Source organism: Athene noctua, chromosome 1 (assembly GCF_965140245.1).
Source record: "Athene noctua chromosome 1, bAthNoc1.hap1.1, whole genome shotgun sequence".
Lineage (NCBI taxonomy): Eukaryota > Metazoa > Chordata > Aves > Strigiformes > Strigidae > Athene > Athene noctua.
In genome coordinates, this window is record NC_134037.1 from 32,272,796 (window position 1) to 32,416,974 (window position 144,179).

The window sequence follows — 144,179 nt, forward strand, 5'->3', positions numbered from 1 at the left end:
ACATAAACATCTTTTAACCTCTAAAATATTTTTAGAGTGAGAGAAATTTTGGAAGAGCTGGAGTTTTGTTTATTTGTTTGTTTAATAAAATAATAGAACAGCCCAGGTTGGAAGGGACCTTGAAAGATCATCTGGTTCAAATTTTTGTGGGAAAAGGAGCCTAGATGAGCTTATCTAACACTGTCTCCAATCACATCTTGAAAACCTCTGGTGATGGGTACTACACCATGCCCCTGGAGAGGTCATTCCAGTAAATGATTGTTCTCACTGTAAAAAATGCTCCCACTGTAAAAAAAGCTTCTGTCAAGCTGAAACCTCTCCCAGTACAACTAGTACCCATTGTCCCTTGTGTTCTCCATGTGGCTTCTTGTGGAAAGACTCTGTCCTCTTTGTAGCTGCCTTTTAAGTACTAGCATATTGTGATGAGGTCCCCCCTGAACCTTCCCTTCTTCAGGGAGAAAAGACCTAACTCCTTCAGTCTTTCCTCTGCGGGAAGGTTTTCCAGCCCTTTGACCATATTTGTGGCCCTCCTTTGAACGCTGTCCAGTCTGTTCATGTTTTTCTTGAATTGTGGGGACCAGGAATGGGCACAGTACTCCAGTTGTAGCCTTACTAGCGCTGAACAGAGTGGGATGATCACATTTCTATCTCTGCTAGTAATGCTCCCTGAAGATGCAGCCCAAAATCTGATTTGCCTTGGTTGCTGAAGCACTGCAGTGCTAACCCATCTTCAGCTTGTCCACCAAGACCCCCATGTCCCTTTCAGCAGGGTTGCTTCCCAGCCACACAGATCTTAGCCTCTACTGTGGATCTTTGATTAGGTCATCTCAGGTTGTCCTGGTTCAGCTAGGATAGGGTTAAGTTTCCCCAGCAGAGAGGGGGAAGGGATCTCCAGCCGGGTTATTCATACCACGCTGATGTCAGGTCCGGCACAGCAGCGTAGGAAGCTTTTTCCTTTGTGTCTTTGGTCGTGAGGATCACGGAGCTGTCCGTAACCATTGCGGTATTTCTCTGTATATCTTTTGTCTTGTTCACTGTTATTACTGCCTACTGTTGTTATCATTGCTACTGTTGTTGTTCAGATTGCTTATTATGCTGTTGTATTAAATTTCTTCTTATTTTAACCCGGGATTTGTGCCCTACTTGTGTCTGAGGGTGGGGAGGGGCAACGGACACGTGGTCTCTGGTCCCGGCAGGGCTTAAACCACCAAACAGGAGCAGAAAATTGCACGTCTTTGTTAAACTTCATATTGTTCTTTCAGCCTGTTAAGGTCCCTCTGTAAGATGGCTTTCCCTTCTGACATGTCCACCTCCCCACCCAGTTCAGCGTCATCAGCAAACATGGTGAGAGGACTTTCAATTCCATCAATCTCATCCCAGATCATTTATGAAGGTGTTGAACAGTGTGAGGACCAGTATCAATACCTGGAGTATCTCCCTTTGGCAGACTGACAGTCTGAGTAAAATCCATTGATCACCACCCTCTGAATATAGCCTGTTAGCCATATTCATATGTGTCTAATCTGTAACTTGCTGGTTTCTTTGGTTTTTAATTAAATTAACTTGCTAAGTATCAAAAAAAAAATCCTTTATTTCTAGGATATGTCAGAGTGAAACCTTGCCTGAGAAGTGCCTATGAACAAATAAAAGTATATGATTATTTAATTTACTGGTGAGAATGATCCTGGATGGTTTAGACAGCCATAGAACTTAACCCATAACTGTTCCTGCAAAGTTACTGTATTGTATATGGATGTATACACATATAATGTATTGTATATGTATTCTATACACATATACGTATATATATGGAGAATGACACCATTTCACACATTATTCTCCTGGCAAAACTGGCTTCTCGTGGCTTGGATGGGCACATAGTTTTCTGGGTAAAAAACTGGCTGGGTGGCCGGGTCCAGAGAGTTGTGGTGAACAGAGTTAAATCCAGCTGGTGGCCGGTCACGAGTGGTGTCCCCCAGGGCTCGGTGTTGGGGCCACTCCTGTTTAACATCTTTATTGATGATCTAGACGAGGGGATCGAGTGCACCCTCAGTCAGTTTGCAGATGACACCAAGTTGGGTGGGAGTGTTGATCTGCTCGAGGGTGGGGAGGCTCTGCAGAGAGACCTGGACAGGCTGGAGCCATGGGCTGAGGCCAACTGGAGGAGTTTCAATAAGCCCAAATGCCGGGGGCTGCCCTTGGGCCACAACAACCCCCAGCAGCGCTACAGGCTTGGGGAGGAGTGGCTGGAGAGCTGCCAGTCAGAGAGGGACCTGGGGGTGCTGATTGACAGCCGGCTGAACAGGAGCCAGCAGTGTGCCCAGGGGGCCAAGAAGGCCAATGGCATCCTGGTTTGTGTCAGCAATAGCGTGGCCAGCAGGGACAGGGAAGGGATCTTACCCCTGTACTCGGCACTGATGAGGCCGCACCTCGATTCCTGTGTTCAGTTTTGGGCCCCTCACTCCAAAAAGGACATTGAATGACTCGAGCGTGTCCAGAGAAGGGCAACGGAGCTGGTGCAGGGTCTGGAGCACAGGTCGTACGGGGAGCGGCTGAGGGAACTGGGGGTGTTTAGTCTGGAGAAGAGGAGGCTGAGGGGAGACCTCATCGCCCTCTACAGCTCCCTGAAAGGAGGTTGCAGAGAGCTGGGGATGAACCTCTTTAACCAAGTAACAAGCGATGGGACAAGAGGCAATGGCCTCATGTTGCACCAGGGAAGGTTTAGACTGGATATTAGGAAGCATTTCTTTACAGAACAGGTTTTTAGGCATTGGAATGGGCTGCCCAGGGCAGTGGTGGAGTCCCCATCCCTGGAGGTGTCTAAGATTAGGGCTGACATAGTGCTGATGGATATGGTGTTGTGGGGAACTGTTAATGTTGGGTTGATGGTTGGACTGGATGATCTTCAAGGTCTTTTCCAATCTAGACAATTCTGTGATTCTGTGAGAAAAGACACATTTTCAAACATTAATAAGAAAATATTAGCAAAGCTAAATGTAGGTTTTCATGTTCGTTATTAGGTAAAAATATTTTCACTATTTTAAAGAAACAATCATTTCACTTGTGTAAATTATATTTAAAGTAATCAAGCATTTTTGCATTAAATAGGTTTCAGAGTTTAAGAATATATTTAAAACCATGCAGTCTTTCCCTAAGAGCTGATGAAAGCATCTGTGAAATACTCTTGATAGGTACTAAGACTAGTGTATATGTGAGGTGAAGACATTCAGACACCTGATGAATAAAACCTGTATGCTCAGGACTATGCAAGTTGTAGTTTTGCAATCATTAAAGCCCTTTCTCCTAGAGCTGGTTGAAAAGCACTTATAGCACTACCAGTCAGATTAAATTTATAGAAGAGGAACTAGACAAAAAAAGTTACATAAATAACATTTTGGCTTTCATTGAAAACATAATTGGAGGGAAAAAAAATAACACAACATTTTCCTAAAAAACCACAGACTACTAAGGAAGAAAATGTGTTTTCTGGGTCATTTTGAATATTTATTTTGGTTTAGTTCTTTTTTCCTCGGAGGTAATTATCTTAATTTTCAAAAGGCTTAGCATGTCTTTAAACTCTTCTTTTGATCAAAGGTTTTAAAGTAGAGGACTTGATATTTTTAAGTATTTTCATATTGTATATTAATATATTTTATTTAAATCTTTCAGCTTTTATTAGTATTGCACTTCACTACACAATGTTCAAAATCTTGTTCATTCTGTTCCTGTTTTTATATAGAAAATAAAGTTATTAGAGTTGTGGTTTAAGCCCAGCTGGAATCTAAGCACCACACAGCCACTTGCACACTTCTACCCAGTGGGATGGGGAAGGCTAAAGTGTGAAAACTCTTTAATAGGTAAAGCAAAAACCTCACATGGAAGCAAAACAAAACAAGGAATTCATTCACTACTTCCCATTGGTAGACAGATGTTCAGCCATCTCCAGGACAACAAGGCTCGATCACATTAACAGTTACTTGGGAAGACAAACACCATCACTCTAATGTGTTCCCCCGATTTCTTCTTCCTTCCCCAGTTTTATATGCTGAGCATGATGTCACATGGTATGGAATATCCCTTTGTCAGTTGGGGTCAACTGTCCCAGCTGTGTCCCTTTCCAACTTCTTGTGCACTCCAAGTCCACTCACTGGTGGGGTGGTGTGAGAAGCAGAAAAGGCCTTGACTCTGTGTAAGCACTGCTCAGCCATCATGAAAACATCTCTGTATTATCAACACTGTTTCCAGCACAAATCCAAATGAGCCTCATACCAGCTACTATGAAGAAAATTAATATCTCACCCAAACCCAATAAATAATATTTGGCTAGAATAATGAACTGATGTTTTTTTTAGGATTTACTTAGTCAAAAGTCCGGAAAAAGATATCACACACATTTGCATACATAAACACATATGGAAATTATGTTCAAATGTGAAGAAAAAGGAGAGGGGAGGAGAGGGGAGGAGAGGAGAGGAGAGGAGAGGAGAGGAGAGGAGAGGAGAGGAGAGGAGAGGAGAGGAGAGGAGAGGAGAGGAGAGGAGAGGAGAGACAGGGAAAGGGGAAGGGAAAGGGGAAGGGGAAGGGAAAGGGGAAGGGGAAGGGGAAGGGAAAGGGGAAGGGAAAGGGGAAGGGAAAGGGGAAGGGAAAGGGGAAGGGAAAGAGGAAGGGAAGGGAAGGGAAGGGAAGGGAAGGGAAGGGAAGGGAAGGGAAGGGAAGGGAAGGGAAGGGAAGGGAAGGGAAGGGAAGGGAAGGGAAGGGAAGGGAAGGGAAGGGCAAGGAACCCAAACCACACATCATGTCTTATAGGCATACATTTCAACAGAAATTTCTGCTAGCAAATGAAACTGTGTTAAACCTACCTGCTTTCCTTCATGTATTTGTCATCTATAGACATTCTTTTTTCTCTAGGTTTGTGGATTTTCTCACTCTTTTTCTTTTCTTTTGAATTGGTGAGATTAATGAATCACCATTGCATGTCTTCCAAACAACAGTGAAGGTATGCACATAGATTTGGTAAAAAAACCTTCTACTATAAAATATATGCCTTTTAAAACTGAGGATTTTCTCTCTTTTTCCTTAGCTTTAATGTAAATCCCAGTTACACTTGTACTAAACTACTGATTTGTTAATTGCAATTACATCATTTGAGTTAAACTCTTTTGGTTAAGAGAATAGGGATGCATGACCAGATGCGCCAATCAGACCACCCTTCCTAGGAAGTTAAAAATGCTTACTAAGTAAGTAAAAAATATCAAAAGCCTTGCCAAACTGACTTGGACTTATAATCCTTCCACCTCCCAGTGAACATCTAAGAAAAACCACCCAGATGAACATCAAAAGAAAATATCAGAATATTTCCCACCAGGTCTTGTCTGTCTTCAAATACAGTCAATTTCTCTGGGAGACATCAAGAGAGTAAATCTCTCCAGTAGTTCGCTATGGAAAACAGACTGTCCCACTCCCAGTTGCTGGCTGAACTTTGAGATTTAATTATAATAATTATCATAATTATTTTAATGTAAAGCTGCAAGTATTATGAACAAACTGAAGAAAGTGCAGTACTTTGTGCTCTCTGATATGTACACCAATGGAAGCGCTAGCTCAGTCCAGAAGTCATCAAAGCCAAATCACCTTCACAAACATGCTGAAGAATTTTTCCTGGAAACTGAGTCAAAACATATTAAAAAAACCAAATCTCCAAACAATGATCAATTTATTACTCGTTATTTTTACAATGTTCCAAAACTGGAAAGCACTCTGTCTCAAGGGATTTCCAATTCTGCATCCCAGTGCATGCCAAGTAATACCAGGAAGATGACACCTCTTGTAACTTAAATCAATTTCCCTTATTAATAGATGATACACATGAAAAGCTGTTTAAATACCTGTATTTTTAGCTTTGTTTTTGTGCCTAAACTATCAAGTTGCTTTTTTTCTATTGTTACTAAAATTCTTGCTAGGGGAGAGACTGTCTCAGTAACCTTCACAAGTCTTTATAAGACCATTGGACTGTTTCTCTTACTTCAGAACTTCTGAGATCCCTGTGGCAACAGAAGCAATTGCTTACAAGGGAAAGTAGTGTTAGGGTAGTATTTGATGTATTTCTAGCTGTCTTTAGTGCAATATAGCAGCTGGAAACAAGGAGGAAAGCTGCTGTACTGTGACCAGACAGCTCTCCATGGGACAACATCAAGTGATCCATGGTTCACTGGCAGTCCATAGACCCCAGTTTGCCTTAGGGAATGAATGACTGATCTCATTATTCTGGTAGATGCCTTGGGGCAATGCAGAGACAAAGAATAATTTTCTTCAAGAAATAGGGAAAAAATATCTGTAACTGGAGTGTCTTGGAGTCCCGAGGAAATCCTTTCCTCAAGAGACTACCTCACTACCTTTGTGACTGTACTGTCACTGAATTCCAGAGAGGAGTCTGAGCTGGAGCATCAATGAGGAGAATGAATAGAGAGGAGTCAGGACTCTCCACCTTTGAAATTCGTGCCTTTATTATGAGTAAAATGGCCCACATGTAGTGAACTTCGGGGTTTTATTATAAAACTATTCTTTCAAAACTACAGCAAAAATACACATGTAGAATGGGCTAGATTTACAAGAGTATGAAATTATTTGAAGAAAAAAAAAATACTCTTGTGTGTAGGAGGTTTTTCATTTTTCTTCCTTGGAGAAAAGTGCATGGAATAGCTTCTACAACTTTAATTTTACTAAAAATATCTATTATCTATTATCTAATATTATCTATATCTATAAATGAAAGCTTTCACATTAAAAGTTTGAATTTGGCAAGATATATAGGAAAAAACCGAAAAAGCTTAAAAAGTTTATTTTAGAATTTTCACCAAAAATTCTCTCATCTTGGAGGTAGGAGACTGTGGCTTAAATATGAATAGCTATCCACACTCAGAATTAAAGACATCGGGATTCTTTTTAGTTATATTTCCAAAACCCTGATTTCAAGACTCCCCTCCTCTATTTTCCACTAAACAAGAGAAAGACCTTCATAGGAAATGTGATTTTATATTTTATACCCACTCCTGCATTTAAATAAAGAAATAAAAAAACATATTCCAATACAAGTGTGAAACCAAATTCTTATATGCAAGTCACTGATCTATTTCTTTAACTTTCATCTGGAATGGAGCTTCATGATTACTTTCCAAATTTTCAAACTTCAGGCATGGTTTAAAGAAGGAATATGTCAATGAGAATGGATGCATAGGTAACCTGTTAGTTATCAGTAAAGATGTTAAGAGTAGATCCCTTGCTGTGCATAAGTTTACTTTTCTCACACAGTTTCTGTAGTATATTTTTGGACACTATATGATACATATTTATGATATAGAAATTTGCAGTCAAGAGTCAGGTTTTTGTTTGTGGTTTTGAGGGTTTTTTTGTTTTGTTTGTTTTTGTTTTGTTTGTTTTGTTGTTTTGTTGTGTTTTTTTTTTTTTAATTTTCCTTTTCTTTGTTCTTAGTTAACTGTCCACACACTTAGAAAGGAAACTTCAATCATTCTTTGTAATACTGTTTCATCACTGCTCCCCTCCCACATACCTCCAGCCCTGCTAATCTGCCCTGGGGTAAATTGGAAACTAAGATTTCAGGCAAAATCTTCCTGGCTATAATCCCTGCCGTCACTGAAATAACTTCCTAGGGCCTATCTCCCAAGGGCATTTGTCATTCCATACTAAAGAGCTCTTGCCAATGTAGCTGTTGAAGGAAACTTCAATATAAGCCACTTCAATGTAAGAGTTTGATTCACAGACCTAAATAATTTCTCAAATACCAGACATATTTCCAGACTACTAAAATATGGAACAAAGAGTTTCTGCTCTCCACTCCATTGCAAAAATCATATTATATATGAGGGTTGAAAGACTGATGTGTCAAAACTCTGAATAAGGAAACTGTTTTAGCAATTACTGAACCGAGGTGTAAATTAGTAATCACATATGGAAAGCACTTCAGACATTTGAGATGATTCGTTGTTGTTTTAAAACTTAGATATTAGATTATCTACAGTATCTGAGCTTGATAAGTGAGTTTTTCATGATCTCTTTTTTGTTTGATGAACATAATTGATTAAATTCTTCTAAATTTAGGACCTAAATATTTTGTGGAAACTAGGATTAGATTTTAAAAACCTAATTTTGCAGTAGCACCTACTGAGATAGTCATCTGAGACCACAGTGGGGTCTCAGCTATCTTTTGACTTGCTTAGATGTTCCTCCCTCCCAATCAGTACACTGCTACTGTTATTTCCCAATATGGGAGCAAAACTTAATAGGAACATTTGGTTATCTATGCTGTCCTGGTTTCTTCTAGGATGAAGTTAATTTTCATTGGAGTATTTGATACCATGTGATGTCTTGCCCAGGTGAGCGGGTCACTCTTGGCCTCTTTAGGTTTTCCACTGGGTTTTTACGGCCCCACTGTCTGCTGGTCGGGCAATGTTGTTGATGTGGGGGGCGGTCGCTGTGTTCGCTAAGCCACTGCTGCATTTTACCCATTTACTTTTTGAACTCACTATCGTTACTCTTGTTCTCTTGTTATATTTAGTAAATTCTTTCTTTTTATTCAACCCACGAGTTCTCTTCTTTTGTCCCTCCCCTATCTCACCAGAGGGGGGAAGGGGAGGTGAACGGCCGGCCACTTGGTGTCTGGCTGCCGCCTGAGTTCAAACCTCTACAGAAGCCAACATTATGTGTTTCATTTTGGGAGGTGGATCTCTAATTTTTAGGCACCACATGCCTAAGCATCATAATATTTAATCTCTTTGTTTGCATTTCAAGGAATTCAGATCTAATGTCACTGTATATAGTGAAATATTTGCATAGTAGCATATACAAAGTCCAAGACCATACAGAAAACATATACTCTCACTTAGACTGCAAAAGTGTCTAAGTATAAGTACCTCTTTCTCTCTTGGACAATTCATTAGGAGAAAGGAGAATTAAAAGGCTCCAGTGTTCAACTATGGCACTACTCTATCTGAGAAATCATACTCAGTTTGAAATCTGCAACAATTCCAAAGAAGTAACAACCATCAGTGTAAGGACAAGAAATAACCCAAGAGAAGTCAGAACTCTATCTCTGAGTTTTAGGAAAGCTTTTTGTGCCTTCCTCCCTATATCTGAGATGTGAGGAACTCATGTGAGGAACATGACTGTATGTATATATCTTTGTGATAAGATAATGTCTTCCATAATTCTTGAAAAGTTAACTGCAAACACCAAAGCTTTTCATGCATATTAATTGATCCATCCTGTAATTTAAAAGTGTTATGGAGTTTCTACTGTTTGCTTTATTAATAAAATTTGAGTTACATCTTTGTAAATTCTGTACTATTTTATGTGAAGAGAAGGGGATTAAGAAGAGCAGAAAAATAGCTGTCTGACAGTAACACTTAAGAAGAAACTGTTAAGTGGTAAGCTGCTGAGAAACCATCCTTGTGTCCATAATTTCTATGTACTAACCAAGATAAGTTCACAGTCTGCCCCAAGATATCTTGTTCAAAGAGTAAAGACCCAAATGGACATCATGTACTTTTATTACAGAATTGTAACTGTAATGATTGCTAAAGGTTATATGAGGCTTAAGAATAATATGTTTGAATTACTTAGAAAATTTAGATACTTATCTCTGATTTTGGACATTAAGTGTTATAAAAAATAAGGAAATATTAGGGTACATTTTTTTTTTTTTAATTAATTAAATAGGATTACCACATTAAGGACAGGAACACAAAAAATAAGAACAGTACCCATTTAGAATGTCTGGTACTTTTTCAGCCTGCATTGGTTACTGCGGTCAAAGTATTTAGATTAATTGTCAACATCTTTACAAACATATGTCAACATATTTACAAACCTTTACATTTATATTTTAGAAATGAGTTAATATACATCCACTGTGGGTACCTATTAAAATTGCTGTGATCTTTATAATTGGAAAATTCTGATGGCTAGAAAACAATTTTTAAGTGTTTCTTAAGAACAGGATAAAATTTCACGTCAAAAGCAGACTGATGCATATAGATTTTTATGTGGTATAGAGAAAAAAAAAACATTTGAAGAATATGGACCGGGTAAGAGTTTCATAAATGCTGTGTAAGTTTTCAAATTATTTAATAATCTAGTTCAATTTTCAGAAGCTCTTCTATTAGTTTTATTCTGTTTGAATAGATAATCAAAGAATCACTATAATACACAATGGAGCCCTTCCCATTCCATAAATCTAGTAAGTGCCCTAGATCGAGCTATTCTAAGAAAGATTTCTTGGAAGGATTTTTCACAGATGACTTCTGAAATACTGGTTTCCTCCCAGTGAACAACAGAAAAGTGTTTAAAAAATATTAGCAGAAAGAGAAAATATTTCCTGTTCAGCTCTACCAAAAACTAATATATTTTTCACCAATAATTTCTTAAAGTGGACTGAAGAACTGTTCGGGTTGAGAGTATTAACACAGTTCCATAATCTGCATAAATTTACAAGTGTCAGATATCCAGCCAATAATTCTGTAGCTCACAATTAAATTACTAACCTCTGTTCTAAAAATGACAAGAAGCCAGTAACTCATTCAAAATTTCTTCGCCTCTCAACTCACTAATGATTTGCAGAGTGTACTTGTTTTTAATTTAAGCAATACATTTCAATGTCAAAACAATTCCAGTGTCACTCAGACGGGTATTATCTTGCTTATGAGTATGTTAAGATAGAAATTAAAAGAGTTAAAATGTTCAGAAATTTAGTGATTCATCCTTCCATTCATTGAGTAATACTGTCTCTGGATTAACTGCTGTCTTGAAATATAACAAGTACCATTCATGAACATGTGAACAAAATATTGAAGCATTTTCTTATTATTGCAGTTTACAATGTTTTCACTCTGAAACTACAACATTAATGCAAGATAATATACAGTGGTTTAAGGTTACCACTTGTCTCGATTTACTAGAGATTTTAATGATATTAAGACAAAACAAACATTTTATGGAGCAGTTCACAAACTACTGATAAAAAATATAAATTGTAACTTTGTAACTTTGCAGGAATAGAATAGAATAGAATAGAATAGAATAGAATAGAATAGAATAGAATAGAATAGAATAGAATAGAATAGAACTCAGTTGGAAGGGATCTATAACACCCATCTAGTCCAACTGCCTGACCACATCAGATCTGACCAAAAGTTAAAAGCATATTATTCAGAGCATTGTCCAAATACCTCTTAGACACTGACAGGCTTGATGCATCAATCACTTTTCTAGGAAGCCTGTTCCAGTTCTGTAAAGAAAAGCTTCCTAATATCAAGTCTGTACCTCCCCTGATGAAGTTATGAACCCTTTCTACATGTCTTATCACTGGGTGCCAAGGAGAAGAGATCAGCACCTCCCTCTACACTTCCCCTCCTCAGGAAGCTGTAAGGAGCAATGATCCAAATTTGGTGACCAATCAGACCAACAAGCAAGATACAGCAAGTAAGATCCAAGAGACTAAGTAACTCTAGCAGTTCTAACACAATATGTGTCATTAAATGTATGCCAGAGGAAGAGAAAATATCACATTCCTTTCCCTCAGACTTGGCCTGAAGGCTGGGGATGGGGGAAATCTGTTTTCTCTGGTATGCTGCTTTTCCTGAGATATATTACAATATTCTTTGGAAAAGAAAAATATGAATATGAAAGGAACTATGTATCAGCAAGGTATTTCACTGTCAAAAGACAAAAGGGGAAAGGGGAAAGCATACATCATAATTTTTTCACTCCTGTCTTCTGTTCAGCTATCTAAGGCACACTGGAGTTAATTAGACTGTTTTCATGAGTGAGTTGAGAAAGGTGGCTCACAGAGGGTATGGGTTTAGAAATGTTATTAAGTTTGGATTCATGCTGGCTTTCTTGGTTATTCTGTGTCTTTCTAAAGATTTAGTTTCCAGCAAAATTGGAATTGCAGCCACAGCAATTGCAGGAACAGATTTCCAAGTGCAAAACAGAGTTTTGCCCTTCCCCGCTCACAGCTGTGTGTTTGCTGGCTCTAGTACTATATAGCTGTGAAGTGAATAGAGATGCAGAAAAAATTAAAAGGCCAGCAGCACAGACTTCAAGCAACTGATTAGGAAACAAGAGTGTCTATGGAAAATCTGGAAAATCATGGCTAATATTCCTTAAAAATAGCTATTATCTCCTTAAAGGGGGAGTTCTCAGCACAGAGCACTGTAGACAAAAATGGGTCAAAAGGGCTTCATAGCAAATAAGGACTTAGGGAGGAACTGATGGGCCCTCATCTCCCTGACAGGCATTTCTCTAGAGAATCTCTGATTCCTCAGGAAATGTGTAGGGCTATGCTGAGCACATGTGTTGACCACATACTGACCACAGGCACTGAGAGCTGCATCCTGGGTGTGGGAGACAGCAGCTGTCCAGAGGGAATTAGGGAACAGGCCTGATGTCAAGACTATAGTTACAAATCCAGTGGCACTGAACTTGCTGAGTCTGTGTAAGGAAGGACAGAAGTGCCATAGCAGTCTGAAGCACTGTAACATGGAGATACATTTCCAGAGGTGATGTATCTTCCTGTCCTGTGACTCCAATGTGGATTATTTCGGACTCTGTTCGTATCAGGGCTACTGTGGCTGCTTAGATTGCTGCTATACGTCTGCCATGCTTTCCTCCAAATGACCCTGTATTCCGTTCTGTCTTCTGAAGGAAATAACAGTCATGACTGAAAAAATTCAGATGGCTATGGAGAACACATTTACTAAAGTCTAAAACAGAAAAAAGAAGGGAAAAATAGAACTGAAAATAAGTCATGCAACATATAACTGAACTAGAATGAGGAAGACAGATGCATGTTGGCACTTCTCTGTGGCTCAACCTGACTATTTGCCTCCTGTTTTGACACAGCAGACAAAAGTTGGCCAGATCTATAGCAACTATGGCCAGGAAGCCATACAACTGTATTACCTCAAGCTCGTGTATCTTCCCTCTCTACAAGGCTGATTAACTTGGGCTCAGCATCTGATGCTCAACTCAGCCCAGACAGTGAGACTTCAGGGCATGCACAATAGCAAAATTTCAAATGTTTAGATGAGTTTTCATGTAAATGCTTATGCATCCCAAGTGCTGCTTACCATTTTTGGAAGGCTTTTCTTGATTTCTCTGTTGGACATATGCACCTAAATACACCTAATTTGTACTTTTATTGCTCAATGCTGTTTGGCTCTTATCTATAGTAATTTGTTTATAGCCTTTAACTATGCTGTATGTCATCTGGAACACAAAAATAGAGTTGCAAAGTATGTATATAGCACATAATGCGGTCCATGAAGTACTTTTTGACTTTGCTTTGAACAAACTGCATTTGGAACTTGAATCACTGTAACTGAGTCAGTAACAGCCATTAGAGTACTCAGCTAGGACATCAGTTTCCTTCTAAAGGTTTCCCAGATTTCAAACCTACAGTGTTAACTTCTCTCTGTTGTTTTGGAACCAAGTGATAAGATGGCTATGGTTCAGCTGCTGTGGCATCTTAAAACACCCAGAGCTGGTACTAGAAAATCAAATTCATTCGTTTGTATCAAGTTCAAATATTTGTAGATATTGTAGATAAGTAGATATGAGATTTTCTGAGCTGCTAATATTACACAAACATTAATGACTGATATTTTTAAGTAATTCAAAAGGAACAAAATCATTTCCCAAAGTGGAAACTTTTGTGCAATTGCAATATGCTGCAAAAATATTTCTTAAAGCAAATGATCAGAAAATGGCAGTTACTTAGTGTATCAGCTGTGAAAAAGAAGTTAAGCTTCATTGTATTAAAACTGGAACCATACAAAGTCATGAAGTCATTAGCAAAAATGTGAGTGAATTATCAGTGGGACATTATTATTTTATTCAAGGTTTTTGTCCACAGTACCTTTTCAGAAAATGAACTGTCTTGCTTAGTTCAAAATTTTTTAGACAGTTCCTATATATTCAATAATTTTTGTGGCCAGTTCTTTCCACTGAAGAAAGATAGGGTTTTTTAATTCTATTTTCGAGTTTCCATTATCATGGGTAAACATCTTTATATGATTTGGGGTTCAATTCAGTTCTAAATTCCTAGATGGTTTTTATTTCCTTGACAGGGCTCAAATGCAGCTGGCAGCTCCTAAAGGCAACATTTGGTAAAAAGTTTCCTCATAAAAATTGCATCATTTCTAGACTAAAATGAAGTGTTTTGAAATTTTCCATCTACTGTGAAAAAAAAAAAAAAAAAGCAAAGAGGTTGCAAGTTCTTCATTCCTCAGCTTCAAACCTGACCCTCAACTTTTCACAGAAGCCAAATATGGATTAAAATATCCTCTCATCTAATGGCTCGAAAATATAGAAAAGCTTTACGAACTTGCAAAGAAGCTGAAGTTACCAAACAATTTTAATTGGGTAGAATTCATACTGTATTATAAAGTGCTGCTTGGATAATTGTGCCTATCAGCTGTGATGACAGAATCATGAGACAGAAGATAGAATTGAGACAATATAGCCCCAAACAAGTTTGGATTCATTAAACATTTGTGAGTCCTCCTGAATTTTATGTCTCATCTTTAAAAAGTGCAAGGTCAAAAAGTATACAACCTCTTTAGTGATGTACTTTACAGCTCAATTATCCTTGTTAAAAAAATGTCCTAATGTTGTAGTTTAACCCTAGTGGGTAGCTAAGACCCAAACAGCCACTTGCTCACTCTTCCACAATGGGATGGGGGAGTGAATTAGAACAGTAAAAGTGAGAGAGATAAAGACAGTTTAATAGGTAAACCAAAAGCTGCATCCACAAACAAAGTAAGATAAGGATTTCATTAACTACTTGCCATTCACAGGCAGGTGTTTAGTCATTTCCAGGAAAACAGGGCTCCATTATGCGTAATGGTTGCTTGGGAAGACACATATCATAACTCCAAAGGTCTCCCCTTCCTTCTTCTTCCCTACAACTTTTATTGTTGAGCATGACATCACATACTATGGAATATCCCTTTGGTTAGTTGGGGTCAGCTGTCCTTGCTGTGTTGTCTCCTAAATTCTTCCACACTGTCAATCTACTCATTGGCGAGACAGTGTGAGAAACCAAAAAGTCCTTGACACTGCAAGCACTGTTCAGCAATAACTAAAATATGGGTGTGTTATCAATACTATTTGGGTCACAGATCCAAACTGAAACACCACACAAGGAAAATTAACTCTATCCCATCTAAAACCAGTATACCTAATAACAAACCTTTTCTGTATTTAATATGTTAGTTCTTGTCTTATTCACAAAGGATAATTTTTTTTTTAAAAAAAAAGCTTTACTTTTCTTCCTGTTTCAATAACAGAAATTATTTTTATGTTGCTCTTGAATTTTCTTCTAGATTAAATAAAGCTGGTATCAACTTTTCCTTCAGAGATGAAATTTCTCAGATATCTGGTCCTTTCACACTTGCTAAAATTGAATAAAGAACTTCTGCTCTTTTCCTCTCTTCCTTTTCCTCCTCTCAAGCAAAATAAAATTTCTTCTGTTCCAAAAAAATCTATTTCACACCTGGAGAAACTAACCATTTAATCTCCAAAAAAAGTTCAAGGGATCAACACTGACCTGAAATCCTTGTATGGTTGGTTGGTTGGTTTGTTTGCTTGTTTGTTTGTTTTTCAATTGAGGCTTTATGGCTCAAATATTTATGAATATTGTTCAAAGCCTATCCTAGGATAGGATTTGAATGATACTTTTTGATCAAAAAACCAGGAAGATTTTTGTGAGACAAACAAAAGACTCAAACACAGTGTGTTTTACCCTTCACACCTGACATTGGTTAATGATTCTCCTTAGCAAGGACAAAAGGACTCCAATTCCTCCTTAATGCCCTAGGCCACAACGGGGCTGAAGTCTGTTCCTCCAAGTGGTGGCCCTCGACCCGTAAACAAAACTATATGATGACTGAACACAGACAAGCAAGTGGGGAGGTAAGAAGAATTTTAAAAACTTTTCATTAAATTTTAATGTAAAAACTGGCATCAAATTTGGAATTAGGACATTAAAATACCATAATATGGGTCATTTGAGCAAGAAGAGTTTTGTTGCTATTACTTTTAAATTCATATGGCATCATTGCAATAAAGACACTATAATAGGAGTGTGTGCATTAACAGCTTAACTTATTGTGGTGGTTTAGGCCCTGCTGGGACTGGAGACCATGCCACCGTTTTCCCTCCCCCACCCTCGGACCAAACAGGGCAGGGAGCGAGTTATAAACCCCAGGGTTGAGATGAGGAAAAAATTAATACAACAGCATAACAAATAATAAACTGAACAACAACAATAGCAACAACAACAACAATAAACAGTAATAACAGTAAACAGGACAAAAGATATACAGAGATATACCACAAGAGACACAGCAGCACCGTCGCACATGCTCTCAGGGACAAAAGCCACAAAGGAAACTGTTCCTGCGCTTGGCGCCTGGTCCTGACGTCAGCATGGTATCGAATAACCCAGCTGGAGCCCTCTCACCACTGCTGGGGAAACAACCCTATCCTTGTTGAACCAGGACACTTACTTCTCCTTCTCTCCAAATCTGGAGATCCTTCATGAGAAAACTGAAATAAATATTTGATGCAGTCTAGTGCTTTAAATCTTTAATTAAGCCTTGGTGGTCCACAGCCACAAAAAGTATTCAAAGGGGGTCCATGGTCAAGGAAAGTTTGAGAACCCCTGACCAAGGTAATTTAGGATACAGTTAAACTCTGAATTCAGGAATGGAAAAAACAAATTTTGCCAGTCAGCTGAACCAACTCTCAGTCATATTTTCCCCACTCATGCATTGTTCCTTTAAGAAGTAAGTCTTATTATTCATTCCAAACTACACTGTTTTCTCTGGTTTACTTTTTTTTTTTTTATTTCTTCCACAAAATTGATTCAAGTGTGTGATTTAAAATAGGTTAATATTTTTAAGATGAATGAAGATACACATATACATATATTTTACAAAACCACATAATATACCTGAATCTATTTCATGTGGCTATGTAGTTTTGGGATTTTTTGCAATCCTTATTTTCCTCGAGTAAGGAAAAAAAATGTTCCAGTATTTTAAAAATATTATTCTCATAACTGAATGATTTTGTAATTAAAAAAAAAAAGATTGAATAATACTTTTTTTTTTTAAAATCATGTAATAAAAAATTTGTAATGTTTCCAAAGACAATAAAATATCTTACACACTGTCTCTATTTTTTTCAGCTGTCATTGGAGACAAATGCAGTAGAAACATGAAATTACAGTATTTTTACTGGATTTCCTCTATAATCCTACTAAGGGACAAATTATTAATTTAATGCTTAAAATGAAGCAGACACATCTCTGCCAGCAGTGGCTACTTTGTCATTCATGTACACGTAGTTCAGATTAAGTATAGACCCTTGAACAAAAGAAAGAGTTCCTAACAACTGACAAACTTTTTTTGGAAGTTATTTCTCCTCCAATTTCCTCCATGACATTAGGAAAATCACTCACATTTCAAATCTCAGTTTCCCTAACAGTAAAAATAGAATAATTATATAAATGAGCTTGAAGAGGACAAACACTTATTTCAATTGTTACGTCTGTTGAGGGGGAAGAGAGGGCAAAGAACTAGACAGGCATAGGCAGTAAACAGATGCAGTATGTCTAAGCATTAACCTGGAGCTTGCAATAAGTGAATCTACCGTTAGTAATGGTCTCAATAATATAACCTGACCAAAATTTAGACTGGATTCTTTACATAGAAATCAACATGAAATATAAAATATTAATACCAAAGAAACACCACCCTCTGCTTGACCTTAACTATAGCTAGTGCACTAGAACTATGGAAGATAACAATACAAATTACTTAAGAAGGAAAGAGAGGGGGAAATGGGCAGTTTGGGTGGCAGCTGTAATGAACAGCAATGGCCTCAGAGAACCTGTAAGCACTGACAATACCTCAAAAGTTGGACTTCATTAGCCAGCAGTTTCTCAGATACAGTGTATGCAAACCTGAGGTTTTGGAGCAGATAATATTTACAACACTTAAAAGTTTGATGAAACCAATGAATACGAACACTTGATCTCTACAGTCTAGAAATGTAGCAGGAGACTTTGCAGCTGTCTTGGAGGGGTGGAATTACACTTCTTTGTGGAAGAGATGAGAAGGGCCAGGAATGGAAAAAAACAAAACAAAACAAAATGCAAAAAAAACCCCAAAACACTCCCCCCCCAAAACAAAAACCAAAACACAACAACAACAACAACAACAAACCACACAAAACACCCCAAATCACAACTAATTTTTTTTTATCTAAAAATCTGTGAGAATTAATTAATGTAAATGACATTGGAGGTCAAGCAATTTAAATATGTGATAGACTGAAGCAGGTGGACATTTTTAACATAAAATTATACATTCTTTTTTCTCCTCTTTCAACTGAGGAATCAAATCACCATTGTAGATATAAAGGTCACATCACTATCTACTAAGGAAATATGCTACAATTTACATCATTCTTGTGACTTTCAGAGATAATTTTATGAATTATTCATACACTGTTTATCAAGATGTATAAGATATATGATCAAATAGCTCATGTAATAAAACGTAAATTAGAAATAAAACTGTTAAATTGTCTAGACACTGGAATGCAGGATTTGTGGAAAAATCTGAGGTTCCAAATTTTCACAGAAGCTTTGCATTGAATTAACTTTTGGTTGATCCAAATATTTATTCTAATAGAATTATTTCTATTTAGGAATGTATAACATAAGATTAACTTCAAAATGAAATCTTGTTTTTTACATGTTACCAAGGAACATATTTTACAACATAAAATATACCAACAAAATCATCACATTCCATGGAAAGCTATGGTCTCATGGATTGTGTTCCATAGAAAACTTTTCAATTAAATTTTATCTCCTCTGTAACTGCAGTGCATTAGAGAATAAATTATAGATCTAAATGCATATCTATTTATCATTTAGTTGGCTTTGGAAACTAAAATACCCAACTACTCAAATAAAAATAAACAGACAGCATTCCTGACAGCTATAACTTTTCAAGGAAGACCAGAAAATAAGCAATTAAATTGTACATCAAAAAGCTGAGCAAAATCTAGTGTTGAAGTAATCTCTACTTTCTTTAAGTCAGGGAAATTCTGATATGTATTCAGATAAGCAAACAAACATGATGTCTTATCAAACAGAAAATGAGACAATTAAAAAAGTAACTTACAAAATAATTCCTTTCTCAGTCTCTCCAAATAAAATTTATCTCATTTTCTTTTAGTTGTTACAAAGATATATTTAATTCAGTGTCTCTGCTAGAGCAGTTAACTGTTTCAACATATGAACAGAACACCTAGCCAGCATAGCAGAGATATGAGGGAAGAAATGGATTTTCATATAAAAGAAAATATACATGAAATCCAAATACTGATAATCATTCACTGTTTAGAAAGTACTATAATGATATTTAAGTGTTTGAGAAAGGGTGTCCAAAGATAAAGGAATTAAGAGAAGAAGGTAAAATAGGGTACAACTTAAAAATTCTTGTTCTTGATTTCACAGGATACTGTGATTAGCACTATTTTAAATGAAGTTCCTCTGAAAAATGTTCACCCATCTTTAATAAAGTTATAGTTTTCACAGTTTCTCAAAATGTGATATACATATACTTAACATGTGTTTTCAGCAAATATTTGGTAGGGTAAATAATCAAGGATTCTTAACAATAAACAGGAGAGAAAAATCTGACTTTCTCCCTAGACATACCATGTAACACTATACAGCTCAGTTGTGAGGAAAAAAGCACTAAGGTTTTTACAAGTAAGACAGGTTACCACACTCTGGTTTTAGATCACCCTGAAACAGGACTTAATACTGTTCATTGTTTATACTTCAAAATAATACTGTTTCTCATTCAAACCAAACCTTAAGTCTTTAGTGCTAGGGCACTGATCATTCCCCTTTCCAAACTGAATCTAGTGGAAGGATTACAGGCTGCACCCTTACAGAGCCTGCTCCTCCTGGTCCAACTCTTTACATTAATGGAATAAGGAGAGGAACATGTACTGTTTGGTAACCATCAGGAATTAAAACACAGCTGTCTGGCACATGACAGTAAAGTAGGACATGGCATACTTGAACACCAGGATTCCCTGGGAATGTAAGCCTGTGTATGGTAAGAAATATTATTGATGAACAACTTTGACTACATCTATGACATTATGGAGAGTTTTTTGTTGTGGTTTATTTTTTAGTATATGGAAGATATTCTTAGGTCTCTTTCTAATCCTATTGGGTATAGCTCTGTGTTCTGTATGGTACAGATCTGAAATCAAGAAGGAAGCTAGTGAGCAGCCTGGAAATTCAACTAATAACACTGACAGGAAAACTTCCTCAGATTCTAATCCATGGGAAAATGGATGCATTATGTACAAATCTGATATCAGGATGTGACTGGCAAAAAACGAAGATCTTGTCTATAGTCTCGTCTTGAAATGAGGTTCAGAATATTTTTAACAGATCTCAACTTGATGAATTGATAGATAAATAGATCCAAAGGAAAATTTCTGCCTCATAAAATTCAGCCCTAAACTTTTGGGTGTGACTGAAGCTAAAAGAACAATCATATGAGATAACTTGCCTCAACTGCTTATTATCATCATGATTGATAGTCAGCCAAAATTAGAAATAACTGCAGGGTAATCACTTAATTGAAAGTATTCTTCAGGGAACTTAGAAGTCTAGATTTAGGAATACAGTTCTGTGATTTAAAGCAAAATGGTTTTACTGGAACCTTAATTTTAATATTCCTTAGTGTGGGCTACAAAAAGAGCAACTATGGAGAAAAAGAGAATGCATTTCAATATATCAAGATCAAATGTAAACTAGAAAATTGAGACTGCTACAGTGTTAGAATTTAAAAGCCTTTGGGAATGATATCAGCATAAATTTCAGGGATCTCTAGTTATCCAGATTTTAGGACTAATATATATACATTCAGGTATTCAGCAGTACAGGGTTAAAACATAGGGGAAAAGTTTACGGGTTTGTGTTTTTTCCAGAGGAAAAAAACCCAAACAAACAGCAACAACCACCCCCACCCCACCCCACCCCCCCAAAAAAAAAAAAAAAAAAAAAAACCACCCAAAACCCAAAAAAACCCAAACCAACAAAACACCAAACTTCTATAGACATTAAAATTGTTAAACCAGTAACAAACCAATTCTTCTGATAATCTTAGAACTGGTTAGATATTTTTCAACTAAATTATTTCTTGTCAGAAAAACACAGCTTTCAGTGAATTAAAAAATGAAGTGAAAGTGAAAAATGTTCATTTTAGTCGTTTCAATTTTCCATTCGCCTACAATGATATTAGAAGAAGTAGATTTCATAAGCGTGAAATATTTAACTTCTCTGTGTCTCTCAACTAACTTTTATTCCCTTATCATATAGAGTATGTTATTTTTGTTTACTTTCATGGTCCCTCTTCTTACCCATAATCTGTCACAATGTGATGAAAGGTCAACTCCTATGTCTCTGTGGCTCATGATATCAATATTTATCACTCACTGGTTAAATTTAGAAAAAAAATCCTCTGCGTTTTCTCCCACTCTAAGCTCCTGAATCACCACAGAGATACCTCATTGTTGTCATAGAGAAAAATAAATAAAACCAGGATCAGAGAGGTTTACAGATTTATAAATGACAGATAATTAACTGGCCATCAGTGAACTATACATTCAGGATCAACATCAGCAACACAACCAATAAACCACAATCCCAGACAGTAGGAAAACGTTAATATACACATAAAAATTTCCAAGTACCTTTCTGTAAGTGCCACACAGGTATTGTGCACCCCTTCACCCTCCAGCAGTATGGGTTCCCATCCTCCAAACCCCCAGTATGTGAGTGCAGATCCTCCATGTACAAGCCCTCCTCTAGAGGTGTGACTGCCCCTGATGTGCATGCACCACTGCCACTGCTGGCACCCCGCTAAGACACTGGCATGGGCAGGTTCCCCCCGTGGCTCCACATGAACCTGGAAGAGATGTCCCCCCCGACACCCTTACTAGTGGTGCCTGGCTGGGTGCTGCTCCCATGACCCATGAGGGGGGCTAGGGATGCTGTGGGGTGACATCTGTCAGTGCCCAAGCAGGGTCACTGCTCTTCCTGGTGTTCCAATGGGTCTTCCCCCACCCCTTTACAGACTTTCATGCTTCTTTGACACTGCTTCCAAGATGATGCCTTCTTTGCTTCTAAATTTTCTTGGTAATTCCCTAGTTGTTGTTTAATTAGATGGAGAGTCATCATTATCTTCTTCACCATGGCCAATTTGGGGCAAATGACCCCTCAAATCCCTTTTGAAAGTCTCTTTTATCTGCAAAAGCAATTTCTATGCTGGTGGCGTATTGACATTACTTTATATCAGACTGACCAGTATCATTGTTTCCTTGTCTCCCTCCAATAATTATTAGTACTTTTTTTTCTCTTGTACTGCACTTGGGGGGTCTCTGAACAATAAGGGACATCTTGTCCTTCACATGTATAACACCTACCTCAAAAGTAGTGTCTTTGCCTATGCAAAGTAACTACTATTATGAGTAATAAGTATTTATTTTTTATTTTATTTTTTAATATTATATGTTAACAGGATGATAATGCATTTCAATACTCTTATACAAACTATACAAATATACAGTTTAATTAATACTGGTGTGATAATGTTATGATCATAGTAAAGCTCAGTGAAACATTATCAAAGTGGAGAACTTTACTATTCGAACAGAATATTTGGTGGTTTGCTTTTTTTTCCCTAGTTAATATTTTCTTTCAGAATATTCATGCCAGAGGGACCTTCAGCATTTGTACCTCCTTTTCTAAACTGTAATGCGGACATATTTTGTCATGTCAGGATATCCTATCAGCTAGAAACTCTTTCTCATTATTTTTCAAAAACTGAACAGTCATAGAATATCTTAAACATTTTAATTATCTCTTGTATTTTATCCATTTGAGTGAAAATGGATAGTATTAATCTGAGATGAAATAGTGAACAAATTAACAAGTATTCTTATTATTCATATGGCACCATTGTTATACCCAATATTTACATATACACATAAAAGACATTTTAAGGCAATCATATTTAATTGTTTAATAATATCATGGCTAACATCAAACTCCAGATAAAACAGAATTATTTAATCGGAGAACTCAGAATTAACTAGAGTTGAAAAATGAGACACAAGAACATCTACTGAAATATATAGAATATGCTTTTGTATGATTATATCTGCAGCAGCAAGCACAACAGAAGACAAATCATATAGTAAAACAACTGGTACTGCGGAGCTGGTATCTTCTACATTATCCTTGTTTGAGACATACTTTAAATACTCTCTATTTTGGTCGAATGAAATTAATTTTGGGGAGGAGTGGCTGGAGAGCTGCCAGTCAGAGAGGGACCTGCGGTGTTGATTGACAGTCGGCTGAACAGGAGCCAGCAGTGTGCCCAGGGGGCCAAGAAGGCCAATGGCATCCTGGCTTGTGTCAGCAATAGTGTGGCCAGCAGGGACAGGGAAGGGATCTTACGCCTGTACTCGGCACTGCTGAGGCCGCACCTTGATTCCTGTGTTCAGTTTTGGGCCCCTCACTCTAAAAATGACATTGAATGACTCGAGCGTGTCCAGAGAAGGGCAACGGAGCTGGTGCAGGGTCTGGAGCACAGGTCGTACGAGGAGTGACTGAGGGAACTGGGGGTGTTTAGTCTGGAGAAGAAGAGGCTGAGGGGAGACCTCATCGCCCTCTACAGCTCCCTGAAAGGAGGCTGCAGAGAGCTGGGGATGAGTCTCTTTAACCAAGTAACAAGCGATAAGACAAGAGGTAATGGCCTTAATTTGCACCAGGGAATGTTTAGACTGGCTATTAGGAAGCATTTCTTTACAGAACGGGTTGTTAGGCGTTGGAATGGGCTGCCCAGGGAGGTGGTGGGGTCCCCAACCCTGGAGGTGTTTAAGAGTCGGGTTGACATAGCGCTGAGGGATATGGTGTAGTTGGGAATTGTCAGTGTTAGACTGGATGATCTTCAAGGTCTTTTCCAACCTAGATGATTCTGTGATTCTGTGATTTAGGTTTTACTACAACGTGAAAACTGTCATTCCAGTGTCCAAAGGGTCAGTGTAAAAAATGTTTTTTCTACAATAATCCACCCCTTAAACAGTGTATGTTTCTGGGCATTAATCCAGCTAGCAAGTTTCCCACTCCTGTTTTATATTTTACTGAGTACCATAAAACTAGACTAGTATTTTTGTATGGCTTTAGAATTTCACTTTTCTTTCAGGAAATAGCTCTGCAAGGCAATTGATTCTGAATGGTGGTATAAAATAGACTCTACTATTAGGACTCCAGAACTACACTGATATTTCTAAGCCACACTTAGATTGTTTTAGATCAGTTTGGTCTCCAATCAAATAACCAGACACTTTATTCAGTTCATGAAATACTGATGTTTTTGACAATAGAGCTGGGGATTAGCCTGCATTCTTTACACTGGAGACACTAGAGAAGTGCTTCTAAGTTAATGATACAGCAAAATACAAATAAATTCCACTTGTGCTGATAGCTATTGTAACAAGTAAAATAGGTCACTATGCACATCAGGAGCCTCACGGAAAACAAGAGTTGCAAAGCTAGTACAAAAGGGTGAATTCTGTAGTAATGCTTATCATCAGAAAAACTTATAGCAAAAGGTTCCAATTTTTTAAGATGATCACTGTGAACACATATCTATCCATTTCCATACCAGAAAAAAAAAAAAAAAAAAAAAGGTCAGGGTATCGTCAGTTTCAGGATGGATTGAACAGGGCCCTGAAAGACAGATTAGTATGTAAAAACTCTACTCAAAGTGTACAAAAGAAGCTCCTGACTTAAGCAAACTTGCCGTCTAAAACTGGTGTTGAAATTGCAGTGTCTATGGAAACTGTAACTTAAGATATAAAGAATTTTATTCGGGGACAAGCAAGAGGGCAATGTCCATAAAGCATGCACCACATCAAAAGCCAAACAGTAAACTGGAAACAGCAAACAGCTAAAGATCCTGACATTTGCTACTGCTGTGGAAGATGGTCAGACATCCATTCCAAAACTGTAGAGGCTGTAATAAAAAGGACATATCTGAAGTGTAAATGTTCCAGTAAAGACTGTGGTAAAGAATAAAAAGTATATTGCTATTAATACAGCGATAATATCACATTATCTAAGATGCAGATAACCCAAAAAATCTCAGAATAAAAATTAGAACAGTACAATTAAGTGTTAAAATAGGAAACTAAACTTCAAATTAGGAAAATGTCAGGTTTGCCAAATGAGTAGTTGAATCTCATTTTGACAGCATCAACCATGGACTTACAGTTTACTCAGAATGTGCTGAGAAGCGTGTATTTAAGTTTTGGTCATCTCCCATCATCGCATAAATTTTGTTTCTGATTCATAAGACAGGCATAGCATGTCACTCTCCACGGGTGCAAAGAACTGCACACAGTTGATTCAAGCACTCAACAGACTCTCCTCAGTATGAGAGGAGGATAACACAGATTTAGATTAACTGATTCCCTGTTATGTCTTCCATGTTTTTTGATTGAAAAAGTTGCATTAAATTCACAGTCATACCTGCTTGATGAGCATGTATAATACAAAGATTACCATGCCATCCACAAAACTGGAGAGGAGGGGAAAGAAAAAGGAACAAACAAAAAAGAAATATCTTATACAGTTGAATTATATAGAGACAGGAAGCTATTTTCTTGCCATATCACACAGATATAATCTTCACTTTCACCAGATCTGTTTCCTGAAAAATTTTATCTTCCTGTTTAAGGCCAGAATAAGGATCCTTTATGTAATGATTTGTCTGAGGTTTTAAACAGATGCATTTTTAACATAAACATAATAATTAAAAAAAAATATTTCTGTGATAAAACACAAATCACAATCTTTTCATTATTCTGTGGAATGGTATAACTCCAAAGTTTACTTTTCTATAAGAGTCCTAGCTTTTTTTTTTTTTTTTTTTTTTTTTTTTTTTTTTTTTATTGAGAAGATCACTTGCAAAATAATTTATTGCTTTATTCATACCATCTTCTTCCAATGTGAAATTTTCCTACTCTTAATTGCTTAACTATGGGTTATTGTATGGTAACAGCTCTGTTGGTGACTCATATCACAGAGGTAGTCCTTTGGATTAGAGACTGGAGATCAGAAACCAAATGTCTCAGCCAGTACTCTGGAGACATATTCATTCTCCATAAGGTCCAACACTCCCTTCTGTGTTTTCAACCAAGTTCTATATCTCCAATCACTGAGGAATTTCTCTTTAGAATATATAAAAATTTGGGAAGTGATGGGTGTAAAAAAGGCATAGTATTAGTTATGAGTATGCTAATTGCAGAAAAACTTTCAAACTGTGTTCAGATAAAATAAGAGACGTAAATGTAACAGACATCTGGAAGGGAACACATCTGGTTTTGTTGTTTTGATTTGGTTTGGGGTTTTTTCAACTATAAGGATTGTTTAGTATTATATATAGTAAAAAATAGGTCTTTGTGCAACCTATGACAGCTATAAGGAGAGTAAGTACCCATTCCACTGAGGACACTACAACCTGGGCATCGGCTGGGATATCTAAGTCCAAATCTCCACAGAAAAACAAACAAACAAAAAAAACAACAAAAAAACACACACACAAAAAAAAAAAAAAAAAAAAAACAACAGAAAAGAAAGTGTTTGTTTAAATGAACCTCAGTTTACAGATGGTTTCAGGATAAGTAAAACCACATTTTTCAGTGATTAAAAAATTACATAAATCAGTCAATAAATAAATATTACAATTCTCTAATCTGATTACTATATTTTATCAAAACTTGTCAGCAGTTTCTGCTCTTCTTTCTATGACTCCAGAACCTCAGACTGTAGAATTCAGCAAGCTGACTGTGAAGCATCCCCATGCTTACCAGGAAAGGGGGCTTGATAATGAAAGTCATTTCAAAATAAGTAAGTGTCCCTTAAACCTTCTTTAACCCGGTGAAGTCTGACCTCCAAAATTCTAACTCTGATACACACATGCTTGTAATTCCTATGGAAATTATCATGTTTATTTTAAGAACAAGAAGAGTTCACGAGATAGAACAAAGAAGAATTCAAAAGGAAGAATAGTGTTTTGGTGGTTGAGGTACAAGAAGTTGAGGTATATTATGCTGTTAAAAATGTATATTATTGAAAACACATTTTTCACTTAACCCAGTAAATCATTGAATTTCTAAATTCAGTTTCTAAAATGATGGTTACAGTCCTTCTGGACTAAAATAATATTAAAGGCAATAGGTTGATTCTTACATGTTTACATTGGGGAGACAGTAACAAGAGTAAGATGGTTGGATCTCACTTTCTTCTTCAGTCAACAGTCACAAAGTTTATTTAGGATTCTAGCAATCCTCCACAGTAGAGGAAACCATATCCTGACCATATTGCGAGGAGATGATGTTTAATTAATTTAGACTATATAGAGTCATAGTAGACTGTGGAGACACGTGGCAGACAAGAAGCACTGCCTCCAAAATCTTTTAAATGCCAGTATACTCACTACTGTTTATTTCCAAAGCGGTGTTCAAAAACTTAAATGTGGATGTCAGATGCTGCAGTTGTGCCTTAACAGCTGAACCTACAACACCTGTTATCAGGGGGTTTTGCATGGGCAGCTAAAAGAAACAAGATATCTTGAGAACTGAAGTGTTAGATGGAAGTATGCATGAAGTGAGTCTCCAAAAGTATATTGTGATTCTTACACAGCTGCATATGAGGATTTGTCATATTAAAATCAGTCATAGATTCAAAGAATGGTTTGGGTCAGAACAGATCTTTAAAGATCATCTAGTCCAACCACCTCCTGCTGTAGACAGGGTCATTTTCCCCTAGGTAGGGTTGCTCAAACTCCCATCCAATCTGACCTTAAATACTTCCAGTGATAATAGACATACTGTTAAATGGTGCAGCAATTGATATGTGTCCCCTACTTTCATATTGGTTTATGTGACTGAAAGACTGCTCAAAATTGTTCAGAGCTGTAGAAATATTTTCCAACTCTGCTTTTCTCTTTTTCTTTTTCACAGGTTAAGATACTTTGCAGTCAAGACCATTTATTGAAAATGGAAAATGTGTAAAAGTGCAAACGCATGAAAACAGGCAGAGAATAAATGGAGAACATGAGCCCATTTCAGGTCATGAATCGAGTTCCATCATTCACTAAACTATCTAATGGTTGCAGTGAGTGTAATAACACAGAGTGAAGTGCTCTTGGCAAAGCAGGTGGAATGAACCAGGGTTCTTAACCTGTGGTCACCAAGATAAGGTCCTTCTGTTGTTATCTTTCCTTCCTCATGTTTCCTCTCAGATCTGCCGCATCTATTGGCAGAGGACATTTCCTTTGAAATTTTTCCTTCCCGGTATTTTGAATGTGTGTAGTGAGATATACTGTAATTTACATAGTATATAGAATCTCACAAAAACTGTGATTATTTTCTTGTTTGAGCAAAATACTGTAAAAATTAAAGGTGAGAGGAGAAGAAAAGGAAGAAAAAAGGAAGAAAAAATATACAAGAGAAGAAAAAAGGAAGAAAAAAGATACAGTACCATATGTTCTTGAAGTAATATTTTTTTAATTTAAATTTGATTATAATTAAAGTTTCTGTCCTTTTAATCTAGTACTGTAACACTCTGAAATACACAATATTATAAATAGTCACTATTTTCTTTTTTTTTTTTTTTTTTTTATACCATGATGCATACTTGGTAAGTAGGTCTCAGAGTTAACACTCTGACATGATATTTCTACTACAGAATGCTACTCTGTAAGTCTCTTCATGTTAGATAATTATTACTCTTCCCCCCCCCCCCCCCCAACTAAAATGATCTCAAAGGTTCTTCTTTTCTTAGGACCTATGTTCCTAGTTCAGTGAGGTTATTTTGCTATTTATATAATTTTGCATAATAGGGTGAGAGGAATGTGTAAGTCTTTGTTTTTCATTACTTACAGTATTGAAAGTGTAGTAATTACACTTGTATGTGGCATATATCTTTGTGTAGTAGATTTTTTTAAAAAAAAAGTTATTGGCATTTTTAAGTTTTGCCAGAAAGTTGATAAAATAAATCTTATTTAATCTATAGAAATATGGATATTGAAGAAAAAAAATTTGTGCCTATGACCAAAGGAATATATTAATACTCTCATACCACAAACGAATAAGAAATTGCTTCACTTCAGAACTACATAATTTCAAAGCCTAAAACACAACCTATCACAGATGAAAAAAATAGATTAGACTACCCATGGGCCAACAAACCTTTATTGTTAATTTGATTCATATCATAGCATCTTAAAAATTTGCCAGAGTTAATACTTGACAAATTGCATAACTAATCTAGAATCAATGGATGCTAAATTGTACTTAGATCTGTGTTATCAGTGGATCACTTTCAAACTGGAAGTACATACTGAGATTCTCTTCTCCTGGGTTCTGTCTGGTACTATTCAATGCTATTCATTACTCTTAAGAGTAAGTTGGAAGTTAGAACAGAAATTTAATAAATATTACATCCATATACAGCACCACTTTGGGGGAAACTACAATTGCAGGAGGACCGGATTAGAATTACATTCATTTTGAGAAACTGGAGAAATGGTATGAAAAAAGGGAATAGTGTTTAATGAAGTCAAAGACTTAAGTCTACACTTAGATGGAACAAATTATTTCACAAACTGGAGGAACTGTGTGAGGGTACACTGCAATTCTCTAGAGTAGTATTTTGGGATTATGATACAAAGTAAAATGTAGTGAACTACTGTTGAACTAGCCTGCTGTTCTGAAAAAGACAAATACTATGTTGGGATGTACAATTATGTGGTGTCTGCAAAGGTAATGTCTCTTCTCTACCTGAACATGTTAAATTATAGTGTATACTCTTCTCTAATGAGTGGATCACCTGAGAAGAGTCAGGGGTAGAAAAAAATGTTTTACAAGAATAGTCTGAAACATTTATATTGTTTACTTAGGGGGTAAAGCTATAGCCTTCTTCAAATACACAAAAATATGGTGCAAAGACCAAAGATAAAACAGTTTTATATGCCCACAGTTGAGCAAACTGGAAGCAATGGATGTAAAATGCATCAAATGAAACTTTATTTACATATTGGGAAAAAAAATAAAAGCAATTTTTAAAACCTGTAATAGATTGCCTAAATGCATTATAGACTTTCCCTCACTAAAAATTTTTAAGAACATTTTGATCCATCAAAAATCGTTCAAGCAGATGAAGAGGTATCGATTTGATACCTCTTTAAACCAACTTGTCATTTTTTTTTGTGGTCTTCGGTTTTGATCATTTATATCACAAACCAAATAAATATAGATGGTTCTTATTACAGTGTTAATAGGATGCACCAACCTACACAGATTGAGAATGAACGTGATTGATAAAAATGATTTTCAAGAATTTGAAGCTTTAAGATGCTGTTAGATTTGATTTTGAGTAAAATGTTTAAGAATAAAAATGGATTATTATTATTTATTATATAAATAATTAAAAAAAGAGAATTATTTAAATGACTGGTTTCCTTGAAGTTTAAGGAAAAAGGAAAATGCAAAGCTACACAACTGTGGGCTGGGAGATAAAAATATACATTCCTAACAGAAAACTGTATCAAAGACCCTCAGTTTAAAAATCTAATTTTCTAAATTAAGAAGAATAAATTTTCTAATAATTTCTCAATGAAGAAAAGCACTATTTTAAATAGATGATGTAAAAGGAAGATTTTCCATTCAGAATCTCTACTTATTTTGTTTGAAATAATTTTGTAAGGAAAATGGGAGAGTATTTTTCGTTTAAAATGCTGGTATTTCCCAGGCAGTGCAGGGAACATCTAGCATAAGATAAGTGAAATATGAAACAAAGTATTCAGTAGTGAATAATAACATTTTTCTGCTTTACATTAAATAAATGAAATTTAGCACCTTCCATTTTAATAAAAGAAACAAAGGGTTCTGTTTCAGAAAGGTACACCTTTTCAAGATAATTTTCTTGTGGGTGGAAAAATGCCACATTTGGCATCTGAGATTGTGACATTATTTCTGTGCTTGAGAAATGCACTAAAAACTTTTACTTGTCTAGGCAAAGGAAAGCTTTGACCTTTTTTTCAGATGAAGTACCTGAATAACATGGTGATGAGGGCTACATAAAGAGCCATAATGTGAGGGGAAAAGCTGATCTCACAGGTTACCTCTTCCAGATCAGAAGCCAAAGTAAGATAAAATCTTTCCCAGTTCTACTGTGTACTTCACTCTCTCCTCTGTGGTTTATGCTGTTAAATATAACTTTTTAACCTGAAACTTTAGCTTAAATAACTTCAGCTATTATTTAAGATCCCATGTAGTAGAATTTTGAATAAAAGTATTGCATTAAAATTTTAACACTTTTTCAAAACATCACTATTCATGGAAATTGTTTAAGGAATTTAGTTCATATTTTACATAGGTACACAATAAAAGAATCTACATTTACTAAATGTTTCCTAACTGCTGATATTATATTTTGGATGTATGTAAATGGTTACATTCGTGGAGTCATTCACTAGAGTTGAGTTGAAATCAATTTTATGTCCTTAACCCTTTACCTGACTAGAAGAAAGCAATATATTAATATGGAAATATTTTTATTTTACTTTTCAATAACACTTAAAAAAATAATTAGATTATTGACTATTTGGTCAACCGTACATAATAGGGATTTCGCATATTTTTCTATGTAAACAAAACTAAAATAAGACATTTACAGGTATACAAAATAAATTATTTTCTGGTCAATAGATTGAAAGTTGAACTTGCAATGTCTTTACAGTTCCACTTTTTAAAATGTTTTAAAATGGCTAAAGTGCTTATTGATTTTCTTCTTTCTAAATTTCAGTTATATCTTCTATTGTATTTCTATTATATGCATCTTATAGCAATGTAATGAATTATTAGTAGGAATTGCATCATTATCAAGGGGCAAAAATGGCTACAGACCCTCTAGAAAAATTTATGTGTGATACTTACAGACAGTGATCAAGCAATGTATCTATATTTTGGGTTCTGTGACACTCTCCTGTTGCTGTTCTGAGAGTACATCACATATTAGCTATTTGTTATGTATAAACTTGATCTAAATATACCTTTACCAGGATTGAGGACCATCTGTAAAATTCTTTATTACTTAGTATTAACTAGACTTCCCTGATTTCCAGAAATGTGGTTCTTAATGTCTTGTCTTCCATGTAATCAATGGTGGAATTAATTTCAGGGGCTCTGAAGCAAAGCACAGCAGTGTTTGCTGCGGTGTCAGGCACTACCATGGGTAGTAGTGCCAGCTGGCTAGTCTCACAGTGGGGCTCTATTCCTGTTGAATAAGCATCCTGTGACCCAAGGAGGCCTCCCATGCTGCTCTCAGTGATTCAGCAGCCTGTAAGTGACAATCAATACACAAAGAAAAAGTAGTTAAAATCCTTGTATTACTTTGCTCATGGAAGGGAAATTTGACTCATTAAAGGTAGTGACATTGATTGAATTGGTATGTCTGAATTTTGTTCAAGGTCTTCTCAAAGTCCTGTTGGTTGTGTTGGTTCATAGCGTAAGAAAAATGAAAATTTAAAAGAAGGTCATATTATATTTATGTTAACTTCTGATTTTACCTGTTTCATCTGGAAGTAAACTACCCACAATTAAAACATTTATCATCTTGGTAAGGGACAGGCAGAAAAAACAATGCTTGCTTCAGGCATTCTTCAGGCTTCTTTCTGCATTTGTTAGTCTAACATGTTCAAAGTTAACACTTTAATTTATTTTTTTTTTTTTTTAAATCATCAGCTAACAGGCCATGGGAGCATTACAAATATATAAGTAAGTAGGAAACAATATTTATAAATGTTACAAACATATTTTATAATAAATAGATTTACCTTTCTGAAGTCATATCTGACTGCAAACAAAATTAACAAAAGCTTTTGTTTCATATGGTAGTTTATATTTTAAGTGTTGTAGACAAAAATTTTTAAAAACGACTGATTCTGGGAGAGAAAAAACAAACATGAGCAAATCATGTATTAATTTGCCATAGCCAATAGATGACTGTATCTTTAAAGTAACTGAACTCTCAAAATTAATGTCCAGTGCTAAGAAGATTATTAAATTCTTCTTATTTATTCTGTACATACATGGAGTGCAGAGGTAGTCTAAGTGCAGGAATCCTATTACTTCTCAAGTTTTTTTTCCAGTGTGTTTGAACAGCATAGTGGGAAGTAGAGATCACAAAGACTTCTTGTACTGTCTTTTCTCTTTACACTTTCCTAGAACAGTTTATCACGACTGAGTCATAAAGGGAACAGCTTGTAATATTGTCTTGCAAAAATCCATTGACCTTGGTAGAATGTCTTGTGAAAGAGAACTCAGCTTAGTGTAAAACATAAAAGCAAGGACACTGAGTGAGTTTCCTACACAGAAAGAGGAGGTCATAGGATGTTGGGGTTTTTTTCTACAACAGAGCATCCAAGCAGTATCTTCCAATTAATTTAACTATTTTGAATTTGACTTTAAAAAAGTATATTAAAAAATTAACTCCTTTCTGCTCTCATGCAAGAAAATATTCTATTTGCTTACTGGAAGATAATCTATCAAATAAGTAATAATATGAATCTTCTATTTCTGAACAAGTTACTTATGCAGATTTTACTCCAAATTAAAACATTAGAACATTTTTTTCATTAAAAAATAAACATTAAAACATTTTTAAAAATACTTCCATGTCAAAGTAGGAAAAGAGAAATTAAAGTCTTTATTCAGCACATTAGTTGCAATTAAGGACTATGAAAATTCTCATCTTCAATCAGTCATTTCAAAATTAAACCCAAAGCAAAATAACCCCAAAACCACCCTGCAAATCTCTCATTACAGTGCCATTTACAAATGAGATTTCCAGCCAAACTCCATTTGTGTTTAGTTAAACAAGCTGTCAGATTTCAATTGGTATTTTCAGGAAGGAAGTTATTCAAGGGTAACATTCTGAACATATGCAATAATTATCAGAAGGAAAGATATGCAGTAAAATTTGGTTTCTATTACAGAAAAAGCAAATGTGAACTACCGACTGAAGTAAACAAAGGAGTCTGACTTTGTATTTGATAATTTCTTATCTGAAGAAAGGAAAAGAAGACACTGGGTACTTTGTTCTTTATTTTACATCACCAGTGTAAATGGCTGCCTGTTAGGAATCCGCTGCTACAGGAGAAGGTCAAATTACATGTTATGATTCTCACTGGAGAAAATGCCTGTTTTACTACAACAGTACCTATTTCACAGCTGGAATCTGTCTCTTCTCTTAGGTGTGCAAAAACATCTGGATTTATGCTATTTTTTACATTTTTATCAGAATTTTAGAGCATGTCTAGTATATTCCCTAAATAATTCATAATTTAAAATACCAGTTATCTAAATGCCAGTATTTTGAAAGCGGGTTGACCAACTTAAATGTTGCTGAAAAAAAATTTTTAAATTACAATAATAAAAAAAAAATCTTATCTCTTCAACAAACAGGAATGTGAGCCCAATATCTTTCTTAGTGTTTAAGCTCCAAAATGGAGTTAATGATCTTGGTAAAACTTTTATTTAAAAAAATTACAAAGTAAAAGTTTCTCTGAGGTTTGTTTGTTTGTTGTTTGTTTCCCCCCACATGATACAGGTTTCATTTTCTAAGTGAAATGAACCAAAGATAAAGTACATAGCTATCATTAACATAGTTGTATAGCTGTAAGTTGTAATTCTTCTAAGTTTACAGTGCAGAAGACCCAACTATTTTACGTATTTCTCAAAAATGCATAATAATACTTACTGTTTTCTTACAAATATTTTCACACTTTTACAGATCTTCTTAGAAATTGTTCCTAAATCAACTCAAACAACTATCTGCCGGGCTTTCAGAGTTTTTAACTAAAAGTCTCCATATTTTCTGGGTAATTTCATTTCTACCAATATTTTTCCATAGGATTACATATTTACACTACATTATGCTACCTATGACATTATATGTATGATGATCTTTCTAGTTGAAAACCAAGATGTTCAGTAGTAAAGATTTATTGAAATATAATACCTAAAACCTAGTGTTTCCTTTTTTTTTTTTTTTTTTTTTTTTTTTTTCCCTGAAATCACTGGTATTCAGTTAAGGGTTTGAACATTCCAGGTGACAAAATACAATTTCTCAGGTAGTACTGCTAAGGTAATGACGTGTATATGAGTTTGTTACAAGGTTGGCACCTAAGAAATATTTATTCATCTAAAATCAAATCATTCACATGAATATTTTTTATTATTACAGTGTATGTTTGTTTATTTGTTTATTTTTTTTACTAATAGAAAATATTGCACAATTCTAATCAGAATAATAGTTCTATTTTGGTGGGGTTGAGTAAATTTGGATGGTTATATGTAATAAACCTTTACATGTAAACGAACAATTTTTGATATCTTTTATGTGCATGCTAACAGACAACATATCATATAGATTGGAATAGTTTTGCAGATTGTATATCACATAAAATTTTACAGTAAAGCTGAACTATAGATTGGTAGGTTTAGATATTGTGATATTGAGTTCATGTACAGATGTGACAGAAGTTCTAAATTTTCTCACATAAAGTTTACGAGAACTTATCACATGTTTATCCAAAGTTAATACAACAAGTATTGAGGGATACTAATAATGATCAGAGACACATAAAGTTATAGCAGACAAGTGAAGGTTTTAAGGACAAACATTGATCTTGTATGTCTGTGGAGTCTTTCCATTTCTCTGCAAAGTAAATGTCACTTGTTTATCTTTTTATAACTTCGCTTTCTAACATAAGCCAACATGTTTTTTACATCAACTCATGTTCGTAAGAAGGTTTTCTAAGGCTGAAGAACTGAATATTTCAGTTCCTTCCTCAGTTTGGAGCTGATAAGGTGTTTTGCTTTGAGGAAACCATATTCAGCAAATGTTTATTATCTTGGGGGGCTTGTGGTTGTGGTTTATTTCTACTTCTGGGAAACATCAACTTTTAAAATCTTCATATACTCAATTTTCAAACACGGAAGTTTGATTTGATTTGCTAATAAATTCAGAATCTGTTACCTTGAAATGTCATCTGGAAGAAATTTTAATAATATATTAAAATATAATTTTCCCATATCTTCAATAATCCAGATTCTATTCATTTTTATTATTATTTATTCAGAAAACTATATAATTAATCTGTTTTTTATAATAACAGCATTCTAAAACAAATGCTGAATTTATTTATGTGTGAGAAGAAAGGGAGAGATAAACAAGGGGAAATATGAAAACCAGACAACGTATATTTTGGTTAATTAGAAGGAACAGACGATTGTTTCTAATTCTTTTCTAGTATCAAAATATTAATTAAAGTATGATGACCAGAACTAATATTATAAAAATATCAGCCTAAACTGATTTAGAATTTCCTTTTGTCCATGGTTGTGACCTACCTGAAAGTTTGCCATTTAAACCCAGCACTTCGGTTCTGAATTCCTTTTTAAGTACAAATCTATCAGTTCTCTTTTCCTGCTGTCCCTTTTTCTGTTCCATACAGCTTCTGTTTTCTCCTCTCTCCCTCTCTTTGTACACAATCTTTGACATACACATCACCTGTGTAAATTTCTACTTAAATGGAAAAGTGTCCATATAAGCATTATTGGTTGTGGCAAAACATGAATAAAATGTCCCTAAAATTTCTCAAAAGTGGATGAATCGACTGTATAGTTACAGGAAGCCTCTTTTTTTTCCTTTTTTTTTCTTTCTTTTTTTTTTAAAAAAAAAAACCAAAACAAAACAAAAAAAGAGCAAGCTCCTCCACAAACTTTTAAAATATAATAAACTTTGAAATATACAGATCACATTATGTAATATATAAACAGTTTGTGAACAGGAATTAAGGATGGTTTTAAATTATATCTTTTGCCCAGTAACTTACGTAAAATAATATCTGTGATAATAATTTTGTTTAATATAATATCTCCTTCTAATTTACATATGATAGTTTTATAGCATGAAATCCTGTAATTTCTCTTTGGGGAAAAAATAAGTGCTTACAATGCTGTTGTGGCCTTGCTATGACTGCTCAAATTTATTTTGAGCTTCTTATTTTATTAGCATGTCCTTTCTTACAGCAATGACTAGTTTAGAATATTCCAGTTATGTTTTCAGTTTCATAATGTTCCTGTTGTATAAAAATTGTGTTGTTTACTTCTCCTGTAGCAAATGAACACAACACAACACTTTATATGAGGCTTTCCTTTAAGTCAATATTGTTTCATTTAGAGTTTAATAACTAGTATTGTCTATTTTCTGTATTCTGTCAGTGTCATTAGTTAATAGCACAAGTTTTTTAACTCTTCTGAAGAAAGGGAGGGATGACATTTGCTTTTGTACAATAGGACTGAGAAGTTTCCCACAATTGATATGAGGTTTCTAACACTCTGTCAGTAAATTAAAAAGAAAAAAGGAAAAACAAAAAAGAAAAAGCATAATTGGATATACCATATATATATTTTGAAGACTGGGTTTCATAAAATGCTGTCTTGCTATTAGGTCTGATTTAATACAGTAAAGAAAACCCCTTTCCCTTTAATTAACACCAGTGGAAGATTTCACAGCCCATATATATAAAAAGTGAAAAAAGGAAATTATAAGCATTTTTAATTTTTTTTTTATTAAACTGACATGTATTTCTATTATAGTTCTCTGATGCTGGTAAACACATTTTGTTGCATTTAGGTACATAGTTAATCACAGAATCACTTAGGTATTTTTTTCCCTAAATAAAATAAATTGTCCATAGCACCATAACACTGAGTATTAACAGCAAGCTACTGATATTACTACCTAAGCAAAATGTTGGGGTTTTTATTTTTTTTCCTTCATAGAAGTAATATTTACTATTTTAATCAAATTTCCAAACTAAATGGTTCATAATTTTATCAGATATATCTACTAGATGGAAGTCTTTCTTTTAGGGAAGATCTTTGTGTCAGAGTGTGCATGTTCATATGCAGTATGGAATATGTAATTTTTTATGGAAGCTTTTTTACCTCTTATTCTAGTGTCTGATGCATTGCCTGAATTTGGAAGCAAGTGAAATACACACAGTGGGGTGCTGAGCTTTCTGAAGGAAGGGAATCTATGCTGTCACATGAGCTGTGTGGAAAAGCATAACAGCTCGTAAAAGCACACAACATTTCATAAATAAAAAATAAAGACAATTCAAGGAGTTTGTCCTTCAGGCTAAAACTTTCAGGCTGCTATGTATAAGATATATAATAATTTGTCTTAATTTTTAATATTTTGTGATGCTAGTTTCCCCACTACATTTTTGTTTAGTATTATTGTAATATCTCATCCTTTCATTGAATCCCAATGATTCATTCAAGAAATTGATGAAATGTAATAATGAAACATAACAGCATATTAATGAAACATAGCAGCAGAGACAGATGTTACTGAAATGTAAGAATACAAAGACCACAACGCACATAGCTGTCGCCCAATTACCATGCACAAAAATTGTGTACTGGGTCTGGCTGAACTGGAATTGGTTTTCCCCTATAGCAGCCCTCACGGTGCTGTGTTCTATGTTGGGAGCTGGCAGGGTGTTGATAGCACCCTGGTGTTGTGGCTGCTGCTGAGCAGTGCTTACACAGCACCGTGAGGGCTGCTATAGGGGAAAACCAATTCCAGTTCAAACCATCACAAATTGACATTCAAATATGTCTACTTTACCTGTTTTGTAAAGGTGGATGCCCACCAGAGACTATTTTCTTAGACATAAAATCCATGTGTTACTACACATACTTAAACCTTTAAGAAATTTTAAAAATAAGAAAATACATCTTTTTCATATCATTAGGAAGAAACACTATCATTTAGGATAATGATTAATTTGCCAAAATGAGATGAGGACCCTAAATTTAATGTGTGTTCTTGCACAAAACCTCACTGAGCTCGTCAATCCTGACAGCGTTAGTAAGCTTCATTAAACATTAGTTAAATTAGCCATAACTTCTTAGCATTATTGGCTAATTGCTTTGTGAATCTGAGGTAACTCCAGAGTATACTAAAACTCCATATCAATACAATAAACTTGTACCTCTCAGTACAACACACTATTTAAATCTTGATTGATGGTTGATCTTCAGAAGCTGGAATGGATTTTATTTCATTCCTAAACACTTTACATTATCTGTTGAGTAGAATATCATGTTCTTCTTCCAACATAAAACAGTATGGCACAATGACATTTCGAGCAAGAAAATGTGTTGGTTCTTGCGATGTAGCTTGCCCAGAAGTTATGAACTAGAGGAAGAAATTACTGAATAAGTAGTCTAGCATCTTACACAGGCAGACAGGTAAAAGAGTTACAGTTACCTATATACTTTCTACAAAAATAAAGCAAAGAAGGAATAATTCGCTTCCATCCAGAAGAGCAAAGTATTTACCCCTATTCTTCTCTTTAGGAATTATTTGGGTAAAATTTTGAAGATAATCATATCTCTGCATATGAACAGATACAGGCTGAGTCCAGTAATACATGTTGGTGCCAAAAATGTCTTGATATTATATTTCAGGCACCTTAGAGAGTTTAGAGATCATCACGGAATCATAGAGTGGTTTGGGTTGGAAGAGACCTTGAAGATAATCTAGTTCCAACCCCACCCTGCCATGGGCAAAGACATCTTCCACTAGATCAGGTTACTCAAAGCCCCATCCAAACTGGCCTTGAACATTTCTAGGGAGGCGACAGCCATCACTTCTCTGAGCAACCTGTTCAATGTCTCACCACTCTCATAGTAAAGAATTTCTTCCTTATACATATTCTAAATCTACACTCTTTTAGTTTAAAACCATTATTCCTTGCACTATCACTATAGGCCCTGGTAAAAAGTCTCTCCCCATTTTTCTTATAAGCTTTCTTTAATTATTGAAAGGCCTCAATAAGGCCTTCTTGGAGCCTTCTCCATGCTGAACAACCTCAACTCTCTCAGCCTGTCCTAACAGGGAAGATGCTCCAACTCCCTGATCATCTTTGTGGCCCTCCTCTAGACTCCCTCTAACAAGTCCATGTCTTTCTTGTACTGGGGACCCCAGAGCTGCATGCGGTACTCCAGGTGGGATCTCATGAGAGTGATGCAGGGGAAGAATCACCTCCCCTCAATCTGCTGGTTATGCTTCTTTTTATGCAGCCCAGGATACAATTAGCTTTTGGGGCTTCAAGTGCACACTGTGAGTTCATGTGAGTTAATTTTTCACCCACCAGTATCCCCAAGTCCTTTTATGTAGGGATGCTCTCAATCTATTCATCACTCAGTCTGTACTGAAGAAATATTAAATACTTGGTTGCTTTGTCCATGCCTCTTTGGCATTTACGAAAACTACTCATGGCTGTAAAGTGTATTCTAGTCTATATGTTGGTCATTTCCTAGAGTGCTTCTAAACCATAATTGTTCCAGTCGAGGAACATGAGGTTCTCACCAACACCTTGAAACTCAGTACTCTGAGAGGAATTCATTAGTCACCAAACTACAGAAATGCCTTCCCACTTCCCTGTTGCAACTGTATCATGATATGGCAGAGAATTAATGATTCATGGCCTGTGCCTGGAAATAAAAGAACACTGGCTCTGTGGCTTAGCATTGAGGAATGTCCGGTTGGGGAGTGAAGAATCTTTGATTCCAGTTCCTAGTCCTAGAGTATTAATGAATGGTGTGAACATTTTTATCAAGATGTGACTGCAACTCGGGCAGTCAGCAAAACTGTGCTGCTTGCTACTCTTTTGTTAAGGAACAGGATGCCCTGTCTTCTACAGATACAACACTGCAAGCACTACAGAACTGCAAGTGCTGAGGGGCAAAGCCAAGGAAGAAATGGCACAAAAAAGCTGTACTTCCTGTATCTTCTGATAAATTAGAATTTGGCCTTAGGTGTTCTCTGGTACCTAAATTCCTCCATTCTTCAAACAAAGCGACAGTATTGTGTGGATAATGCTCAAGCAATAGGGGAGTTTCATCACATCCTTTTGGAGTTGTCCAAATTCTCAGCCTCATCATTGTATCTGAATAGCAGAGGAATTCCAGACAGCTAAATAACTCCTGTCAGCACCCCGCGCCAGAGAGCTTATTCTGGCTACCCATGCCTCAGGAAGAAGGGGATAAAGAAGGAGTAGGAATGTCCCTGCTTTGGTGATTATCTTTGTAGTCAAGGAGCCCAAGATGACAAAAGATCTCACATGAAGATAAATGGTCTCCTAGAATTAAAAGCAGAGGCTAATTTCCTTGCTGCATAATAAAAAGTGCACAAAGGAAAGTGCCAAAAAGAAGGCTGAAAATTTTCTCTCCTTTTTTTTTTTTTTTTTATTTTTTATTCTGTAGAATGGTACCTAGTAAACCCTAGTGAAGTTTTCAGAACTTCCCAGTGAGGATTCTCCTGTGGCAGAAACAAGTGAATGAGATGATTTCGCTGAAATTAAAACAAACAAAAATCAAAGCTAGTTAAATCACTGTAATAGCTATGGCTAACCATATGTTTTGCTTAATCATCCATCATGTTAAATCAGGGATGAGGTTATACAATTTGATTAGAGAAATCTGAGTCAAGAACTGTTAAATATGGGAATGGGCAAAGAAACTACAGAAAAAATCACAAACCTGTCCATAGAGATAAGATACATGTTGTAAGAGCTGTTGTTCATGGAATTGTTCTTTAAACGAGAGCTTGGGATGTATGGCTGGAGACTGCAAACAAATGGCCCCAGGCGGTACTCCTGTGAGACTTCTGTCTGGGACATGTGCCATGTGTTACAGCCATGTTACAGCTAGCACATGTCCATTACACTAGGAACAGGCTTCAGAGGTAATATACGGAATAAAGCTTTGAAGCTAAAAGCCTGATATCCTTTACATGAGGCATAGAGAATTTTTGTACTTTAGGAAGAAATAGAGGAGATTTCCGAGTGTAGCAAAGAGTTTCTAACCTATTTGGTCCAACACCTTTGGGCTACAGGTATGCATTTCACATATGCAATGCATTGTCCTGTAATACAAGGTATATGTAAGGTTGCACCCTGTTATTTTAGTACCATGATGAATAAAGTAATAATTTTGTATCTGAGTCCAAAGTAGTCAAATTCCTTAAACTTTTATATCCTACAAAAAAAATATATGAGTGTGGTTGGGTTTACCTTGGCTGGCTGCCAGACCCCACCCCACTGCTTTCTCACCACTCTTACTCAACAGGACAGGAGGAGAAAGTATGAAAAAGTTTGTGGGTCAAGATAAAGACAGGGAGATCACTTATCAATTACAATCATGGGCAAAACAAACTTGTCTTGGGGAACATTAAATTAAATTACCCTATAACTAAAATAGTTTAAGATGGTGAGAAATTAAGACAAAACTAAAAACATATTCCTCTCACCCCTCTCTTCTTTCCAGGTTTCCCATGACGTTGAAATTTGCTGTTAGCTATTATGCAAGAAGGCAAAACTATCTAGGTTACATCATATTAGCTGTAGTACAAAACCAACACAAACTATGACTGCACTCTCAAAATTCATCGCAAAATCAAGATTAGGATAGTAGAAAGCATCTAAATCTGGAACACTGATGGGTAACTGGGTAGATGTCTGGACATTGTTCTATGCAATGGAACAAGGAATGAGAGACCTGATATCAGTGATATATAGATGTTAAAGTCCAATTCAATTCCACAGTGAAATAATTGTGTTTGAATGGTGCATTGTCAGACATAGAACACAAGAGCTGAGAATCCCTCCTAAGGACTACTGAGTAAACATTATTATCTTGACTCAAATGCAGGTAGTTCAAATTTGTGTTATGCTTTTTCAGTATTTCACTATCAGAACTAGTGTGGACAGAGGGACCTCAGGTCAGTCTATCCAGTGATGGTGTCACAGAGAGAGTCCCTTATGTTTCTTTGTGAACCCAACCTTGAAGAGCTGCAGTTGTTTCTTCTTTGACATGATAATGAATCAGGGATCTATATTGGGGACAACGTTGTTTACTGTCTTCATAAGTGATCTGGATGATGGTATCAAGTGTACCTTGGTGCTGATCAAGTTTAGTGATGATAACAAACTGAGTGGGGAAGTGGATACTTTGGAAGGGAAAACCACCCTGTAGGAAGACCTGGATAGGCTGGAGAGTGGGCTAACAAGAACCTTACGAAATTTAACAAGGACAAATGCAAAGTCTTTCACATGGGAAAACACAATCCAGGACTGCAACACAGACTGGGATCTACCCAGCTAGGGAGCTACTCCGTGGAAAAGGACCTGTGGGTCCTGGTGGGCAACAAGCTCAACACGAGTGAACAGTGTGCTGCAGCAGCAGAGAAAGCCAACAGGTTGCTGGGCTGCATCAACAAGAGTGTCACCAGAGGAGATAAAGAAGTCATTATCCCACTCTACTCAGCATTTGTCAGGCCACACCTGGAATACTGTGTTCAGTTTTGGTCCCCGCTATAAAAGAAAGATGCAGACAGGCTGGAGAGGGTCCAAAGGAGGGTCACAAAGATGATCTAAGGACTGGGAAGCCTGCTGTATGAGGAAAAGCTGAGAGAATTGTATTTGTTCAGCCTTGAGAAGAGAAGGCTTAGGGCAGACCTTATCACCATGTTCCAGTATTTAAAGGGTGGCTACACAGTAGATAGACACTCCCTTTTTTCAAGGAGTCACATGGAAAAGACAAAGGGTAATGCATACATGTTACTGCTGGGGAGATTCCGGCTGGACAAAAGAGGGAAATTTTTCTCAGTGAGAAGAATGAGCCATTGAAATAATCTCCCCAGGAAAGTGGTGGATTCCCCAACACTGGACACTTTTAATATTCATGTGGTCCAGGATGCTGGACCATCTTGTCTAGACCACCCTTTTGACAAGAAAGGTTGGACCAGATGATTCTTGAGGTCCCTTCCAACCTGGTATTCTATGACTCTATGAATGAATAGGTTTCAACACTGTAATTGCCAACACTTTTTTTTTTTTTTTTTTCCCTAGGTGTGAATGTAGGATGAATTCAATGCATGTTACAGCATTCCGACATGAAGACCTTATTTTCCCCTAGATGGCAAATAATTCATCAAAATTATCTAGGTGGGCAAGTGTGTATTATGTCAGTAAATACGCCTATTAAGTTGTACACAAGACAGGTTACTTGTATATTCAATCATACACCTAATTCCAATTCTTAATGCAAGTCATTGCTCATGGCATTTATTCTATTAATACATTTTCTGTCTGTTTTTCTTACCTATCCACATTTTTTATACTAAGTGAAAATGCACATATGTACAATGTATGGAATCTTAGAAATACAATGAGTTTTATGATATGTTTCACTATCTCACCACAAATTACATTAGCTAATGCTAGAAACAGGCAATTTTGAAGAATGCTTCAAGATAATTATGATATCAAATATGCATGTTCATAGATGTTATATGTTCCTTAGCAAAGGGGAAATAGAAGAGCATGGGGCTTTGTTCTTATACATTTACTAGGAGTGAACTGAGCGGGCTGCAGACATTTATTCATTTAAAATGGCAAAATAAATAGAAGCTGAAAGAAGAGAAAGTTGAGGAAATTCAAACTGGTCCTTTCCATTTACCAGTTTGAATGTCCTCAGCTTTCACTTTTTTCTCAAGTTTTTTAATTGAATAATCTCTTTATTACCCTTTTAATCTTTCAAATGCTTTCCAAAGACAATATATATTGCCTATAATTGCTCTGTACATTTTATATAAACCTGATATTATAAATTGGTAAATTAGAATATTTAGATATAATTTGTTGGAGAAATCATATCTTTATATAATATCCTAAGACTTAAAACATACACCCATGTTCTTAAACAACACTGTTGAATAGTCATGCGTTATGAGGAGTTTTACAATGTGAAGGTAGATAAGTGAAAAAGAGAGTTACAACCAGCAAGTTTTAATTAAAAAAAAAAAAAAAAAAAATTGCATTGGGCCCTGTAGCTTCAAGACCTTTTTAGCTTTTCCTATGATCCGCTGCAGTAGGAGGAAGTAGGAGGAAGTGAAAAGTTGTTATAATGCACTATTCCTTCAATACCACATTGCAGGGTTGTTCATTAAAAAGAATAAACTCAAAAAGTTACAGAGTGTATCTTTGAAAAAAATAAATTTCAAATGAGGAGGCAATTCTGTTTCTCAAAGCAAACCAAATCAGTAAAATGTTAATATGGTGAGAATTTAAATGGTGTAGGGCAATATATTTTACTATCTGGACTTCCTTGAGGTCACAGTCTTTCCAATAGATCTCTAGTCTGAGATTGTGGATAATAGACTCTCAGTAATTTGTGAGTCTACAGGGATTAGTGGATTAGTGCACAGGTTTTTGTACTCTGAAGAACTAGGTTAAGAGATCTGCTTTGGGTCAAATGAGAATTGAGTTTGATAATATCTGCTTAGTCCCTGGGAAACATTTGTACAAATCACAAAATCACCTTTAAGCATTTTCTACTACTGAAATTCTTTACTTATAAAAATCAAAGCTGGTGTTACATGCAAAGAAAATCATCCAGCAAGACTATGTCTTTCTGTTTGAAACTGAACCATGAAAGAAGGAATATACAAATCAAATATCTCTTATTAAATACTCACACTTTTTATTTTCTATTTTTTTTTTTTTTTTTTTTCAAACATCCATTTCACACTTGTATTTTTCAGTTCATGTAGTGAGGCAGCCAATGGATTTCACTCAGTCTATGAACCTGTTTAGAAAATCAGCATTACTATTTTTCATTGTAGATTAAATCAAACCCAAGAAAAACATTTCTAGCTGTCTGTCGCGGGTGCGGGCGCCATGCGCGGGCAGCGGGGCCGCAGGGCGGCTCTGAGGCGAGGGCGGGGCTGCCCCGTGCCGGACACAGCCGGTTCCAGCCGGCTCCAGCCCGCCCACGGCACAGGGGGCCTCGGGGAAACGTGTGTAAGGAGGGGCAGAAAATGCTGCACTGGTAGAGTGAGGAGTAAGGTGGGGGAAAAGAGTGAGAAACAATCCTGTGAGTGCCAAGGTCAGAGAACGAGGAGGGGAGGACGCGGCCCAGGCACCGGAGCAGAATCCCCTGCAGGCCGTGGAAGATATTTCCTTAGGAACTCTGGCCCATGGAGAGCCCATGCAGGACTAGGTCTACAGGCCTACAGCCTGTGGAGAGGACCCATGAAGAAGCAGAGGAAAGTGTGAGGAGGGAGAGGCAAAGACAAAACGTTATGGACTGACAACAACACCCCATTCTCCATCCCTCCAGGCTTCTCAGGGTGGGGAGGAGGTAGAGAGTCTGGAGTGAAGTTGAGGCTGGGAAGAAGAGGGGGCAGAGGAAAGGTGGTTTTTTGTTTTGTCTTTATTTCTCACCATCTTATTCTATTTTAATTTACAATAAATTAATGTTCCCTAAGTTAAGTCTCTTTTGCCCATGATGACAATTGGTAAGTGATCTCCCCGTCTTTAGCTCATCCCATGAGGTTTTTCATCGTACTTTTGCCCCGTCTTGTTGCAGAGAGGGACTGAGAGAACAGCTTGGCAGGGATCTGGCAGCCAGTCAAGATGAGCCCATCACAATCTATTTCTGAGTTTTGCGAGTCCACCTATAAACATTTTAAGACCGCAGCTATGAAAATAAGCCCTATCCCAGGAGTTGTCCTCAAACAACTTCAAACTTATTCAAATGCTCTTTTATGATAGAATCCTGTATCACTGATAAAGGATATCAATCCTGCTTTGATTTGGAAATCTTCCAGATCTGCATGTGGAATCTATTTCAAAGTAATTATATTCTCAGGATGAAATACTATTTTAAAAGAATTATTAATGATCTCTTATGTCAATAAATTTGACAGCTGTAGACAAGTCCTTACAGGCAATATGTCTGAACAGTATTTCTGGAATTATTTCTTTAATCAGTAAAGAAAAAATGAATAGATTCAATAGAATTTGAATTTAATGTATAGTAATACAGGACCAGTTACACCAAAGTAGCATTAATGCCAAAACTGCTGTTGTCATTTGGGCTTCAAGTCTAGTAACATATTTGGAGGTTGTATAAAAAACAACAAATGCATAATCCCAAACCTTTCTGAAGACAGAGTTGCTGTTGATTTCAATGGGCACTGAAAACCAAGTGATTCTTTGACTGTTATAACTAATGATTGCAGAAGATGGCATGCAATAGCACTGTAAACAGTTAAAATCTGTTTGGTACTAACAGTGAAGGAGTAGGTAACTTATCATCCTTATAACAGTGCAGGAAACAGTCCATTTTTCTTTAGGATTATTTTTTTCCTAGCTGTGTTTGTATTTTGCAGTTTGGTAAGAACTGAAATATAAATGGAGTTAGGCAAATCTATTAAATTAAGCAAGCTTATTTTGATGAATAAAAATATTCTGCTGCACTGAACTCACTGTTGCATCACTGTGGACCAGATGACAGATTCAGTTTTGAATTCAAATAAGTGTAAGAAGTACTATAGAAGTAGAGTTTTGTATAAAAAAAAAAAAAAAAAAAAAAAAAACCACAAAAAAAACCCAACACCAAAACCAGAAACAACTTATTTATGTAAAAAAGAACATTTACTAAGTCAAAAAGACATTGTGTGACATGGTTATGAGGCCAGATGTGATTGTATATAAAAGGCATACTGGATCAGACTAATAAATTGTTCAATCTGCTGTCAAGTCTTTCATTGTACACTTGAGATGTTTGATGAAAGAGACAGGTTCAGAAGCAAAGCCTCTATAAAGGAGAAATCAGTTCCACTCTCAATGTTATCGTTAAAATAAAGATAATTGCATTTATATATAACTACCACAAATACAGTACCTTAGTTATCTTGAGAAATACTCTGAAAGATTAAAGTGAACTAAGTGGTTCTTGTGACAATCAGCATTAATTATAAGCACAGATTAGACTACTTCAGACAGTAGATTTATTCATGTTTTCAGGTAATAATATATTTAACAATTATCAGTTTCAAGACATATTTTACTTATATGGAACAATACTAAAATAATTAAGTACCACCTATTTTACAAAAATATTTTGTTCTTAAAAAAAACATAGCAAAATCTATGTTCTGAAAACATATTTTTATTTTAATAGAAAAAAAAAAAAGTAATTTATTTGTCATGCAGTACCTTTTTATGCCTGATTTTTTTTCTGCGTAATCTTGTCAGTGCACTGTTAGGTTCATTAGGCTCTTGTCAGTTTTCTATTTTCACCTAAAAATAACTTTGTAAACATTTTGTTTACCAAATCTCCATGGATAATCAGCCATTTCAAAGAATCAGTTAAGCACAAATATTAATTTAGTTATTTATAAACAATATTAAAAATGGCAAATATTACTGGTACAATAATATGTAACAAAACTATATTACTGTAGGGAATATTCTCAAAGAAACAGAAGAAAATCATAACAATTGACTTTTCAGTATCATAGTGGGGTGTACTGAAATTGAACTGTGCTGGTAACAAAGCTGGAAAACAATAGATACAGTAGCAATGCATCAAAGAAATTGTGATATACTTCAAAGGTACACAAAATTTAAAGTGGCCTTTGAGGTCATATAGACTGGTCCCTGGCTGTAGCAAATATACTAGATAGGAACACGACCCTTGTAGGAGATTGTTTTCAGATCATTCTGATTGTAATAAATGTTCTTATCCTAATAAGTTCTAATTTCCAAATTGAATTAATACACATTCAGGTTATAGCCATTTGCCTTGTGACATCACTTGTTCACCAGCTTAAATAGCTTTCCTTCTTCTTCAGTATTTGTCTTCTTAATGATTTAGGGACAGTCATCATATTCTTCTGATTCTTTTTTTTTCCTGGGCTGAACAATCCAGGGTTTTTTAGACTGTCCTGTTAATGAACAGTCTTCAGACCTGTTTATTAGTTTACCTGATTACTTCAAGTATTTTTTTTTTTTTTTAGTTTCTACAATATTTCAATTTTATCACGGCCTTATATAATGGCAGAATACTGTTTTTCTTGGGTTTAGTAGCATCCTGACTTTATTAGCATTTTTTTTTTGAGTCTATGATATAGTCATGGCACTAATAACTGATAACATGCCCAGAAACTTTTCTTTTTCTTTGTGTGTGCATGTGTGTAACTCAAGGTGTGAATCCCCAGTTCATTTGACTTACAGTGCTTGAAGCCACATGTTATATTATTCCGTCTCGTTTTCTTGCCTCAGTATAATACAATTTCCCGAGGGTAATATCACTCTCTAGTTTTCTGTCATTCTTGAACTTCATTACACAACCATAGATTATGTATAAAGCAAGTCAAAGGAAATATTAAGTATAAGAGCTGCTCCATATGGAAAGAACATGTTCCTTACTAAGAGAGAAAATATTTGTAAATTATTGTCATCTGTTGGTTTCTCTTAATTATACTAATACTTTCTTCTCTAAGGAACTGTACTTTCTGATTGTCACTGTATTAGAAGTCCAGCTGAGACATACTGTACTAGTCATATCATCAGGAAAAGATTTAAAATTCATCAGGCACAAAATACCAAATATACTACAACTCATATTTTCCTCTGTATTATTTTCATCTAAATTTACAATGTGAAATCTTAAGTGACTCATTAATATCTCTTTTGTTTGAAATGTACTGTTGGAAAAATTATTTATTTGAAGATGTTTTAAACAGAGATGCTGATTTCTTACATATATATATTACCAGTACAGATGTTTAATAACTCATCTGTGTACTATACTAAAATTAGGAATATAAACATTAAAAAATGTAGGTATCAGTGACTAAGACCTCAACCTCCAAAGATTTTGAGATTAAGCTTCCATAAATAACCTTGACCTGTCCTTATTCACATTCCTAATTATTCAAGTCACTTAATACAGGCCTAATTCTGAACACACATTAGCCTCACCAAGGTTAATAAGATTATATAAATTTAAAATTAAGCAGATGTGTTAAACATTTTGATGGGTTGTAGTTCCTTCTATTGTCATGGAGTTTTTGAACAAGGTCTTCTGAAATTCAGGCAAATTTTCAAACTTGTAAGTGTAATAGTTCTTATAATGCAATACTCCATACTGCTTTTATGTTTTGAATTGATGGTTGTCTGCTGAGATTTTTGGGAATAGGAGCTCATACTCAAAATGAATAATCTCTGGTTTGATTTTCTCTTCCCACTGTATGGCATCATTTTACTGGCTATGTGGAAAGAGAATGGTTGTAATACACTTCAGTGGAATCTGTATTGCTCATGAGCTAACAGGAATTTCATTAAATTTAGCAAAGGCAAAACCAGTGTCTTGCAGTACGTATGGAATAACTCCATGTACCAGCAATGGCTAGGCTTGCAGAGAAGGCCCTGGAGGTCAACAACTTGAACGTGAGCCAGCTCCTGCATCAATCAAGGGCAACAGCATCCTGAAAAGAACACTGCCAGCAAGTTGAAGTAGGTCATCCTTTCCCTTTCCTTAGCACTGGTGAGACACATCTGGAGTCCTGGGTCCAGTGCTGAGCTCCCCAGTAAAAGAAAGGCTGTTAAATTGTGCAAGCCCTCTAGAAAACCACCATGATGGTTAGACATCTGAAGCTTATAATGTACCAAGAAAAGCAGAGAGAGTTGGGATTATTAAGGATGAAGAACAGAAGGTTGAGGCAATACAACTTGTCTTCAACTCTGTTGTGGGACGATACAGAGAAGACAGTCAAATTTTCTCAGTGCTGTACAGGAAAGGTTGAGTGAGAATGAGCGCATGTTGTAACAAGGAAAAAAAAAAAAAAAAAAAAAACAAAAAACAACAACTCAGCTTGAGTAGAGAATGTTTTACAGTGAGATTAGTTAAGTGTGGAATAGGTGCTCAGGCAGCCTGTAGAATGTCCATCTAGGCCAAGTCTTACACTCTTCAACATACTATTCTTTAAAAGCTATTCATCATATATATTTGCTACTATCACCTCTACAGATAGATCTGTGAAAAATAGATTTGATTTGATTCTAAAATTGAGATCTGAACTTCAGTGACTAGCTAGGACAAAATTTCCTATTTAGTCCTATTATTTGTGAATTGCTAAAAACAATCAGCTTTATGTAATCTAATGTATCTATTAAGACCCTTACAGTGGGGGGGGAAAAAGGTGCTACAGTCCATTTGCAATAAACAAATCAGCCTAAATATGACATTAAGTGCTTAGTAAGTCATTACTTCATAGCCTGCAAGAACACCTTGTTTAATTCTAGATCCACTTCACAGTTCAGAAGCTAACTTTCAAAATGTTAATAAGATTTGTGAATAAATTCAAAATACCTTCTGCAATACAACAGTCAACTTTGACTGATCTGCTTCTGTTTTGTCAACTTGAGTCCAATCCAAAGTGAAAAGAAGCCTTGGCTCATTGACTTTAAGAGGCTTTGGATCAGCTTTATTAAAACTAATAGCTCTTGGATACAGACAGACAGGAGGAGACAAGCTTTCTTGATAGCTGGCTTTACACAAAGGAATAACTTGATTAAAGCTGAAAACAAAGCGCACAATGAATCACACATTTGGACAGGCATATTTCTCTGTAAGGTGCCAACTGAGCACTTACTTAAACAGTACCCTTGTACAGTCCTCACTGGCTTTTTTAACTGGGGTTCAAAGGATGAGAAGAAATGGCTGTGTGGCATTAAACAGTCCCATGGAATAGGGCTGAGAATACAGGATTCATTTTCGCTGCTGGATGCCCCAACAAGTGAGATATTAATGTAAATTCTTTTATTTCTCTACTCTCAGTTACCTATCTTAAATTAATTGCTTTGCAATGACCAGACTTATCCTGACAGGGGTTAGAGGATAAGAAAAGTAGATTCCTAGCCACATATTCACTGGATTTTATGGCTTTTGGTTGATGCGTATGTTTTGGTTCTCTTAACCTATCAAGAAGGTATTGAAACTCAGCATCCTTATTTTTTGATAGGTGTGCTAGTTGTTATTATAGAAAGTGTGTATCGACACTAACACTTTCTTTCTCTTTCTCTTCACACTTGTTTTCTCCCCCAAATCATAAAATGGGTGGACCTGTACATAGAAGAGACTTTGAATCACATGCCATTCCTTGCAACCCTGATACAGACAGCTTAGTTCTGGACATAGGGGATTTAAGACATGTTTGTATGGTCAATCTCACTAGTTAGTGTGAAGCATTTCAGTTTCCTAGTTGTTATCTTCATTGACTAAGAAGTCCATGTAACAAAATTTCAGTCTTAGAACCTGTGGGAACCAAACAGTCTAACTTACAGGTGTCAAATGCTCTTTAGTGTATCAAACTGTTGGACTTGAATCATTGCATCCAAATTGCAACCAAGACTGTACGACAGGATACAAGACCAGTTATGCTGTGCAGTTTTCCTGGGTTGAAAACACACACTTTTATATGCAAAACAATGAATTAATTGTTAACATACTAGTTTTAGTGCAGCTACAATGATACTAATACTGGTAGTCCAAAATATCTGATTATGAAAGAAAAAAATCACTAGTAATGCAGTTAGCATTATTATACAAATGATATTATCTCTACTCTTTCACGGCCCGTCTGGATGTTCAGGTCAATTTTCTTTAAGAAGATGAGGTTGGAGGAAGGCTGCAGTAATTTATCAGCGCCCCATGTTCTTCACTGAGAGTATATGATGATGTTTTTCCTCATATTTGGAAGTAATGTTTACGCATTTGTTTCCATAGTCCACCTAATCATTCTTCCTTCATTGGTCCACAGATTCTACATTATTTTGAAGTTTTATTGTACAGAGTATGTTTTGCATATATTCTATACTTGTTCTTTTTTCCCTTTAAAATGCCTAAAACCTTTTTTACCCATCTCCCAAAATACCATTCTGTTAATGATCAGTAATTGGTCATTGGAGATTTATTTATAGACCTGTGCACCCAGACTTTCAAGGCCCCTGCTGTCATCCATGACTGAACATCTCTGTGTTACATTATTATTCTAAGGTAATAGATAATTGGAAAAATACTTTTTATAAAACTGTTATAGATCTACTTTGTAGATCGGTGTTATATAACAAAGGGAATACACTACACAATCAGAAAGCTAAGATAATGACAGTAGTAACCTTGTAATTAGACAGTTGCTGTTATGTCTAAACAAACTGAAACATAGGTTCAGGCAAGCCAGACCAAGTCCAGAAAAAGTAAGCCTGACAAGTCATATTTCTGAGTCCCTGCAGGTTTCTTACAAAGACTATGGTTTGTTAATAACAATGGCAATATTGTATTTTCTGAGCTACAGGGCTAGAGAAAAAATAAAATAGGTTAAAGTTATTCTTATATATACCACAATAATCACCAAAGATACATGCTCCCAAAGTAGCCTGTATCTCTATAGAAAGAAACTTTATAATGGACATAATATTCTATATCGCATACTAAAGTGCTAAGGCTTGGACAATAGCCCCAAGCTAGAGTTGATGTATAGATGAATCCTGTATATTTTATAACTGATAACCATTGTGCTAGTAGGTATTGTACTGAGTTATAATAAACCACCTCTTCTGATGTAAAAGGTGGAAGTGTTGAAGCCTGAGCAACAGGCCCTGAACCAAAACTGTTAACTCAGTATTATGTAACCATTAATGAAATATGCATGGAGGGTGTAGCTTCTTGAATGTATCTTTCCCTTCATTTGTGTGTGAGTAGAACAACAGAGTCATGGAGGCAGGTGTCTGTCCCCGAGACCTGATGTGAGACCTTGTGCATAATCCCATCAGATAAACAGAGAAACTCCCTCAGCTTCTTCCCTGAGCCCTGGCCAGGCTCTGGGGGAATCTAATGTGAGATTGAAACCAGATATTTCCACTTAAAACAAAGGTGCCAGCTATTCTGGCTTGCTGATTTTGGGGTATATAAGGCTGGACCCGCTCACAGCGACTCTGGCAGCCTCACCTGTGGGTGGACGCCCCGCGTAGGATTTCCCCCTTGCCGGGACAGGCTCTGCAAACCCTCGCTGTAACCGGGGCTGCCCAGCCACTGCGGGGCTGGGTGATGGTGACGTGTGCGAGTGGTGAGGGATCTTTCTTAATCACTATTCTCTCTCTCAGGTAGTAATGATTTGATACATTACCCTGTATTTTCCTGTTTGTTTAAGTGCATATTCTGTCTTTTCTTGTTTTATGTTTTCTGTATTATTCTGTTATATTATTTAGTTATTTCTAGTAAAATACACCTGCTCTTTTCACTCTGGTGTCTGAGTTTAATTGATATCCCTAATCAGCAAAACACATACATAATTAAAGATAGCTACATATTCTATACTGACTAGGTACAGAGGTCTTCAGTTCAGGGAATAGTCTGTTCCAGCCTTCAGGCCAACAGAATTTGAACCATTTTACTCTGGCAAAAACCTTGGCTTCCAGTTTACTTCCATGTCCTCATTCCCCAGGGGATCATCCATGCTCCAGATATGTTATTTCACTTCTGGATCTCTTCTGTGGTCAGTGAAATAGATTCATCAAAGAAGATGTACAAGTACACAAGCACAGTTCTGAGATTTTTGTTCTTCCTCAGTGATCACTCTGTTTATATCACTGTGGCAGGTGCACCTGCCCAAGGAAAGCAGAGCTTCTTGGCTGCTGCAGTGTAGCAGCTCCGGGCTGCCTTTGTTCTCGGGGCCTCGTGGCAATTGGGGCCTTTGGCCAGTGGGAGCCGCTGTTGACTCCAGGTCAGACTCAGCCTGGGTATCAATGGAGTCCCCTGGGGGAGACATTTTGAGCTCGTCCCCTGGAGCAGCAGCTGCAGTCGGGGACTCTCCCCTTGGGTCAGGACGCTGCCCAAGGAAACTCCTCGAGGGGCCTTGGGTCGGGACGCTGCCCTGAGCAGGTCCTCAAGGTTGAGAGCCCTCACTTGTCAGGTGAGGGATAAAGCATTTTGGGTTGCCGTTAAACCCTATAGAGTTCTTTGTTATGTGTTCTGGGTTGCCGTTAAACCCTAGAAAGCTGTTCTGTTCTCCTCCCGCAGACATTCAAACCTGTAATTTATGGACAGCTAGTTAACTGTATTAATAATATTTTTTTTTATTTTTTTATTTTTTGATTGTTGGTTGTTTATTTGAGACCATCCGTAACAACCACTGACTCAGCTGTGCCAATCTCGGCTACTTTTGCTTCATAAACTACCAAAGCTATCTCAAAAGTACTTTCAGCTCCAAGTATTTCTGTGTGTCACTGTTGCATAACATGTGACATGTATTCTTAGCAAAACATTGCAGAAATATCAAAACAGAAAGCTGTAACATTGCTCTGACATTTTTTAAGGTCTACCCAACTGAAAAAGATAGACTAAAAATATCTCAGTCATATGCCCATTGCAGGGGTTTGAGAGAAAAGGTGGGTTAAATGTGTTCCAATGTTGTCATAGCCATACAACTTTAGAGTTTCACACTGAGACTATGAACATGATACCTTATACAATACGCAGGGATGACCCATGCAGGAGCATCTCAAGAAGAATACATTCAGTGGGGAGGACTCATTCCAGAGGTAGTTTGTGGAGGACTGTCTCCTGTGCGAGGGACACCACTGGAGCAGGGGGAAGAATGCAGAAGAGTGCTTCCCCCTCCTTAGAGGAAGACATGAAAGACTGACTGCACCCCATCCTCTGCCCCTGTGCAGCTGAGGGAAAAGAGCTAGAGATACCAGGAGCAAAACAGCTCAGGAAGAAGGGAAGGGTGGAGGAAAGGTGTTTTTAAGATCTGGTAACACTTCTCACTGTCTTACTTTGTCTGTTAAGTGTTGGTTTTGCTAGTGTTTGAATTAAAGTGATGTCCTTTTTCTTTGCCTAACGAGTCTGCCTTTTGTCTGTACCTGTAACAGTGAAGCACCCGTCTCTGTCCTTATCTCAATTCTGAGCCTTTTGCTTCATTTTCTTCTTCCCAGTGCAGGGGGAAAGTGGGTGAGTGAATGGCTGTGTGGCTCAAACCACGACAAAAAATGTGTAGCTGGACACAAAATATTTAACTAAAATTTAGATTTGGACTTTTTCCCTTCCCAACAGAAGAAAACAGGTGGTTGAAATTATTCAAGTATTACAGAATGTGATTTAATTCTATTTTATTCTTTGAAATTTAGTACCAAAGTTTTTTAAAATCTAAAAAAGCCAGAAAAAAAGGAATTTGCATTCTTTTTTAAAAAAATATAAAAATATATTTATAAAAATATAAAATATAAAAATATAAAATATAAAATTCTTCTATACTAGAAAGCATTGATTTATTTAGCAAGCAGGAAATTCAGATTAATAAATGGATGTAGAAACATAGTCAATAATAAATTTAATCTTCAACAATTTTGACCCATTTGTAAGAAGTCGTTTTTTATCAAATCAGCATTCTCAAAGGAAAAGTATTATACTGCAAAATATTGTATTAGCTCTATTAGAAATATGTGTTACTTTATAAGTGAGGTTTTCACTTTCAGTTCATCTGGCATGAATCAAATAATGTTCCAGAGGAATATGTAATAAGAGCAAATTCTTAGATCAAACCTAAAATTGGCACCTGAATCAATATAAACATATTTGGAGTAGGACTTCCACCATCAGTTCCTCCACTGAAAAATTAAACGATTCATTTCAGAAGCTATATTTATCTCAGTACTTTAGTTAGCTAGTTTAATTAGAACTTTGATTAGTCTAATGTGATAACATGTTAAGTGACCAGAAATCTAGTTTAGAGGTGATTTTGGACTCCTTTGAAACTCTATAAGAAATATTTAGACTTATTTTCCGATGTGGAAGACGTGCTGCAGGGTATATCACCCATTTCTTAACTAACTCATCTATTTTGGAATGGATATTTTTATTTTATTAATTTAGAGAGCCTTCAGATTGGTTCAACAAGATTAATGCATATGGAAACATTATCACTAGTAAAATATTCACTTTGTTCTCAAATTTCAGTACACTAGTATCTGAGGTATGGTGAAGTGAGTCCATTGCATATAATCTCTTAAAATCTTTATGTGCCTGTGGGCACTCTGTGCCCACTCTGAATCTCAAGTTGACACTCAAGTGTATCATAATCTGCTCAGAATATATATCAAGTGTGTTGGAGCATCAGAAAGAAGGATTTTGGCTTCACATGCTTGTACCATACGAAAACTCAGGCTATATATAATCTTGAAAGGACTATTCATTTCAATTTTACATTCAGGACTAAACGTTTCTGGAAAAAAGTCTTGGTTCTTCACAATCTTATTGGAAACATATACTGCTCCGCTAATGAGCAGTCAAGTTGATTAGTCATAATTTATCAAAATTTTATGTGATGCTTCATTATTAATTAATAAAAATTACAAAGCTCAGAAATAGCAGAATATAATTCAACTGGCACACATAATAACTACACCATATCCCTAAGCACTAAATCAACCTTACTCTTAAACACCTCCAGGGATGGGGACTCCACCACTGCCCTGGGCAGCCCATTCCAACACCTAACAACCCGTTCTGTAAAGAAATGCTTCTTAATATCCAGTCTAAACCTTCCCTGGAGCAACTTGAGGCCATTACCTCTTGTCCTATTGCTTGTTACTTGGTTAAAGAGACTCATTCCCAGCTCTCTGCACCCTCCTTTCAGGGAGCTGTAGAGGGCGATGAGGTCTCCCCTCAGCCTCCTCTTCTCCAGACTAAACACCCCCAGTTCCCTCAGCCGCTTCCCGTACGACCTGTGCTCCAGACCCTGCACCAGCTTCGTTGCCCTTCTCTGGACACGCTCGAGTCATTCAATGTCCTTTTTGGAGTGAGGGGCCCAAAACTGAACACAGGAATCGAGGGGCGACCTCACCAGTGCCGAGTATAGGGGTCAGATCCCTTCCCTGTCCCTGCTGGCCACGCTATTGCTGATGCTTTCATACCTATGTGAATTGGATAATAGTATTAAAGGCTTTCTTTCTCTAACAGATTCAGAGAGCATCACAATCAGAGCTTTTGGATTCTATGAGAGCTTTACATTTTTGTCTGTACAAGAAAAAAGTAAAAATAAAGGGGAAGTAAGAGTGAGGAAGAGAGAGGAAGAAAGATCATCAAAAAGATAACCCATCTCAAGATTGACAATTGTGGAATATCAGCTTAAAAATTTTCCCACTAGATTTAACAAAATTTTCATTAAAAATAATTTTAATCTCCAGCATGAAATATATGTACCGACTTTTAAAAAATCTATACTCCTTTTATTATCTTTTTACTTTCTTCAGCATGAATGCAATACTGTGACTAGAGTATTTATGTTTAACTTGTGTGACTCAAGACATCAGTCTGAACTGCCCAGTGTTCAGTATTCAATAATGAATGATCTTTCTAAAAATCTGAACTTTATCCATTGTTCAAGTTGCTTCTCCTTAAACAAATAACTCAGGTACTGCCACATTTCAGATTGTTCTTACTTCACTACTTATCTAGTATAGACACCATGTAACATTTCTGTTTTAATGTTTGAAATTTTCATGTCTACTGGAGTATGAAATATATTAAATATTTAACAGGTTTTTTTCCTTTAGCAATGTTCATTGTCAGAAATATTTTCGAATATTTCAAGGTTGTATACTTTATTAAATAGCATTTCCAGTCCATCTTGTAACTACAAGGCTAAGTATTTATACTTTAGGACTTCCGCATTACACCATTGTGCATAACGCAGCAGTCTTATTTCTTTTTGGTGCACTAGTAACATTACCTGAGAATACACTAGCTACACCACTGAATATAACATCTACTGGCTATGTTTTTCTATGCACCTTTCTTCCTATCAAGCTAGGCCATAGCTGTCCAGAATATCGGTCACTGCAGCATCTCCCCAATAGCAATAACCATATATATTAAATTGAACCTGACACATTCTAATATAAACTCAAAATTATACATTCAGTATTCTACATTCTTTTCAGATTGTGGCACACACTTGCATTCTCTTTCTTTTGACATTCTGCACAAGGAAGAAGAGAGTATCAAATTAGGATAAAATACATTCCTTCCTTCACATTTGTGACATTGCACAGCTCAACCTAAGAGTTTAGCAGTCCTGCAACCATAGCAGAGGTACACATCACAATAATCCTTTTTGGCAGAAGTTTAGTGCTTTCAGTTGAAGATCACAAAAATATTGGTTGTCCTGCACTATCAGTGTTAAATTTTCTTGACCATTAATGCTAATATCTTTGAAATATTGAAATGTAATTGGAAATTAGCTAAGTTTATTGACATTTTGCTGTTTATAGTATCCTTGTTACATTTTTACTTTGATAGCCTAGCTCATACAACTTTTCTCTTTGTTTTGGCGTTGTGGGTTTTGTTTTGTTTTTTTTTTTGTTGTTGTTGATAAAAGTTCTTTGCTTACAATTTTTAAAAGATGTACTAGAAAATTCACTCAAAGTGTTACTTGTCTTAAATACCCTCTAGTGCATGGCAGAGACAGCACTGACTTTAATGTATTTCCATCAGTATCTATTTCCTTCCAGTAGAACAGAAATTAAAACAATCAGATGGAAAAAGCCAAAAAACAAACAAGGAAAAAGAGACTGTGATCCAGTGATTTGAACTGAACTCAGAAGTTCACATCCTTTGTCAGTTCTGCTGTCTTGTGTGAATGGCTCATATTATCTTCCTCAGTTACTTCTGTAAAATAAGGGTAACTATACAAAGCCTTGCACACACAATGTGTTTGCTTTATATTTTGAGAAATTGTATGACAGGGAATGAAGCATAGATTCTGAATTTATTATAGATATATTTCTTCATGACAGGGTCCACAGCTTCAGTTCTGTAGAAAAGACTATAACCCATCAACTTCTATTCCCGCAGTAATTTATATCTGGGTTTATCTTTGTTTCTGGGGAGACATTTTCCTGAAATCAATACTAAGATTGGAACCTTAAATAATATTTTTCTCTTGGTGGTATCCTTTCATCTTCCCTAAGCTTTTTGGAGATTAAAACAATATATACTGTTATCTTGAGATAGCCCATAAAAGTAAGCTTTTCAGATTTTTAAACATTGCAAAGTACAGTACATATGTTGTGTAAGCAAAATTTAATAGGTTTATTGGACTTGGGAGATCAATATGTTCTATTTCTCTGTATCTCCTCTTCTCTGTAATAGATGAATTCCATCAAGAGCATCATAACACCCAGATTAATAATCAGCTGCACAAGAGCAACCAGCTTTGATGCCTTTCTGCATCTGAAATCTGTGACTGAATAATTTAATGAAAAAGAGATAGCAATAAACATATAAAAGTATAGAGACTATAAGGTAGGAAGAAGTAGAACTGTTACAAGCACAGAATACAGTGTGCTCTACAGAGTAGGATTAATTAGTGCAAATATTATCACCAACTGACAGAAGAGGCAGGGCAGAGAAAGTTCAGTAACATTGAGTTCCTAATAAAATTTTGAGATTTCATAGTGTTAAATTGTATCTGAATAATAATAGGGATAACAAAAATAACTTTCTTAATTTGTTGGCAAACTAATATAGAAAAAACAAACCAATCAGTTTTGAATTTTATTTGCTGACTTGCAGAAGTTGTTTCCTCTGGTAGAAGATGACAATAGGAAAGAAATAAAAGAAAGAAAGAAAATGAGAATTATTTCCTCAAGTTCTACCTACATTATGTGCTTCTGAAAAACTACAAGTTTTCCATGAGCATTCTTCCATTTATTAATTTCAAAGAGGATAGCTATAAACCACTCTGGAAATGATGCTTAACTTCTTCAAAGCAGTAGATGGTCTAGATGTTATGTAACTTGTGTGCTTCTCTGACTTTCAGATGTGATGTCATCCCAAGAGGCTAACACTTTAGATAGGAAAAGACTAGACTTACTGCAATACTCTTTTTCCAAAGTCATGTCAGTGTCATAAGTTATGGTTTAATTAATTATTTAACAACTTGATGGAAAGTATAACATCTATTTTACAGAATATATATTTACCTAGAAATAGGGTGTGAGTTGCTCTGTATTTCGGAATGAAAGAAATTGCAATGCATTTATTTTATTTTAAAAAACTGAGAATCTATATTTGATGCACAATTAGAAGATACTGAGAGGCTGAAGTTGCCATGTTTCAGTCAAATTCCTCTTCCCCAAAATGAGTTTTTAGTGTAAAGTTTATTACTTGCTCTCTACTGTGTAGCAAATGTAAAAATTAAATTCACAAAAGATGTTTACAATTTCTTTTGGGCAAAAAAGAAATGTTTGAACAGTTGTAATACCTTTATATGCTGCAAGATAACTTTGATATTCACTTTCCAAAGAGTCATTGTCCATTCTTCTATTATTGAGCATGAAAAGGGTGGGATGACAAAAACTTGTCTTCTAGGCTTTTGGGTCCTGGAATTAAAATATTTTCTTACCTTCAGTGTGTTTCTGAGGAGATTGTTGTATCCCTAATTGTCAGTAAACAGTAAACAGGAAATTTTTGTGACATTACCTGCTCAAACTTCATTGTTCATATGCAAACAATTAAGTTTGCATATGAACAATTGCACCTATACAAAATCTGCTGATAAGACCATGTAGAGAGATGAAGGACTTGCAGGGAGAATCCCCAGAGCAAAGATCTAGTATACACAAATGAAATTTACTTACTCCACCTGAAAATATCAAATGATGTGAAAATCATGTCTCTGATAAAATTGCAAAGCTCTTTGCATATAATGAAGAAGCAAAGCAAGACAGTTTTTAATGAATAAGATTGCAATGAAAGTTCAATTTAGAGAGAGAAAAATACTATGTCAAATGAAAAACGTGTGATTTCTTAGCAAACTGATACTTTCCCGAGTACTGAGTTTTATGGTACATGATTTTTTTTTTTTCTTACTTCCTTTCAGGTTTTATATTTAATTATTTTTTAATGAGCAGTGTGTAAATTCAAAACATGAAATAAGATTCTTCTGAAATTTATAATCAAAATTTCATAGATAGAAATTTTAAAAGAAAAAGAGAAATAAGGGATAATTATTATAGATTATGCCTTTTCCTTTATTTGTTTAACAAAATCAAAAAGTGAAAGATACATTGCTTCTTTTATTCAAAGTATGCTCCTTTTAATCACAGCAACACATAGAGTTGCTTATTTCAATACCACTGTGCATCAGGAGTAAATCTCAAGAAGCACTTATCTGTTACACTGAAACTTGCTATGTATTCCCTATTTCAGCAAATGTTTCTTCATATTCCAGAAGATCAAGACATGTCAAAGTAGCACCTTTGGTTTCAAAATACTGAAAAACTTTTATTTGAACATAGCAGTTCAGTTAGGTTCAGAAGACCTTTGAGTATATCTAACAGCTACCACACAGTTAAAATAATATTGTCAAGATGCACTGGTTTCACTAAGAAACTTTTTAAAGTTACTTATTTATGTTTTGTTTGTTTGTTTACTTGTTTTTCCTGTTACCTGTTTCTTACTTTTGTTGATGATGTTACAGTAAATCTAAAATAAATGTTCTCTAGGGATAAGATAGTGACTTTCTTTTAGGTGCCAGGCACCTCTTAAAGAATCTTGAGAACAAAAAGGAATTATTCAAATATATGTACATAAGAATAGAAAAGATCAGCCTGTGAAGTGTCAAATCTAATATGAAATAAAGCTGAACTAACAGTATGTGATTTCCAAGGACCTACATATTAACAGGCCTCCTTGATTTCTACGCTTTAGGAAGAAGTTTTTATCTGAATAGACTTCAGTTTAGTGATAAGAATTACTTCAGAAACTCAGAATCCTCCCCGTATTGCAGTTGTTAGGTCCTACCTTTGCCATTCAATCAAGGAATTAGGCTGCTGAGAGTAGGACTCATAGTCAAATCCCCTTCATGATATCAGAAAGTACTTCTTAAGTAGCAGTAAAGCAACATGAAACATAGGTTGGGGCTTTGGTATTTCAGAGACAAGAGAATGGAATTAAGTTTTATACATGATCTTCCAAGTTTTTGCTCTGAAAACTGAAACTGGTGTGTGGCCAATGTTATATGAGTATCACAGGCAGAAATCTGAACTAAACTGCGAAAGTACACTACAGGTTTATCTGTATACAAGCCTAAATTTGTGAACTTTTATACGGTCTGTCCAACACAAAATCTTCATGTAATGTAAGAATAGCTGGCTTGATAACACCCAACCAAACTAGAATGTTCTGTGTACTCCTGCTGAAACCCATGTCTACAAGATTCGCCAAAGTTTAACTCAGTAAAATATTGGTTATTTGTAATTTTTTGTAGACAAAATTGCCTTGTCATGCAAGGTAAATCCAATACATTTCAATAAACAATTATTTAAAAGGTTATTTTATATGAACAGTTTCTATAAAATAAACTCATTCTACATATAACGATGTTGAAAAAAAGGAGTTTATTAACTGAAATATGAACATTTCAAACAATTTTGAGGTCTCAAGAAAGTAAGTCTTGGAGTATCACTCAAACTTACATTATAGCTATGTTCTTGTTTATAGTACAGCTAAAATAAAGTTAAATTTTAGTACCTTCCCCAGAACTCGGTGCCACTAAACTGTATAATAAATGACTATAGGAGCAATGAAGGGAAAATAAAATATTTGATAATATGGTAATTACTAAAATGTCAGAATTTTCAGATGTGCCATTTTATCTCTGATGTGCACAGATTCCAGTTCAGTGATGAATTGATGCATAATTCAGAATTATTCCTAATTTAAAATATTACAAAATAAATCAGTCAATAAGGATGTGATTATTAGCCTGCTTTTCTGAACCTCTTAACCCTTTTGTTTTTCACTTCTGCTTACTCCTATCCAAGGACCTAGCACTGATTTGACCACAACAAAATTCTGTAGGAAACCTGCAGTTGATCTTATTTGACTTTCTGCTTCTTCTGTGAAAGTTAGAAAGAGTTGTGGCATATCTTTATATTTAGAATAATCTTGATGTTTAAAATTAAAAAACACTATCATGGCTCAAGAAGTTCATGAGTGAAAAATGCTGAAATTCTGAGGAACTACCACTACATGCTTAGCTTGTTATAGTATTTGCCTAAACTCCCTCTGTCTGGAAAGAGGGGGAGATTTCATGATGGTAAATCTGGGAATAATATAATCCAGAACTGCAGAGGGGAGGGATTTAGGATAAAGAAGTTGTTGAAAGTAAATGCACATGAATGTGGACAAAGATCTAGAGAAAGAAGAGCATGAAGAAAAGAAATCTATGAGGTAGGGTGAGAAAAGACAGGAAGAAAGTTTGGAACGAGGAGTAAACTGTCTGGAAAATAAGTTAAGAAAATACATTGGAAATACTAACTTTAACAGGACTAGAAAACAGCAGAAAGGATGAACATGTCTGAGAAGGAATACCCAGAGCATATAGGCAAGAGATTGTTAGATGAGGACCCCACAGAGGGGAAGAGCTGAAGAAAAAATGGGCAAGAATGAAATCCATAGCTAAAATCTGAGAGTTGTTGAAGACTGAAGACCAGAAAGTCTACACCAAGAGAAGGTTAGATAACCAGATTACCATGAGATCACAGAACCATCTAGGTTGGAAAAGACCTCGAAGATCATCCAGTCCAATCATTAACCTAACATTGGTAGTTCCCAGTTACACCATATCCCTAAGCACTGTCGACCCAACTCTTAAACACCTCCAGGGATGGGGACTCCACCACCTCCCTGGGCAGCCCATTCCAACGCCTAACAACCTGTTCTGTAAAGAAATGCTTCCTAATATCTAGTCTAAAAGTCTAGATGCTAAAAGTGAACGAAAGTCGAAAGTGGGACAAGAAGTTCTTCATCCAAAAAAAAAGCATACCTTAAACTTTAAATGAAATGTTCCTGATTAGACTGTTACTTTTCTTTCAGTAAATATCTGTGAATTCAAAACTGTTCTGTCCCCATCTAAAGCCCGTCCATACAGTCTCTTACTGGTATTACTTACTCTCTTCAGTTCAGTGGTGTTAGTCTGTGTGGGAGATCCTACACTTTCAACCCTGATGATGAAACCTACCTGGAACTAAGAATACATAGGTTCCAGAGCTCAGTTTTGTCTCAGTGACTTCATATACTGGAAGTTAAAACTATTCTAAAATTTGTTGTCAGACTTTGTATAAATTAATGAATTAGTCTGGAATAAGAATAAATCAACAAAAATATTTAGACATATCCCTTCATCCACATGAATCACACTGTAACTTGCAAAATAAGATACCTTAGATAGAATCCAAATTTGATTCAAGATTTCAGACATGATCAAGAGAACCAAAAAACTAAAGACAAAAATTCTTTACTTTTCATGTTCTACTTTTGAATGGGCAAGTCACAGAACCACTCCTTTACTTCCTATTCATTTAAATAAAACAGTCAATTATCTTGGTTTGGTTGGTTTTTTTTTTTTTTTTTTTTTTTTTTTAAAGTGAATCTCTTTAGAGGGAATCTTTGTCCATGGGAGTGCTAAAATAGCTTTTTCTGAATTCCTATCTACAAAGTAGGTTTTGTGAATCATATTTTGAAATACCTAATTTTCCACACAGCTTGGAGAAAGAACATGTATTTAACTTATTGTAGCAGACTCCAGTTATAAGTACCAGATTCCTAAAACTTTATCTTTTAAGTAACTAACATCACCATGTGAATCTGAATTACTGTCAATTTTTTCACAGATTTCTTGTTTTAAGGGTGTTTAATTTGAGGAACTTGGTCCTAATTTGTGGAAAACATCAGTACTCAGCAATAACTCAACCAAAACAGCCCTTAAATTTGCATAAATGATCTATATATTCTAAAAAGATCCCAACTCACAGCTCCTAGTCTGTGAAAACTTAACACTCCATTTTTATTTTTTATTTTTTAATGATAAAAATATACTGCTTTATTTAAAATATCCATATGTAAAACAGTGATAACATTTTTCATGCTGAAGAAAATAAGAATGGCAATTTGGTCACTGAACATGTCTCCTGCAGTTGTCAATACATACACATTAAACATTGAACTCTTGATCCCCAGAATCCTACAAGAAACTGTGTATTGTAGTTCACAGGACAGAGAAACAAAACAGCACAAAGGCTTTCTGAAGAGATCAAAAGCTCATCTAGTGCTTTAAAACCCAGAAAAAGAGTGAAATGTGCCCAGATGATCCTTGAAGCAGAACATTCTTCACACTGCAGATAAAGGCACAAAAATCCTAGTCATTCTACTAGTTTCAAAAGGAAGAAAATTCTTTCTTCCCCAATCTCTTGTGATCATTTTAACAAAGTGCTCAGACTAACATAATGTGTCTTGGGATAGTTAATCTTTGATCTGTCGGTCTTAATTTCTAAAATTAGGAGCTTTGTTTTCTGTCAATAGGATGCCGCTTCAGTAGCTCTTAAGAAAAAGATTAACTAATTCATCGAAAATAAATATGATTCATCAAGTACTCAAACTCAGAAGTGGAGAAGTATTATAATATTGATATTTATGAAGTACAGACCAAATATGTATAAATTAGCTCATGAAAAAAAAAAAAAAACAAACAAAACCAAACCCTGATTTTCAATCAGACAAGGTTTGTATTGTAAGTCCTCATGCTACCTTCTGAATAATACACAAAAAAGAAATGTTCAGGTGCTGTACTTATAACCTTTAAATATGCAGTCATATTTTTAATGATTACATGATATTACATTTATACAGATAGGCAGGTTTGACTGTTAGGCAAAAGACTAAGATATGTCATGGATGAATGCTGGTACAAGCTATCTAATATGTAATATTGTGTAACTTATGTTACTGTGCACTGCAGTGTACAGATTATCATAAACTTTACATATAAATATATATGTAAGTATATTCAGAAACATTCTGGTAGAATGGAGGTTTTGTCATACTCTTCAAAGAGATTCAGTTTCTACTGTTCATTTCTGGGGGAGTAAGTGTTGAGGTGTTTTCTATCCAGGTAAAGGATCTATTGATTTTTTGAAAACGGAATTAGTTAAAATGTTCTAACTACATGAAAAGACAGATTTTTCTCCATGAGGTCATTTCCTTGATATAATGCAAATCTGTATATCTTCTGATACGCCAATATATGGCTGGAAAGCATCCTTGCAGAAAAGGACCCAGGGGTCCTGGCAGACACCAAGTTGAACATTGAACCAACAATGTGCTCTTGTGGCAAAGAAGACAAATGGCATCCTGGGATGCATTACGAGTATTGCCAGCAGACTGAGAGAGGTGATCCTGATCCTTACCCTCTACCCAGCACTGGTGAGGCCACACCTGAAATAATGTGTCCGGTTATAGGCCCCCTTTGTACAAGAGACACGGACACACAGAAGACAGTCCAGCAAAGAACCATGAAGATGATTAAGGATCTGAGGCATCTCTCCTATGACAAAAGGCTGAATTGGTTCTCTCTCCCAGAATTAAGAAGTCTCAGGGGAGATTTCATCTATGAAAGAAATACCTGAAGTGATGGTGCGAAGAAGATGGAGCCAGACTCTTTTCTGTGGTGCCCAGTAACAGGATCAGAGCAATGGGCACAAACTGAAACACATGAGGTTCTGTCTGAACAACAGGAAACATTTTTTCACTGTGAGAATGGCTGAGCACTGGCACAGCTTGCCCAGAGAGGTAGTGGAGTCTCCATCCATAGAGCTACTCAAAAGTCATCTATACTTGACCCTGGTAACTTACTGTAGGTGACCTTGCTTAAGCAGAGAGGTTGAACCAAATAACATCTAGAGTCCCTTCCAACCATTGTGTGATTCTGTCATTCTGTGATTCTACAAACAAAATTTTCAGATTTTTAAAATATTTTGTATTTTTTATATTTATTAATTTTATTAGTGAATATAACAAGATGTGGGCTTGAAAATTTATTTGAAGAGATTGGAAGTAAAGGAATTACTTGGCTGTTAAAAGAGTGAATTGAAATCACCAACATAGAGTTGACTGGACACATTATAGAAAATATTGTATAGTTCATCATCTGATTTAGGAATCCATAGTGGGTTAATGTTGGCTAAGGGCCAATTTCCTACCCTGCTGCTATCTTATTTCCCCTCCTTGGTGGGACAGTGGGAGAAAACAGGATGTGAAAGTTCATAGGCCTAAGTAAAAATAGAGAGATCACTTGTCAGTTACTGTTGTAGGAAAAGATGACTCAGCTTGGGGAAAATTAATGTAATTTATTGCCAATTAAGGTAGATTTGGGTAGTGAGAAACAAAGACCAACATTAAAACAACACCCTTCCTGCTGGCTCTCCAGAGTTCACTCCCAACTCATCTAGCCCCACTGAGCAGCATAGTGGGTAGGGGGCATGGTTAGTACACAGTTGTTTGTCGCTGCTTCTCTCTCACACTTTCCCCCTGTTCCAGGGTTGGCCCTCTCCACTAGCTGCAGTCCCTTCAGGGGAAAAAAGTCAGCTCCAATTGGGCTCTCCATGCCCTACAGATCTCTCAAGAAATACCTGCCTACTCAGGCATAGGGTCCTCCATGGTTTGCAGTGTGTCTATCTGCCCTAGCATGGAGAGTTCCTCCTCCTGCTCTGACTTTGGTGTTCCCTCTGCTGTTTCTCACTCTTTTCCACCATTCTTTCTCTGTTGCTCCTGCATGTCTTCAATTTATTTACGAAGTCTTATTTTAGATTTTAGCATTAAAGCCTGCACTAAACATTTCATTGGTTATTTTCCAGGAGTGAGATAATTTGATGATATTAAAAAAATGTTTTCTTTCTTTACATTTCACTTTGTCCAAAGAAAAGTATGTAAAATAAAATTATATAACCTGTTGGAAAAAAGTCAATATAAACTTTATTATTCAACTAAGCAAAGGACAGTATCATTTAATTTCATTTTATTCATGCAACTGGATTTTTGTTCCAAATTATTTTATTAAATTGTGGAGGGTTTTTTGTATAAACTTTAGAAGAAAAGGAGCAATCAGCAAGGGAAAAAAAAAAAATAGTAACAGGACTTTGTTTCAACAACTTCAGGTTCAAACTACCAGTATATTCTGTCCTCAAAGATTTGGGTACCATTTCTGGGGTAGTTAGAAGGCTATAATGGTTTGTAATGTTCTTTTGTAATGTTCTGTCCTGGCAGGGATTAGTAAAATTAAAGCCTCTCTGACTAAGCTTTTATTTCTTATATATTGTTAAGTTGAATGAGAATCTGAGTTTTAGAGCCAAGTCCAGAGAACATCAGTAACTCTACTGGCACACTTATGTCAGATGAAACAACAGTAATTATGATAAGTTAAAATCTTTTGGATTCATGGCTAAGCAGTATTGTATTCACCCAAAAAAGGCCAGGGTAAATATTTGACTGCTTTCTTGGGCTTTCCGAGTTTGAAAGGTTTATATTCTTTCTTTGGTATAATAACAAGAATTGCAAATTGCCTGTAATAAATTATTATTCTCTAATTTTTCTTCATCTTAAGGTGTAAGGAATTACTCACATTTTTGGTCTGCTCTTTGTTGCTGTTCAAATGAATAACTATTATAGTCCTTACAGGTATGTTCTTAATATTATTGTGCATGCTTAACATCTTTATTGGCAATATGGACAGTCAGATTGAGTGCACCCTTATCAAGTTTGCCAATGACACCAAGCTGTGTGGTGCAGTCAACACTCTGGAGGGGAGAGATGTCATCCAGAAGGATCTTAACAGGCTTCAGAGGTGGGCCCATGCAAACCTCAGGAAGTTCAACAAGGCTAAATGCAAGGTCCTGCACATGGGTCAAGGCAATCCCAAACACAGATACAGGCTGGGTGATGAGTGGATTGACACCAGCCCTGAGGAGACCGGCTTGGGGATGTTGGTTGACGAGAAGCTCAGTATGATTTCACAATGTGCTCTTGCAGCCCAGAACATCAAGGGTGTTCTGCGCTGAAACAAAAGTGTGACCGTAGGTGATTCTCCCCCTCTAGTCTACTCTCATGAGACCCCCACCTGGTGTACTGCATTCAGGTATGGGTCCCCCACATCCACACATCGACATAAGAATGTGAACCTGTTGGAGCAAGTCCAGGGGAAGGCCATGAAGATGATCAGAGGGCTGGAGCACCTCTCCTATGAAGACAGGCTGAGAGAGTTAGGGCAACTGAAGTTACTGGGGCAGGGGAACCTCAATCATCTACCTCAATCTGTCCCACTCCTACCTGTTTGATGCCGGTGCCAGCAATAGAGCCTGGAGAGGGATCACAGGTCATCAGGAGAGAACCTGAAGAGTGTCACAAAGGAATTCCAGCCAGTAAGTCAGCTTCATCGAAGGCCCAACTGAAATGCCTCTATGCAAATGCATGCAGCATGGGGAATAAACAAGAGGAGCTAGAGACATGCACACTCCTGCAGGGCTACAATCTTATTGGCATCACAGAGTCATCTCTGTGGGATGGCTTCTACGACTGGAGTGTTGGAATGGAAGGATAGGCAGGGGAGATGAGTAAGGCAAGTCATCCTCTATGTCAGTGACCAGCTGGAATGCATGGAGCTCTGCCTGGGGATGGTTGAGGAGTTTATGGTCACATTCACAAGGCCTGGTCCTCATGGGGGACTTGAATCACCACAGTATTTGTTGGAGGGACAACACAGCAGGGATTAAGTAATCCAGGAAGTTCCTGGAATGCGCTGATGCTAACTTCCTTCTGCAAGTGATAGAGGAGCTAATGAGGAATTGCTATGCTGGACCTTGTTCTCACCCACAAGGAGAAGCTGGTGGCAAAATCCTTAAGGTGGCAAGGAAGGTGCGCAGTAAATTTGCTACCCTGGACTTCAGGAGAGCAGACTTCAGGGATCTGCTTGGTAGAGTAGCATGGGATAAAGCCCTGGAGGGAAGAGGGGCCCAGGAAAGGTGGTTAATATTCAAGGATCACCTTCAAGCTTGGGAGCAGTGCATCCCAACAAAGAGGAGTCCGGTAAAAATAGCAGGAGACCTGTATGGATGAACAAGGAACTGCTGGACAAGCTCAAACACAAAAAGGAAGCCTACAGAGTGTGGAAGCAAGGACAGGTAGCCTGGAAGGAATACAGAGGAACTGTCTGAGAAACCAAGCATCATGCTAGCAAGGCCATTGCCCTTATAGAATTAAATCTGGTCAGGGGCATAGAGGACAACAAGAAAAGCTTCTATAAGTACATCAGCAAGAAAAGGAAGACTAGGGAAAATGTTGTCTCTCTCTGAATGGAAACGGGATACTTAGTTACCTGGGATGTGGAGGAGGCTGAGGTACTCAACAACTTTTTTGCCTTAGTGTTCACTGGCAAGGGCTCCAGCCACAGTATCCAAGTCGCAGAAGGCAAAGGCAGGGACTGGGAGAATGAAGAACCGCCCACTGTAGGAGAAGATCAGGTTCAAGACCATCTAAAGGAAACTAAAGGCTCAGAAGTCCATGGGACCTGGTGAGATGCATCCACAGGAACTGGTGGATGAAGTGGATAAGCCACTATCGATCCTATTTGAGAAGTCCTGTCAGTCCAGTAAAGTTCCTGCTGACTGAAAAGGGGAAACATAACCCCAGATTTTAGAAAGGGAAAAAAGTAAGACTTGGGTAACTACAGACCAGTCAGTCTCACCTCTGTGTCAAGCAAGATCATGACATAGATCCTCCTGGAAACTATTCTATGGCACATGGAAAATAAGGAGGTGATTGGTGACAGACAGCATGACTTCACTAAGAGCAAATTATGACTGACAAATCTGGTTGCCTTCTAAGACAGGTTTACAACATTGGTGGATAAGGAAGAGCAACTGACATCATCCACCTGGACTTGCGTAAAGCATTTGACATGGTCCTGCATGACATACTTGTCTCTAAACTGGAGAGACATGGATTTGATGGATGGACCACTTGGTGGGGAAGGAATTGGCTGGATCATCACAGTCAAAGAGTTGCAGTCAATGGCTCAATGTCCAAGTAGAAAGCAATGATGAGTGGCGCTCCACAGAGGTTCATACTGGGACCAGCACTGTTTAACATCTTTGTTGGCCACATGGACAGTGGGATTGAGTGCACCCTCAGCAAGTTTGCTGATGACACCGAGCTGTGTGGTGCAGTCAACCTGCTGGAGGGAGGAGATGTCATCCAGAGGGACCTTGTCAGGCTGGAAAGATGGGCCTGTGAAAACCTCAATGAAGTTTAGCAAGGTGAAGTGCAAGGTCCTGCACATGGGTCAAGGCAATCCCAAGCACAAATACAGGCTGGGTGATGAGTGGATTGAGAGCAGCTCTGCAGAAAAGGACTTGGGGGTATTAGTGGATGGAAAACTGACTATGAGCCAGCAATATGCTCTCACAGCCCAGAAAGCCAACCATAACCTGGGCTGCATCAAAAGAAAAATGACCAGCAGGTTAAGGGAGGTGATTCTCTCCCTCTATTCTGCTCTTGTGAGACACCACTTGGAGTACTGTGTTCAGCTCTGGGGCTCCCAACATATGAAACATATAGACCTGTTCAAGCAATCCAGAGGATGTCCCCAAAATGGTCAGAGCACACCTCCTTTGTGGACAGGCTGAGACAGTTGTGGTTGTTCAGCCTGGAGAAGAGAAGGGTCCAGGTACACCTTATAGTGGCCTTCCAGAACTTAAACAGGGCCTACAGGAAAAATAGGAAGGGACAGTTTATCAGGGAGTATAGTGATAGGACAAGAGGTAACTGTTTTAAACTGAAAAAGTGTAGATTTAGATTAGATGTGAGAAAGAAATTCTTTTCTGTGAGGGTGGTGAGACACTGGCACAGGTTTCCCAGAGAAGCTGTGGCTGCCCCCTCCCTGGCAGTGTTCAAGGCCAGGCTGGACGGGGCTTTGAGCAACCTGGGCTAGTGGGAGGTGTCCCTGCCCATGGCAGGGGGTTGGAATTAGATGATCTGTAGGGTTCCTTCCACCCCAACCATTCTATGATTCTATGATTATCAGAATTGTGAAGTCATCAGATCAAAGAGGCTTAGAGAAAGCCACCAACTCAACAGCAACCTAAGCAAGCAAAGGCAGATGCTTAGAAAAGCGATTGTCATACTTTATGTAAAAAGGTAAACTGTGAGAAATATGATTTCTTTTATTCACTGGCTTGTTTCCAGACTAGTAATTTCTACGAAAAAGAATTAGTAAGATCTGTAGTCAGCCCCAGAGAGTCAAATTAAACAATGCCTGTTACAATAAGGTCCATTTTTTTCTCGTCTGGTTTGGGATTTTTCACTGAATATTATCCTTCAGTCAAAAAATGTGTCTTCAGGTCTAGCAAGACCTTGCAGTTAGTGAGCTGAAATATAGGAGATATTCCTTCTTGGTAAATAAAGAAGGAATTCAAGATACTAAATCAAATGAACCAAGGAAATTGTGTGCTTAGAATCTTAATTGCTATTGTCTGCAGTCCTCACTCATTCCTCAGGAAGGTAAAAGCTTTTCAAATAAAAGGAGTAAATAATGAAGACATTGGTGGCATATTAAGAGGAGACAGATAACAGAGAATTAGTCTAAAGACATTCCCTATATGGAAAAAGTATCCTAAGCAGCTTGACAGAAGAGAAGGCTCAGAAGGTGTATTTATTTGAAAAATATTCATGTCAAAAAGCTTTTGACAAGCAGTACCAAAAGAACTAAGGGAAGAAAGGGTGCCAAAACAAAAAGAATTGTTGATTTAGTGTCGTATGTGCTTAATATACAGCATCTGCTCTTGCCAATCAGCAGTCATTTAAAAAAACCCCACCACACCAAACAACACATCAAAACGCTATTCTTTTTCTTGCTGTCATGAGTCTTCCTTCAGATCTTAATTAACAATAATGTTTTCAAGCTTTCAGTTTATTAAAAAAAGATCTAAAAGATCAAGGGAATGTACCAGGGCTTCAACTCTATTATATTAGTGACCTTGTAATTCCCCTGACAGATGTGTTTGAATATTCTAATGGACCCCATCTGATCACAGGCACATCAACAGTTCACAGGTAACACTTTCATCATACATTGATTGTGGGTCTATTCTCTCTCACCTTATCATGTAAAATACTCAGAATATTTAGACAAATCTTTGCAACATGAGTGTATTGAAGTACATGCACTTACATAAAACCAAAGTCTCTTGTTCTGCATTTATTTGTCACACCTTCCCAGTATAAATATGATTTTCATTGTTTTTTATAAAACAACTGAATATATCGAATGTAATCCTGTAAAGCAGACGATGCACTTACATACCATTTCTTCCCTCAAACAACAGCAGAACTTTGTTTCCATATGCAAATAAATTATTTTTTCTAGTTTAAAAAACAAAAAAACAAACAAAAAAACCAACCCACAACTATTTTTTCCTGTGATGTTGTCATGGGGAAACAGTCAAAGAAAGTTTGTTTACTCTTCCCTTTAAAATATGTGAACTATTCATGGAGTAAATAAAGTATCACATTTTTTTCAAAGCAAAGTCTGCTTAAAAATAATTAAATAATGATGTGATTACTCTCTAAATTAATATGAATTACTTCTTGCTAACTACTTTTTCAGTAATGCCAAGTTTAATTACATGATTTACAGGACATAAATAAGAAAGTATGGGAACAAAGGAAAGGCAAAGGGTGATGTTGCACTAGCATATGGCCTGGAAATGATACACAATTACAATCTTAAATCTATAATGAAAATATTTAAAAGAGAAGAAAAAAAAAAACAAACACAACAAAACCCCTCAAAAATATTTGGATTATTAGTCATATTTTCACAGATCATTTCATTTTTGAAAAGTCATTGATATGCATGTAAAATGCTATGATAAAAAGCCCGAGTTCTCCTATATACCTGGAGAAACAGAGTGGGTCCTGAGGCAGACTCGAAAATCTCATTTCTGCATTGAGCGAATTCATTTTTTTAGATAAGAACAATGTTCCTTTAAGAGGAAGTATTGTGGACCTGCATAGCAATATACAAACACTCTTGTGTAACAGGATGTATTCTTATTTGACAAAAAAGCAAAGCCTTATTTATTTATTTATTTATTTATTTATTTATTTATTTTTCCATGACATTAGTGCAGTCCTGTTTAGAACCGCATCCTGAAAGGCCCTGAATGCCTATATGGTAACCCAGTTGCTTGACTGTTCAGCCTTTAACAACTTCATGAAGAGTGGGAGAAAGACTTTTTTTAAAAAAAAATATTATTTCCTTTTTTTTATGAATGCTTTTGTTCTATAAGTAAGATTTTTTGCTATCACATAATTTTAAATAGAAATGTAGAAATCACTGATTTTCATTCATTACCATCCAGGAATGGTTTTATCTGCTGACCAAATTACAGTCCCACTTACAGTCATCATCATCCCTTTGCAAAGCAATCCATCCTGAGCTCTTTCTTTATGCATGATTTTAGTGAAACAAAATTTCTAACAGTTCAACTCTCCCTCCCCTCCCCACCAATACTTATTTAGATATCTCTGTTGCATTTAAGGTAATAAATTAATCTGAGAAGAGATGAATCCCCTTGAGTTCTTGCTGGTCCTCAGAGATTAGAGGGAGTAGGGGCAGCTGGATTTATCTCTTAATAGGTATGCCAATTTTTGCCGTAACTAGAGCCCTGACAAAAGATACACGAACAGCCCATGTGCTGTAGGTCCAGTTGCCTTCAAGAGAAACAGTCAGGTTGACGAATAATATGGTTTATTCTTATGCAACATCTACAGATTCTTTGAGATTGCCTACATGTCCCAATCCAGTGTCGGGGGAGGTTTAGATATGATCCCAAGAGTGAGATTAAGACACAAACGAGGTCAAATGCCATACAACCAAAAGACTTTTTATTATTAAAAGTGAAGAGGGGTGGCGCTAGGACAAAATTCTTGCCAGCTTTAATACATTCGCTTGTAAACTGCAATACAACGGTGCAACTGCTACTTACAGTTGGTATACCCCTGTAGTGGGAATGAAAACTGCTAAATGGGTAGATGTATTGTGTTTGTGTGTGGCAGAGTTTTGGTAGTGGGGGAGTGGGCTACAGAAGTGGTTCCTGTAAGAGACTTCTAGAAGGTCCAGGTGGGACCCACTTCTGGCCACGGTTGAACAAATTAGCAACAGTGACTGCACCTCTGTGATAATGTACTTAAGAAGGGGAACCTGAGAGGAGGAGCAGTGGTGAGAGAAATATCTATGCAAACTCTGAATCTAGTTGAAGAATGGAGGAGGAGGAACAGGGGGAGGTTCTCCAGAGCAGAGTTTCCCCTGCAGCCCATGGTGACAGGGCAGGCTCTCCCTCTGCAGCCCATGGAGGTCCATGGTGGAGCAGATGCCCACCTGCAGCCCATAGAGGACCGCACACCAGACCAGGTGCCTGTGCCCGAAGAAGGCCGGGACTCTGAGGGAAGCCTGTGCTGGAGCAGTCTGTTGCTGGGAGGACTGCAGCCCACAGGAGGGATCCACACTGGAGCAGTTTGGGAAGAGCTGCAGCCCATGGGAAGGACTCACATTGGAGGAAGTTCATGGAGAACTGTCTTCCATGGGAGGGACCCCACACTGGAGCAGGGGAAGAATGTGAGGAGTCCTCCCCCTGAGGAGGAAGAAGCACCAGAAATAATGGGTGATGAACTGACTGCAATCCCCATACCCTGCACCCCTGCTCTGTTGGAGGGGAGGAGGTAGAGAAATAGGAAGCAAAGCTGAGCCCGGAAAGAAGGGAGGGGTGGGGAGAAGGTGTTTTTAAGATATGGTTGTATTTCTCACTGTCCTACTCTGACTGGTAAATTAGCATTAGTGGTGTTCAAATTAAATGAATGTTCTTTTCTTTCCCAACTGAGTCTGTCTTTTGCCCATGACCATAATTGGTGAGCCATCCATCTCTGTCCTTGTCTTGATTCCCGAGCCTTTTGCTTTATTTACTCCTTCCCATCTGTGAGGGGGAAGGAGTGAGAGACCAGCTGCATGGTGCTCAGTTACCCTCTTGGTTTAAACTATGACAGTAGAACTGCTGAAGACTGAAGGTATTTTCTGAGTAGTTGGGTTAATGAGTGGGACGTAGGCCAGAATAGCTGTGGAAAGCTAACAAAACTTACTCCTCCTTGCATTCTACCCTACCTCTGATGCATGTTATCCAAGAACATTGAGTTGCCTTTGGTTTATCTATCCCAGACAATAGCTTGCTATCAGTCAAAACCTGAGTAAGATCTGCAATAACACTTCCCAGCTTGTTTTAGCCATGCCCATTTTTTACATCCTCTCATAGTACCTGGTGTTAAGGATGTATGGACGTGCATATGTGTGTGTGTGCTTGTAAATATATAGCTTGTTCGTATCTTATTGGACCTTAATGGACACAGATGGGCATCTAACAACATCTCTGATACTGTAGGGTGTCCAAAGATTCTGAACAGCGATGGCAGACATTACACAGGACCTGTAGGTAACCCTCTCAAGGTATGTCTGAATGACAGCTGGCGCTCAAGCAGTGTACACTAGGACAATGCAAATGACACTCAGTTGTCTATATATGGGCAGCTCAATTAAGTTTTAGATGTTCAACATGGGATTCCGCTATAGGTTAAAACTCATAAATGCCTGCATGTGAGGTAGGTGTGTTCCCATTACAATCAGTCAGGATCTAGGACTGGATTTATTTGCTTAAATGTAGACAACCAATATCCTTTTGGATAAGGCATCCTTTCTGGCTTCTAGATTTTACTCTAGAAAAACATAGTTCTGTAAATTCTGTGACAGATCTCCCAGCCTGCAGAATACAGGGTATTTCATCTGGCACAAGTTCCCATATATGTGTAGGGAATTTAATTCCACTCCTAGTCTCTTCAGTCAGTGGAGCTTAAAGAGTGACTCAGCTCACTGCATAGATGACACCAACTCATCAGTCAACAAACTGGCTGCCTGTCAGTTGTACTTATGGGGACTTCTGTTGCCTAAACAGAAGTATGTGGTGACATTTTACACGCTTCATGGTGTCTGATGCATCAACATCAGGCTGACAGATAGGACACAAGATCCATGGAAAAGCCAGGCTACTCTGGAGCTGGAAGCTAGACAGTATATGCTAAGTCAACTCACACAACTTTACATGCTTCTCTGTGTTTAATCTTGAACTCAGTCCTGACCTCGGTGTTTTACACTTTAAGATGTAGCCAATAGAATTTGTCTTCAATGCCTAAGGTTTTCAACCCTACTGGTAACAGAAGGCTGAACTACCTATGGGACACTACACATTATCCCTAAAGAAGATCCTGTAGTTAAAAAAAGTAATTTTTTTGCTTTTAAAATTTGATTAGGAGAATTTTTTAAAAGAGAAGAAATGATGATGCCAAAAGGTGTGATTTTAAATGAGATCTTTTTTCAAAAGAGCCTTTGTCTACACTCTACTCAACCATCAATTTCAAAAGGAACTTATGTTCTGAAGCCAATTAGAGATTTTTCTTCCAAAAAAAGTCTCACCCAAACTAATAATGGAAAGGTGATGAAATATAAAACAGTATTCCTGGAATATTGGTGAGAATGACAGGACACTTTATACAGAGTGGTCTAGATAAGTACTGACAAGCTAGTTTCAGCTACTGCATGAGTTCAGTGACACAAAACTTCTGAAATATGTATCTTAATCATGTACATTGGATTAGGACATTTTTACACCATTATAACGAGAAAGCACTATAATATGTCATTGAAATGTAGCCTTGGAAATTTCACTGACAGTGATTGCTCACTTTCTCTTTTCCAAATAAATTTTGCTGTTATGTTTATGTCTCACACATTCATTTTCAGGTATGATTGCTTTTGATGAAAGTTAGAGATTCAGGGTGATATTTCGGTTTATTATACAAATTCCACTCAACTGTTCAACAATGGTACTGACCCCTAATTATAATAATCTGAACTCCATATTTGCCACATAGTATCTCTACGTATAAACTACTTTTTGTGTAGAATTGAATCGTAGAATCATGGAAGAGATTTGAAAAGACTGTTAAGATCATTGTGTCCAACCATACACCTAGCACTGCCAAATCCACCACTCAACCATGTCCGTAAGCACCATGTCTACAAAGTTGAAACATTTCCATTAATCTTTCTCACAGTCCATAAGAATATGTAATATAGAAAGCATGAAGTGACACAAACATGGTGCAAAGCATTTATTCTCAAGTATGTAACCAAATTCTGAAGCTGAATCAAAGTAAAGCAGAATACCATTGTAGAGTCATATGCAAATATTATTGTGAAAGCATTAAAACTAAAGAAACTTTTTGTGCATTTTAACATTCATAATTCTAAGAGTATTTCATCCCCAAAGGATGTGAAGTGGAACAAAAATGAGGTATATCTTCCTTATATTTACTGCAAGTTTTAGCACTAGAGAAGTGGGAATTGCTGTCTTATTGTATATAACTGTTAATATTTATAACTCTGGACATGATCACAGAATACATAAAGGCAGCAAATAAAGTGCAAGTGTAAACAAGATGGTAGTATCCTGATGAATTATAGAACAATTCACTCTTTTTTCTTAATTCTTACACAATGGCTTTTATACTTATAGTCACATAGAAAATTATGTATATACTATATTGTAACTACAAGTTACAGAGTATACTGAAAAACTACTACAGAGGTAGGTATTTATTTAGAATATGTTCTACCTTTATATAAATACTTTTTTTTTTTTTTTTTTTTAAGCTGTTCATTGAGTAATGGTAAAGGTAATGGATAAGAATAAGTCAGTGTTTATATAACATTTGTTAATGTTCATAGATAGCTAGATCAAGCCATATCTTGTCTACATAATTTAGTAGTCAATATTGTCAAAATTCTTATAATAGTCTAATTCCATTTGGATTCATACTTCATACTATTCCTCCCTTTACAATAATTTACTTTAAAAGCGTTCTTATTGTCTAAAAATTGGTGCCATTCAGTTTCACGTAAAGTGTTTCTCTTCTATGGAGAAGACCATCAGCAATACCCAATGGCACTTACTTCAGTCAGTTAAAATAAAACAAAACTGTGATTACTTTTTATAAGACTAAAATGTTTAAAAGAAACAAGCACAAAACCTCTAAGACCTTCTTTAAATTTATTTAATTTTGTACCTATTTGATTCTTTAATTTTCTTCTTTGTTTATTAAGTTATTAAGTAAATTCTGAAGTACATCTTGAAAAGTGCCATGTACTGTATAAATACATGTTCTTTTCTGAAAGGATAAAAGCCATATGTAAAGGATGAACAAAGGAATAAAATACACCACAGTAAAGGCTGAACAGTGTATATTTATTTTGCACCATCAACTGGAGAGATTACAGTTGTAGCTTTAGAAGAAATGAGAAATTGTTACAATCCCTCAAATGATTTTCCCTTCTCAACATAAGAGATTCAGTGATTATTACTTTTTTTCACAGTTAAAAAGCACCAAATTCAGGCAGTTACTGGAAGGGATAAAGTGAAAAATGAAAACATAGTAGGCAGACAATAAGACAAGAATAAAGAAACTGGTAGGTTTATAAGGACCAGAAAATTGCAAATGGTTTCTTGGATTTGTCTGATGTTGACTGACTTGTGTGACTAAGAAAGTGAGAGTTTTCCCAGAAAGCTTTCATTACAACTGGGACATGCACAGGAGATCTCCTCTGCCTAAATGTTTGGGTTTTTTTTTCTCTCTGAAGTTTCTGAGATTGGAGACTTCTGCTATTTTTAACTGTGTAATTGGTTAGAGTATTTCCATAAGCCTTATACTCTTGCAAGGTCTCAGGACAGAGGCTCATCAGGCTCGTTCTGTCTGAGCTTTTCTTGACCTGCCTGCAGCTTAAGAAATTTCCAGAACAAATCATGAGGGGATGTGCTCAGTTTAGTTCTCTAGATGGACAGTATTAAATAGGACTACTCTTTTATTTTGTTTCTTAAGTATTCTCTTGAGGGTAGTTGTTACTCTATAAGGTTGTTATTTTACCTTGATTCTTGACTGTTCTTGTACTCAGGAGTAATGGGGGGGGGAGGAACAAACAACAAATAAACAAACAAAAATTAACAACAACAACAAAAACCAACCATGACAAATGGTAGCAGCCATGTTTTGAGAAGTCAAAGAGAAGCCTGAAAAAATATCAAATTGAAAGATCTTATAAAATATATAAAATACAGTTAAGTTACTTCTAGACCTATAAATGAAAGTGGAATAGAGATATCAGAAAGGACAGAAGAGAGATAAACAATAATCAGAACTAGCTCAAGGTTTTCAGGAAGAGTAATAGTTATGGTTGGACCCTAGTGGAATTAAGTACATGGAAGCTTTCTACATTTAATGAGAAAAGTATAAATTCTGATGGGAGAGATAATAAACTGTGCCTCACCTTTCACAAATAACTTGTATTACAAAAATGAAGCAAACTATTTTATAGATACCATTCTGTTAGAGCATGCATGATGTGATGGAAAAATATGTTGCACTTATGCGTATGATATAGAAAAATGTGATCTACTTAAATACAGTCATGTTAGTCCAATATTAAAAACATGCAAAGCTTTCAAACTACTTTGAAAGAAAATAAATATAGGGAAGTTTAACTGGAATTCCTCAAAATGGATCATCATATTTAAAATCAATTATAATTACATATTGATAAGAACTTCTGAAGAAAAACAAAAAGTAGATAAGTTGCAGGATAGGACTGTATACAAAATCTAAAACTATAAAAAAATCCTGAGAAACTTTCAGAATAGAGTTGAGTATTAGCATGCATTTAGGCATAGATATAGTAATATACCTTTTGCTATATCTACTTAACAATTTCAAATATGTGATAAAATAATCTACAGCTAGCCACTCATATCCAAATTCATATTTTTTCTATTTGAAACTCAAAGTATGGTGTAGTCAATGCACTGTAAAATGCCTGCAATAAAAGGATAAGCATACATAAATACACAAATCAAAATAAGGTTATCCTCAGGATAGAAATGGCTCTAGTCAGAATCTTTTCTCCATTCACTCTTTACAATTTATTATAATCATCCCGTATGGCAGCACCCGGCAGGGATTCTGTGCTGTACTTAAAGCTGACTTGCTGTTTCCACCATAACACTTTTCTTTTTTATTGATTTTATCTTCACTGTTATATCCATCTTTTCCTAAAATTAGGCACATATATTTTCAGGTTTATAGTCTTCATCCTACATCTCATCCTTCCCACACTTCCTTCTAAATCACTTTACTAGTGCTTAGCAGTAAAATGGATGTTTACAATAAATTGACTTAGCATTTATTGTTGTTAGAGTTGCACATGGAGATAGAGGAGGTTAATGTAATCTTCACCACAGCTGTTTTAGAGTTAAAAAATACACAATAAAAAAGATATTTAAAAATGCAATATTTTCAGTTCTCTTCATTTTGAGAACATGAATATAATTGAATCAAAGACCCACCTCATATGCTTAACACAGTTCTGGTGTATATGAAGATGTACCTCCTTTCTTTCTAGTGAAACATACAAGAAACAATTAAAGACATTTTGATTCATTCCAGTAGGATGATTAAAAATGACAATAAAAATGAATAAAAGCTTATGTGTAATAAAATAATTATTTGATTGCTTGACGAAGAAATAGGATGCTTCAAATCTCATCTTTTTCTCAGTTCTTGAAGTCATTCCAGAAGACTTTGCCTAACCATGAGTCTAAGTGATATGCAGGATTTGAGTACTTCCATTCTTGTTGTTCAATTTAAGTCCATCTGTAACCAGGAATGCCCAAATACTGGAAGTAAAAGAAAGTAGATAAGAGGAATACTGACTTCAAACTCCTAGATGGGGGAAAGTACAGAAACAGGTAGATTCTGAGTGCAAGAATGGTTAAGAATCAAGATGAAATAATAACCCTGTATAGCAACAAGTACTCCCAAAAAATGCTTAAGAAATAAAGTCAAATTATAGTTTTATTTAATACCGTCTATCTAGAAAATTAAAAGTTCTGAGCACATCCCTTCATGGCTTTTCTGGAGACTTCTCAAGATTGTACCTAAAGGATTGTGACAAAGACCAAGGTCTCAAGTTCTCTGTAAGAGGTTTCTTGAGAAACCTAGTCCTATTCAAACAACTTAAAATGATCTTAGGTCCACCAGGAGAGTAACTCAGGTCACTTACAGCTCATGATTCAGGAGCCCCGAATTGCTATATTGTCCCAGTGCTGCTCCATTTAGATTGTTAAACACCTACTCTGGGTTCCCAGACAACTAAGTTTCTGGAGTGGGTTGCAATCAGGGCTGAATAGGACTCTACTGGCTCATCTCCTATCTCTCCAGTTTTTTTTATGTATGCCATTTAAAAATACTCTTAAAATACCTTTGTTAATGTCATGGTTTAACTCCAGGTGGAAACTAAACACCACACAGCTGCTTGCTCACTCCCCTCCCAGCAGGGTGGGGGAAGAGAATTGAAAGAGTAAAAATGATAAAAATCATGGGTTGACATAAAATAGTTTAATAATTTTCATAACAATAATAACAACAATAATAATTTGTAATTAAAATGAAAATAACAGAGAGAAATAAACCCAAAGAAATACAAGTGATGCAAATGAAAACAGTTGCTCACCACCAACCCACTGATGCCCAGTTAGTCCCTGAACAGCAGCCCGCTAGGCAATCTTCCCCCTAATTTTATTCCCAAGCACGACATCGTATGGTATGGAATATCTCTTTGGTTATTTGGGGTCACCTGTCCAATCTGTGTCCCCTCCCAACTTCTTGTGCACCCACAGCTTTCTCACTGATGAGATGTTGTAAGCACTGCTCAGCAATAATTAAAACATCCATGTATTATCAACACTGTTCCCATCACAAATCTAAAACATAGCCCATGTTAGCTACTATCATGAAAATTAACTCTATTGCAGCCAAAACCAGCACAGTTTAAAAGATTCACATGCAAGGTTACACAGTGGAAGACACACTGGAAACAAAACACACTGGATTTTGGGTGACCTACTGTATGATCCCAGGAAGTCTTGCCTTTCTTTACAAGTTTCTTCTGTATGGCTCATATATGCTATTTAAAATGCAGTTTCTGTGAGTATACCAATAAATGTAACTATAGGTTCATGTTGCCAGATATGCTGTTTTACTTAAACTGGGGATTTCTGGGAATTATTTTTGTGCAACTTTTAATATTATTATGCTTAAAAAGCAATAACACATTGAAGGAATAACGTTTTGATGTAATGAATATCCTCAAGTGTCTCACTTCCAACTAAAGATGTCAGACATCTGTTGCTCATTTTTGCCCATGGGTTTTACATGTGGTATCTAATCTTTACAGACACTGAGTGTTTACAGCAAAGCATCTTCCAACATGATCCTTAGGAAATTTATTGCAATCTGTGCATATATATTAAACCTTTCAGACTAAGAAGGCTGATTAATAAGCCCCTACAATGGAAGAAGGTCAATGGAGATTAGCCAGGGCAAATATGCCTGTGAAAGTCAGGGAATATGTAGAGTATGACTGACCATAGCTGTTGTAATGAAAGCTGACCTTATCTCAACACAGAGGGCATCAGCAGGTGACTTTTGTTTTAGATAAAAAGCTGTATCAGTTGAGTAGACCAAGTGATGAGGTAAATGTTTCCTTATGGGTTCATTAAGAGTGTGAATGTATCCCTGAGTGAGCTAAGCAGTACTGTAGGGAGAATATATGCAGTTTCAGCCTAACATAAAAGATAAAACCTAAAAAGCTAGCAAAAGAATTTTGAAGATAGTAAGAGATCTGAGATAGTGTCAACCTATGTTTTCTTTCATAGCAAGTGGGGGCACCTGGCATTGTGACAGTGAATATATTATAGAGACTGGTAACAGGGATCACATTGTTTTTGATATTGAACTGTGTAAAGCCATTGCTACATTTTGTTAAGTGTATCTTATATTTTTACTGTGCTTTCAGTATATTTTGTATCACTCTGATAACTCAGAAATTCTGTGTAATGTCAACTATCTTCAGATAAGTAAATTTGACATTAAACATTACATTCTTCATACATGGAATATCTAAAAGACCCATGTCAGAGAGTATTGGACTCTGACAATGGTCTAGATCCTTCATCTACTATTACCTAACTGAATATTTGAGATTAAAGTGCTCCTAGAGGAAATATTACAACATTATTGTACTCTTCTCTCACTTCAATTGAATTTTTCCTCACTGTCTCCAACTTTTTCTCAGTCATAGTAGTATGCAAACAGCAGTAAGTACTCCTGTTAATGTCTAACTGTGTTTTGACCTGAACTCAATGCTGTTTGTATGGTCGGACACTAGAAAATCCAGAGAATCAATCTCTTATGGGAATTATCTCTAGCACTCAAACTACCTGTGAGAGGTCATAGGTATAAGTATAAAAAGGCCACAATACAGCATGCAAGGCTACAAAATTTTAGATGAGTCAAAAAGCTTTTGCTAGAAATATTAAATTATTTATACCAACATTTTAGCTAAAGTAAGGTTTCTTGCCTTAGTCATCTGATTTTAGAAACTTTCACTTTGCCTGGAGTGGTTTTTTTTGATGTCAACATACTATTTAGGATTTCATTTTAAGGGTCCGAGAATGCGTTATTCTTTTCAGAGGTCACTTAACGAACAGTTCACCTACTCTGCCACCTCCTGGTTTTTGTTTTGTTTTTCCCTAAGTATTATTCATATCCTTTGTGAATGATTGTGGGTTTATTTTTTTCTCGATGTTGCTACTCTCACGTCCCAATATTTCAGGACAACCACTCAGATTCGATGATTCCCAGGTCAGGATTAAGGTGACATAACACCAAGAATTCTTCAATTGATAAAACTCAACTTTTATTCACTTACAATAGATAATTGTCATGGAACTTTGTCAGCAATCTTTGCAACCTCGTCTACAGGCATTAAATTTACACCAACTAGTGGTAGATCTTATAACATACCCTGAGAAGCCCTAAACATGCCCAAAATGAGCCTTGCTCTATATGTGGGCATACAGAATGAGAATGGGACAGAAAGGTGAGAAAGAGAGAAAAAGAGAGAAAGACAAAAGAAGAATTCAGCAGCACTAGTTCCATTGTTGGTCCAACCAGCCTAGGGATCCAGTTCTGGGGCTTTGACTCTGTGTCTTTTTATAATTTATAATTTATAATTCCTTACCCATCCTCCAGGTGGGCACTTGGACTCATTAGGCTAATTAGGCAGATTATGCTTGTAGAATTCTCCTTGCTTTTGGTTATCTGCACAGTTTGTACATTCAGATTTTTCTGGAAATGAGTCAGTGGATTTTAGGGGTCTTTGGGAAGTTATTCTCCCCTTCCTGCAGTTGTGACCATTGTTTGACATTTAATTTTGGCACATGCATCATGAAAATAGCTTGCCTATTGGCTCTTCACAGAGTCCTCAAGATAGGGAAGTTCAGCCTCTGGAAAGTGTGGACCCACCTTCCCAGGAGCCCCTCCTCTTTCTGCACTTTCCTGCCATTACCTGCACAGCCCTGCCATTTCCATAGAAACAGTTTCCTTTGCCAAAGTTATTTGCAGATGGTTGAGACATTAATTGTGGTTTCATCAGACCATCACAACTATCAGCCAACCTACCAGTTCAATTAAGTAAATTTTAAATGCTGCTCCAAGAAAAAGGATCAACCTTTACAGATTTGTCTTATAAATTACAGGACATTAGAATAAATGTCCTAGAATAGTAATGCTAATTATTCTAGTTTAGCAGCAGAAAACTTAAACATGCATCTACTGTGTTTTATTTACAATTCTTAGATATTAAAATGACCAGAAAATTTGCGCATCTGTGTTTTACAATGAAGTTTATACATTTTAAATGGAAATTATTTTAAAAGACCTTAAAAACTAACTTTGAAAAGTTCTCTCAGCTGTCACAGTTTCAATAGGAAGAAAAAATAATGAACTTCAAATTAGTTAAATACGTTTGGCCATATTTTCAAAATGTATTTTACATTTAGAAATATGTACTTAGCCTTTTAAAGGTGCCTTATACAGGGTAAATCCCTTATAGCTGTGCCCTTGCCACCATTGTCAGCTCCTTGGTTTGGAAATATATCACAATAAATTTCAAAGACTAACTTGTAAGATACTAGGAAGTTACTCTGACAGAAATTCAGAATAGGGTTCATGCTTTTTTTTATTTTTTTATTTATTTTTTTTTTTAATTATTGTCACTGGAATGCATTGCAAGTGCCGTATATCTTTGTTTTGTTTTTCTGGTACAAAACAAGATAATCTTGGGGGTTTTTTTTGTCTGGGACTGACTTTGTGAATATGTACACAGAAAGAAGTGAAAACACTGTGATGAGGTTCATGAAGTTTATTTAATTTTTTACCAACTTACTGTAATTTCAAGTTCCTAACTGAACTTTTAATGCTTCATTGAAAAACCAAGAAGGCTTTGAGATGAACCACTGCTGTTCAAAAAAAAAAAAAAAAACAAACCAAAAACTAGACAACTCACAAATGGAACAGTCAGAATGAAGTGCTTTTTCTTTCCTTTTGAATTTGAGAGCATAAGAATTTTACAAAAAATTTAATATGTAACTCTGTAGTATCTTATTCTTACACTGCTTTATGTGAGCTTCCTTAAATAATATGTAAATAAAACCTCACAGCATAGTTCAGGATTTGATCCTCTAAGATACAAAGAATGAGTATCCTAGTTTTAGATCTGAGTGAAATTGGTTTCTGTCTCCTTTAAAAACAGTTTATACCTCAACTTACTCTTTTATTGGTTTTAGTATATGATAACTAAGTAACTGCTAAATAACTCGTATTTTCCCCAGCTGTCATTTACAACCTCATTGTATTTTGCTAATGGGTTTTCTTTATTAGCTCATCATTTTATGTATAAATACCCATCTGCTGAGATGTTGGTTTCATTTTAGCTAAGACTGATTTGAACAAGTAACTAGAAATGTACCTTCTTTCTATAGGAAATTTCCATTGTCCGAAAGTTTGGCTGATTCTTTTAGAGACATTAAGACACTGACGGTCTTTTTCTTTGCAAAAAGATCTCCCAAAAAAATTTATTTCAACATTTTTTTCACATTGGACTTTCCTCAGGTCATGATTCTGCAGCCTAAAAGTCCTTATAGACCTATGGCTCGTGTAGCTATTTATAAAGGAAAAAAGTAAAGATGGCTCTTTTAGCAAATATTTCATAGACTACATTAAGTACTGTGTTTCCTAAGGGCCAGGTTGTTCCCAAAAGAGTGCATGTATAAATATTTCCAGACCTAAGAACTAGAGAGGGTTTCTAGTTTCTATACAAGGAAATATCCTCATGTATGCCTCATAAAACTCAGTGTGTGCTATGAGAAATACATTGTTGAACAAACAGGTCTACTGGACAGTTGTAGACAATTAGAAGTTACTGTGAACTACAGGTTTGAGAATGTATTGGATTCAGAAGATTCTGGTTTTGTCACAGAGCAAAAATGTCCTTAATAAACAAAACCTACATATCTTATGTACACACGCAAGACAGGTAATACAGACAATAGAAAAGTGCAGATAAAAAAGGCAGATGAGCTTACCCAATCTCCCTCTCTTCTAGTATAGTTCTTTCTGTCTATATTTTCTTTAACTCTGTGATATCCATCTGTCTCTTAGTCTTTTTATTAATCTACCTTACTGAATGTTAAATGCCAAGAGGAGGCTAAAAGCTTGTTCATTTTGTTTTTCAGAAGAATGATTCAGTTGAAGACAGCCTTTGGGGAGAGTAGAAAATAAGCAATAAAAAACAAGCCTTCAAACTACATGCTTTATTTCTAAAGCTAGAAATACGGAAGACCAAGTATTAAATTAGTTGTAGCAATGGGAATGTAATAGAAATCATGACCTTGTCTATACTAAGGACAATTTAAAAAAAAAAAAAAAAAAAAAAACAAACCAAAAAACAACCCATTGTTGTTAATGTTAGTTAACTCAGCTGAATTTACTAGGACCTTAAAGATATCTGAGGAACAAAACCCAGAGGAGACAAGATCAGACAATAAATCATCTTTAGATAGAGCTTCAGGATCATCTGAAGAGTTATTTTACTTAATACAGACAAGAGGTGGAGAAATAGCAGCAGGCTAAAATTTGTTCCAGGTTTTTAAACTGTTCTTAATGAATCAGTCCAAGACAAGAACAGAAACCAGTGTTGAAAATTTTCAGCTTGTAGGTCTTTTCCTTCTTTTTTCCCATGTAAAAAGAACTTGATGATATAACAGTTGAAGAAAATAGATATATTTTGGTGGCTTCTGACTTGGAGCTTTGGTGATGAACATTCCTTTATTAGGAATTTTAAATTATTTACTAATCTATAACCTTAGGAATTTCAATGCCCTAGCTGTTAGACAGAAACCTTTGTAAGGAATGCATTTTTTGGTGAAAATTTCTTAACCCTTCATACTTTTATTTTAGATTTTATCCACATTTCTGAAAAAAAATTATCTGGTGTTATTTTAAATTTCTTCCATTCGATAAATACATAACTATCTCAGTTACATACAGATAAATATTATAATCAGCTCAAAAATAAATGTGTTTTGAGATACAGTATGCAATCTCAGAGCCATCTAACTTTCACTTGAGATTAAACTTTCAAAAATCTGTGTTGGCTTTTTGTGCATTAGTTATGACTACCAAGCTGGACAACTGGAAATAGTTTAATTTTCGTGTGATAGGTATTATAAAACAAGTCAGCTAGAACACCTATTTATGATGTGCACTAAAATAGCAGGAGGGGTGATGGGAACACAGACACCTATTTCACTGAACTACTACATATCAGAATTTATCCTCATTCTGAATAAAAAATGATAATTTAAAACCTAATTTTATACAGAGGTTTAAAACTCTGAATGCATGTGAAACAGGAAAAATTCAGAAACGTTCATTTCCAAGTGGTTTTACTCACCCTTGTTACGTTTACTGTTCAAAATACTTGTGGCCTGGGGAAAACTGGATTGTGTATCCCTTACCAAAATTTTTACTTGGACTCTACAAATTCTCAGCTAAATCCAGTAGAGTAGATATCAATAATAACAATCTTCAATGGAGTGAAGCCTCCCTGAACACACTGCTAACGTAGGTGGGACCTTGAGCATGTCTGTCTAGCTTTAAATCATTAGATCATTCTGGTAGTTTTGGGAAAACAAAGAAAATAACAATAACTGTAATGAAGTGAGGCTTGCTCACAAACTTCCCTGTTCTAATGGCTTAGGTATATACTAGGGAAAAAAAACCAAACAACCCCCAAACTAAATTCACAGATAAACTATTAACAAGTTTGTGTTTGTATAACGCATTTAGGATAAGAGAGAGGAAATCAGTAGTATCTCAGGTAAGAGTTGACTTCTGATACAGAGCAAGTCACAGATGTTGGTCTGGGGTGATGGGACCAGCAGGGCTATCAGTAGCTTATGAGAAATTAGAAAGCAAAAAATGGGGAAAACAGTAGTCCCTTGGAGGAGACGCATCCGTAGATATCCAACAATGTGCTGAAGGCTGACCCAAGGTGGAACAGGTATGTATAAAGTCCACCCCTCAGCCAGGACTGAGGTTCCTCCACCAGTGGGAGTGATTGCCCTGCCTCCCTGAGTCCACAGTGTGGTCTGGAGGAGACAGGGCCTTGGCTGCTGTGAGTGTGTGGCTCAGAGTACTGTGGCTACATCACTCTGAATTTCCCTGTGGCAACAGGGAGACTGTGGTACATGATTAAGGACAATTTTTTTTTTTTTTTTTCAATGAAGTCAGTAGCTAAAACACAGCTCTAGAACTCTAGCTGCTGTGAGAACAGCCCTCTGCTGAAAAACTTCAGCTGCAAAGGAACTGTGCCTGATAGTGCCCATCAGGTCTAGAATTGTACAAATAGTCTGAAAGTGTCATCAGATAAACACATCCCTAGTATGCCTAAAAAAATATTAGGTGAAACTCTCAAATATTATTGTGTCTGTCTCTTACAAATTTTGGTAGCTGTTTTGCCTTTCTTTATGTACTCAGTGGTTAGTGTATTCCCATGAAACCGAGGCTCTTACTATATCAGTTTGCAAATAAGGGTGACTCAAAATCAAATTCTGAGATACAGGACAGTGCCTACCCATCCATGTATGGGGAAAAAAATAATTAAATAGTTGTAGAATAATGCCCTTGCTTCCTGTTCAAGCAGGGCTACTGCCAGAAAATAACATAAGATTCTGTATGCCAGAAGGAGAACCAATGCTATCTGTACTAAGAAGCAGAAGTATGATTTTACTTATCAGCTAGTCAGCTAGTTACTTAGGAAAAGGGAGGACTGGGCTGACTCTCTAGGGCTTTTTTTTTTTTTTTTTTTTTTTTTTAGTACATTTCACATTTAAAACCCTGGCTTTAAAAAAAGAAGAAGAAAAAAAAGTATTTTCCTTTTTGTGTATACTACCCTAGTTCTACAAATCTATTTTATTCTGAATACTAATCCTTTAGCCATTTTAGCCTTTCTCACAAGGCAGGTGGTAGTTTGTGTTCTTGTAGAGATTAAATTTCACTTAGGTTAGACCTTGATCTTCATGGGAGGTATTCTAACTACTACAAGAGTGCAGTTAGCATCATAACTCAGTAACTTTAGAAAAGAAGTCAATATTTACAAATAAACCTTACTGATACTTTGCCCCTCTAGGAAGAAGACATTTTCTTCAAGTCCTGATTCAGGCACTGAGGCCCTGAAAAGGATCAGACCAGTATTGGAGGTTATTGCTCATCTTTTTCCCTGTTGAGTAGTTCTGGGTTGTTCCTCACTGGTGAATTTTTCAGATCATCTTTCCAAGGCAGGTATTTCTTACAGTGCCACAGCATTCTGATTCCAGAATTGCAGGCTCCAAATTGTGGGGGTCAGTCACTTCATTCATAATGTTAAGGCATCTAGTTTTGCTTACAACAGCTGGAAGTGTGAATACATCTTAATAGCTATGTATTGAAAGATCGGGAATAAGCTGTACATTAAAACATGATGTAATGAAAAGATCTCTACTATTCACCTCAACAATTTTGGCAGAAAAAAGAGAAACTGAGAATAAATCTAGAGGGAATAACGGAAATTCATTATGGTTGGCCAAGTGCTTTTTTATTACAATTTAACAAATGTTTAAATAAATATTCTCTCATACAGATACCAAATTGCATATTAGAATTTAGAGATATCTCTGTTGAACCAAACCCTGTCAGAGAACCCAATCTCAAATAATAGCAGTAATTTTCAGTTTGTTAGTAAACACTATGCTTTCAGAACTGCTGTACTTCTTTAGTACTATACTATAAAGAAAGGCCAAAGTAAACCAAAGAGGGATATAATTAGAGTTAGTAGTTCATTTCAGTTTGTAGAAATGAGCTCTTAATTATTCTGGACATTTTCAAGACTGTATCGAGTCCCCATGTCTCTGTGTAAGGACCTGAACTAACTGGAGTCAGTATCCTCAGCAGATGACCTGCCTATTTTTCTACAGTCATAGAAACCAAATTCACCCTCTTAACTAGATTTGAAATTTCCTTTCCCTCTCTGAATGATACAGACTAATTTAGATTTCATACTGTCTTTTGTTATGTGCAGATTTATTTTGCCTGGTCTGAGGTCCAAGTTATCTGGCAATCTCTTGAGGAATCTCAGACCACTCTACATAGCTAGGATACAGCAAAAGTTACTGTTGCAACCTACTGTTGTAGGTTATTTGGCTGCTGATGGGTCAAAACACAGTATTTTAACTCTGGAATGGATCTGTGGTAGAAACTTGGTCTCTGTCTAGCTGATCAAGGTGACAATAAGTGTTATTTATCCATTGCCTGTCCTTTCTGTATGCAGTAGTGGTGACAGCTCCTAAAATTATAGTAGCTTTGTTGGGTTTGTTTAGCGAATCTGGAACATTAGGCAAGAAGTATAAGGATCATAATTGTTTCATGAGGCTAGATACAATAAGGAACTTGAGTAGTTAATTAGAGATTTAGGCAGAAACTAGATCTGTCAGAAGCTAATCACACACACGCACACTCTGACACTAAGAGGTTGCACATTAGAAATGCAGTGCTGTAGCCATGTTACAGGACAACTGAGAGCCCTGGGGCTAATTTCATTATTCAAGCAAGGAGGAAGTTTTCAGGATAACAATGCACTCAGTTGAACTATGCAGCAAAAAGGAACTTATTCTCCAAATTATAAAAGTTCAAAAAGGATCAGTTCATATCCTGTGTGTTGTTCAATTAATTGAATTACCACTTGACATTAAAATTAAAGGATGTAGTTAATTTCTCTCTGACCCATGTCATTGGAAAAGTTAGAAGTACAACTACAGAAAGAAAAAACACTAATTTAGAATTTATTTTACTACAAGTGAGTGATTTGTCCTAAAAGGCACATTTAGGAAATGAATGAATTCTGTTATATTCTTAAGATTATGCTTTATTCAGTACCTCTGTCAGGTACCTTGAGAAGCAGGCAAGAGGAATCTTAGGTCCTCCCATTTATAGGAACACATCAGAGGAAAGGTGAGAAGAAGGAGCCTATGTGTAATGCTCTGTTTTACAATATATTTTCAGATGTTCTATGTCATATCATCAACGCATACCACTAAAAATTATCAATCAGATTAATAAAATAACGTTTGAAGTGGCTTTTGGAATTTTCAAAATGAAACTACAAGTGTTAAAAACTCAGGAGTTTTTAACTCAGTCCATTATGTTTCATGGTATCTTTTTTAAACGTTTGCATAATTCTACAGAGGAAAAAATATCTACAGATTCACTGAATCAGCTTTGATTGATAAAATAATTTATCTGACATTTATTGCAATAAGCTCTGTTATGTGCACACCTAGCACCAAGATCACATTCATGCCTGACAGTTATATTTCCTAGATTTTCCCTCTTCAGTCTTGTAGGTACAAAGTATGTTTATGAGTGTCTGCATTAGTAATTCAGTGTTCAATAATTCATTTTCAGTTCAAATTTGTACTCAGTTTGTACTCAGTGTCCTGAAACACACACTCAAGAGCGTTCCTGATACGTGCTAAGTAGTTTTGCTCCACTGAAGCTGGACACCAGGGTACCACCTACAGTGGCATCTGCTGTGTGGACAGGAGGAGCTCCTTCAGAAGGTCTTCCACCTCTACACTTGCCTCATGGAAGTGGACACCACTGGTGTAGATGTAATGTGGATAAGAACTGGTGGAATGGACCACAGATTACAGAATCATAGAATCATAGAATGGTTTGTGTTGGAGGGGACCTTAAAGATCATGTAGTTCCAACCCCCTGCCATGGGCAGGGACACCTTCCACTACACCAAGTTGCTCAAAGCCCCATCCAACCTGGCCTTGAACACCTCCAAGTAGGAGGCATCCACCACTTCTCTGGGAAGTTCCAGTGTCTCACTACCCTCACAATGAAGAATTTCTTCCTTATATCTAATTGGAATCTACCCTCTTTCAGTTTAAAGTCGTAAATTTTTGTCCTATCACCATATGTCCTTGTAAAAAGTCCCTCCCCATATTTCCTGTAGGCCTCCTTTAAGTACTGGAAGGCTACTATAAAGTTTTCCTAGACCCTTCACTTCTTTAGGCTGAACAACCCCAACTGTCTCACCCTGTCCTCATAGATGTACTCCAGTCCTCTGATCATTTTCATTACCTCCTCGGGACCTGCTTGAGCAGGATCTATATGTTTCTTATGTTGAGGGCCCCAGAGCTGAACACAGTACTCCAAGTGGTGTCTCACAAGAGCAGAGTAGAGGGAGAGAATCATCTCCATTAACCTTCTGGACCTGTTTCGTTTGATGCAGCCCAGGATATGGCTGACTTTCTGAGCTGCAAGTACACATTGCCGGATCATTTTGAGGTTCTCAGCAGCCAACATCCCAAGTCCTTTTCCTCTTGATCCATTTTCTGCTCAGCCTGTATTTGTGCTTGGGACTGTCCTGACCCATGTGCAGAACCTTGTTGAACTTGATGAGGTTTGCATGGGCCCACCTGTCAAGGTCCCTCTGGATGGCATACCTTCACTCCAGTGTGTTGACTGCACCACACAGCTTGGTGTCATTTGCAGACTTGGTGAGAGTGTTCTCAATCCCACTGTCCATGTCACCGACAAAGATATTAAAAGCACTGGTCCCAGTACCCAACTCTGAGTAATTCCACTCATCAGTGATCCCCATGATAATGAGCCCTAGCTTCTCTCCCACTTTGGTGGGAGGTAAGATCTTGGAGAATTTGTTTCTTGTGATCAGAACAGTTTGGGAGTCTGACGTCTGATACCTTCAAGTCTGCTGTCCACCTGTCATCCCATGGAAGATGTAGATATTTTGTTCATAGTTTGCTTAACTAGAAACTCTTGATCAATACTGTATCCACACATCATTGCATTAATGTGTCAGTGATATCTGCTGCACTTAGGGACACTTTTCTGTGCCTCTTTCTGGTTTCTGTTGTCTTGTGCTTTAGCTGTACTTTTATCATAAACCCAGATATGACCAGAAAGCATTGTTTCACTGTAAGAGCACAACTAACAAGTTTTTTTATTTTCCTCTCTCTCTGTCAGTCCCCTGTGTATGGGAAATTTCTGACAGTAAATGGTATTAAAAGCTGTCTTTATGCCAGTGCAAACCATAAGCCTCTTTTGCTAAGACTACATGATATTTTGTGCTTGGAAGTAAGGTGGTAATATTCATCTCCTCTTTACATTGAGTCAGAGTTAATTGTCATGGCATTAAATGAGTTCATATAAATCCTCCAGGAGAAAATAGAGCTTATGTCACATGCTAGGGTGTACCTGTCTGTGGTAGGCAGGGCACAGCTGGGGCCGGTAGCTGCCTAAGGTTGAGGACTAAAAATGACAGGGGCTCCCTGTGGGGTCTGTTAGGGCAGGACCTGTCAGCCAGAGCCTGTCCCACTGCCCCAGTGTGTTGGTTTAAGCCCTGCCGGGACCAGAGACCACGTTACCATTGCCCCTCCCCCACCCTCATCCGGTCGGGCTGGCAGTGAGGCACAAACCCGGGTTAAAAGAAGAAGAAATTTAATACAACAGTGTGGTGAACAATCTGAACAACAACAGTAGCAATGATAACAACAGTAAACAGCAATAATAGTAAGCAAGACAAAACATATACAGAGAAATACCACAAATGGTCAGGGAACAAGCCCGCCGTGTGCTCCCCGCCACCAAAGCTACAAAGGAAAAAGTTCGCGCTCCTGCACCCAGACCTGACGTCAGCATGGTATGAATAACCCAGCTGGAGATCCCTTCCCCCTTCTCTGCTGGGGAAACTTAACCCTATCCTAGCTGAACCAGGACACCCAGCCAGGAGCAGGGCAGCTGCAGGGCACTGGGGACTCCCAATCCTGGGCATCGGGCATGTCCCTGGGAACAGGGAGGGGACAAGGCTGGGCTGGGGCATGAACCCACAGGTGAGGTTCAGGATCAGGCCTAGTGAGGGAAACGAGGGTTAGCTACAGCCCCGGAATGGCTGGGAAGAGCTGTGGGAAACAGGATGGGCCAAGGCCATGCAAGAATATCAGCTCATGGTCAGGGTCAGACAGAGCTCAATTTCTTCTAAGCATCACGATTTAACACATTTTCAGCAGAAGCTGAAACAGGTATCTGCTCTTTAATGTACTAATTCTTGGATCACCTTTTTTTTTTCTCTAAAATGCGTTTGCCATATAAAAGATTCACATGTCTCTGAATAATAGTCAAAGAATGTCGAAATTTAATTGGCCATCTGTAGGTATCCATACACATCCTAAACTTAGTGTCAGTGTAGTTTATTTTTAACTTCAACTTGCTATGTAATGTCCACCTCCTTGAAATACATCACATGCTTCAGACTGTCAATAAGAGGTCATGGTAACTGTCACTCTCATGTCCATGTGAATCTTCTGCTTCAGTTGCCTCTGTAGACTGCAAACATCTGGCATACAGGAGAGCATGGTGTGTCTTTCTGCCAGCTGTTGTAAACATCAAGCATCCAGACTTCCATAATTTTTGTAGTGGAATGGATTTTTTTGCATTTTTTAATCTACTTTAGTCCCACATTACCTAAAATTTTTATAAATCACTGTTGTTAGGATTACTCATAGCTTGCTTTGAAGATGAACTGAAGTCAAGCAGGTCACTGATCTGTTGGTTGCAAATTGTCGCTTGGTTGAAGATATAGGTGCTATTGTCTGTCAGCTGCCTTCTGCAAAGCATATTTATTTACCTACAGAATCAGCTAGAGACTCAGTGACAATAAGTGCTCACTATTTGAAACATTTCCATTCTCAAGCCATGAATATGGTGGGGGTTTTTTCAGAACTCTGACACTGATGTCCATTTAGTGAGTATTTTTGTATCTCTTATTAGTGCTGTTATCCCAAACACTGGTTTATGATCCATTGGCCACAGCTTAACCAGCTTTGTGTTGTTGCCTCCTTGGCCGACTTCAGCATGTGTATGCATTCTGTAGTATTTGCTGTTTTCATACTTTTCTGGGATAGTCCATTGCTTTGGGGAATATTTTGTCTGGTGTTGGAGAAATAAATCACAGGTATCTCAAATTTGCACATTAGAACATCTTCAGTATTTTAAGCATTACATATGAGCACTGTAACATAAGTATCTCTTCTTCCTTCTAATCTTCTACTGTCTTTGATGCCACATTTAAAAACATACAAACCCTCAAAAATATTTATCCAAATGCTTTTATCAACTGTTTCAATGTCAGAGGATTTTTTTGTAGGAAGTGCCTTGTGTAATGTAGGAGTTTCTCTATTTTAGTCTCAAATCTCACAGCCTACATTGAACTATATAGTGTTACTTCTCTTCCCCTGTACATACACTCTCAATGTGGGATGCAGAACTTGAGGCTGATAAATAGTTCTTTGTATATAGAAGAGCTTATATGAATCTGGGATAGAAGCTGTTCTGCGTTTCAAACTTTTAAAAAACTGTCAACTCTGCCTGGAAACAGCTTCTTGTTCACATTTGTTCTTTTTTTGCTGGTTCAAATATTAATAAAATTTTGTCTTTTTTTCCTTTTTCTCCCATTCATCAGTTTTTCAGAACTTATTTTTTCCTGATAGTGCTTCTATGCTTATGCAAGCTTTTCTGTTTGGTTGTTTTTTTAAATAATAATTCAGCATTCCCTGTGCTCTAAGTTTGATCACATAGTTTGTTCTGTTTATAGGAGATGCTTTGTTTCCCTAGTGTACTCTCTTGCACTGGATTAACTATGCTGAACATTTTTACTTTACTTTAAATAATGTTTACTGAGTAATAACATAAAACTTTTTAGGGTCTTAAAATTAAACAGGTTCTTTATTAATTGTTCTTATTTCACATATGCCACAACTGCTGGCGGTTTCAGGCCACATAGAAACTTACTGACTTGCTATTACCCCCTACAAATCTTTATTTTTGTAGCCTACAGGCTTTCTTCCAGCTTTCACAGAGATTGCTGCAGATGAACATTTAAACAACCTGCCCTGAGCTTCCTAAATCAGTAAGTCAGTAAATTGTGATTCACTGTGGCTCAGCAGTTCACCTACTCAGCCTGATCTTTCCACTTATGACCAGTTTTCCGTTTCTGTACACTCTTATGAGGACTGGAGGGTGAGCCCTTGTGAGAGAACACAGGTTGCCTAGTGCAAAGTTCTCACCGAGAGCTATTTGCCCATTGGGTGCCTATAGGGCACATGTCAAAAGGCCACAGGAGACAATTCTTCATAGGAAGCTCCTTGGCCTGATTCACATCAATGTCATTTAGACCTGGAATAAGAAGCCAGTGAAAATTATGACAATAAAAATTATATAACAGCCGTCTATCAAGAGGGTTTGCTACTTTCTGACCCCTTTTTGTTCTCTGAACTACACATAATTTCTGAGCTGGATGGTAATTACAGTATCTCACTATTTAGTACAACTTGTAAATGTCATTAATTCTCTGGCAGTTAGACAGGTTAGGAAAGAGACGTGATTTTCTGAGCTGCTGACCACTACTGAACCATAATTCAGTGTGAGAAGATAGTGACTGTAGAAGTGATGGCAATCCACCTTTTAAATGCTATAGTGGCTTTTCTTTTTGACTATTGTTAAAGAAATATGGAAGTCAGAGTGTGTTTTATGTAACAACTAGAGATGATCCTGGAAAACTGCGATGTGCACGTGAAGTCAACCTTAAGCTAGCAGGAGGATTTCAAAGCACTTGTCAGAGCAGCAGCCAAGTATCCATCATGGTTCAGAAGGATGCTTCAAGGCTCCACCCCAACCAAGTTCATTCAAATTTGATCTTAAAAAATAAAGACATATTTGTGAATCTTCTCACACTTTTCACCTCTGGAATGAATCAACCACACAGTATTTGGAAAGCTATAAATATTCCACAGGCTCTTTGAATTCTTGGGGGTGAATGTATACACATTTATTTTCCATCTGCTAAATATTTATCAGGAAAACTAGCTCAGTTCAGCCTGAGAACGCATATAGATGAGTCAGTACATGGTTGAAGATCATGCTGCTAGAGACTGAGCCCTGCCCCCTCTTACTTTGTCTTGTTTTTCCAGTTTGTTGTTCTAGGTCTGGAAAATCATTTTGGTGGTATAACAGATTGTTGCCATGACATCCTTATTATTTGTGCTGCAAAGGAATTAGCAGACAATAACATCCCTGCAACTACTGTTGTTGCACATAGTAATCCTCCTATTGCTCTTACCCTAAAGCACTGATAGAAATGGGGGCAGGGTCTTCAATTCTTGCCTTCTAGACTTCAGACCCATATTATACTTAATATTGTGTGTTTGCCATTCTTTCATTCAGCTCTGTGCTAGTGGCACAGCTGAGCCTACACCCCCTATATATATTTGAGCATCAATGTATTTTATACTTTATGATGCTACTGACTGCAGCTCACATCCTTTTTCCCTCCCAGCTGTGTATTCAATGCTCAAAAAGCTTTTCAGAATGCTTGACTTGAGCAGAGGAATAATAGACCACATTTTTCAGCCTTCTCTCAAATTCTTACTGCTTGTTGCCAACTACTTGCAGATTTTGCATGTCATGGCTAATATCTTATTAAGACAGCCTTTGTCACATAGGAATTAAAAGCAAAAATCCCAAACCCACAACTCTGAAATGCAGAATGCTGAGGAGGTGACAATAAATGTCTGACATTCTCAGTAGTAATCTCCTCCACCTTATTGGGTGACGTGCTTTTTCACTATATTTTATGATCTTTATCCATCTTAGTTGGCAAGGCACACAGCTGCAGCAACAATAAGTTTTGTGGCTGAGTGTTAGATTGAGGTATACAGGGGGGTTCCCAGAGCCAGGGAAACCCAAGAAAGACCAGAGAACCCCTACAGGAGCTGGTAGCTCTAGGGAGTGCTAGCAACCATGAGCAATGTGACATGGGGTATGCAACAGGGATCAAGAGGGTGCAGTAGTTTGTACAGCAGTTCACACAGAAAGTGTGTGAGAAGGGCTTTGCACACTGCTTGTAGGCCCACAGCCCAGGGAAGTGCTCTAGGTCTCTGCCAGAATGGTGGGCACTTTTCTCAGAGTTAAAGCCAGTATTTCTACAGAGAAAGACCCTGAGATGTTTCCACCCAGACAGGTAGTAATGGAGGAGTCTTCAGTACAGACAGTAGGTTGCAATGAGTGCCTAGACCCTTCTCCTGGAGAAAAGGTATGTACCTGCAAAAGATATGCACAGATTGATGATCTGTTACGTCAGGTGGCTGAGTTGCAGGGAACAATTCAAAGGCTGCACAGTATTAGAGGGGCTAAGACAGAGATACATAAGTGGTTTCAGAACCATGTACCTGTGGTGAACACTACGGAGAATGAGGCACCTCAGACCCTGATGACTCACAAAAGCAGGACTCTGGTCCCCACCTTCCATCATTACAACCAAAACCAGATATGAAGTTTTAACAGCTGCAGACATCCATAAGCAAGGTCTTGAAAGGAGAAGTTATACCAGCAGCACGCTGTGGATATCACAAAAGGCAGTGACAAGTGCTGGTAGTGGGTGACTTTCTGTTGAGGGGCACTGAGGTGCCCATCTGCCGGCCTGACAGGGAGTCACAAGAGACGTGCTGCCTTCTGGGAGCTAAAGTCAGAGATGTTGCTGAGAGGGTGTCACAACTTGTCAAGAGCACAGACTACTATCCATTGCTACTTTTTCATGTGAGCACAAATGACACCACAAGCCAGAAACCTGGGCAGAATCAGGGAAGACTACAAAGCCCTGGTGGTGCAAGTGAGAAGTACTGGTGTTCAAGTTAACTTTTCTTCCATTTTACCATTGAGAGGAAAAGTTGCAGCCAGAAATAGAAGTGTAATAAAAATGAACTTCTGGATTTGTGTCTGGTGCTCTTTTGAGGGTTTGGGCTTTTATGAAAATGGGACATTCTTTGACTATACTTTGTTAGGAAGGGATGGGATCCACCTGTCTGGAAGAGGCAAGAGAATCTTTGGCATCAGTCTGGCCAACTTGGTGAGGAGTAATTTAAACTGAAGGACTCGGGGGATGAAGTCCAAAGTGGCAGTCCTCATGCCATTACAACAAACTGGGGAAACTGGGGAATAAGACAGGACAACCAAAGCAACAACAAATGTTCCTTAGTCCCAAAATGAGAACAACCACTTCAAGTGTATGTATAACAATGCAGCCTGGGGAACAAACAGGAGGAACAGGACCTCTGTACCCAGTCAGAAAGTTGATATCATAGTGTTTTGCTGATTAGGGATATCAGTTAAACTCAGACACCAGAGTGAAAAGAGCAGGTTTTACTAGAAATAACTAAATAATATAACAGAATAATACAGAAAACATAAAACAAGTAAAGACAGAATATGCACTTAAACAAATATGAAAATGCAGGGTAATGCATCAAATCATTACTACCTGAGAGAGAGAACAGTGATTAAGACAGATCCCTCACCACTCGCACACGTCACCATCACCCAGCCCCGCAGTGGCTGGGCAGCCCCGTTTACAGCGAGGGTTTGCAGAGCCTGTCCCGGCAAGGGGGAAATCCTACGCGGGGCGTCCACCCACAGGTGAGGCTGCCAAAGTCGCTGTGAGCGGGTCCAGCCTTATATACCCCAAAATCAGCGAGCCAGGATAGCTGGCACCTTTGTTTTAAGTGGAAATATCTGGTTTCAATCTCACATTAGATTCCCCCAGAGCCTGGCCAGGGCTCAGGTAAGAAGCTGAGGGAATTTCTCTGTTTATCTGATGGGATTATGCACAAGGTCTCACATCAGGTCTCAGGGACAGACACCTGCCTCCATGACTCTGTTGTTCTATTAACATACAAAGGAAGGGAAAGATACATTCAAGGTAACTACACCCTCCATGCATATTTCATTAATGGTTACATAATACTGAGTTAACAGTTTTGGTTCAGGGCCTGTTGCTCAGGCTTCAACACTTCCACCTTTTACATCAGAATAGGTGGTTTATTATAACTCAGTATAATACCTATTAGCCAATAGTTATCAGTTATAAAATATACAGGATTCATTTATACGTCAACTCTGGCTTGGGCCTATTGTCCAAGCCTTAGCACTTCACATAGGAATAACTGAAACATGGTGGGATAACTCATATAACTAGGAGGATTGTGATGGATGGCTATAGGCTGTTTTGTCAAGACAGGAAGGGAAGAAGAGGTGAAGGAGTCATACTCTATGTTAAGGAGAACTCTGAAAGTTTAGAAGACAGCTACAGTGATTATGGAACCCTCATTGAATGCCTCTGGGTCAAGATCAGAGGGGTCATCTCCAAGGGGTAATCTTACAGTAGGCATCTGCTACCAACCTCCAAACTAAGACAATAAGGCAAATGAAGCAATATTTGGGTCACTTAAACAAGCTTCAGGTCAACAGAACCTGGTTTTTATGAGTGACTTAACTACCCAGACTTTGCTGGAAGAACAATGCAGCAGTTCACATGTCATCCGCCAAGCTCCTAGAGTCCTAGAGAGGACTGCTTCTTCATACAAATGTTAGATGTGCCAACCAGGAATGAGGCACTGCTGGACTTGCTACAAACCAAGAAAATGTGCTTTGTAATACTTGGTTAGTGATAGCTTTGGCTGTAGTGATCACAGTATTGTGGAGTGTGGGAACCTGCAGAGCACAGTAAAGGTTAATACTAAGACAAAGGTTTTAGATTTCAGAAGAGCCAACTTCAGCTTGCTCAGAGCTCAGTTGGGAGGGATTCTGTAGAAAGATTCCAGGGAGGATAAAGAAGCTAGCAAGTGATGGGAGTTTTTCAAGAATGGTCTTCTGAAAGCACAAAACCTGTTCATCTCCTTTAAAGATAATGGAAGAAGGCAGAGCAAGAGACCCCCTTGGCTTAACTTCAAGCTTCTGAGTCTGATCAAAACAAAAAAAGAAGTGTGCCAGAGATGAATAAGCAGATGAATACCCATTGAGAATTACAAGAGTATTTCAGAGAGTTCAGAGATGCAGTTAGAAAAGCAAAAGCTCAGCTTGAATTGAAACTGGCCAGAGATGTCAAAAACTGTAAGAAAGGGTTCTTCAGGTACATAAACAACAAGCAGAAACAGAAGGAAAATGTTGTCCTGCTGTTAAACAGGAGAGGTGAATTAGTCAGCAACACCACTGAAAAGGCAGATTCTCAACACGTTTGTGACCTCTGTCTTTACCAGCACTGTTGTGCCCCAGGCCTTCTGAACAAAATCCAGGTCGATGCAAACACAGACCCACCATCAGTGAAGGAAGAGTTGGTATGCAAACTCTTACAGGAGCTTGACCCCTACAAATCAATGGGTCTTGATGTTACCCAGCTGAAGGCATTGAGAGTTGGCTGATGTCATTGCAAGGCCACTCTCCATAATCTTTGAAAAGCCATAGAGATCAAGGGACATCCCAGAAGACTGGAAGAAGCTAGTGTCACCCCCATCTACAAGAAAGGCTTAAAGATGGATCCAGAAAATTATAGGTCCATCAGTCTTACCAGTCACTGGGATATTTATGGAACAAATCCTTCTGGGGGTTATCACAAGTCAGGTGATAAGAAACAGCTGATTTGGAACAGCCAACATGGATTCACCAAAAGCAAATCGTGCTTGACAAACATGATTGCCTTCTATGACAAAGTAATCTTCTAGTCTGACATGGGACGAGTGGTGGACATTGTCTGTGGTGGTAGGGGCAACATTAGTGGCTCCTGTGAGAAGCTTCTTAAAGCTCCCCTGGCTCCAAGTCGAACCCACTTCTGTGCAAAGACCAAGCCAATAAATTATGATGGCCACACCTCTGTGATGGTATATTTAAGAAGGATAACCTGGGAGGAGGAGTGGGAGTCGTGAAGAGGAGTTGCAGGGAGGACACCTAGGCAAACACCAAGGCCAGTAGAAGAAAGGAGGATGAAGGGGGGGTGGGGTGGGGGTGGGGGTGTCTGTGCCAGAGCAGAGATTACCCTGCAGCCCGTGTCAAGACAGCAGCTTCCTGTGCCTCCCATGGAGGTCACCAGAGAAGCAGAGACCAACCTGAAGCCCATGAAGAACCACACACCAGAGCAGGTGACTGAGCCTGAGGAAGGCTGGGACTCTGTGGGAAGAGGTCCCTGCTGTTCTTGTTCAGCATTGGGAGGATTGCAACATGCAGGAGGACCTCATGCTGGAGCAGCTTGGGAAGGGCTGTGGCCCATGGGACGGACTCATGTTGGAGAAAAGTTGTGGAGGACTGTCTCTAGTGAGAGGGACTCCACACCGGAGCAGGGGAAGAATGGGAGAAGTCCTCCCACTGAAGAGGAGGCAATGGTGGAAATGACTGCACCCCCCATTCACTGCCCTCTGTGTCACTGGGGATGAGGAGGCAGAGAAACTGGCAGCAAAACTGAAGCCTGGGAAAAAGGGAGGGGTGGGGAAAAGTGTTTTTAAGATGTGGTAATGGTTTTCACGGTCCTACTCTGTCTGTTAAGCTTTGTGAGTATTTGAATCAAATTGTTGTTCTTTTTCTTCCCCTAACAAGTCTGTCTTTTGCCCATGATCATAATGGGGGATTAATGTCTCCCTGTCCTTATCTTAACTCCCAACCCATTTTGCTTTATTTTTCCCTTCCCATGCCTGAGGGGGAATGGGTGAGTGAGTGGCTGTGTGTTGCTCAGATTTTCTCTAGGATCAAACCACAACATCCCCACATCCTCCTTCTAGAAAAACTGATGCATTATGGTCTAGACAAGTGGTCCATGAGGTGGGTGGGGAACTGGCTGACAGGCTGCACCCAGAGGGTGGTGGGAAATAGATCTTTTTCAAATTGACAACCTGGCACAAGTGGGATCCCCCAGGGATCGATATTGGGCCCAACACTGTTTAATATTTCTATAAGTGATCTGGATGATGGGATCAAGTGTACCCTGATGAAGTTTACTGATGATACCAAACTGAGTGAGGAAATGAACACTTTGGAAGGGAGAGCCTCCCTGATGGAAGACTTGGATAGGCTGTAGTGTGGGCTAACAAGAACCTTATGAAGTCCAACAAGGACAGGTGTTCTTGTACCTGGAAAAACATAATCCAGGAGTGCAACACAGACTGGGATCTACGTGACTGAGGAGCAGCTCTGTGGAAAGGGACCTGGGAGTCCTGGTGGACAACAAGCTCAACATGAGTGAACAGTGTGCTGCAGCAGCAGAGAAAGCCAACAGGGTGCTTAGTTGTATCAACAAGGGCATCACCAGCAGAGATAAAGGAGTCATTATCCCACTCAGCGTTTGTCAGGCCACACCTGGAATATTGTGTTCAGTTTTGGTCCCTTCTATACAAGAAAGATGTGGACAGGACAAAGAGGGTCTAGAGGTGGGGCCACAAAGACGATCAAAGGATAAAGAAGCCTGCCATACGACGAAAGGCTGAGAGAATTGGATTTGTTCAGCCTTGAGAAGAGAAGGCTTAGGGAAGATCTTATCACCATATCCCAGTATTAAAAGTGTGGCTACAAAGATGGAAACTCCCTTTTTTCAAGGAGTCACATTGAAAAGACAAGGCATAGTAGGTTCTAGTTACTTCTAGAGATTCCAGTTGGATGCAAGAATAAAAATTTTCACAATGAGAACAATCAGTCCTTGGAATAATCTCCCCAGGGCAGTGGTGGATTCCTCAACACTGGACATGTTTTAGATTCACCTGGACAAGATGCTGGGCCATGTTGTCTAGACCATCCTTTTGCCAAGAAAGGTTGAACCAGATGATTCTTGAGGTCCCTTCCAACCTGGTATTCTATGATTCTATCATTATTTGCAACTGTGAGAAGAACCTTAAAAACAGAATACTGAGTGGATAATTCTTTTAAAAGATCTTGCTCTAATTTATAGTACCATAAACTGATAATTATATGGACCCATTAGCTTAATCTATCACAGTCATTAACAACATGAACATATATTTTTTTCTCAGGTTTGTGGAGTTTAGTAGAAAATCTGTGTCCACTTGTATGAAAAGCTGGGATGACTGTGGACTTGTGATGGTATCACATGAGTTGCAGTATGTGTGCTACTCCGAATATTTAATAGAAATGTCATAGCCCATTTAGTTCCATCTCTGTCTCCTAGAGAATAAATTAGAACTTGGTTACAAGCACAGATAAAACAGACATGAAGTTTTTCTGTCCAATGGAAAATTCTGAGTTTTTGAAAAACTCTCCCTTTTTATTGCAAAAATACTGAGGTCTTTTCAGAATCTGGACACACATGGCTATTGTGGTTTGAACTCAGCTGGTAGCCAATCACCACATAGCCAGCTGTTTACTTCCCCCTGCCCCCCCTCCCCAGTGAAGTAGGGGAGGGACTAAAGAAGAAATTTGAAGGTTGAATTAAAAAAAAAAAAAATCAGTAATAGTAAGAAAAGCAACAGTAATGATAGTAAGTCCAAAAGAGGTAAAATGCATCAGTGGCCTACTGAGCACAGTGACAGATATGCAGCCCACCCCCCTGCAGCAGTGATCTGACCGTATTAGAAAATCCCACCACAATGACCCAGAAACTGAAACAGGGTGTGAGAGAGCATGTGTCTGCCTATATACTGAGCATGATGTCACATGATATAGAATACTTCAGTGATGGAGCTGGACCTGGCCCTCTGACCCCAAGGAAAGTTAACTGCCCTGACCAAAACCAGGACAATGGCCTCTTCAGAATATGTAACATGCTGGTTATTGAAGGATAAGAGAAACACAGGTGCAAGTTCCTCTTTGGTTTGCTTGGATATGATGAAACTGATGAAAGTGTGTCTCCTTATATGACATATGTTTTCTAATCTCCAGGTTAGTGAACAACTAGATGGAATTATGTCTGTCTGTGCTGATGACTCTGTTTCACTAGGTATGAATAATTAAATACTCTATACATGAGAAAATACAGATTCAGTAGCCTGGAAGTTAGAAAAGTTAAGGAAAATTGAGGTTAATATCATTTTTGCAAAAAAATACAATCCATTTTCTGGAGAAAAACAACTCAAATGCAAGAGCTTGAGATTAACCATTTAGGGCTACCTCATTTTCATTGATTATTAGAGACTAAGTCAAAGTAACATCAACTATAAGATGAGAAAATGATCTTTCTATATCCTGTATGAGGCCACATATACTTGGATTTTAGAAAATGAATGAAGATATATTTCTCTGGGCTTTTGATTATAAATTCCATTCTAGTGTTGAGAAAAAAAATCCTAATTAAAAAAAGTATTGAAACTGAATGTTACAGTATCTCTTAATAAAAATGTTCAAGAGGCCATCATCTTAAATTCACTGCAAATATTTTTTTTTCATGATGGTATTTCATTTCTGTATCTATGTCGGTTCTACCACTTGTAAACTTCTCTTTTGAGGCTATTGAGTTAACATTACAGAAAAGTTTGTCTTTGCACAACAGTCTGGCAAATAAAAAATTAGCATACTGGGACAATGACAACTGTGCAAATTCTGTTATTCCAAAGTTTTCAAAATCCGTGAGTTTTTGTAGGGATTTTTCCTTGCTTTTTTTTTATTTTTTTTTTTCCCCCCTCCAAAACCAACAGAAAAAAACAATGTCTATCAACTTGAGAGGTGATTTTCAATTTCAGGAGAGAACTGTCTTCTGGTGAGTTCTGGCAGATGAGAAGACTCTTTGTTACAAAGATTTTGTAATAACATCTTAACCCTTAAAGTTCATGGGAATTTTCTGAGATATGTTCTCACAGAGCTTTTGGGTTTGATTAATTTTATTAAAAATGTGTTTTTTGAGAAAAATTAAAGTTCATTCCAATTAAAAATTCATGGAGTAACCTGTCAAGAAGAGTGTATGAAATAATGGGAATTAGAGCCTTCTTGCTAAAAGATTAGGTATTCACGTGTTCATATATGCAAGTATAAGATCATCATGGTGATGATCTCATTTTCTGGACCTAAGATATCTTGAACTTCACGAACAAGGAGTTCAGGCACAGGAAGTTTCTGTTTGTCAGAAGTGATCGGATTTTTTACTTTAAATGAGTCTGAAATAAAAATTGAGAGAAATTGTGTGCACCATTAGTCTGAAATAAGAATGTTAAAAATGAAGACAGGAATATATAAGAAAGCTATGCCTTTAGGAGGCATCAAGGCCAGCTCTGAGCTTAGGTGAATAAGGCCACTGGGCAGCAAAACAGTTGCCCACTTGCTCCTATCAGACACCAAGAAAGGATTTCTCTGTGACAGCTATGAGCTGTGTAAACTTGGGATACATAAACTGTCATCTCCTGATGAAGGAAGGGAAGAGAGGTGTGATCCTTCCCAACAGCAGCAGTCATTACCCAGCTCCCATAACTTCCCTCTGATGGCCACAGAGCAAATTAAGTCTCCAAAGCATTTTTTCCTATCTTTGACTTTCCTCTTTTTGTGACAAAGGAAGTTTGTTTCTTTATCTCCAGAATAGCAATGATACTTCTTTGTCATACTTCTGAGGAGCCTTGAGCTGGTTTTCTGAAGTAGTTATTACAAAAAAAACAAAAAAAAGGAATTTCAATTGTTAAGTGATTAATAATATAACCCCTGATTTAATAGGCAATAATCTAACCCAGTAACTTATGCAGTTACAATTAACATCTCTAGGTATGAAAAATTTAAAATAACAGGTCCTATTCTCATGGATTTTATTGATTTTTTTTTTTAAACACCTGAAATAAAAACAAGTATGTCATTTACTATTTATCTTAACACTTGTATATATGTCACATAATTTGTCCAGCAACAGGTCTGTCTTGAGAAGTCATAGCCATCATTGGTAACCTACTCAAAAAAAACTTACACGTGCAAATCCCAAATACTAGCATTCTGTAAGCTTGGGTGAAACCAGACATTTCTACCAGTCATGTACCTTTTCCTAAAGGCAAACTCAGAACTGTCAGCTATGACATTGATACCACCTGAGTCTGTAGATTTCTTCTTGAATTCACCTTTTTCAGGCAGAAGGCAGATGAAATTATCTTTTTGCATTCAATAAGTTTTCTAATGTATGACAATACTATGTTCCTGACACATAGTTCAAGAATTGCACTTCTTTACTGACAGTTTCCTGAAATATCACAACAGATTTTTTTATAAAAAAAGAAAAAAAAAAACAACAACAGAAAAAAAAAAAAAAAAACAAAAAAAAAACTAAAAAACCCAAACAAAACCAGTTAGATGATAGAGTAGCTTATTTAATTTTTATTATATTTTTCTTTCAGATTCTGGATCCACACTGATTACCTCACATCACAAAATGATAAAATGTAACAATTTTTCAGGTGGGTGTAATCTCTTGCATTGCCCTAATGTCATACTAATTCTTTACTTTCTACAATATTTGGAGAAAATTGCATGTGGGTCATCATGGAACACTGGTATGTAAAATTAATTTGTCTTTATGTGTATATAATTATAAATAAGCTACACTAGATAGATAGATAGATAGATAGATAGATAGATAGATACTCATAAATTAAGTGTGCATCATTGATTAGAATGACTCAGCAGCCTGAATAGCAGAAAATCTTCCATAATATGATTGCTGTAGCTCAGTTCCCTAATTTTATTTAATTTCATCAAGAATTAGAAATAGAACTTATTTTAGTAAATATGTTGTATTTCACAATGGTATTAAACATGTTGTACTCTGCCCATGAATTGTGTGCAGAGAGCAGACAACAGAAATTTGGTAAATATATTTAAACATATTCATATATGTATTGAGATATGTACATTGCCTAAACCAAAAATATAGCTAGGGATCACATTCACTAATATCTTCAGAAAACAGTGACGTTCTTCCTGAGAGAAATTTTGCCTTAGATTTCTCCTTATGTTTTTGTTTGGTTGTGGGTTTGTTTTTGTTTTGGTTGTTGTGGGTTTTTTTGTTTGTTTGTTTTTTTGTTTTTGGTTTTGGGGTTTTTTTCCCCAAAAAAACCCTTTGTTTCTTTTTGGAAACTTGTATCAGACTATCAGTTTTAAATCATCATAAATAATTCGAGATAGCTGTCTCTGGGCTACATCTGACAATGATGTAACAATGTTGTATGTGTGTTAGCGGACATAGATTAATCTATAAATATATAAATAGTTGGGGCTGGTAAAGAGTCTATTGTAAATCAGCCAGGCCTTCCTGGATTTTATACAGCAGAGGTAGGTTATTCATGACTAGAGGCAAAATAAAAAAAAAAAAAAAAAAAAAAGCAACAGGAAAGGTACTAATCTTCCAGATCGAAACTGATAGGAAACAGTATTTCAGTTATCACAGAAGTGAGGCTGCATCTCTTGCATATCCAGGAAAGGGACAGAACAGCAATTATAGTTAAAGATACCCCTGAGCCTAGTAATCTAGAAAACTCTAGAATTAAGGTTGCTTTTCAACTCTACACTTCCTTGTAACTTTGTAACTATATATAAATTGTGCAGTTGCATGCTTTCCTCACCACCACCTCCTCTCCCCCCAGACTATCTCATGAAGTGTGTAAAATGGATGATACTCATGGGGAAAAAAAAAAAAATATATTCAATATTTTGTCTTATCTTTTTATTTTCATTCTACAGCTGTATATTTCCTTTATTACACTTTATTGAAACCATGTCCTCAGGACAGAGCTACTGCTTTTCTCATAGCTTTCTCTATCACAGTCATCACTATAGCAACAGAGTACTTCACAAGTATGAAGAAACTTATTTCACACATTTCTGCAGAACTGAAGTTTATAACTGAAGTTGTGTATTTAAAAAGGGAAAACTGATAAATTCAATTAACTAGTAAATGACGTCTAGTCCTGGTTTTGCCCAGGATGGAGTTAATTCTCATTAGAGTATTTCATACCCTGTGATGTCATGCCCAGGTGGGCGGGGCTCTTTCTCTCGCTCTTGGCTTTTCGCTGGGGGCTCGCACTCGCGCCCTCTGCTGGTCGGGCGGTGTTGTTGCTGTGGGGGGCAGTCACTGCGTTCGCTAAGCCACTTCTGCATTTTACCAGTTTTCTTTTTGAACTCACTATTCTTACTCTTGTTCTCTTGTTATATTTAATAAATTCTTTCTTTTTATTCAACCCATGAATTCTCTTCTTTTGTCCCTCCCCTATTTCACCAGAGGGGGGAGGGGAGGCAAAGGGCCAGCTGCGTGGCGTCTGGCTGCAGCCTGAGTTCAAACCTCCACAGTTTTATACTGAAAATCTTAGTCAAATAAATATAAAAAAGTTATGAGTTTTTCTTTTAAACTGAATTTTAAAATGATTGTATCTTAAAAAACCAAAACTTGAACATCAGAGCTACTTGAACATGTAATGTTCTATAAAAGAATATTAAGACTAGTCAGAAAACTGTAACTAAAAGTAAAATTGGACAGACATCACAAATTTTGATTAGATAGTGAAAATTCTCAAAAGTCAAACTAAGTCACATTTTGAAAAGGAAGTTTAAGCAAGCAGTAGTAACCATATGAATATTTTTAGTAGTTTAGTGGGAAAACTAGCATAGCTGCTACGTATGAATTTAGTAAAGACTAAAGGGTCAAAAAAATTCTATTGGCCATAAGGTAGCATAGACAGAATAAGAATGAAAGGTGCAAATGGAAAGTATCATTGTTTAGCAAAACTCAGAAGCATAATAAACCCAAAGTGATAATACCCCTTATATCCGTTTCTGAATTCTGTTTAGGAAGCAATCAGAATGGAAGGAAGTTATTACAGGGATTCTTCAAAGACGGTTTAGGAGCAAATGTCATTTGATGTTTTTACTAATTAAACATAAAAGTAGGAATGGCTCTAATGAAATTTAAAGACAATGTGTGATCAATGCCAAGTGTAACTGTTGTAATGTAGAAAAAAATGTGATTACTTTAGGGCTCAAATAAAGTAGGTTAAAATAGATAATATGAAGTGATATGTCATGAAATAAGGCCTTCGGAAATAGAATGTATAAAGTTTTCTTGGAAATATTCAAGGAGAAGAAGATATGGAGCCTAGATGTGACTTACAAACTATAAACCAACTTGTAAAAAAAAAAAAAAAAACCAAACAAAAAAACACCAGACAAAAACACATAACAATTCAAATGTTGTTTCTCTTTCAGAAGGAGGAAGTTCTACTTCAAGAAAATCAAGTGAATTTCCAGTGTTTTGAAACCTTTTCATTTTTGTCTCACTGACCAGTTCTGAGTCTTTCCTGTGGAGGGGAGAATTTACCTATCTGCAGTTATTAGACTGTGTTCTAAAAACACCTTGCCTAGGAGTTTGAAAATTGTTCAGTATCTTTTGACATGCTCACCTTCAGTAAAATGAACCTTTCCACTCTGAGGCTTAGTCTGATACTTGCTTATAAGAGGAATAGGAACGAGAGGTTTACTTTTAAAATGGAACCTGTCAGATATATGAATGGAAGCCTCCATCCCAAGCATGGGATTAAACTAGCTGGTTCTTCCAGTCCTCTATATTTCATCAGCTAAAACCAACTATTCAGGTGACAAATGGAAGCTTCTTTTATTCTTAATCAGAGCTTGATTACATTTTTATTTCTTCCATTAAAAAAAAAATAATCATCAAGTAGTAATAGAATGCTGGCATAAAACTTTAATTCTCAGTAATCAGAGAGGATTCAAAAATACAGTGGAAATTCCATTAAAGGAGTTCTAAATTATTATGAAATGCTATATAATGTCACTCAGAGCTAGGTTATAACACATCAGCAATGCAGGCAAAATTGCTTGTTGTTAAAGAAAGAGGAGATAGAAGTTCTGTATGGTAACCTGTTTCTACCAGTCAGGAGAGAGAGAGGAGGAAAGAGCTTGCAAAAAGACTGAGGGGAGAACAAACTCCTTCAAATTTAGGCTCACTGTTTCTATTGGCTTCTACGAAGGGATAAAATTAATATGTACTGAAGGGAAAGCTGAAAAGTGCTAACTACCACCCCACAACTGTGTCCTCTCTTCCTGGAATACTGTTAGAGACAATCCAAGGTTGATTATGCCTTAATAATAATAATAATGTACTTTGCTTTTGATTGTTTATCCTGATGCTACTATAATTGAATGATGCTGCTATATACAATTTATACAATAATTACAGTAATTTTATATTACATATTATATTAGACATTGCATGGTACATTACATACAGGTATTATATTACATTATGATTATATTATTTATGACTACTTTTACAGGTAAATACATATAATGTTGCCCTGAGTTTGCTATAACATAAATAATCCACGTAAGTCTTTGAGTTTACTTTCACAAAAGTTGACCTAGACCATCCTACAGCAGAAAAGTTGTATTGTTTCACTGTAAAACTAAAAAAGAGTAGACATTTTCATCTCCCTGGAAGTTTGCTTTGTTGTGCCACAGATAAGTACTAAAAGACACAACAGAATATTAACACTATTTCTAAAAACTTGTTTCATATATTCTTCAGTTTAAGTTTGATAAATCAGTCTGCTGAATTTTAATCTGAATTTGAGAAGAGAATTCTGAAGTTGGAAAGCATAGCCTGATATTGATTTCATTAAAAACTTCATGTTCAGGATGGAATGTATCTGCTGTGTTGGGGATCTGAGCTCTAAACAGTTATTAAATCTCATCTCTAATTCAATGTATAAATGAAGCTTTATCCCACTGAGGTCAAGATGAAATATTATAAAATTATATTAAATTATGATAATTATAATTATTAAAATTATGATGGAAGGTACATTTCATAAAGATAATTTGATTGATAAGGTAATCTTTAACATGCCCATTAAAACAATACATTAAATATATTCAAAAGAATTACAGCATTAATTGTGAAAACATCAGAGTATAAGAGGTAGTCTACTTCTTTTACTGGCTATAATAATAGCAGTTTTGGTTCTGGTTTTGGTTTTGGGGTGTTAGATTGTTTCGTTTTGTTAGAATAGTTAATACTGGCATACAGACTTTATGCATGTTGGAAAGCTCTTGCTTTTACAGATGTTTCAGCAAATCTTTCTTTCTGACAATATTTGTCTTATGTAGACAAAAGTTATTTATATAAGTTATATATATTTCCCTAATTAAATTATTACCTCAGAAGGACCTTGGAGTGTGTTTGTTAAAATAGCATCTATAGGAAATAATAATTTGTCTTGGGCAGCTATCTTTGGTGATTTGTGATTGTGGTTTTTTTCCAAAGTTAAAAAAATTGTGGGTTTTTTTTTTCATATATCCATCAAGAACACTGACTCTCCCTTCAATTTAGATTTATATTGAGTCTACATCAAACCCAATGGAAACTTGTGCCAATAAAGGAATAGGTATCTTTCTTCCTTTCCTAGATTAGCTGATTTGCTAGAAAATTCCTGAGCTTTAATCAATTTTCTGGCCTCTTAGACACCATTCTCCCATTACCTACTTGATCCATTACTAACAAAAATAGTGTTAAACCACTCTTTTTACTGAAGTTATGACGCTTTTTTGGTTTTGATAATCCACTATTTTAAAATACTGTCCACTTTGTCATTTACTAGAACTGTGTTGAATAGTGCTCTCATCCCTGGTAAATAAAAAGATCCATAGACATCAATGACTGCACATTTGATTTGCCCTCAAATGCAGACTGTCTACATGAATGATAACTCATGGTCTTTAGCTTAAAGAAAATAGCTGGTTGATGGAACAATTTGCTGGAATAGGTCAATTCTAAGAAGTTCTGAGCCTTGTTCACAAGAGTTTACACAGACCTTATGTGTTTTGTTCACTAACTTAATATAAAATAATGCCTTAAGCACTTAATGCAACCAAGGTCTTCTCTCTTCTGAGTGAATACATTAGTTGCTTTTTCATCTAACTTACCTTGGATTTTGTTATTCTTATTTTTTCCCAGGGAAAAGGATTTAGGCAGAGAATTGGAAAATAGTCCCAACCACAGAACAGCATATAATTTAATTCTATTAGTGTCCTGTGAAATTAAAGATGGAGGCTTGAAATCCAAAAAAACCGAGGAAGATTTTAGTACTTGATCTTCACTTGTTGGACACATCTCTTAATCAGTTGTGCTTTAGATTACAACTGGAATAGTACTGCTATTTCTTAAGCCTGTTCTTAATCTAGGTTTGATATACCACAGTTATGAGACTTCTTGAGTGATATCTGAGCCTTACAGTCATGATATCTCTTGAGAAACAGAGGTAGAGCAAAATCTCATTAGAATCAGCGTTATTCTTTTACTGCTTTTGAACTGCCTCTTAAAATTATGAAAGCAACCAGTGACTGAAACTTGTTAATTGTAACAGGTTTTTGAGTTATAATATAAATGATGGCGTATGTTCTGACAGTTTAGAAGCATAAAATAGGTATGTTTGGAAATACTAGATGATATGTGAAAACATATGAAAAACACTGGATGAGCAAACCCAGAAGATATTTTTGTAGTTGCTCGAATAATCTGCTTTTACTTTATCACCATAGCCCATTTGGGAAAAAGGTAGAAAATCCCCAATTGCACCACTGCAGAAAAACATGTCAAAACATCAACTAATGCAAGAAGTTCCAATGCACTGAAAATCTACTTATTACATGCCTGAGTGACCTCGGAAGCCATGGAAAGCTGCAAGTAGACAGAGTAGTACAAGATAGAGAAGGCTGACAATGTACTGACTTCTGCTCTTTTTAATCTGCTTGTCATTTTCGTTATCTCTTCTATTGTTGTGATGGTCATTTGAGAAGTCAGTTCAGGTATGTGTGTTTATACTAGGTCTTAGCATACCCTTCCAAACATAGCTTTACTTGGAAAAACATGAACCTTATCTGAGAAGGAACAAGGTTCTTAAGCAGTAGTTAGAGCAGGGAAAGAAAAGCAGAGGGAAGAATAAAATAAATATGTATTTACAGAATTGTGATTAATTGTGATCCACTTATCTACTGCCAACATTTCTAAATTCAGATTTAAACAAGAAAACTAAAACCACATTTCGACTAGAAACAGTCCTCAATCCACTTCTGTCAAAGAAATAATATAGGCACTGACATCTTTCTCTAGCTCCTCCTTCCCAGACAATATACATGCATTCACTTCAGACAGGAATTTCTTGATGCAGAACATAAAAAAGTTACACAGAAGACAAATTGTACCTGTTAAAACTGCAGAGTGGGTTTACAGCTGTATTGATTTCTAAGGGAAGGTGGTGAAAGAAGAAGTGATGGTAACTTTTATTAGATAAACAGAAAAGGGCTAATCTCCCACTTTAAACCTATCAGTGTTCACTTTCCCAGCTAGTGCTATCATATAGTAAATATTTAGGTGTTCTGTGGCAATCTGTTGAAAGGTTATCATTTGCTATTAAATTTTATATGTGGCTTAGAACGGGTTTTATACTGAAAAATGAAGTTTATTACATCCACTATGATGAGTTTCCCTGAAAATGTGGCTATTTTTTTATGAAATGCTATTGGGAGTTAAATTCTTTTAAAACCTAGTCTAGCTTGCAGCTGCAAGCCTAGTTGAATACTTGGTATATTGCATGAACCCTTCCATAGACATGATAAAAGGCTGCAGGATCATGTCAGCTAAATTAGGATTTAATAAAAAAAGAGCAAGGTACATCTATTTGTCTGCAAGGCTGCAGATATTTGAAGACTCACTACCAAAACTTCTTATTTTGGCTGCGTATTAATACCTCTAATACTCCATGCCCCTGCTCATTTTCAATGCCATTCATCTAATTTTCATGTTTTGAAAATTGTAATGCAGCTGTTTTAGGCCTTTCTTGGCACTCCATTTCATTTTAAATAGTTTAAAAATACATGCAGCACAATAATTCTATTGTTTTCCATAAATATTAATTTCCTTTAATTCAAGTAAAAATGATAAAATTATATCTGCGTGTCATGGGAGTATTCTCCTTTTAGTTCAAATAGTTGAAATTAATGTAATTACCAGTAGTTCTTTCAAATTTAAATTCCATGTACTTGTCTTGAAAGAGCCAATACACTGGTTTCTTCAAGTCTAAATGTTATAGAAAGTGCTGTTTTAGAAAAGGTGAAAGTAATATTTTTAGTTGTACACATTATTTGTCATACATCTATGCCATATCCAAATGTAATTTAAATCCCACTTGTTTCTTTGATGATTTAAAAATATTTTATATGTATACTATACGGCCATAAATGCACACACATGTTTATTTCTCTTTGTACAGAACTAATAACAATCCAGTTTCTTAATTTTTTTTTTCCAGTTTAATTCATGTTTTATTTATAAATATTTTTCCCTCTGATGATAGTCTTTTTACAAGGTTTTCCTGTCACTGATGATTTCCTCCTGAAGGGCCTCATGGGAAAAAAAGTTAAACTGTGTTTAGCAGTTTTCTCACTACAAACTCCTGCTCTGTGGATGTCTGAATGTTATCACAGTCTAGCCCTTGGGCTTGCAGTTCTCTTATCAATGACTGTATGGTAACTGATCCTAGGAAAAATAACCTTTGCACACTGTGTTTGCTCTTTTTTTGATGAGTGCTCTCATACTGCCTGCCCTATAAATTGTAATTCACTCCAATGTAAAACAATAAAAAAAACAAACCTACATGTGATTTTTTTTTATTGTTATTATTAAAGATTTACTATGGTTTTAAAAACAGTTATTTATTATAATCAATGTTTTGGACCATTTAGCTTCCTTCCTCACAGATGAAATAATGAACTCAAAAACTTTCAGGTGAAGTTGAAACTTGATCCCACGCAACAGCATTACTGTATGAAAAAACATAAACACAATATTTTCTTAGTATACAGATAAGACACTGAGGATTGTTGCACAATCTTATCGAGATTCAGCTTTGTTATGATTTGAAAATTGTTATAATAAGTGTTGCATGGATAACTAGCATCTCTGCTTATATTTAATAAAACGTTGATTCCTTCAAAATACTAAGTGATAGCTATTCTTTATTTCACTATAAAAAGATTCTGAAATGATCAGATTCAAATGCTTAGGTTACAGCATGGACTACAATTTATTTTCACAATAAATTACAGTTTAAAAATTGTAAATCTAGTCGATTTGTATTAGTTTTATGATGATTTCTTCTGTTAAGCACTTCTTTTTAAACGATGAAATAGACACCACTAAGGACTCACAAAGAGTTAACAGACAACCAGTTGTCCACAGACTGCTTGAGCCAGCAATGAAATACTTTGAAGTTAATTTCTATAGACTTCATGCTGTAGGAATGTTTTCATTTGATTAATATTTTGTTGATTGAAAAACAATAATGAATGAGATTTTTATGATGAGAGACTTGTTTTCTTTCCAAGTTTGAGTTGTTACCCATAGAAATTGATAAAGGACCAACTAGTCTGCTGGCCTATCAAACATGAAAAGTTTAATTGTCTGTTCTGACCATATTGGCATAGTGAATGGAAAACCTGCTGCTCTGGGAAAGGAGCCTGCAGCAGGGCAAGATACTGTTCACTGAATTTTTTCTTTTCTCCTGCCTGAATCTCTTAGCTCTTCTGTTGAAAGCCTGTGAAAAGATATGGATGGGAAGAAGGCAATCAAAGCAAAGACAGCAAGAAAAGCAGTTTAGCAGTTCTATGTGAAAATGTCCCAAAGCTTCAGAGCTTGATGGATCAGCTAGATCTGACTTTATCTGGCAACTTTACCTTTCTCATTGGATATAATAGCAAGGTTATCTAGATAGTTATATGTCAGATGTTTGTATTTGTTTCTGACATACTAGTCCTGCATGGTATTTTACTGAGAATGTTTAACTGTGGAGAAAATGTCAAAGATTATTACCTTCAAGGCATGCTAAAATTGGCCTCAGCGTCACTTGAGGTAAGCTGTGCCTACAGGTATTTTGATAGTATGGTTTGATGGCTATATGTAACATGAAGCATGAGTTACAGTTTCTGAGGAAGAGAAGTGATGTCCAATTTTTTTCAGAAGAGACAGTTTTGAAATAACTAGCAGGAGAGAATACAAAAGAGGAGCTTGGAAATAAAGACAACGGGGGAAAAAAAATAAAGAGTAGAAAAAATAAATTGCCTTTTATACACTTGCCTCTTCCTTATGTTTTGTTTTTATAAGGAAAATCTCTGGGACTCACAAGGATAAGAGATTTAAAATTAAGTGTATTTTTATCATAAATCCATTTTTTTCCCCTTCAACATACATTATGTATGACATGCCTTTCAAAAGCATGAAAAAATTCTAGGTTGCTGTTCAAAAAACAGAAATGCAAACAGGCAGAAAGTTGTTACCATAAACTATTATTTATAGGAAATAAATTGTCATTCACAGTAATTGCTATTGCTAAATGCCTTTTTTGTGATGAACTTCTTTGTTTAGAGATATTGGAAAAAATATTCTAATTTCAGGAAGAAAATGTTTTCTAATTTCTTTGTCATATTACCTGAAAATGAATACACCATTGAAGTAGATGTGTAATCACAGGATAAAAGGAGATTTTTGAAGGAAACCCTTGCAAAAATATTGGCAGGACATCACTATCTTTTTACATACTCCCTGAATTTGTCTTACACAAAAGAAACTATTCTGGATGAAAAAATTATTGAGACACAGATAGAAAAGAATGTCTTATTAGCATTTACTTCTGTGATTTCTTAGTAATTGATGGAAAAAAAAAAATAGTCTTAAATGACTTATGCAGATTTATCATTATATCAGAATTCTTTATATTCTGATACACATATATATTATATATACACATACAAAAGTGAAATTCATAGTTGTTTGAAAAAAATCCCAATATGCTCTAAATCTTCAATTTGAACTTTACAAATTAAATCAGAAGTTTTGAGTATTGCTCCTAAAGTACGACTTCCCTCTCATTTAATTAAAATACCTTATTTGTAGAAAGATGAAAATCTGTGAAACAAAGTGAAATATCTAATATTCAGGAGCACTGAAAAGGTACACAACATGCCATATACCCTATAATTAAATAAATCAGTGAGAAATGTATTCTACTTGAATACTTCCTCTCCCAGAGAACTGCAGCTGACAAACCTTCTGTTTACCACAGAAATGACCTATAGTCAAGTACATTTCTTGAATGACTGGGGGTAAAATACTACACCAAAGCAAGGTGGTGATCTATATGCTAATGGTATAATAGAGATTGAGAGAATGTAATTCACAGAAGTAGCTAGGAGATGAAATAATTAAAAGCATACTGGAGATGCTAATACCATTATATGTTCTTAATTTTTCATGCCAGGAGGTATGACTGAGATCACCTACTCTCAGCTGATCTAGCTGGTGCGGCTCTAAGTGAGGTCTTGGACTAGATGACTTCCAGAAATTCTTTCTAAATGATTCTGTGATTCTGAGATATATTAGGTGTCTAAATTAGCAAAATAGTTTCCCTGTATAGTGTCTTGAAAAGCCAGGAATCTCTGTAGGGCTTAAGGGAAATGTAATGCTGGTGCCCCAAATGACTTTCTGGAGCATGAAGTGTCTCTCGAGGGATAATAAGGAAAGACTGGACAAAGCATTGCCTTAATTTAGGAATATAGGGTTTTTTTCTGTGATTATAAGGCAAGTATGGTGCACAAAGGATTTGTTTTTTTAGACTAGCTTCCAGCTCTCAGTACTTGTTTGTGTCCATTCTTGAAGAGCTTCAGCTTGTATGAATATAGCAACTGCATCAATAAGTGAGATGATGAATGGAATATGGAAGGCATACAGGGTATAGAACATATGATACAGAGTAGAGGAAGCAGATTATACAGGGATGGTTGGACTTCAGAATCTTCTTTTCTCTGGCTGCATAAGGCTTGGTATGGAACTTGTCACATTCGCCAAAAAGATAACGGATAGTACACATTTTTTCTCTTACTAGGTGAGTAAATCACCAGAGCAACTAACACCATATTTTTTATTTTTCCATTCCATAACACTGTTCTGTATCTCAAGTTATTGCTTTTTGATTTTGTTTTGTATTTTGGTAAGAATATTCTATTGAGGTAAAAAATGAAGTTTAAAACTTGCAGAGTCATAAAAGTACAATGAATGTGTAGATTAAATTCTGTCTGTATTCTGACATAAAGAGTCCTAGACATGCTTCGCAGAAGTATTTCACAGCAATAAAAGAATTATTATGTAAACATGGTCTAATTAACAGATTAAACTTCCTAACACAAAATGAGAGTAACCATAATAAATGGTGCAGAGGCTTAAGAAATGAGAGACCACAAAAAGAAAAGACAAGATCTTAAACCTCCCAAACTCCCTGAAGAATATCTTCCTGGGTTTTGTTTAATCACATATATTGCAATTAGGGACAGAGTAACTATTCTCTCTTATGAAACATAGGACTGCACTACTGTTCAGTATAGTGCCACATAGTGAGAGAGAAAAAATCTAACCCCACATATGCCAACAGCTGACATTTCATTAACTGGACTCATATAATTTTATCCTTTAGTATCCAGCATTACAAATGCCTCTTTTTTGCCTTGGACTTTCTTGATTCCCTGGAATCAATCAGGATTTTATGTGAAGAAGTATTGAGATTTCAAATGTTTAATGAGCTTTGAGCTGTACAACACATTTTATGCAACAGAATCTCAGTAAGGACCTGATTTCAAGAAACTTGGGTCATATCACAGTAGGCAGTCACATTTGCAAGCTAACAGAAGCAAAATGAGATGAACAAAGTAAACTAAAATTAGTAACAGCATGTTTCTTGCCTGTGGTAACATATATAATAAGTAATGGATGATGACAGATGACTCCTAATTTTTCCTCATCTACTAATGAAGCAAATAAAAACATTTTATCAGTAACACTGAATGTCTCCCTGTCTGTGTGGGCAAGGAAACAGAGAATTTTAACCCATAGATCCTTTTTCCTTTTTCTCCAAGGTGTACAGCAAAATGTGATTAATGACAGAAACATACTGCTGCCTTGCAGAGCTGCTCTGAACATATCACAGAGTACAGAATGCAGTCAGGGCTGGAAGAGGCAGGTGGCTCAGTGGAGATGAGGAGACAGTATGTGAAATTCTCACAGGAAAATCTATTCCACAGGCACCAGATACTCTGCTTCCACAGGAAGAAGCCCATCCTGGAACCTTGCCCATTTCATGACTTTTCACCTCATTCCTCAATGAAAACACAGTTGAGATTATCAATTTCATAAAAAAGAGAAGATACTGATGAAACACTTTTTCATATGCTTAGGAGTTAATTGGACTGATTTGAACTAAATGCACAACAATATAGTCTTTATTCCTCTTACTGGCAAAAGTGGAAAGCAAAACAGGAATTGTTCCATATGGTTAATAAAGAAGAAAAGAGAATCAGACCCCACCTATTCAGTGAAGCTCCTACACTGCTAACCTGTATATACCTCATTTGTGGTTTTATCTTGATGTATACACTCAAATACAATCTTCTGTAAATCCGTTAAGATTATATTTAAGAGTCTGTAAATTTTTCCAGGTATCTTGCTATAACGTTTACTCGGTCTTTTTCATATATTAAAATGATCATGGATGCACTAATGAAAATTATAGTTAACCAAGTATTTTATTTGACGATATATGTCAGTTATACGGCTGAAAAAAAAAAAAAGTAGCATTTTAACAAGATGATATTTTACTGTGTTAAACTTTTAAATATAGAACAGTGCATTAAAGCAGGTTTTGTTCTGTCACTCTAAAGCTCCCCTTCAGGCCAAGGAAGGAATTAAATCTAAATATTTTTCTGCCTGGGTGTTTTAGCAACTAATCTGCTTTATTTAAAATGGTACAGAAACGCATCCAGAGTTTTTCTTCTGCCTGTTCTGTTTGATAAAAAGCAGCTTCTACTGTAAGAAAATGTATACTATTACTTTCATTAGGCATGCTTTGAGCACACACACAGAAAATAGGGTGCTTGAAAGCCCTTTGTATTTCAACCTCAGTGGGTGCTAGACTGCACACAATTTCACTGGCCTTAAACTGTGCAAAAAGCTCAATAGGAAGCAAATAAAATAGGAATCGTATAAGGTAGAAGCCTTTTGATCTAACTCCAACCATCTAAAATTTAGGCAAGCAGTTTTAAAATTATGAATACTTCCTTTAGTCTTAAGATACCTGTCTTAGGTACCTGTCTTAGGACAAGAGGGAATGGCCTCAAATTGTGCCAGGGTAGGTTTAAACTACATATTAGGAAGCATTTCTTCACAGAACGGGTTGTTAGGTGTTGGAATGGGCTGGCCAGGGCAGTGGTGGAGTCCCCATCCCCGGAGGTGTTTAAGAGTCAGGTCGACATAGCACTGAGGGATCTGGTGTAGTTGGGAACTGTCAGTGCTAGGTCAATGGCTGGACTGGTTGACCTTCAAGGTCTTTTCCAACCTAGATGATTCTATGAAATCGACTTGGTAACTAGCTGAGAAAAATGTATAACTATTAGAGTACTAAAATGAAATTATATCAGTTGTACTCTTAGTAAATAACCTCAGAGGAGTATCTAGTAGCTTCAGATGTACTGGGTTGTTCTTGGGTTATGGTTTTTAACTTAGTCTTAAAGTTCTGTCCAAGGCCTTCTTTGTTTGCTTAGTACCACTTTCAATAAAAGATGAGCATATAGAAGTTCTAACAGAATTAGATATTTGGAGGCTTCTCACCCTTTTTGAACAATAACTAGTTGTTAGTGTTATATATCAAGTAGGAAATCCATGTTTGACCTCAGAGTACTCAAAGCTGAAGCTTTTGTGATGAAAGAGACTCAAGCTGCTTTGTTGGATCTGTTCCTCTGTAGAGAATGAAATGAGATTCCAACAGCAGGATGAAAACCAAAGCAGAAATGAATGATGTCAATGGATAGGACACACCATCTGTGAGTATGGGACTCAGGTCTCTAATTAGTCCTGATTTGTCTTTGCTGACTGTTCAACACAAATATGTAAGCAATCCAGGCAACAGAAACCAGGACCCTCTTATCTTGGATGAGAGTCTTACAGATAGGCTTTGCATGTATTATGATTACTTTCTCTAACCTCGTGATTCTTCCATTATTTATTTGACAGTAGTTTGACAGAAAAGATGGAGAATTCATTGAGAACCTTCAACCCGATGAGAAAAATTTACAAATTAGTGCTGAAAATTTCTATTTTATTTTCTTTTTTATTTTTTTATTCTTGAGCCTATGGACTAGAAGCCTCTAGACTCTTATTCAGCTCTAACCATCCATTGTTTTATAGGAAGTGTTTGTGATAGTTATATTAAACATTGTTTAGTGTGAGTTGGGTATACTAAGAACACAATAAAACCACCAAAACATAAGAAAAATGTACTGCTGCCTAATTTATGAAAGTTTAAAAAGCTTAGCTATGGAATGGGTTTTGAGATGCTCTGCTCAAATGATAGCACCTTGGGCATGACCTGTAGCAGAAAATTAAGCATCATAGGCAAGTTCATATGGACCATAGGGGAATGGTTAAGAAGTTAATTTGGGTTCTGCTATTGAACCCTTGGCTATAAGTGTGTTCAGTTTGAGTAAAACCTGGTGCAGGTGTTTAGGTTCTTCACATATTATATCACCTGGATCTTCATATTAAGCTGAAATATCTGTCTTTAAAATTTGCATACAGATCTCAATCTGGATATTAGTTTTCCTGTAGAGCATTCATATATCTCAAAATATTGAAGAGTGAAACTAGTGATATAATTAAAGTATATTTAATCAACTCTTTAAAATGTTATTTATGATTCTCTTTTGTAATGTTCCAGTAAAATAAGAATATATTAGGTACTTATACAGTAACTAGTGAATTAGTTTACATATGGTCCTGCTGATAACCTTTGTAAGAGAACACTTGACATTTTAAAATATTTGTTCACACTGGAAATCTAAATGTGTCAAATTTCTGTAGATGTGTCAGCTAGCATAAATCTAAAAAGAAATAATAAAGAAATAAAAAAGAAATGGATCTAAAAATAAATAAAAATTCAGTGGAGAATTTGGATACTAAATGGATTGGAAACTGAGAGTGCTGTTTAATGAAGAAACATAAGCCAATCAAACTGAAAATTCTCTGTCCTAATACTTGAAGAAGAGTCTATACTCCTTAATGTTTATTTAATTTTTGTGTTTTGAAGAAAATATATTATTTTGAAAAAAAAAAAAAAAAGTAGATATTAAATGATCTTTCCAGGGAAAGGAAAGTATAAGATGCTATTTAGTAAAAAAATTGCCTTATTCAGTTTGATATACATATAAAAGCTAATTTCCCATAAAAGATCAAGAAACATTTGTGTAGCTATATAATGTATGGAATCAATGCATCTGTAAAACTGGGTAATCTAACTACATATTTTTTCTATAAACTTCAGGGCTCAAGTGGGTTTTTCATCATAGTGTGTTTTCATCATCATGAGATTTCCCTGGTTTAGAACTTTTCAATTTTAATCAACACTGCAAAAATGGCAAAAAGTTCAAATACTGAAAGTATTGAAAGTTTAAATATATATTTTTAGTGCTTTTATACAGCCACAGTATACAGAATTCTTAGAATTTTTATACAGTTTTCTAAACATACTTACAGTTCATCACTTTGTTGTTTTACTACTTTCAATGATAAATTTATTTTTAAGTAGCTGTTCATTTCTCAGGACACTTGCATACGCAATTAATTAACAAAAAATCCTATAAAAATCCCTCTTGGTTTTGAATAGCAAGAGCTGTCTTCTCTTTGTGTGAAAGTACAGTCTTTATTTTTTCTTGATTTTTTGTTTTGTTTTGTTTTGTTTTATTTTATTTTAAGATGCAATAAGTGTATTCATTTTAGTCATCCGTGGAAACTCTAAATATAATAGTGTAACACCTTCTTAGGCTTTGAAAAATTTTGTCTTTCTTTCTCAAGATTGCTTACATGGAAAACACCTTTACTGTATGTTTTTCTGTACAAGTGCTATTTCAGAGAAACATATTTGTCATCATACTGAAGAAAGAACTATTTATTTTGTCCTATTCTTTTTTTTTGATGGTGACTTTGTAGACAGAGTTGGAAATCAATCACAGCCAAACTTCCATCCAGGTGTTTGACCAATGTCCCATCTATTGTTCTCAGAGTTTCTTCTGTTTATGTTTGCATCTGTGACTGTGTCTATGTAGGTGGCTACACGTGTAGTATTACCAGATGTTAACCCACCAATTTAGCTAGATAATGTTCCCAGTATAACACTGCACTTGAAATTTAAGGTACAAGTATTAGTTCCAGTAACCAATACATCCCTAAAACTGGGGAATCTAACTGAAGTTTTTGTTCTGCAAACTTCAGAACTCAGGCTGAATTTTCCAGTGAAGTGTGTTTTGCCATCAAGAAATTTTTCAGCTCTGTAACTTTTCAACTTTAATACAATACAACCCCTACGCACTGTAATTATCCTATTGTTACGTCTTCAAAGCAAGGAGCAAGAGCAGGAAGAACCTTATGAGTTTTCAGATTGCATTTGGTATTACAGTCAACAGGAAAGCCCAGAAAAAGTAACCCCACAGCTGATTCTAATTTGTCAAACTCTCGTATTTTTCAACCTGGTTTGAGCTTGACAAAAATGGAAGCCTGTTTTCAGTGTGCCACCCCAAATACTCACATGACAGTAATTTGTGTTCCTATTGTTGGATTAACGAAATGATCTCAACATCTTCTATCTTCTGATATTCTCAGCATTTAGACAAATCCCTTCATATGAAACACTCATTAATAACCTACTCAGTATGGGTGACTGATATGCATCTGTATACTGATAGACTTACATTGCATATTGTTTTCCAGCTGCCTGTGACTGGCACTTCAGATCAGGGCTGATCACAGAAGACATCAGAGTAAGTTAAGTGATCAAACCTATTCCATAAAATAATTTATAATGTGTAAAATAATTTTTGTAGCATTTGTCTACTTGCTGTCTAAAACCAAAAGAAAAAAAAAAAAAAAAGATAGGAAAAAATGGACAAATCTCCCTAAAAACTATTCTCTGGAATGGTTTCTTGTCTACCTCTATAGTTATTTTACTTCTTGCTTTATCTTTTTTTTTTTTTTTTTCTTTTTCTGTGAACAGCTGTGCTTTTAAATAATTTCTGAATCTTTGCCAAATAACAACTTTCAAAGGTATTTTGTTATTTATTTAATGATTCTAGAAGCTCTTCTCAGCCTTTTCTGAAGCTGTATCTTCCTTCTGAACTTCTAGACTATAACTTAATTGATAAGGTAATGCAAGTTTGTTTTGGGTTTTTTAATTTTTTCTTTGAAAACTACATCTCAACCATCTCACCTTTGGAATGCCCAGTTCAAGAAGTATTCAGCTCTTTTGTTCATACAGTTGTAACTAAGAGCTCTACACTCATGTCTAATTGACATTTAAGGAAGGTTTATAAAATCCCACTGCAGTCAGATAACCTATAGGCCCCATTTCTTCTTTCCTTCTAAAAATAGGTTACGCAGCATACCTCTTTCCTCCATGCAATCTAATTTCTTCAAATGTCTGTGACTATTCTATTCCAGATAGAGGTGTGAGATAGATTATAGTCTGAGTGATAATAAGTACAGAATAATTTATAACAATAAAATCTATATAATTATTTTAAATTTTCAGGTTAGCTGAGATCTCACATAAGATGATAAACAAGAAGCAAAAATTGTCTGAAGAAACATTCAGTATCTCATAAATATATGCAATGTATGAGCTTTAAATAACAAATTTAAGTAACAAATGGAAAGTAAAAAGCAAAAATTAGCTTTGTATATTGCATTCCCATTTTTTAATCATTTTTTTCCAAGCTCTAATCAAAGTGTTAACCTTCTTATTAAAAGTTTGGACATATAGTCATAACTCATAGGGAACATCCTCTTTTATATGCTATTATCCTATATGAAAGTGTATGCAGTTGTATATTAATATAATGCAGTTGCGTTTTAGTTGCCAAGTCCAAGACATCTGCCTCTGTGTTGAGTAATAAAGTAGAAAATTAATAGTATAAAATAATTGCTCTCTTTTGAAAAATGCATATGAATGAACAAAGACAGTTCATGTAATATCTTTAATCATTCTTTAAATCTTGACATTTTTGGAGGTGAAGCATCTTGAAAAAACACAGTTTTAAACAGGAGTTAAGGCTCTAGCACCGCTTAGGAAACGAACAAAACAACATACCTCTGCTGTTTTAGTGGGACTTCAGTGTTTGCTTAAATAGGGTAAGAATCTGCAACTGTTTTCTAACTTTGATTTGAAACATGTCACCATCTACAAGATCAAGAGAAAAAAAAAGTGACATGTATATTTCTAACTGTAGCAGTATATGTTAAATGTAGGATACATTTTGTTCCGTCATTGAGCTCACAATAAAAAGAAGAAAAATAACCATGGGTCTTCTAGTCTATTAGGCTAATATATGAAAATTGCAACTTGTTAAATGAAGCTTGGCATTCTGTTTAAAACTACTATGCAGTCATACGAGTTTGCATTTATAACAAGTAAAAAACAGTGTCCAAAACAAACCCCATACAACTATACCATATTACTGGAAGAATAAGTTCCTATGAGTCTCTCTAAGAATCATTAAAAGGACTTATATCAAAAAGATATAAACTCCTGCGTATGGCTCAAGGCAATCCCAAGCACAAATACAGGCTGGGTGATGAGTGGATTGAGAGCAACTCTGAGGAGAAGGATTTGAGTGCATTAGTGTATAGAAAACTGAAAACGATCCAGCAGTGTGCTAGCAGTGTGGCCAGCAGGTCAAGGAAGGTGATTCTTCCCCTCTACTCCACTTTCAGGTGACCCCACCTGGAGTACTGTGTTCAGCTCTTCCAACATAAGAAAGACATGAACATGTTGGAGCGAGTCCAGAGGAAGACCATGAAGATGATCAGGGGGCTGAAGCACCTCCCTTATGAGGACAGGCTGAGAGAGTTGGGGTTGTTCAGCCTGGAGAAGAGAAGGCTCAGGGGAGACCTTACAGCACCTTTCCAGCACTAAAAGGGGCCTACAGGAAAGATGGGGAGGGACTTTTTATCGGGGAGTGCAGTGAGAGGATGAGGGGTAATGGTTTTCAACTGAAAGAGGGTAGGTTTAGATTAGATATAAGGAATAAATTCTTTACTGTGACGGTGATGAGACACTGGCACAGGTTTCCCAGAGAAGCTGTGGCTGCCCCCTCCCTGGCAGTGTTCAAGGCCAGGCTGGACGGGGCTTTGAGCAACCTGGGCTAGTGGGAGGTGTCCCTGCCCATGGCAGGGGGTTGGGGCTAGATGATCTTTAAGGTCCCTCCAAACCCAGACCTGTCTATGGTTCTATGCTGATACTGTCCAGATGTCCTTGAAGGAGATCAAAAGAAACATGACCCTAAATACCAATAGCTTCCTGAAAGATATTCTTCTTTCTTATTCTAAGGGATTAGGAGCTGCGGAGCTGAAATGAGACAAAATTCTTAATATAAGGTGTTTTACTATTTGACTAAGTTCTGATGAAAAATGGAAGGAGGAATTTCAGGTTTCTCCCCCCTCAGAATGACAATTCCATTGCAGATAATAAACTATTCAGTGTCTATTCATCTCTAATATGAACAGCACTTATTTGACCTCCTTTTCCAAGAAATCCATAGAATCTGCTACATAGCCAAAAGTACCTGATAGTGTTAGTTAAAAGGTTTTTGTAATAAAAAGCCAAACAAACAGTAGTGATATATATAAATACTTGGGACCTTAATATCATGTTTTGACAGAAATGGCTGTAAAACCACAAATGCCTGCCATATGTTGCATAATGTAGGTTTAAACAAGAATATGGATAAACATGAAGCTGTATACTGTGCTCATCACAGTGATATCACTGGAATGTATGATGGTCTTTGTTCACTCTATTAATGGCTAAGGTTAATAAATCAAGAGTTTATAATCATAGTTATATGCTCTGTGTCTACATGCAATTTTGAACTGGAAGACATGATACAAGGACTAAAAAGAAAAAAACCCTGAAATAATAGTAGATGGAAGAAATATTTGCTAACAATTAATCTACTCATGCAATATTCTGTTGTTTAAAACCTAATTAATAGAAAGAACAAACTGTAAATGCACTAAAGCTGCTAAATCATAGTAAACTGATAAAACAGTGAACCAGACAGCAAGCAGCAAGTAAAATGAAAAAGGACTGCTCATCAACTACTGATATACAGTATTAGTAATTAAGAGTAATTCTGATTTAAGATGTTGTGAGGTCACCCAGAAGGAGTCTGTATTTTGTGAACACAGCAATTCCATTTCAATCTTGACAAATCCCTGTCTGTGCCCATTTCAGCAGTGACCACTGCCTGTAGAAGTATCTCTTCATTTTACCTTTCAGTAGAGCAGAAGGTTAGGGGATTTACATTATCAGCACATTTGTAACGCTGATAAATATGAGTGAGATAATATTAGATACGCACAGTGTGAAACTAAAAGCAGAGAAAGAAACAAAACCAAATCAAACTGTATTAGAATGTGAATACGTCAAATCTGGTCTAGTATTCATATGTAAGTCAGATTTTTGAAGGTGATTTCTATTGCTTAAAACTGTGGAGGAAGAAAATGAAGACAATGAAATTAAATTATATTGAATAGCAGCAGAATACTTACCAGGAAGGAGTAAGATTACACAGCTCTTTAATAAGATTCCCCTTACAGAATATTTTGTTCCATTCTGGTACTAGTGATTTTTTTACTTATTGCAGCCCTTGAAATATCATGGAAAAGTTCAATAGAGCATATACCAGGGGCACAAAACATGAACAGTGCTTTGAATAGCCTATGTATCCTAGAGGAAGACGAATCATAATGACCTTCAGAAATTTCTGTAGAATCTTCAGATAATAAAATGGTACCAACTGCAACTGTTATTTTTAAATTCCAAAATGGAGGAAAAGAAGATATAATTAAATTCTTATGATAAATAAATGTCAGAACAGGATGTCTTTATCTATGAGGATGTCTGAGTAGCTCAAATAAACAACTAAGAGATGAATTATAATGATGAAGATAGTCTTATCATGGTGTGAAATATTCTAGTTGTGGAAACAGGATTTCTAGCTCCAATACACCCAACAGGATTAGGATTTGTTTCTTTTCTTGTCTCTCCTTTTTTAAAATGAGTTGATTGAATGTTTTAATATTTGTGGGGAATATATAGCACATGTGCCAGGTGATTTGACAGAGAGGAACAAATTCTGAGAAGTTACAATTACCATGACATTATTTTAAGTTCCCCTGGGACAATGGGAAATGTTGAACGAGGAATGTCTTCCACACAAAGCAGACATAGGTTTTCCTGAAATTTAAACAAAGCAGCATTTTTCATATCTTTCATATTCAGTGTTTCAATGTATATAAAAATCTTTCATAATAAAACCACCTGTCTTCCATTACTTCATAAGGTCCCTCCCTTTTGCCACTGTGGCTTTGAGAATAGTAAGATGTACCTGAAAACATGGTCTCACAGTTTCATGATTTTTTTTTTACCCTTTTTTTCAGAATAACAACAAAAAAAATGTCTACATTACATCCTCATTCAGACTTATCCCATTTTCCTCAGTGTAGCTTGCTTCTCAGAAATTCAGGGAATTCTAGAGTGAATGTGGCAGGCTACAGTGTTAACAAACCCTTCTGCTTTTGCCAGCCAGGATCTTGTGAGTAGAAAATTCCTGAACCCATGGATAGTCAAAACCCAGTGTTAAGGAAATTGCAGTCTTGTAAGATTTACACACACACCCCCCACGAATTTCACAATTAACCTTTAACAATTAACAATTAACAACATACTGTAGGCTTTGCAGAGGTAAAGTACAAAGATAACTTGCGTTATGAATTTATATGCAAATTTATGAAGCCATAGCTCTCGGAGGAGGCTTCAGATTTCCGAACTGTAGATTCAAAATAATATGCAGACTGTTTTAATAAGAAAATTGTATTAATAGGATACTTGTGTTAAATGAGTTGCTTTTATCAAGAGGAAAAAAGTAATAGAACTGAGGAGATGATTGAAATTTGCAGTGATAGCAAGATTAATGTGTTCTTTTGTATTTTAAAAGACAAATCTGAGAAACATAATAGATTTTTTTTTTTTTTTTTTCTAATTTGGATACTTTGATGTGACTGGAAGCTGAAGTATGTTTCTTAATATATTATTGCCTAAGAACACTGGTATACCAGTATAAAATTATCCTAACTTGATGTTTTGTCTCATAGGCCCAAGAACATTTCTCTGTTTTATAATTACAGAGATTTCCTGGGTAATGATTCCAATAAGAAGAAAAAGGAATCTAAAAAGTTTCCCCAGTGCATCTGAGGAAAATGAAGATCATAACTCTTTGGGGATGAGTGATCACATGGAAACCATGAGGTTGTTCAGATGAGAGCATTTGAAAATAGTGTAATTATTCAAGATGACTAGTCGATGATGTGGGTTTTGCTTATTTTTCACATACGATTTTCTTTCTGAGGCTGGATTCAGTTCAAGACCCACATCTCAATTCAGGTGTGTACATGGGAGGTAGGTATTTAAGCTCCCATTACGGTCAGTGGCAAAGTAGTCAATTAAGTCATTGGACAGTGAAGAAACTCAGATCAGTTATAGTATACACCTTGGTTGCATTTTTGCAACCTTAATATTTTCATTGTAAAGAGAATTTGCTGTTTGCTTTGCTTAGAGTCTTATCTAGTACCAAGGCTACAAAAAGCCATTAGCAGTTGTAATATCATAGGTCTATTCCCAAAATGCATCTTTCAGTGTAGTTTCAGCCAAAAGGAATCAACTTTGTGAGCTGCAGGACTATGATAGCATGCAAAATAAGCTGGAGTGTGTAGATGCAGTTGAGAGATTTGCTGGTCTTTATGCAGACTAGAACGTTAACGTGGTACCTGTCATTGCAACTGTGGCACTACTTGAAAATACAAGCCTATGGATATCTCTCTTGTCAATCACTTGACACCTTGGAATTTTCTAAATGTGTTGAGCAAAATCAGGACTGAGCCATCTATACAGCATTTTAAAGATATTCAAAACTCTTTACTGTTCCTTGTCCAATCTCTAGTTCCTGCAGGAAAGTTTAGCTTTTCTATAAAAGTCTTGTGTTATATTTACCTATTCCAAAACTCTAGTAACAATGTGTCCCACTGCATTCTAACCAATACAGATACGATGATAAAACTCCTCCTTTTAATCTGGTTTCCAAGGAAATTTTGAAGTTATTATCTGCATTATAGCGGGTTGTTTATATTAGGAGCTTTGAAAACAATGAAGTACAGAAAATATTCTGTATCTTTTAGTATCATTACTTCCGGGGGGGGGGGGGGGGGGGGGGGGGAGAAGGTGCATTTTTTCTAGTAAGGATGAGATGTGCCATTGGTTTGTCAATGAACAATCCATTAGGTAGAGGGCCTTTATAGCTTTAGTTGTCAACTTATTTGATACCATGTAAATACAAGATACAACAATGATTTAAAATTATATACATTTTTTTGTGAAAAAAAAATAGAATGGTAACATAATTAAAAATTACAGTCTTCTTACAAGGACACTTTATTATATCGTTTTCCGCTAAACACTCTTGACCAAAAACACTTCAAAAGGGCCTTCATTATGTAACTCACTAACTGCATTTCACACTCTCACAGATGTCAGGAACTTCAACACTGAGTTCAGATGGGATTTGAACTCAACAGAAACAGGTTCCTCACAGCTTGTGATCATTAATTTGCAAGCTATTTGTCAGTTGCTTGGTAAGCAGATGGAATGTACTCATCAGGGTGCAGTTTAAATGTGAAACAAATAAATAAAAAAAAAAAAAAAAAAGAAAGAAATTTATGTCACCAAGCTGGCAGGACATTCAAATACTTCTAACCATGAGAATTAAAGAGAACAGAAATTGATACAAAAAGAAAGCAATGTACAGAATGAAATCACTTTTTCTAATCTAGTTTCTAACTGCATTTAGGGATCTCTTCAGTAGAGTTCTAGCTGCTGACTTAGATTCAGGACAGGAAACAGGCTTCAGTGATGAAAAATAAATTCAAAGCTCTAATCCTTTAAAATAACACACAAAAACTAACCCTTTTTTTCATACTATGGTGATATTTTAGGCTCAGTATTCCAAATCTGAATCAGCAGTTCAGTGTTCAGTGCATTCTCAACACTGGACAAATGATGAACTGGCTTTATAAAATTACTTTAAGCATATGTGTCTGAAAATACTGAGGCAGCTATGAAAGTAGTTTTCCAGTCCTTTCCTGAACTGTTGTGCTGATTTAACATCTAAACCAGCATCATCTTTGATTCTATACTCTTATGTAAACTGAATTATAACAAAGTCATGAGAGTTAATCCTTTCAGTCTTCAAACTTTTTTCATCAGCACTTAGTACCCTTCAGGGCTGATGTGTAGAAGCTGAAGTATTTATGACGGTCTTCCTTTCTTGACAGTTCCTGTTTGTAACTTTCTCTGATGAGAATAGAAGATACCATAAAATATGAGAAGGCATACTAATAAAGTTGTAATTGGAAAGGTTTAGGGATTTATCTTTTATTTTCTTGTGAAATATAAAACTTTATTTAGATTCTATATATGCAAATATATGTAAGCACATGCATACGTGTGTCTCTGTATGTGTGTTTAGGTAATTTATACACTCCTGAGGGCAGTTTCAGTTTTCAGTTCTTCTGTTATCTATCCTGCAATATATCCTCTCTTTTTTTTTTTTTTTTTTTAATTACAATATATCTAATAGACCCTATTTCTGTACATTAGGAGGTACAGTGTGCTGTATCACCTAAATTAAAATTTTTAGTCATACAATCTGAAGAAAAAAAAATAATTCTAACAGTAAAATAAGGTTTGGGGTCTTTTTTCCAAATCTATATTTTCTACTCATAATTCTAAACATCTGGCTAATTTAGGGAACAGCACTGGAAAATGGCAAATTTATATTTCAGTAGGTCATTAAGATATTATACCTGAAATTAGTCACTCATCACAAATATGAAATGTAATTTTCATTAAAGTCAAAATCTGCTTCGGGATTTCATCTTTCTTGATTGGTTGGAACTTTTATAAAGTTTATATGGATGATGAAATTAGATCTAATTTGTCCAGTTTAATATATCTCCCCAATCACATTTACAAAGGAGAAATTATGTTAAATGACTTACATAGATAAAGAAAAGAGAGGTCCCTTAAGAAATTCCCCTTGAAGTATGTAATTAAATGTCTTGTTAGAGACAACTCTAGTGATTCTCTTTTGTTAAAACAATATTTTCTCCTAATTTATTCTAATTAAGCAGATTGTCATGAGGTCACTTATTTGGCTGTTCATCATTCTTTGAAGATCTTTTTATGAACCAAACACAATGTGGCACAATTATTCCTGTCAAAGAAGAGATTTTTTACTTCAGAACTTAATACATTGAAAGTATTCTTTTCTATTTCCATTATTTCAGCAGAAAAATCACTGAACTAGTCATGTCAAATGGTGACTAATTTCTGAAGTGAACTATGTGATACACATTACAGAGGAAGGAAAATCATCATGTCCAGCACAGGAAAGTCTCAGTAACAAAACAGGAGAAACTGTTGCCCAAAAAAACCCTTTTCCCAGGAGGATCCCTTCTCTCTGGGTTACCCTCATGCCTCCATTGTTCTCAACCCTCCCAGCCTCAGGCACACAAAGGGCTATGGTTTGTCAGGCAGTGATGGGGGGGAGTGTTACGCCCTCCTCCACAGCAGGGCCACCCCCAAAGCTGAAGTTGGAACAGGGGAGGCAGCAGTCACCCGTAACAGCCGGCTCAGGCCATGGCAAGTCTGAGCCCTTGCACTGCCAGATCAGTACACAACCATGGCATCACCCTGTTGAGGGCAGACATCATATTTATTGGGTTACAAGTAAGGCATGGTAGATATTCATGAAGACCTCAGAAAGCAAATTATGTGCACTTGAAAGAAGGAAATTAAATTTAGGATAGTCACATTTAGATAGATTGGTTTCCTATAAAACTTTTAGTTAACTTGCAACTGACATGAAGTGCTAGAAGAAGGAACAGAAAAATCCTGTTCAACTGAAAAAAACCCCACATATTCTTGCCTCATATTTTAAAGAGATTGAGAGTCATCAATCTAGTTGCATTGTTGCTAATACAGATTAATAGTTTTTCTGTAAAATGTTGTGCCGTTTTTGGCTGGTATACAGTTAATTTTCTTTTAGTAGCTGGTACACTGTAATTTAGTGTGGGAATAATGCTAATAACACCCTGATGTTTTAGTTGTTGTTAAGTAGTGCTTATCCTAAATTAAGGATTTATCAGTTTCCCATGTTCTGCCAGCAAGGAGGTGCACAAGAAGCTGGGAGGAAGCATGGACAGGACAGCTGACCCAAACTAACCAAAGGGATATTCCATACCATAGGATATCATGCTCAGTATATAAAATGGGGGGGCTAGACAGATGGGCAGACACTGCTCTCAGACTCTATGGGTATTGGTCAGCAGGTGGTGAACAATTGCATTGTTCATCACTTGGGTTTTTTCTTTCCTCTGGTTTTATTTCTTTCTCTTTTAGTTATATCATTTTTCATTACAATTATTACTGTTATTATATTTTTATTATTTTTTAGTACATTTTATTTTAGTTTAGTTATTAAACTGTTTTTATTTCAACTGACAAGAGAGCTGCCAGTCAGAGAGGGACCTGGGGGTGTTGATTGACAGCCAGCTGTGTGCCCAGGTGGCCGAGAAGGCCAATGGCATCCTGGCTTGTGTCAGCAATAGCGTGACCAGCAAGGACAGGGAAGGGATCTTACCCCTGTCCTCGGCACTGCTGAGGCCGCCCCTCGATTTCTGTGTTCAGTTTTGGGCCCCTCACTCCAAAAAGGACATTGAATGACTCGAGCGTGTCCAGAGAAGGGCAACGAAGCTGGTGCAGGCTCTGGAGCACAGGTCGTACGAGGAGCGGCTGAGGGAACTGGGGGTGTTTAGTCTGGAGAAGAGGAGGCTGAGGGGAGACCTCATCGCCCTCTACAGCTCCCTGAAAGGAGGCTGCAGAGAGCTGGGGATGAGTCTCTTTAACCAAGTAGTAAGCGATAAGACAAGAGTTAATGGCCTCAAATTGTGCCAGGCAAGGTTCAGACTGGATATTAGGAAGCATTTCTTTCCAGAACTGGTTGTTAGGTGTTGGAATGGGCTGTCCAGGGAGGTGGTGGGGTCTCCATCCCTGGAGGTGTTTAAGAGTCGGGTTGACATAGCGCTGAGGGATCTGGTGTAGTTGGGAACTGTCAGTGTCTAGGTTAATAGTCGGACTAGATGATCTTCAAGGTCTTTTCCAATCTAGATGATTATGTGATTCCGTGAATTGTTCCAATTCTTTGTACATGATTGAACAGTGGGACTAAAAAGTATCAGTAAAAATTAGGGAGTAGCTCAGATTTAATAACTTTTAATGTTAATTGCTAACAGAGACATTATATAAAGTTAGAGTCATTAGAGTGGAGGGATTGGTTACCTTGCCTAGCTCTAAGGAGACTGAAGTAGCAATAAAGCAAAAAACACAATCAGGGGAATCCTGCCTAAGTAAGCTGTGGAACTCATTATTACAGCATGTTGTGGATGGTCAGATTTTAAATGGACTCCAGGCATGGCAGAGATGTTTACAGAAAGGAAATCTATTGTGTGACAGAGAATGCATAGATGCTGCATCTGACTCAGAAACTCCCTGATCTACAAATTATTGGAGGTTGAATTAGCTCCACAGAAAAAAGTCCTGTCTTTTTCTAGTACAGTTCTACATATATCTAGCTTTGATCACTCTAGGAGTCAACATATGAACAGGGTGAAACTTTGATCTGCTAACAAATGATTCTTGGTCAGAGTTGTGTAATCTGTTTCACAGAATCACAGAATCGTCTAGGTTGGAAAAGACCTTGAAGATCATCCAGTCCAACCACTAACTTAACACTGACAGTTCTCAACTACACTGTATCTCTCAGCACAGCTGGCTCTTGTTCAGCCGGCTGTCAATCAACACCCCCAGGTCCCTCTCTGACTGGCAGTTCTCCAGCCACTCCTCCCCAAGCCTGTAGCGCTGCTGGGGGTTGTTGTGGCCCAAGGGCAGCCCCCAGCATCTGGCCTTATTGAAACTCCTCCAGTTGGCCTCAGCCCATGGCTCCAGCCTGTCCAGGTCTCTCTGCAGAGCCTCCCTACCCTCGAGCAGATCAACACTCCCACCCAACTGGGTGTCATCTGCAAAGTGACTGAGGGTGCACTCGATCCCCTCGTCTAGATCATTCAATAAAGATGTTAAACAGGAGTGGCCCCAACACCGAGCCCCGGGGGACACCACTTGTGACTGGCCGCCAACTGGGTTTAACTCCATTCACCACAACTCTTTGGGCCCGGCCATCCAGACAGTTTTTTACCCAGCAAAGTGTGTGCCCATCCAAGCCACGAGCAACCAGTTTTGCCAGGAGAATGCTGTGGGAAATGGTGTCAAAGGCCTTACTAAAGTGAAGGCATACAACATCCACAGCCTTTTGCTCATCCAATAAGCAGGTTGCCCTGTCGTAGAACTACATTAATTACACTGTAGAATGAAAAATCTGAAATCAAGGGGAAACAGGATAAATGCACTTTAAATCAATGGAAATTTGCACTTCAAACATGTATTCACATGGAAAAACATTCTAATAGTAGTAGTTAATTTGATCGTTGTGGCAGGTGCACCTGCACAATGAAAATAGGGCTTCTTAAATGCTGAAGTGTAGCAGCTACTGATTGCTCCTGTTTTCAAGGCTTCACCGTAGTTGGGTCCTTTGGCTAATGGGAGCTGCTATTGACTACAGGTCAGATTCGGCCTGGGTATCAATGGAGTCCCCTGGGGAGCTGTTTTGTGCTTGTCTCCTGGAGCAGCACACTTTGGTTGAGGACTCTCCCCTTGGGTTGGGACACCGTCTGAGGAAACTCTTTGAGGTGCCTTGGGTCGGGACGCTGCCCTGAGAAGGTCCTCGAGGTTGAGAGCCTTCACTTTTTAGGTGAGTGATAGAGCATTCTGGGTTGTCATTAAACCCTAAGCAGTTCTGGACTGGTTAATTGTGCTGATAAATTTTTAATTTTTGGTGGTTGGTTGTTTATTTAAGATTGGTAGCAAACATATGGCTTTTCTCATTAACCTAGTTTGTACTCTGTTTGATAGAGGGGTTGGAAAGATCATTCTTAAAAGGAATGCACCATTTCAAAAAGATGTCAGTATCCATTGTTTTAGAAGTGACAAGGTTTTGAAATCACTCTGTCAAAGTGTCAGCTATACTGCTAATTTCTCATCTTATGATCTTCTAATGTCAACATACCAACTAATGCATTATTCTTTGTGTTTACATTTATATGTTTTCCTTCTCGATTCAGTAATATACATTATAAAAATAATTTGTAGAGTGGAGGTGAGATACAAGTCTATTTTTAACTTTGCAGTGTCTATTAGTAACTTGTCTGTGGCTGGTGTTTCCTGATTCATAGTGAAAAAGTGTTTTAAAATTTTGCTGTTGGTGGTATTTTTTAAAATACTGTATTTGGTATTTTATTTCTGAGGAGATAAAATTGGCGTTTCTTTGTGCTTCCAGTATATCTTTCCTGTAATACATTAAACATTCAAGGAGATCTGAACTGTCACAAAACCACTGTTAGAGGCTACAGCAGTGGAAAGGCAGCAGTTTGTGTACAGCCTCAAAGGAAGAAAAAAAGCTACTTTTGAATGCAGTCCATTCCAGACTACTGGCTGCATTTTAGCAGTTCTTTCTAGATAGCTCTGCTGATCTGGGACCTGACCTAATACCCATAAAAGTGAGTTGTAGTCTGTCAGTGTAGACATTAGATCAGTTCTGTTAAGATATTTTGCTATGGAAGAAAACCTTAAGATTGAAACTGAGCATCTCTGATAAACTCTTAAACAAATACTGGTTACATTTTAAAGTAGGTGAAAAGAGAAAGATATGGTCAAAAACAGCCATAAAGAAAGCTTAGGAAAAAAGATAACTCTAGAAAGTCATAGAGTTATGCTGTAGGGCATAAGGGTGTTGAGTCTATTGATTTTTAACTTTTGCACAATGTGAACTATTTGTTGTCTTTGTTTGTGGTTTTTTTAGAACACAAGATATTATCATATTGTCATGGTTTAAGTCCAGTCAGCAACAAAGCACCATGCGACTGCTCACTCACTCATCCCCCCATTTTGGGATGGGAGGAGAATCCTCCCTATCCAAACTCAGGACACATATCATGACAGTAACCTGTCATTTCTTACTTATTAATGTCTGCTGTATTTTGTTGAGTGAATTGGACACTGAAACCAAGATCAGCATTGTTTAAGTGGTACCAAAATTCTCTGTGAACTTTATTAATTAAATGACATTCTACTATCATCACTAAACTGTATTCACTGAAGCTCAAAACACAGTAAAGTTTTGGAACAGTGACTCTATAATTCACACTTTAGCAGTTTAACACAGCTTTGCTGAGGCCACTATCATTTTACTTTAAGCTAGAAGTTCAAGGTGTGAAATTCTGATATAGACAGGAACATTACATGCTTATGTTGTTTTTGATGGGATTCAGCTCACAGATTCTGTAAACACCCTAATAGCAGCATTATTGTGGAATGAATCAGATATAAAGGGGAGAAAAATCTATTTCTGAGAAATAGATTCCATTTAATGTGCATGAAGTAATGATTCAAGAGAGTGGAAGAATGAGTAACATACTCTTGCACTCACTTCAAATGCTTCAAATGGAGACATCGGGTAGATTTAAGTCCTCAAGGGCTGTATAAGTACTTCAGCATTGGAAACTATGTGAGACAGAGAAATGACTAATCCTTGGATTCCAACATAATGAACTGTGAGATACTCAGCTCCATGAAGTCTGAGACATTCCTGACATATAAGCAATCAACACTTAATTCCTCAGAAAACTGCATGTGAAATAAAGAGTAGGTCCCTCTTTTAGGGTCGTTGTTGTTTGGTTTGGGTTGTTTTATTTTTTTTGGGGGGTGGTGGTGGTGGTGGGTTTTTTTTAATTAATTTTACTAGCTGGGCCGGGCCAGAGCAGCCATGAAAAGTTTATCTAACTTATTTGTCTGCTAAAAGCTCATCTGCATGTGAGGAGTTTCTGTACAAGAGCTGAGCTTCCAGAGAACTGCTTCTTGCACAAACACTAAATAATAGCACACCTTTTCTGACTTCCTTGCAGATTGATACAGATTAATACATTTATCCTATTATGGAAATTAGCTCTTAAAAAATATTTTCAGGGAAATTCATTCTTCACTCTTTGAAAACACAAATGTATTTTTCAGTCATTAAATAACATTCCTTTCCTCTCATATCTTTTTTTTTTTTTTTTTTTTACTTGAAAATGTACCTGTTCTCATATTCTTTTTATTGTTCAAGGGCTTAATCCAGTAAGAGATGATAGGTACTTCTGTATGATACATCTAAATAACTTCACTAGTGTTAATGCCCTGCATTATCTATATTGTATTGAGATCAGGCAGAGCTACTCTGGTTAGACTTCTGAAATCTGCTTGTCCAAAATTAGCCCACCTATTTCTACACAAAACTTCATTGTCTCATTTAGACAGGAATTTAATTCCTCAAAGGTGTTAAGACACTTTGGAGATCCTCCATAAAACTTCAATGAAGATGTATCCATTAAGCAATTAAACAAATCAGGGTCAGGCTGAGCATTCCCTGTAAAACAGTGGGGGGAAAAATTGAGAGGCAAACTGTCCTTGCTTTTAGTAGACAGTAGTAGGAGACGAGGCTTAAAGTGGAAAGTCTGGTGTTCTTGAGAAAAACTTTATTTAAGAAACACAAATTGCAACAGTAGTCAGGAGTGAGGTGTTATTTGGTATCCAGTTAAAAATAGGGACTGGACATGACTGGATTGCTGACATCTTTGAAAAACATGTATTTCTGAGTTAAAAAATATGTCTTTTGAATGCACCCCTCCTCATAGAAGTGGCTTGGCACCATTTAGTAAGAGAAAAAATACTTGTAGCAAGAGTATTTCATGAAAGTAACAGTTTAAATGTTTTTGTTCTTGTTGTTGTCCACATCCTCACTCTCCTCGCCTTTCTTTATGTTAACATATGATAACTTATTATGAAAATCACAGTATATGCACACAAGCAATAGGAAGAAGATTATATCATGGAAGGTCAGGATGCTTCTGTTTCACAGGTGCAATGATATCCCACTATCAGAAAAGCGAGAGTTCAGGTCAACCACTTCTCAACTGCTAAAAATATTAACTCCTTCTGTAGTATGAGACCAGTCTGTTACAAATAGCCTTTCCTTCACCAACAAAAAAATATATAGACCAAATTAATTACTTTCTCTGATTTAGCTAACATACTGATTTTGCCTGCTTTTAGAAGTAATCAACTGAGTCATAGTAAACCATCTCCCACATGGCTATCTCCCTCAAGGTTTGAATGCCTCTTCCCATAGTGGTCCACTTACTTGGATGACATACTAAATCTTCCTTGAAGGGAATCCTCTCCCTCACACTTGACAGGAGTTGCCTCCAGAGACTGAGATTTTGTGTCTCCACTGGCTTTGTCGATGCCCCCTTCCCTGGACAGGAATCCTAGCTGTCTCACATCCCTGCCTTCTAATTCCGTGATACTGGCCCCACTATCCCAGCATCAGACCAGCCACGTAATGAGTCGTTCACCTGGCTGGCGGCTGTAATCTTCTCTTATGTCTTGTATCTCACTCAGGGATAAGGATCCGGTGAGTGTCACTGGTTCTGCCTCTGCCTCCTCCTCCTCCTCCTGTTCTTGTGATGGGCCTGGTTCATCATCACCCTGTACACTGTGAGGGGATTTTCTTGTGTATTTCTTCTTATGTATGGGAGCAACCGACACCATCATGGGTAGGTTCTCTGGTTCAGCTGCAGCGCCTGTCCCTGGGGTTGTAGTGGCTGCAGTTTCTGTTGTGGACTTTGGAGTGGTTGCAGGGTCTGTTATTTTGTTGCCAGATACAGAGCCCTTCTTTTCCTTTTGAGGGTGCTGAACAGGGTTTAATAGCACTCGGTAGGTGTGGGCTGGGCCCCAGCAAGTTGCAGTGAGCTGTGCCTCTCTGGAATTACCTGGGTGACAACACACCTTTTCCAAATATTTTACTAGTTCTTCAGGATTCTGCACCGGTTCAGGAGTGAAGTTCCAATACACTGGATGTGCCTACTGTTCTAGATATTTGCCCATGCTACTCCACACCCCCATTCACTCATAATTCTCCAGCCTTGGGATAGATCTCCAGGTGATGTTCTTAAACTGCTTCTTAATCGAACAAAGCCTGGACCACATGCAGGAACACACTAGCTCCTAGCAGTAAGATGACCATGGATGAAATTCCAGGAATATTTGATATTCCTGAAATTCTCAAACACAATTGTAAATAACCCCAGGACC